Below are 109,350 nucleotides of genomic sequence, written 5' to 3'. Positions count from 1 at the left end.
CTATCTTCCAACTTGTCGTCTGCTCTCGTGATCTTCTTCTCTGTGATAGTGTCGTCTGCTCTCGTGACCTTTCTCTCTGTGTTATTGTCGTCTGATTTCACGTCCGTCATTTTCCCGCGTCTTTTTCTGTACCGCTCATGTTCTTTTTTCAGAAGTGGATTTGTGACGTGATTAGACGAAAACATTTTTGGGCAATTTAACATTTCATTTAATGTGGTGATGTGGCTCTCCTCCTCAGACACTGGACACTGGCGTTCATTTGAATCATCCTTGCAGGTCCTGAGCGCAGAGACTGTCCGCAACACTTTGGTGTCCATGGACGTGACAGCAACGACCCAGCGGAACATCACCCACAGAACAGCTGCACAAAGGACAACCCCCACACAGGTCCAGACACCCGTCATATCTGGAAAAGGAATCACAAAGTCCGTCAAAGTTCACGGTACAAGATCATGTGTAATTGTAAAATTTTCTGACACCCTGTGTGCGAAATAGTTTCCAAATGTTGCAAGCCTGTCGGGCTAGCTATGCCTGAAAGTTACTAGCCCACTTGTCCGAAATTTGAATGTAGACACGGGTTTCATCATTAAGCTGCTAATATAGTGATCATTTTTTATCAGGCCATAATCTTGCATGATTTAAAGGTGTGTCGGAGAGAGTTATATATTTACAAAATGACCCCATGAAAATTCACAAGCCAGTCGGGACAGTGACTGTGGTGATTACCTGACCCGACTGGATTTTTACTAGCCACGGGCTAGGGGGCCAGTGGCTATTTCGTACACAGCAGTGACACCCTTATTAGAAGGGCGATGTTTGTGCACCTGAACAGGTCATCTCAAATACAATGTTATGAGATGCGGAAGCCAGTATTGATTAATGCCTGAACATATACATATTGCTGTGTGCCGTACAATGTCATATCATGTAACACCACATCCCTTTATCACCGTATGGATACAGCGCTACTTAGCATTTAGTGCTTGGCTAGTGTCAACTTGCACCGTTTTGTAACAGTCTGATTGCATGCTTCATGGTCTGGTGCCGTTACAAGTCTATAGGCCGATATGTTACCGCATGGGTAGACGGATCCAGCTGATCAGACTAAAGCGTAGTGAACTGTTTGAGAGGCATTCTAACCCGTACTCCCTGAATATATATACTGAATATACAATATTGATGGTAACAAATAAACCCATTTAAATTGAAAAGGAGCCCCAGTGATTGCAGGGAGGGCTAGGCAGTAGGGAAAATAATGTGGTTCAGGGACTGTGAGACAGACTACCAGTTGATATGCGAATGACGTGAGGATAAATTCATCAGCACCAGCTATTGACCACCAAGACAAGACTAAATTTTTTACTCTTCCAGTCACATGAACAAGTCCCGTAGAGCATGTCGGGGACATTATGGGTCGCAATGTATGTCGGGAGATCCCCCAGTACTAAATCTTGATGTATGCGAACAAGCCCGCCATCAATAATGGAACGCAATACCTCAATGTCAAATTCATATGAGGAGGGTCAGGGATGTTATTGCAGTTGGCGGAGGTTACACCAGATATTGATATTGTGCTCTGTTATTCGTATGTAATTTCCCTTAGGATTGTATGTCAGGATCTTGAACATTACCGCACTTGTTAACATCGTTCAACCATAGTTATCAACACTACAACATTTGTCAATTGTATGCCATGTTTGCTTCAGTGAGCAAACTACAGTTTTTCGTTCTTTTTGTGTTTTGGTTTGCTATTTAATTAATCAATTTATCCAGGTAGTATGTTAAATTGAGGTTTGGATAAGTTCCTTTGCTGTTGCTAATGGTAACATATTGATGCTATGAAAACTGTGAGGTTTGCAATACTTTTTTATGCGTATGTATTGAAATTAAATGCGCCAATCAGATTCACGGGCGCTTGTATAATGTATATACTCCCAGAACTAATCTGGTACAATACAAGTGAAAACCTAAACACGTATGAACTCATATATTTAGACCTGCACGCCTCACAATTATAGGACAAGGAACGAGTTTTTGGTTTTTGTTTAGGATCGAAACACATGCAGGACAATACATTTTACACAGACGCTGTAGAGACTTGCCTCCCTTATACGTGCAAGGATCCGCTGAATGTTCGAACCCAGATACATACTCATTATACATGATCCTGTTGGTTTCCCTAATGGGAAATGTTGATGTCCTGAATTACTGTATTTGTAATAATACTGGAATACAAAAATGCGGAATACCACTCATTGGGGTGTAAAACCCTATTCACTCACTCACTACATTTAATCACAGATCCAGGTCTACTCCCCTAACTTTTTGAAGTATAGGTTTTTAAAAAACAACAACAAAAAACATACAATAGATAAGAACAATACAACATGACCAATAATCGTTTTGCAAATTTAGTGAATTATTTGCATTCGTGTAGCATGTCGTATGTCATTACCGTTATCTGTTATTGCTTTACCTAAGTCGTTATGTGCGCACACACGCACACACACGTACGCACACACACACATGCACATGTATGTGTGTATGTTTAATGAAAAATTAAAAGTCGGAAGTGAAATGAATGTTTCACCGGCGAGTATATAAAAACAGTTTTGGGAAGATTTGACCAAATATGGGGAAAACAGATTTGAAAACAACGCTTACACACTAATGTGGTCAGTGAGTCGATCGTTTCCTTCTAATATTCCCACGTAATTCTCTTGCAATGGCCTTATATCTGAACTACACTCAGCGGAGTATACCGTTATTTATTTGCCATCTGCGTGACACCGTGCTTAACGGTACAACTTTATATAAATTTACATAACCTTATACAACCTTATCTACTTGAATATGGGAATTGTAAAGTTTTTGAGGAGAGGGATTTCAAGTTGTTTAACTTTATACCCCGGTTTCGGATAACACTGTTTATGTTCTTATCCGGCATGTTGATGTGTTTGGAACCAATGGTGAACTCTATGGTTCGAATCACATTCAGTAACCGACTTAGCACAATACAGCTGGAACCTTATAACGGTACTTTCTACAAAGCAGTCAGTAGCCAAGACGACAAAATACCTCGGAATCGCACATCTGATAAATTAATATATTTTCATCCAATTATTTTTTCTCTCGTTTAGTAGTCATGTTGGTTATTTTGAAAAAGACGTAATTTAAATTTTAAAATGTCCCTTAGCAGTGGGATGTGTCGCGGCTGTGTTTACGTCAGGAGTGTATACGTGGAGTTCTGGAGTGAGACACATTTGTTGATATAGCAACTGCCATGCACACCAGCGTGAGAGACTGGCAAAGGATATTCTTACCAGATTCTGTCAATATACACAAGAGTTATATATATACCAGCAAGCACTACCCCCGAGATTGTCGTAAACGCCGCTTGTCAAACAGTTCAAAAATAAGCGCGGAAACGTCTTTTCAGTTCTGGCTTTGTATTTAAACTATAATACACTTTAATTGTACATCTGAACTTTAGCATTAACAATTCATCTGTTTCACGGAATCGCTTGGTTAAATTTCGACATGACGACAATTACATTAGTTGGAATAGGATATTTATTTTGATAATCGTTACACTGCTGAAACTATTAGATAATTATATTTGAGAGTAATTATACTAAAAAGAGATTATATGAAACAGGAGAGCTTGTGTTGGATTTCAATAATTTAGCATATCAAGGTTATGAGTCCGTCAAGTGTACTAGGATTACCTCGCTGTACGCTAGGTCACTGTGACATGCCCACTTTATACATCATGTGTATTTCAACACACTGGCATGCAGAGAGGAGTGTGCTCTTTTGAATACTGGAATATGAAACCTTTTTTCTAAAAAAAATTAATAATGCGTGTTTGTTTTACTCTCGTTGTATAATATTCCCCAACGAATGTCACTCCCTCTCTTTGTCCTTTCAAGCGTTTTATACCTTCGACTCCCCGTCGTGTACTGCAGCTTGACATTGCACGAATACAAAACACGGAAGTTTAACTGCATTAACGATTTTTTAACTGCATTAACGTTTTTTAATGCAACCCTGTTTTAGTTTTCTTTTAAAGAATGAGTTTCGTTGACACTGGTGCACCGGCATTCTAATTGTGTTAATCACCCCGACTTGAAACTCCCGTACTGAAAGTAATACAAATGAGTGGTAAATATGTGATATATCTGTCAAAAGAGAGGAAATCAGCTTGTAATTGACTTAAAGACTATTACATAAAGCGCCGGGGAAAGATGCGGGTGATCACCCTGTGAGAACGTGCACTGAGTGCACAGGGGAGCACGAGCAGCACGAGAGCCGCCAGACAGTATTTACACACAGCCAATTCCGCTGGTGGCCCAGATGTTATCAGTCGGAAACAGGAATCACTCACTATTAGCCGCTCACAGCAACAGGGAGCTGTCAAGCATCTTGTACTCACATCTAATACTGTGAATATGAGACTTAAAATTTAGGGGTGAGGTTTTCCTATTGTTATAAGATTACAAATACACGAACGTGAAATAAATATTTGAGAGCTTGTTTTGTATACTTGGCGCATCTGATTAAAGTGACAACGTTTGCTGTATATTTGAGAAGAAAACTAAATTGTTAAGGAATTTGGAACATGGGTCAGTTACTTTACATTGTAAATAATTATGTAATGAGATGTAAATATATTTTTTGCTAACTCTGTCCCCCGTCTCTGAAATGGCAGAGGGAAAGTTCAGTGATTAAAGCTTTGATTCGTCACGTTGAAGACCAAGGTTCGCTCACCCATAGGAAATACTCGCGGGAAGCTACTTGGTGTACTTACATAATTGCTGAACGTTGAGTACAAATAAACGCAAATCTCCACTGTAACCAGTTCAGTAGATGATTCAATTATACCTACAAGAATGCCTCTCACACTCACGCTCACACTAACACTCACGTTCACGCTCACACTCACTATCACACGCAAGCTCACGCTCTCACACACGCTCACACTCACTCTCACGCTCACTCTCACGCTCACTATCACACTCACTATAACACTCACTATCACACTCACTATCACACTCACTATCACACTCACTATCACACTCACTATCACACTCACTATCACACTCACTATAACACTCACTATCACACTCACTATCACACTCACTATCACACTCACTCTCACTATATCACACTCACTATCACACTCACTATCACACTCACTATCACACTCTCACTATCACACTCACTACTACTCACTTCACTATCACACTCACTATCACACCTACTCTATCACACTCTACTATCACACTCACTATCACACTCACTATCACACTCACTATCACACTCACTACCACACTCACTATAACACCCACTACTACTCACACTCACTATCACACTCACTATCACACTCACTATCACACTCACACGCTCACACTCACTATCACACTCACTATAACACTCACTATCACACTCACTCTCCACACACTCACTATCACACTCACTATCACACTCACTACTATCACACTCACTATCACACTCCACTATCACACTCACTATCACACTCACTATAACACTCACTATCACACCTCCTACTATCACACTCACGCTCACACTCACTATCACACTCTACTCTACTACACTCACACTCACTATCACTCACACACATTCACTATACTTCACTATCACACACTCTACTTCATCACACTCACTATCACACACTCACTATCACACTCATCACTATAACACTTTCTACTATCACACTCACTATCACACTCACACTCACACTCACACTATCACACTACTATCACACTATCACACACACTATCACACTCTACTCACCTTCACTCACTTATCACACTTCATACACTTCACTATCACACTCTATCACACTATATCACTTATTATCACACCTACTATCACACTTATCACTTCATCACACTTCACACTTCACACCTACTATCACACTCACTATACACTCTACTCTTACTACTACTATCACACTCCACACTATAACACACACCTACACACTCACTTACTTCACACTCTATCACACTCACTATATCACACTCACTATCACACTCACTATCACACTCACTTTAATCACACTTACTATCACTATCATACTCTACTATCACACTCACACTTCCACTCACTATCACACTCTACTTCACTTCACACTCTACTTTATCACACTTCACGCTCACTAATACTTACTTCATCACACTCTACTTATCACACTCTTCTCATACCTCACTTCACTATCACACTACTATAAATACACTTACTATCACACTCTACTTATCACACACTCACTTACTTATCACACTTTCTTATCACACTCTACTATAACACTCTACTTCATCACACTTCTTATAATTCTACATCACACTTCCACTATCACACTTACTTCACACTTCACACTCTTACTATCACACTTACTATAACACTCTACAATCACACACTACTTATCACACTTACTTTACTATCACACTACTCATAACTCTTTACTACTTATCACTTCACTCACTTTTTATCACACTCTTACTTATCACACTTTTACTCATCACTACTACACTTACTATCACACTTCTCACTTATCACACTTACTATCACACTCACTCACTTACCATTACACTCCACCTAATCTCACTCACTATCACACACGCTCACACTCACTATCACTTACACACTTCACACTCACTATCACACTTCACGCCACATCTCCACTATCACGCTTACTCACTACTCACATCACGCTCTACCACACTCACTTATCACACTCACTATCACACTCTCCATCACACTAACACTTACCATCACACTCCACTTATATCACTTTATCACATCTCCACACTTCACTATCACACTCCACTTATCACACTCACCATCACACTTCACTTGTAACACCCTTACTCACCACACCTTCACTTCAGTCACACCTCTACTATCACACTCACTATCATTACATGCCTCACACTCATCACGACTCACCATCACACCTCACTCATCACACACTTACCTATCACACTCTACTAGACATGACATCCATTATCACACTCACTATCACTCCATGCTTACACTCAGACAGAGACAGAGACTTACTATCACACTCCATTTCATTAGACAGACTTGATTACACATTCCATTTATCAGACAGACTCCATTTACAGATGACATATCATGACAGTGAGGATGACATCCACAGACCACGAGCATGACAGAGGATGACAGAGACAGACAGATGAGATGACAGATGATGACATGACAGAGACATGAGACAGAGATGACAGACATGATGAGACATGACAGACAGACAGATGAGATGAGACAGAGACAGATAGACAGATGACAGACATGATGACAGACAGATGATGAGACAGATGAGACAGATGACATGACAGACAGACATGACAGATGACAGACATAGATGAGATGACAGACAGAGAGATGAGGAGCAGACACAGATGAGAGACAGATGAGAATGATGACAGACAGAGACACAGATGATGAGAGACAGATGATGACAGATGAGGATAGACAGAGATGACAGATGAGACAGATGATGATGACAGACATGATGATGATGACAGAGAGGACATGACAGATGAGATGACAGACAGATGAGGACAGATGATGACAGATGATGGACAGATGATAGACAGGACAGAGACAGATGACAGATGATGATGACAGACAGAGACATGAGGAGAGATAGAAGATGAGGATGAGATGATGATGATGACAGAGAGAGACGATGACATGATGACAGAATGAGATGATGAGATGAGACAGACATGACAGATGATGACAGGAGACAGATGAGAGATGACAGATGAGAGATGATGACAGACAGACATGAGACAGAGACAGATGAGGATAGATGAGACAGATGAGATGACAGAGGATGAGAAGGAGAGGACAGACAGATGATGGAGATGATGATATGAGAGAGGAGGAGAGATTACAGACATTAGATGATGAGGAAAGGACAGGAGGACAGAGAGGAGATGAGGAGGAGAGATGAGGAGATGAGAGATGGATGAGGATATGATGGACAGAGAGGATGATGATGAGGACAGATGATGGACAGATGATGACAGATGATGATGAGATGATGACATGAGAAGATGGACAGATGAGAGGATGAGATGATGAGGATAGAGAGATGACAGAGAGATAGGATGAGGACAGATGAGGATGATAGAGAGATGATGAGAAGGATGATAGGACAGAGAGATGGATGACATGGAGACAGTGAGGACAGGATGATGGAGGACAGATAGATGGAGGAGCAGACAGAGACAGATGTATGGAGACATATATGACAGCCGATGGCCTCACACTCACTATCACACCCACGCCTCACAATCACTATCACACTCACTATCACACCCACAATCACACTCACTATCACACTCACTATCACACTCACGCTCACACTCACTATAACACTCACTATCACACTCGCCATAACACTCACTATAACACTCACTATCACACTCACTCTCACACTCACTATAACACCCACTATCACACTCACTATCACACTCACTCTCACACTCACTATCACACTCACTATAACACTCACTATCACACTCACTATAACAGTCACTATAACACTCACTATCACACCCACGCTCACAATCACTATCACACCCACAATCACACCCACAATCACACTCACTATCACACTCACTATAACACTCACTATCACACTCACTATCACACTCACTATCACACTCACTATAACACTCACTATAACACTCTACAATCACACCTCATTATCACACCTTTTAATTTCACACTCCTTTACTATAACACTCTACATCTCACTATCACACTCACTATCACACCCACTATCACACTCACTATAACACCCACTATCACACTCACTATCACACTCACTATAACACTCACTATCACACTCACTATAACACCAACTATAACACTCACTATAACACTCACAATCACACTCTCACTATCACACTCACTATCACACTCACTATCACCGTCACTATCATACCAACTATCACACGCAATATCACACACACTATCACACTCACTATAACACTTCTATAACACTCACTATCACACTCACAATCACACTCACTATCACACTCACTATCATACCAACTATCACACGCAATATCACACCAACTATCACACTCACTATCACACCCACTATCACACTCACTACCACACTCAATATCACACCCACGCTCACACTCTACAATCACTATCACACCCACTATCACACTCACTATCACACCCACGCTCACACTCACTTCCACAGTCACTATCACACCAACTATCACACTCACTATCACACCCACTATCACACCTACTATCACACTCACTATCACACTCACTATCACACTCACTATCACACCCACGCTCACACTCACAATCACTATCACACCAACTATCACACTCACTATCACACTCACTATCACACCCACGCTCACACTCACTTCCACACTCACTATCACACCAACTATCACACTCACTATCACACTCACTATCACACCCACTATCACACTTACTATCACACTCCCTATCACGCTCACAATCACTATCACACTCACTATCACACCCACGCTCACACTCACTCTCACACTTACTATCACATTTGCTATCACGCTCACAATCACTATCACACCACGCTCACGCTCACTATAACACTCACTATCACACTCACACTCGCTACCACGCTCACACTCACTATCACACTCACGTTCACACTCACAATCACTATCACTATCACACACTCACACACTCACTATCACGCTCACACTCGCTATCACGCTCACACTCACTATCACGCTCACACTCACTATCACACTCACACTCGCTATCACGCTCACACTCACTATCACGCTCACGCTCACGCTCACAATCACTATCACTATCACACACTCACACACTCACTATCACACTCACAATCACAATCACACTCACACACTCACACACTCACTATCACACTCACACTCACAATCACAATCACTATCACACTATCACACTCACTATCACGCTCACACTCACAATCACTATCACACTCACGCACTCACACACTCACTATCACAGTCACAATCACTATCACACTCACACTCACTATCGTGCTCACAATCACTATCACACTCACATTGAGAGACAACCAAGTATTGGTGGATGTGTTTGGTGATTGACAACCAAGTATTGGTGGATGTGTTTGGTGAGTGACAGCCAAGTATTGGTGGATGTGTTTGGTGAGTGAGAACCAAGTATTGGTGGGTGAGAACCAAGTATTGGTGAGTGACAACCAAGTATTGGTGAGTGTGGTTATGTTTGATGAGTGACAACCAAGTATTGATGGGTGTGGTTATATTTGGTGAGTGACAACCAAGTATTGAACCAAGTATCACACTCACTATCACACCCACTTTCACACTCACTATCACACTCACTACCACACTCAATATCACACCCACGCTCACATTCACAATCACTATCACACCCACTATCACACTCACTATCACACCCACGCTCACACTCACTTCCACAGTCACTGTCACACCAACTATCACACTCACTATCACACCCACTATCACACCTACTATCACACTCACTATCACACTCACTATCACACTCACTATCACACCCACGCTCACACTCACAATCACTATCACACCAACTATCACACTCACTATCACACTCCCTATCACACTCACTATCACACCCACGCTCACACTCACTTCCACACTCACTATCACACCAACTATCACACTCACTATCACATTCTCACTATCACACCCACTATCACATCTTACTATCACACTCCCTATCACGCTCTACAATCACTATCATTGATTCTCACTATCACACCCACGCCACACTCACTTTCACACTTACTATCACATTTGCTATCACGCTCACAATCACTATCACACCACGCTCACGCTCACTATAACACTCACTATCACACTCACACTCGCTATCACACTCACGTTCACACTCACAATCACTATCACTATCACACACTCACACACTCACTATCACACTCACAATCACAATCACACTCACACACTCACTATCACACTCACTATCACGCTCACGCTCACGCTCACAATCACTATCACTATCACACACTCACACACTCACTATCACACTCACAATCACAATCACACTCACACACTCACTATCACACTCACAATCACAATCACTATCACACTATCACACTCACTATCATCACGCTCACACTCACAATCACTATCACACTCACGCACTCACACACTCACTATCACAGTCACAATCACTATCACACTCACACTCACTATCGTGCTCACAATCACTATCACACTCACATTGAGAGACAACCAAGTATTGGTGGATGTGTTTGGTGATTGACAACCAAGTATTGGTGGATGTGTTTGGTGAGTGACAGCCAAGTATTGGTGGATGTGTTTGGTGAGTGAGAACCAAGTATTGGTGGGTGAGAACCAAGTATTGGTGAGTGACAACCAAGTATTGGTGAGTGTGGTTATGTTTGATGAGTGACAACCAAGTATTGATGGGTGTGGTTATATTTGGTGAGTGACAACCAAGTATTGATGGGTGTGGTTATGTTTGATGAGTGACAACCAAGTATTGATGGGTGTGGTTATGTTTGATGAGTGACAACCAAGTATTGGTGGGTGGGCTTATGTTTGATGAGTGACAACCAAGTATTGATGGGTGGGGTTATGCTTGATGAGTGACAACCAAGTATTGATGGGTGGGGTTATGTTTGATGAGTGACAACCAAGTATTGATGGGTGGGCTTATGTTTGATGAGTGACAAACCAAGTATTGATGGGTGTGGTTATGTTTTGATGAGTGACAACCAAGCATTGATGGGTGGGGTTATGTTTGATGAGTGACAAACCAAGTATTGATGGGTGTGGTTATGTTTGATGAGTGACATCCAAGTATTGATGGGTGTGGTTATGTTTGATGAGTGACAACCAAGTATTGATTTGTGTATTTATGTTTGATGAGTGACAACCAAGTATTGACGGGTGTGGTTATGTTTGATGAGTGACAACCAAGTATTGATTGTTGTGGGTGTATTTGGTGAATGAAAACCAAAGATTGATTGATGTGTCTCTCTCACCAAACATATTCACCAATAATCTGCCGCCACTTGGGTATCATATTCAAGTGGCACCAACCCATGGTCTCCAGTGCCACGTGTTCCCTCCTGCCAGATCCAGGAGACGTTCCAGATAGATCAGTCCTGTGATAGAAACACAAAGCTTCGCGAGTATGAACTGTCAGGGCCTTGCCCCAAACTAAGACCACCATGAACATTTGAAGTACTTCCATTGGAACTAGAACATGCATGACAGATTTGATAGTATTAGTGACAAGGAATGGTGCATTATCAGTTTGTGAGGTTAAACGTAATTCTGACAGTGTTGTCTGTCAAAATAGATCAACAGAACAGACAGTAGGGCAACACGTTGTTCACACAACCAGAAACCAGTTTTTACATTGTATGGTGATACATGATATGAGATCAACGCCTCTTGGACTGTAGGGGCGGTGGGTAGCCTAGTGGTTAAAGCGTTCACTCGTCACGCCGAAGACTCGAATTCGATTCTCCACATGGGTACAATGTCTGAAGCCCATTTCTCATGTCCCCCGCCGTGATATTGCTGGAATATTGCCAAAAACGGGGTAAAACATACTCACTCACTCTTGGACTGAACGCGTGTGATTTGTCACCCAGCAATAGACCAGCTACTGCAGCCTCTCTACAATCCACACCGGACCGGTAGACCAGTGGTCGATATCATGTATTACAATCAACTGGGTGATCTCCTACATTAAACATATCCTGGAAACTTGTCTTTAATGTTCATACCACATGCTGAAACCTACGCCAACAGGAATTCCCGATCTGCATATGTATCATTTTACTGATTCCCATACATATTCATGGTTTAGGGATTTTTTCGCGCTATCGGATCACTGGGTAGATATTCATCTTACTCTGGTGACGTTATTGAAGGCAGTTATTACGAGGTGGGGTGGGCGAGGTGTGCATGTAGGCAGTTGTTCAGATGTAGGGTGTGCATGTATGCACATGTTACGAGGAAAGGGGTATGCAGGTAAACAAATGTTACGAGGAAAGGGGGGTCACCAGGTGTTCCAGGGCAATGTGTTTGCAAACAGGCAAAGGTTTAGATTGGGGTATCCACGTAGGCAGATGTTCATTTCTAGGGTGTGCAGGTAGACAGGTGTTCCAAGGTAACGGGTGTGCAGGTAGGCAGATGTTCCAAGGTAAAGGGTGTGCAGGTAGACAAATGTTCGAAGGTAAAGGGTGTGCAGGTAGACAGATGTTACAAGGTAAAGGGTGTGCAGGTAGGCAGATGTTTCGAGGTAAAGGGTGTGCAGGTAGACAGATGTTCCAAGGTAAAGGGTGTGCAGGTAGACAGATGTTCCAAGGTAAAGGGTGTGCGGGTAGACAGATGTTTCGACGTAAAGGGTGCAGGTGCAGGGCTGTAGACAGATGTTCCAAGGTAAAGGGTATGTGCGGATGAACAGATGTTCCAAGGCAAAGGGTGTGCAGGTAGGCAGGTGTTCCAAAGGTAAAGGGTGTGCGGTAGACAGATGTTACAAGGTAAAGGGTGTGCAGGCAGACAGGTGTCCCAAGGGTAAAGGGTGTGCAGGTAGACAGATGTTCCAAGGTAAAGGGTGTGCAGGTAGACAGGTGTTCCAAGGTAAAGGGTGTGTGCATGTAGACAGATGTTCCAAGGTAAAGGGTGTGTGCAGGTAGACATATGTTCCGGGGTAAAGGGTGTGCATGTAGACAGATGTTCCAAGGTAAAGGGTGTTGCATGTAAACAGATGTTACGGGGTAAAGGGTGTGCAGGTAGACAGATGTTCCGGGGTAAAGGGGTGTGCAGGTAGACAGATGTTCCAAGGTAAAGGGTGTGCATGTAGACAGATGTTCCAAGGTAAAGGGTGTGCATGTAGACAGATCTTCCAAGGTAAAGGGTGTGCATGTAGACAGATGTTCCAAGGTAAAGGGTGTGCATGTAAACAGATGTTCCAAGGTAAAGGGTGTGCAGGTAGACAGATGTTCCAAGGTAAAGGGTGTGCGGGTAGACAGATGTTTCGACGTAAAGGGTGTGCAGGTAGACAGATGTTCCAAGGTAAAGGGTGTGCGGATAGACAGATGTTCCAAGGCAAAGGGTGTGCAGGTAGGCAGGTGTTCCAAGGTAAAGGGTGTGCAGGTAGACAGATGTTACAAGGTAAAGGGTGTGCAGGTAGACAGGTGTTCCAAGGTAAAGGGTGTGCAGGTAGACAGATGTTCCAAGGTAAAGGGTGTGCAGGTAGACAGGTGTTCCAAGGTAAAGGGTGTGCATGTAGACAGATGTTCCAAGGTAAAGGGTGTGCAGGTAGACATATGTTCCGGGGTAAAGGGTGTGCATGTAGACAGATGTTCCAAGGTAAAGGGTGTGCATGTAAACAGATGTTACGGGGTAAAGGGTGTGCAGGTAGACAGATGTTCCGGGGTAAAGGGTGTGCAGGTAGACAGATGTTCCAAGGTAAAGGGTGTGCATGTAGACAGATGTTCCAAGGTAAAGGGTGTGCATGTAGACAGATCTTCCAAGGTAAAGGGTGTGCATGTAGACAGATGTTCCAAGGTAAAGGGTGTGCATGTAAACAGATGTTCCAAGGTAAAGGGTGTGCAGGTAGACAGATGTTCCGAGGTAAAGGGTGAGAGGTAGACAGATGTTCCGAGGCAAAGGGTGAGAGGTAGACAGATGTTCCAAGGTAAAGGGTGAGAGGTAGACAGATGTTCCAAGGTAAAGGGTGTGCAGGTAGACAGATGTTACAAGGTAAAGGGTGTGCAGGTAGACAGATGTTCCGAGGTAAAGGGTGAGAGGTAGACAGATGTTCCGAGGTAAAGGGTGTGCAGGTAGACAGATGTTCCGAGGTAAAGGGTGTGCAGGTAGACAGATGTTCCAAGGTAAAGGGTGAGAGGTAGACAGATGTTCCGAGGTAAAGGGTGTGCACGTAGACAGATGTTCCAAGGTAAAGGGTGTGCATGTAGACAGATGTTCCAAGGTAAAGGGTGTGCAGGTAGACAGATGTTACAAGGTAAAGGGTGTGCAGGTAGACAGATGTTCCAAGGTAAAGGGTGAGAGGTAGACAGATGTTCCGGTTCAGGTAAAGGGTGTGCAGGTAGACAGATGTTCCGAGGTAAAGGTTAGTGCAGGTAGACAGGTGTTCCATGAGGTAAAGGGAGTGTGTGCACGTAGACAGATGGTACGAGGTGTAAGACCCACATGTGATTAATCCCGCTGTACAGTGGTGAAAAGCAGCGCGGCAGTATTTCAGTTCAATTGGTCAGTATGGGATCCCGCACCAAGTGTGTGGTCTCACTGTAGTAGGAAACCAACGTCATGTGAAACCCACGTGCATGTTTTGATGAATACATGGCGTAAGGCATGTGAATATTGACATCCATGGGACAACATGTGCTCCAGGATTTGGAAAAACGAGAAATATTTTGTGGTGATGTGGCGAAATCACCTGTTCCCAAAATTAGACTGGTAATTTGTGTTGTACCAGGCGTACTAAGTGGGCCTGTTAATCCTTAAGAATGTGTGTCTAAACCCCGAGGCCGTAATATACATGGATTATTTGAGTCGCAATTCTACATTTGCTGCGCAGTATTGAATAGACCACACATTTAATATATTTTTTTTAAAACCCCAATTATTTGTTATATTTGTGAAATTAAAAAGGGGGGACTTACCCAAATGTCTATGGTTTTAACGACAGTTGTTGAGATTCGTCTCCACCGCGCATGTGCAATGCATTACTTCTACTTTCTCCGGACGTTAGGTTTCCTTTGTTTTATTTAACAAGGTGAAGTGGCCAGCCAGATTAAATTACGGGCACTAGACTTTCCACTCAAGCAGCTTAGGCATGCACGAATGACCAGGTTCTTGTTTCATTGTTTCATTACAAACATGTCAAGCTTGACCAAGACGTCGTCCCCGATCCTTGCATTGGTTCGAACCGTGACTTCCAATAACATGACGTCAATAGACGTCAAACGTATGCTTCACATCTCGACAACACGCACGCGTACGCAATAAACATGGAAGGAAGAAACGGAACGATTTAGTGCACATCATTTATTATATACAATATTTAAAAAAACATATACCATAAGATCATCACATCCTCGGACATCTTCAGACAGGGCCATCTCGTCACTGAACATATATAGATCTCATGCAGCATTGTGTTTAAAGTGTTAGGGCCATCTCGTCACTGCACATATAAAGGATCTCATGCAGCATTGTGTTTAAAGTGTTGGGGCCATCTCGTCACTGAACATATATAGGATCTCATGCAGTATTGTGTTTAAAGTGCTGGGGCCATCTCGTCACTGAACATATATAGCATCTCATGCAGTATTGTGTTTAAAGGACTGGGGCCATCTCGTCACTACACAAATAAAGGATCTCATGCAGCATTGTGTTTAAAGTGTTGGGGCCATCTCGTCACTGAACATATATAGGAGCTCATGCAGTATTGTGTTTAAAGTGTTGGGGCATCTCGTCACTGCACAAATAAAGGATCTCATGCGGCATTGTGTTTAAAGTGTTGGGGCCATCTCGTCACTGAACATATATACGATCTCATGCAGTAATGTGTTTAAAGGACTGGGGCCATCTCGTCACTGAACATATAAAGGATCTCATGCAATAATGTGTTTAAAGGACTGGGGCCATTTCGTCACTGAACATATAAAGGATCTCATGCAATAATGTGTTTAAAGGACTGGGGCCATCTCGTCACTGAACATATAAAGAATCTCATGGAGTAATGTGTTTAAAGTGCTGGGGCCATCTCATCACTGAACATATAAAGGATCTCATGCAGTAATGTGTTTAAAGTGCTGGGGACATCTCGTCACTACACATATAAAGGATCTCATGCAGTAATGTGTTCAAAGGACTGGGGCCATCTCGTCACTGAACATATAAAGGATCTCATGCAGTAATGTGTTTAAAGGACTGGGACCACCTCGTCACTGAACATATAAAGGATCTCATGCAGTATTGTGTTTAAAGTGTTGGGACCATCTCGTCACTACACATATAAAGGATCTCATGCAGTAATGTGTTTAAAGGACTGGGGTCACCTCGTCACTGAACATATAAAGGATCTCATGCAGTATTTTTTTTTAAGGACTGGGACCATCTCGTCACTGAACATATAAAGGATCTCATGCAATAATGTGTTTAAAGGACTGGGACCACCTCGTCACTGAACATATAAAGGATCTCATGCAATAATGTGTTTAAAAGACTGGGGCCACCTCGTCACTGAACATATAAAGGATCTCATGCAGTAATGTGTTTAAAGGACTGGGGACATCTCGTCACTGAACATATAAAGGATCTCATGCAGTAATGTGTTTAAAGGACTGGGGCCACCTCGTCACTGAACATATAAAGGATCTCATGCAGTAATGTGTTTAAAGGACTGGGACCACCTCGTCACTGAACATATAAAGGATCTCTATGCAGTAATGTAAGTTTAAAGGACTGGGACCATCTCGTCACTGAACATATAAAGGATCTCATGCAGTATTGTGTTTAAAGAACTGGGACCATCTCGTCACTGAACATATAAAGGATCTCATGCAGTAATGTGTTTAAAGGACTGGGACCACCTCGTCACTGAACATATAAAGGATCTCATGCAGTAATGTGTTTAAAGGACTGGGACCACCTCGTCACTGAACATAAAGGATCTCATGCAGCATTGTGTTTAAAAGTGTTGGGGCCATCTCGTCACTGAACATATATAGGATCTCATGCAGTATTGTGTTTAAAGTGCTGGGGCCATCCGTCACTGAACATATATAGGATCTCATGCAGTATTGTGTTTAAAGGACTGGGGCCATCCTCGTCACTGAACATATAAAGGAGCTCATGCAGTAATGTGTTTAAAGCGCTTGGGGCCATCTCTGTCACTGAACATATAAAGGATCTCATGCAGTAATGTGTTTAAAGGACTCGGGCCATCTCGTCACTACACAACATATAAAGGATCTCTATGCAATAATGTGTTTAAAGGACTAGGGACCATCTCATCACTGAACATATAAAGGATCCTCATCTCATGCAGTAATGTGTTTAAAGTGATGGGGACATCTCGTCACTACACATATAAAGGATCTCATGCAGTAATGTGTTTAAAGGACTGGGGCCATCTCGTCACTGAACATATAAAGGATCTCATGCAGTAATGTGTTTAAAGGACTGGGACCACCTCGTCACTGAACATATAAAGGATCTCATGCAGTATTGTGTTTAAAGTGTTGGGACCATCTCGTCACTACACATATAAAGGATCTCATGCAGAAATGTGTTTAAAGGACTGGGGTCACCTCGTCACTACACATATAAAGGATCTCATGCAGTAATGTGTTTAAAGTGTTGGGGCCATCTCGTCACTGAACATATAAAGGATCTCATGCAGTATTGTGTTTAAAGGACTGGGACCATCTCGTCACTACACATATAAAGGATCTCATGCAATAATGTGTTTAAAGGACTGGGACCACCTCGTCACTGAACATATAAAGGATCTCATGCAATAATGTGTTTAAAAGACTGGGGCCACCTCGTCACTACACATATAAAGGATCTCATGCAGTAATGTGTTTAAAGGACTGTGGCCACCTCGTCACTGAACATATAAAGGATCTCATGCAGTAATGTGTTTAAAGGACTGGGACCACCTCGTCACTGAACATATAAAGGATCTCATGCAGTAATGTGTTTAAAGGACTGGGACCATCTCGTCACTGAACATATAAAGGATCTCATGCAGTATTGTGTTTAAAGAACTGGGACCATCTCGTCACTGAACATATAAAGGAGCTCATGCAGTAATGTGTTTAAAGGACTGGGACCACCTCGTCACTGAACATATAAAGGATCTCATGCAGTAATGTGTTTAAAGGACTGGGACCACCTCGTCACTGAACATATAAAGGATCTCATGCAGCATTGTGTTTAAAGTGTTGGGGCCATCTCGTCACTGAACATATATAGGATCTCATGCAGTATTGTGTTTAAAGTGCTGGGGCCATCTCGTCACTGAACATATATAGCATCTCATGCAGTATTGTGTTTAAAGGACTGGGGCCATCTCGTCACTGAACATATAAAGGAGCTCATGCAGTAATGTGTTTAAAGTGCTGGGACCATCTCGTCACTGAACATATAAAGGATCTCATGCAGTAATGTGTTTAAAGGACTCGGGCCATCTCGTCACTACACATATAAAGGATCTCATGCAATAATGTGTTTAAAGGACTAGGGCCATCTCATCACTGAACATATAAAGGATCTCATGCAGTAATGTGTTTAAAGTGCTGGGGACATCTCGTCACTACACATATAAAGGATCTCATGCAGTAATGTGTTTAAAGGACTGGGGCCATCTCGTCACTGAACATATAAAGGATCTCATGCAGTAATATGTTTAAAGGACTGGGACCACCTCGTCACTGAACATATAAAGGATCTCATGCAGTATTGTGTTTAAAGTGTTGGGACCATCTCGTCACTACACATATAAAGGATCTCATGCAGAAATGTGTTTAAAGGACTGGGGTCACCTCGTCACTACACATATAAAGGATCTCATGCAGTAATGTGTTTAAAGTGTTGGGGACATCTCGTCACTGAACATATAAAGGATCTCATGCAGTATTGTGTTTAAAGGACTGGGACCATCTCGTCACTGACCATATAAAGGATCTCATGCAATAATGTGTTTAAAGGACTGGGACCACCTCGTCACTGAACATATAAAGGATCTCATGCAATAATGTGTTTAAAAGACTGGGGCCACCTCGTCACTGAACATATAAAGGATCTCATACGCAGTAATGTGTTTAGCTGACTGGTAGACATCTCGTCCCGGAATATATAAAGGATCTCATGCAGTAATGTGTTTAAAGGACTGTGGCCACCTCGTCACTGAACATATAAAGCATCTCATGCAGTAATGTGTTTAAAGGACTGGGACCACCTCGTCACTGAACATATAAAGGATCTCATGCAGTAATGTGTTTAAAGGACTGGGACCATCTCGTCACTGAACATATAAAGGATCTCATGCAGTAATGTGTTTAAAGGACTGGGACCACCTCGTCACTGAACATATAAAGGATCTCATGCAGCATTGTGTTTAAAGTGTTGGGACCATCTCGTCACTGAACATATATAGGATCTGATGCAGTATTGTGTTTAAAGTGCTGGGGCCATCTCGTCACTGAACATATATAGGATCTCATGCAGTATTGTGTTTAAAGGACTGGGGCCATCTCGTCACTACACATATAAAGGAGCTCATGCAGTAATGTGTTTAAAGGACAGGGGCATCTCGTCACTGCACATATAAAAATCTCATGCAGCAGTGTGTTTAAAGTGTTGGGGCCATCTCGTCACTGAACATATATAGGATCTCATGCAGTATTGTGTTTAAAGTGCTGGGGCCATCTCGTCACTGAACATATATAGGATCTCATGCAGTATTGTGTTTAAAGGACTGGGACCACCTCGTCACTGAACATATAAAGGATCTCATGCAATAATGTGTTTAAAAGACTGGGGCCACCTCGTCACTGAACATATAAAGGATCTCATGCAGTAATGTGTTTAAAGGACTGGGGACATCTCGTCCCGGAATATATAAAGGATCTCATGCAGTAATGTGTTTAAAGGACTGTGGCCACCTCGTCACTGAACATATAAAGGATCTCATGCAGTAATGTGTTTAAAGGACTGGGACCACCTCGTCACTGAACATATAAAGGATCTCATGCAGTAATGTGTTTAAAGGACTGGGACCACCTCGTCACTGAACATATAAAGGATCTCATGCAGTAATGTGTTTAAAAGACTGGGACCATCTCGTCACTGAACATATAAAGGATCTCATGCAGTATTGTGTTTAAAGAACTGGGACCATCTCGTCACTGAACATATAAAGGATCTCATGCAGTAATGTGTTTAAAGGACTGGGACCACCTCGTCACTGAACATATAAAGGATCTCATGCAGTAATGTGTTTAAAGGACTGGGACCACCTCGTCACTGAACATATAAAGGATCTCATGCAGCATTGTGTTTAAAGTGTTGGGGCCATCTCGTCACTGAACATATATAGGATCTCATGCAGTATTGTGTTTAAAGTGCTGGGACCATCTCGTCACTACACATATAAAGGATCTCATGCAGTAATGTGTTTAAAGGACTGGGGTCACCTCGTCACTGAACATATAAAGGATCTCATGCAGTAATGTGTTTAAAGTGTTGGGGCCATCTCGTCACTGCACATATAAAGGATCTCATGCAGTATTGTGTTTAAAGGACTGGGACCATCTCGTCACTACACATATAAAGGATCTCATGCAATAATGTGTTAAAAGGACTGGGACCACCTCGTCACTGAACATATAAAGGATCTCATGCAATAATGTGTTTAAAAGACTGGGGCCACCTCGTCACTGAACATATAAAGGATCTCATGCAGTAATGTGTTTAAAGGACTGGGGACATCTCGTCACTGAACATATAAAGGATCTCATGAAGCATTGTGTTTAAAGTGCTGGGGCCATCTCGCCACTGAACATATAAAGGATCTCATGAAGCATTGTGTTTAAAGTGCTGGGGCCATCTCGTCACTGAACATATATAGGATCTCATGCAGTAATGTGTTTAAAGGACTGGGACCACCTCGTCACTGAACATATAAAGGATCTCATGCAGCATTGTGTTTAAAGTGTTGGGACCATCTCTGTCACTGAACATATATAGGATCTCATGCAGTATTGTGTTTAAAGTGCTGGGGCCATCTCGTCACTGAACATATATAGGATCTCATGCAGTATTGTGTTTAAAGGACTGGGGCCATCTCGTCACTACACATATAAAGGAGCTCATGCAGTAATGTGTTTAAAGGACAGGGGCATCTCGTCACTGCACATATAAAGGATCTCATGCAGCATTGTGTTTAAAGTGTTTGGGGCCATCTCGTCACTGAACATATATAGGATCTCATGCAGTATTGTGTTTAAAGTGCTGGGGCCATCTCGTCACTGAACATATATAGGATCTCATGCAGTATTGTGTTTAAAGGACTGGGACCACCTCGTCACTGAACATATAAAGGATCTCATGAAGCATTGTGTTTAAAGTGCTGGGGCCATCTCGTCACTGAACATATAAAGGATCTCATGCAGTAATGTGTTTAAAGGACTCGGGCCATCTCGTCACTACACATATAAAGGATCTCATGCAATAATGTGTTTAAAGGACTGGGGCCATCTCGTCACTGAACATATAAAGGATCTCATGCAATAATGTGTTTAAAGGACTGGGGCCATTTCGTCCCTGAACATATGAAGGATCTCATGTAATAATGTGTTTAAAGGACTGGGGCCATCTCGTCACTGAACATATAAAGAATCTCATGGAGTAATGTGTTTAAAGGACTAGGGCCATCTCATCACTGAACATATAAAGGATCTCATGCAGTAATGTGTTTAAAGTGATGGGGACATCTCGTCACTACACATATAAAGGATCTCATGCAGTAATGTGTTTAAAGGACTGGGGCCATCTCGTCACTGAACATATAAAGGATCTCATGCAGTAATGTGTTTAAAGGACTGGGACCACCTCGTCACTGAACATATAAAGGATCTCATGGAGTAATGTGTTTAAAGTGCTGGGGCCATCTCATCACTGAACATATAAAGGATCTCATGCAGTAATGTGTTTAAAGTGCTGGGGCCATCTCGTCACTACACATATAAAGGATCTCATGCAGTAATGTGTTTAAAGGACTGGGGTCACCTCGTCACTGAACATATAAAGGATCTCATGCAGTAATGTGTTTAAAGTGTTGGGGCCATCTCGTCACTGCACATATAAAGGATCTCATGCAATAATGTGTTTAAAGGACTGGGACCACCTCGTCACTGAACATATAAAGGATCTCATGCAATAATGTGTTTAAAAGACTGGGGCCACCTCGTCACTGAACATATAAAGGATCTCATGCAGTAATGTGTTTAAAGGACTGGGGACATCTCGTCACTGAACATATAAAGGATCTCATGCAATAATGTGTTTAAAGGACTGGGACCACCTTGTCACTGAACATATAAAGGATCTCATGCAATAATGTGTTTAAAAGACTGGGGCCACCTCGTCACTGAACATATAAAGGATCTCATGCAGTAATGTGTTTAAAGGACTGGGGACATCTCGTCACTGAACATATAAAGGATCTCATGCAGTAATGTGTTTAAAGGACTGGGACCATCTCGTCACTGAACATATAAAGGAGCTCATGCAGTAATGTGTTTAAAAGACTGGGACCATCTCGTCACTGAACATATAAAGGATCTCATGCAGTATTGTGTTTAAAGAACTGGGACCATCTCGTCACTGAACATATAAAGGATCTCATGCAGTAATGTGTTTAAAGGACTGGGACCATCTCGTCACTGAACATATAAAGGATCTCATGCAGTATTGTGTTTAAAGAACTGGGACCATCTCTGTCACTGAACATATAAAAGGATCTCATGCAGTAATGTGTTTAAAGGACTGGGACCACCTCGTCACTGAACATATAAAGGATCTCATGCAGTAATGTGTTTAAAGGACTGGGACCACCTCGTCACTGAACATATAAAGGATCTCATGCAGCATTGTGTTTAAAGTGTTGGGAAGCCATCTCGTCACTGAACATATAAAGGATCTCATGCAGTATTGTGTTTAAAGTGCTGGGACCATCTCGTCACTTCTTTACACATATAAAGGATCTCATGCAGTAATGTGTTTAAAGGACTGGGGCCATCTCGTCACTGAACATATAAAGGATCTCATGCAGTAATGTGTTTAAAGTGTTTGGGCCATCTCGTCACTGAACATATAAAGGATCTCATGCAGTAATGTGTTTAAAGGACTGGGGCCATCTCGTCACTGAACATATAAAGGATCTCATGCAATAATGTGTTTAAAGGACTGGGACCACCTCGTCACTGAACATATAAAGGATCTCATGCAATAATGTGTTTAAAGGACTGGGGCCACCTCGTCACTGAACATATAAAGGATCTCATGCAATAATGTGTTTAAAGGACTGGGGCCATCTCGTCACTGAACATATAAAGGATCTCATGCAGTATTGTGTTTAAAGTGTTGGGGCCATCTCGTCACTGAACATATAAAGGATCTCATGCAGTAATGTGTTTAAAGGACTGGGGCCATCTCGTCACTGAACATATAAAGGATCTCATGCAATAATGTGTTTAAAGGACTGGGGCCATCTCGTCACTGAACATATAAAGGATCTCATGCAATAATGTGTTTAAAGGACTGGGGCCATTTCGTCACTGAACATATAAAGGATCTCATGCAGTAATGTGTTTAAAGGACTGGGACCATCTCGTCACTGAACATATAAAGGATCTCATGCAGTATTGTGTTTAAAGTGTTGGGACCATCTCGTCACTACACATATAAAGGATCTCATGCAGTAATGTGTTTAAAGGACTGGGGTCACCTCGTCACTGAACATATAAAGGATCTCATGCAGTAATGTGTTTAAAGTGTTGGGGCCATCTCGTCACTGCACATATAAAGGATCTCATGCAGTATTGTGTTTAAAGGACTGGGACCATCTCGTCACTGACCATATAAAGGATCTCATGCAATAATGTGTTTAAAGGACTGGGACCACCTCGTCACTGAACATATAAAGGATCTCATGCAATAATGTGTTTAAAAGACTGGGGCCACCTCGTCACTGAACATATAAAGGATCTCATGCAGTAATGTGTTTAAAGGACTGGGGACATCTCGTCACTGAACATATAAAGGATCTCATGCAGTAATGTGTTTAAAGGACTGTAGCTCGTCACTGAACATATAAAGGATCTCATGCAGTAATGTGTTTAAAGGACTGGGACCACCTCGTCACTGAACATATAAAAGGATCTCATGCAGCATTGTGTTTAAAGTGTTGGGACCATCTCGTCACTGAACATATATAGGATCTCATGCAGTATTGTGTTTAAAGTGCACAATCATACCATCTGTCACTGAACATATAGGATCTCATGCAGTAATGTGTTTAAAGTTGACTGGGACCACCTCGTCACTGAACATATAAAGGATCTCATGAAGCATTGTGTTTAAAGTGCTAGGGGCCTCTGGTCACTGAACATATAAAGGATCTCATGCAGTATTGTGTTTAAAGTGCTGGGGCCATCTCGTCACTGAACATATAGGATCTCATGCAGTAATGTGTTTAAAGGACTGGGACCACCTCCGTCACTACACATGCATATTTAAAGTGCTGATCTCATGCAGTAATGTGTTTAAAGGACTGGGACCATCTCGTCACTGAACATATAAAGGATCTCATGCAGCATTGTGTTTAAAGGACTGGGACCATCCTCGTCACTGAACATATATAGGATCTCATGCAGTATTGTGTTTAAAGTGCTGGGGCCATCTCGTCACTGAACATATATAGGATCTCATGCAGTATTGTGTTTAAAGGACTGGGGCCATCTCGTCACTACACATATAAAGGAGCTCATGCAGTAATGTGTTTAAAGGACAGGGGCATCTCGTCACTGCACATATAAAGGATCTCATGCAGCATTGTGTTTAAAGTGTTGGGGCCATCTCGTCACTGAACATATATAGGATCTCATGCAGTATTGTGTTTAAAGTGCTGGGGCCATCTCGTCACTGAACATATATAGGATCTCATGCAGTATTGTGTTTAAAGGACTATCTCGTCACTACTTTATAAAGGATCTCAATGTCAGCACATGTAAAAGATCTTGCTAAGGTGTGTCATCTCGTCAACATATAAAGGATCCTCATGAAGCATTGTGTTTAAAGTGCTGGGGCCATCTCTGTCACTGAACATATAAAGGATCTCATGCAGTATTGTGTTTAAAGGGACTGAGGCCATCTCGTCACTCGAACATATAAAGATCTCATGCAGTAATGTGTTTAAAGGACTCGGGCCATCTCGTCACTACACATATAAAGGATCTCATGCAATAATGTGTTTAAAGGACTGGGGCCATCTCGTCACTGAACATATAAAGGATCTCATGCAATAATGTGTTTAAAGGACTGGGGCCATCTCGTCACTGAACATATAAAGGATCTCATGTAATAATGTGTTTAAAGGACTCGGGCCATCTCGTCACTGAACATATAAAGAATCTCATGGAGTAATGTGTTTAAAGTGCTGGGGACATCTCGTCACTACACATATAAAGGATCTCATGCAGTAATGTGTTTAAAGGACTGGGGCCATCTCGTCACTGAACATATAAAGGATCTCATGCAGTAATGTGTTTAAAGGACTGGGACCACCTCGTCACTGAACATATAAAGGATCTCATGGAGTAATGTGTTTAAAGTGCTGGGGCCATCTCATCACTGAACATATAAAGGATCTCATGCAGTAATGTGTTTAAAGTGCTGGGGCCATCTCGTCACTACACATATAAAGGATCTCATGCAGTAATGTGTTTAAAGGACTGGGGTCACCTCGTCACTGAACATATAAAGGATCTCTTATGCAGTAATGTGTTTAAAGTGTTGGGGCCATCTCGTCACTGCACATATAAAAAGGATCTCATGCAGTAATGTGTTTAAAGGACTGGGACCATCTCGTCACTGACCATATAAAGGATCTCATGCAATAATGTGTTTAAAAGGACTGGGCACCAATGTGTTTAAAATCACTGAACATATAAAAAGGATCTCATGCAGTAATGTGTTTAAAGGACTGGGGACCATCTCGTCACTGAACATATAAAGGATCCTCATGCAGTAATGTGTTTAAAGGACTGGGACCACCTCGTCACTGAACATATAAAGGATCTCATGCAATAATGTGTTTAAAGGACTGGGGCCATCTCGTCACTGAACATATAAAGGATCTCATGCAGTAATGTGTTTAAAGGACTGGGGACATCTCGTCACTGAACATATAAAGGATCTCATGCAGTAATGTGTTTAAAGTGCTGGGGCCATCTCGTCACTGAACATATAAAGGAGCTCATGCAGTAATGTGTTTAAAGGACTGGGACCACATCGTCACTGAACATATAAAGGATCTCATGCAATAGTGTGTTTAAAGGACTGGGACCATCCTCGTCACTACAACATATAAAGGATCTCATGCAGTATTGTGTTTTAAAAGGACTGGGACCACCTCGTCACTGAACATATAAAGGAGCTCATGCAGTAATGTGTTTAAAGGACTGGGACCATCTCGTCACTGAACATATAAAGGATCTCATGCAGTAATGTGTTTAAAGGACTGGGACCATCTCGTCACTGAACATATAAAGGATCTCATGCAGTAATGTGTTTAAAGGACTGGGACCATCTCGTCACTACACATATAAAGGATCTCATGCAGTAATGTGTTTAAAGGACTGGGACCATCTCGTCACTGAACATATAAAGGATCTCATGCAGTAATGTGTTTAAAGGACTGGGACCATCTCGTCACTGAACATATAAAGGATCTCATGCAGTAATGTGTTTAAAGGACTGGGACCATCTCGTCACTGAACATATAAAGGATCTCATGCAGTAATGTGTTTAAAGGACTGGGGCCATCTCGTCACTGAACATATAAAGGATCTCATGCAGTAATGTGTTTAAAGTGCTGGGGCCATCTCGTCACTACACATATAAAGGATCTCATGCAGTAATGTGTTTAAAGTGCTGGGGCCATCTCGTCACTGAACATATAAAGGATCTCATGCAGTAATGTGTTTAAAGGACTGGGACCACCTCGTCACAACACACGTGGTTGATAAAGCTATACCCTAGCGCTGCCAGGTCAATGGAGGCACTGGTATGATTGTATAGATATAATTTATGCTAACATGCTAACATCCCGTGTGTGTCAGATGCTAACAAAGGGGTTACAATGTTCTGGAAAGGAACCATCTGCCCTCCATTTTCCATTATAAACTACATTAAAGTGTATTTGTGAATTATTACATACATTCCTCTGTAGTCAATAAAACATCAAAGGCCTGCTATTTATACATCACAGTACCTAGAATGTACATATACGCATCAGATAAACAGCATAATATTCTTTTAAATAGAAACAGATACTTCAGTCAGAAAAGCTGCAACTTAAATACAGTCATAACGCTGGTATCTAGCCTACACTGGCAATCTGATAATCTCATAATCCGGGGCTCCAACTGGAATGGAGGGGGGGAGGTTGTTGTTATTGTCTGCTGTCGTTGCTGGTGACGAGTGTGAAACTACACAAGTTTGACGACGATGTAAACGACTATAATTCGTGCCAGCATCTGCTGGTCAACGGTTTGGATCGCGCATTCACCATTCACACCCTACCTAGACCTGGGTTTGACCGGAACATTTGCTGGAGGTTTACACAGTTGATATAAGACCCGTGTCACCCTCGGCTCTCCTTCCATACTTCTTTGTAATTCCATGCTATAAGTGATATATCGTTCACATCATTCTTTAACTGTCTATATTTAGGATGAAACCATTTCACGGTACCTCGAGATGTAAGGTAACAAAACGATACAATGTTGCGTAATACGTAAGTGTAAATATTGTCGCCAGGCAGTCGCAAGCTGGTACTGATCGACACGGGCATCGCGGATATAAGGTGTATTGTTCAATCTGAGAACAGTGCAACCTCGTTTGTCCGCGCCCCACTTATTCCGGACGGTCACACACACACACACCCTGACAAACGGCATCACAGATCAATGGACAAGAGACAAACGAAGATGATTCAGAATGAGAAACAGCTTCAAGTGCCACCACAAAGAAATTTGATACAATTCATGGTGTGGCAATTGATGATAAGACTAACATCTAGTCTCTGAAATGAACATATTTTACAGAAAAAACTGTCTTAAAACATAATCATAAAATATATATAATGAAAAGGTGCCCAGAGACTTTCTTCATTTTGAGAAACCGTGGAAATCTAGACTTGCAATATATTCTAAACTTACATGGGCTTTCTTGGATCTATTTGTTTCAGGGTCTGTATGACAGACTAATTGGCGATAGACGACTCGCTAGACGTCAGCTCGCCAATACAGCGGTCATAAAGAATAGAATAATACTTTAATGCCTTTTCAGGAATTTGTGTTACATCAGCAGAGCTACTGACACATTAGAGAGATACCAAACATATTTACATAAATTCTTTGATTTAGGTATCTTCACATTTGTTTAAGAGAGATATGGTACTTGGAATAAAGGATGTACGGGCTCACTTAGTTTTCACAATTGGAACTTTGTAGCGGCGGCCTGAAGGGAGGAGGTTGTATTCCAAATTTAAGTAGTGAGTACGGTCAGATATGATTTTGACAGCTTGATACACGATTTGCCGCTCATATTTTGAGAGAGTGGTGAACAGTTTGAGGAATGAACTGGGCAGGACAAAGAAGAGATGAGTGTGAGTGAGTTTAATATTAATATTCCAGCGATTTCACGGCGGGGGACACCAGAAATGGGCTTCACAAATTGTACCCATGTGGGGAGCCGAACCCGGGTTGTGGCGTGACGAGCGAACGCTAGAACCACTAGGCTACCGCACCGCCCTCGGAACAAATAAAACTCTCAAATGGGTTGATAAACCTAAAGTGCTTCTGATCAGGGCCTATTCCACAAAGCGCTATGACTACCATAAGTTTATGTGTATGGTGTTGGAGTTCCGGTCATGGACGGAGCCCTCATCAGGAACGCTCCAGGTTCTTCCCCTGTCGTGGGACGTCACGTAATTTTGAAACAGACTCTGCTGATATTGTTGCCAGTTGATAGCTGAGTCTTGGGTTTTACACCATCAGAGAATGAACAACAGCGTCGGGGCAGTGGAAACATTAGTCTGTCTCACAGTCCCTGAAGTTTCCATTCCGCCATATCTGTAATGCAAAATATCTAAATGAAGCAAGTCTAGAGTTTGCCCAGTTTCCCCGAATTTCCAATCTCAGTGAGGCTCCTTTTCAATTTCATTATAGTTATCTGTTTCTTCATTATAGTTATTTGTTTCTTCATTATAGTTATTTGTTTCTATCAAAATTATATAATTTCAGAGTCTAAGCGTTAGTCGAGAGGCATTTTAGATGTTATGAAAATGAAAACCAAGTTCTCTGGATAGTCAACTTCTTTATTGCAAAGAGTGCAACGTTTCGGTGTAGGTACTAACACCGTTATCAAGTAAGCGGTTGATAACGGTGTTTGTACCTACACCGAAACGTCGCACTCACTGCAATAAAGAAGTTGACTATCCAGAGAACTTGGTTTTCCTTTAAGCGTCAGTCAATGGAAACGTCTTACATCTCCTTGTCCGTAACGACAAAGCCTGTTGTTCTTTGGGAGGTATTTAGAAGTTGGATCAATAGGGAAGGATGACAATATATGGATGAACAACTTCTTTATTACAGTGAGAGCGGCGTTTCTGTGTAGGTTCTAACACACTTATCACTGAAACACCGACCTTGCTTAATAACGGCGTTAGAACCTACACCGAAACGTCGCTCTCACTGTGATAAAGAAGTTGTTCATCCGTATATTGTCATCCTTCCTTAAAGCCTGTTCTGCCTGCTGGCAAGGTGACGACTTCGATCTCTGAGATTCTAAGTCATCATACTGCTGGATTACCGCTTACGGCGTATACTGTCGCCGGCGCCATCTGTCGCCAGGCAGGAGACCACATATGCCGATGTTCACTTCACATATAGTCTTTGAACGACATATACAAGATACACACACAAGATGAGATTTCATAGATGGTAACTAGCGTATTATCAGGAACATGACCAGCAATCAACCGTGACCAGGAACACGCCTGTCTTGCGCCTGAGACTTATTAATCTAATCATCTATGCTGGCTTCCATGTCTTCAGTAGCTCCAATCAACGCTATCATCCTCCTTTGTCCAATACCTATCAGTGCTTGATCACCTAGCATGACTATTTACGCCTGGATTAGTCCCTGGTTTCTATTTGTTTACTGCCATCACCAATCACCGCAAATTAAGTCCGGGCTTCCCTTGTTTAGCGCCCGCCATTGTTATCTTATTACTGCTGTTGCTTCACGTATACCTGCTTCCTAGTGTTTTATTCACCTGATGAAGGAGTAAAAATACATTCCCAGATGTCGTGTACCTTATAATACAGACATTGATATCCATAAACTCTACATATATCCGGCATTAGCCAGGACTAAACAAAACCAACTTGGAGATGACGCTGATGATCGGCCATGATGACCAGCATGTATAGAGGACCTGTTGCCGGAACCTATCTCGACCTCTATACAATCAAGCTCACACTTCTCATCACACTGAGCACTGATCCCTGTTGTTATTTAGTTTAATCTGTTCAGTTTCCATGGAAACGTGGTGAATTTTAAAACTTAATGGGACTTGTCACTTCTGGAACATTTTTCATGACTTTCTAAAACTATACAACCTAACATATCTCTTTAAATTGCTTTTAAAACACTGTTATTTCAGTATTGACGCCTTTGAAATATTAACAGCTTTCAACGCATTATTATTTTTGAGCATTTCGGGACGTGTACGCCCACCTGACAACGGCTTATACGTCAGCTGGTGTATGCATGCCCTTGGACTCAGGACGAACACTTCATTGCTTTTGTTTGGAAACATTAACAGATTGCTTCATGGAGCATAATATTGTCGAGGTGATTTATTCGGTTTTCGAAAATACTGCAGACATGACACGGTCGGGGATTCGTCGTACAATTTCCATATATCATCAGAGGTATTATAGAGGTACCCAACACTACCCATTTCAAATGTTGAACATTTCTGATATCTGTTATGGTCGTAGATTTATAACTTCAGTTAAATTTGAAATCTGAGTTAAATTTATACAAAACAGTTTTAAGATCATATCCATTCTTATAGATGTAACTATTATACCTAATAACCGTAAACTGGCGCAAATGAAAAGATAATGTAAACCATTTTTATAATGGTGTCCGCAATATAAGTATCCCGAGTCATCTAAAAATCTATCATGTCTATGTCTTTTCAAATCACTGCACCTGATATATATCGTCGATATATCAATGATGATATATGACGATTTGCGACAACATATGCCGTGATGTATATATTGTCGCCATGAAATGGGAATTAATTCGTAGGGTATATTATGCATCAGAACATGTCACATCAAACATTTCGTCTTCTGCAAGATTGTACTGCATAGGAAAAAAATTCACAAAGAGATAAAATATCCTAGCAGATGACACATGTGCGACGCAATAGTCCAACATTGACTTCAAAGTGAATACGAGATCGGGCAGTCCTTAACACAATTACCATGGGGTCACTAGAGCGTGGTACATATTCACATGTACTCTATGGGACAAGGAAAGCTAATACTCCCGTTAGTTACAGCCAGTGTTCCACAGCAGGCGCAATACACTAGGAATAAAGACGCATGTTTAATTCTTAATCCTGTCTATATATTCAACAATGAAGACTTGTCCCGCCATGCCCTCCTAAATGAGGCAGGATGCAATAAAAACATGATTTCCTGAGCGTCATTTTCATGTTGATCTGAAAGAAATGCCACATGCATTAATTGTTAATGTTAATGGTTTAGGTAATGCACGCGTTTTGTTTTATAGATGTGCGGGTGTATCGGTTGGACTGGTTGGACATCATTGGGTGGGTTGGGGGATGTCACAAGCTGTATAAATCAATACACGTGGGTACACTAATGATTGATTTTAAAAAAAATGTACTATTCTGATTGAAACAAACAACGACGTTGTAAATGCAAATGAGCCTCGGTGATCTGGGTGATTCAGAACGTGGAGAACATCTAGACTTGCTTCCTTCAGGGCTTTTCCATAGCTGAGAGGGTTGTGCGGAGAGGATGTAAAATGGCTGTGGGGCTGTGAGGCAGATTTGAGATCGAGGCGTTTCTTTCACGGATGCTGTGCATGTCATGGATGTGTTTCCTCACCTGCAAGGTGCTATACAGACATTGCTTGATTCATCTTGAAGCCACCATATTCATTCACTCTACATTCTGAAAAGTTCATTCACGTAATCACTTATTCAGCATCGTAGCACTAAATGCCACTTTGTAGTGGTGTATTGGATACCACATATCAGCCAGCTGGATGCCGAACCCTGTTCAGTGGTATGCCGGATGCCATATGGCAGCCAGCTGGATGCCGAACCCTGTTCAGTGGTATGCCGGATGCCACATGGCAGCAAGCTGGATGCCGAACCCTGTTCAGTGGTATGCCGGATACCACATAGCAGCAAGCTGGATGCCGAACCCTGTTCAGTGGTATGCCGGATGTCATATAGCAGCCAGCCGGATGCCGAACCCTGGTCAGTGGTATGCCGGACATAGCAGCCAGCTGGATGCCGAACCCTGTTCAGTGGTATGCCGGATGTCACATAGCAGCCAGCTGGATGCCGAACCCTGTTCAGTGGTATGCCGGATGTCACATGGCAGCCAGCTGGATGCCGAACCCTGTTCAGTGGTATGCCGGATGCCACATAGCAGCCAGCTGGATGCCGAACCCTGTTCAGTGGTATGCCGGATACCACATGACAGCAAGCATGCCGAACCCTGCTGGTATGCCGGATACCCATGTTCAGTGGTGGTCAGCCCGGATACCACATAGCAGCAAGCTGGATGCCGAACCCTGTTCAGTGGTATGCCGGGTGCAACATGGCAGCAAGCTGGATGTCGAACCCTGTTCAGTGGCATGCCGGATGTCACATGGCAGCCAGCTGGATGCCGAACCCTGTTCAGTGGTATGCCGGATACCACATGGCAGCAAGCTGGATGCCGAACCCTGTTCAGTGGTATGCCGGATGTCACATAGCAGCCAGCTGGATGCCGAACCCTGTTCAGTGGTATGCCGGATACCACATGGCAGCAAGCTGGATGCCGAACCCTGTTCAGTGGTATGCCGGATACCACATGGCAGCAAGCTGGATGCCAAACCCTGTTCAGTGGTATGCTGGATACCACATGGCAGCAAGCTGGATGCCAAACCCTGTTCAGTGGTATGCCGGATACCACATAGCAGCCAGCTGGATGCCGAACCCTGTTCAGTGGTATGCTGGATACCACATGGCAGCAAGCTGGATGTCGAACCCTGTTCAGTGGTATGCCGGATACCACATGGCAGCCAGCTGGATGCCGAACCCTGTTCAGTGGTATGCTGGATACCACATGACAGCAAGCTGGATGCCGAACCCTGTTCAGTGGTATGCCGGATACCACATAGCAGCAAGCTGGATGCCAAACCCTGGTCAGTTGTATGCCGGATACCACATAGCAGCAAGCTGGATGCCGAACCCTGTTCAGTGGTATGCCGGATACCACATGGCAGCAAGCTGGATGCCGAACACTGTTCAGGGGTATGCCAGATGCCACATAGTAGCATGCCAAAAGCAATAAAATGGTATGCCGATGCCGACATTTCGCTGTAGAAATTTAGTTTTGGCAAAAAGTAAGTGGGTTAAAACTTATCTCTAAGTTTAATTGAGCATGCATGATCATACACATACACAAACAGAAACGCATGGGTAATTTTGAGAATATTGGACTCATGTAGCTGCGGCAAAAACAACACAAATAATAACACGGAAAAACTGGACAAAGGTTTACTAATACTTTATAACGGTTTGTGTTCTTGAAAAGTGGGAATATTACAAACTGACCACGTTCCCCAATCTTAAACCTGCCAAGGGTCACATTGATAACGAGCATCGGACATAATCCGGGACCAGTACCTCTAAAGCTAAAATAACCAAGGTGCAATGCATTTATCTCTCTTTACGGCTGTTAGTAGTCCACGCTGGTCAAATCACGTGCGTGCCACATGTACCTCCGTGGCATACTCGCGACTGGCCATCGATGCTTTGGTCCAATTAAATGACAGAATCTCAAGTTCACAATAACGTATCTTAAGTTTTATCTGTAAACGCCATTATCTGCGATAGCTAGATTAGATATATAATACGGATGACAGAAAAAAAATCAGGGGGTGGCTGTCTAGTAAATTCACTCAGGTAAGAAACTTTACTTTCTTTTGCTTTGACAAATCTTTACCATTGCTGTTCTATATTAACTGTAATCTATTGTAGATACCTTAACTATATGTCCGACCCTTCCCAAATAGCATTCAGACGTTGGCCCAACGTTGGCAATGGTTTCGCCAACATTGCCAACGTTGGGCCAACGTCTGAATGCTATCTGGGTTGGCACAACCGTAAGGTCTGTGTGGAACGTGGCGTCGTATAATATATTTCTCAGTTACTCTGTTTTACTGTTTAGGATTGTTTATTTGATAGTAATTTACTCTACGGTGTTTTATGGCTATTGTAGATTGTATAAAGTGTGTCGGGTATCCTAACTGTTGCATTACGTGCAAACACTATGTTGTTTAGTGACTGTTGTAGAATGCACATTGTATGAGTGAGTGAGTGAGTGAGTGAGTGAGTGAGTGAGCTTAGTTTAGTTTTACGCCACACTCAGCAATATTCCAGCTATATGGCGGCGGTCTGTAAATAATCGAGTCTGGACTAGACAATCCAGTGATAAACTCTGACCATACCAACCCACACACAACACAACACAACACCTGATGTTGTGTTGTGTGTGGGCTGGTATGGTCATACCTCTTGTCAAGCGAGCTGATTCCCAACTCTCGCGTTTTAATACAAATATACTATTTCCTTCCAAAACGTCATCTTTGTATGAATGTAAACAGCTCCAGCGCCACGACGGGGCAATTTTAACTTTTACACTTGTTTCAGAAGCGTTTGAAGATATATTCGCCTAAACGTCACCAAGAAAACACGCAAAGCAAAATGCACGTGCAAGTAAGCGGAAAAGCATGCCGTGTCGATCTCTATAAAAAGACAAACGTTGCGTTTAATCTTGTCATTCGCTTTTGCCTGGAAAAGAGGAAATCATCATGCCACGACTGAGTGCCGCCAATAGAAACATCGCTATAGGCCGCCTTGAAGCCGGGGAGTCGCAATGTGTAGTTGCCCGACATTTCAACGTATATCAGAGTACCATCTCTCGCCTTTGGGATCGTTTCCTGCAGACCACTTCCGCCCGTGAAGCGACTGTCCAAGAGATATCACCCAAGCCCACCACCGCTACATCCGAATTGCTCACTTACGTCACCGTCTTGCAACAGCTGTGGAGACTGCACAAGGCATCCCTGGTTTGAGAAGAATTTCCGGTCAAACTGTCAGGAATCGATTTGGTGAAGTGGGGATTCGACCAGGAAGGCTGGTTGTCGCCCCTGTTTTGAGAGACTTCCATCGGCACAGTCGCTTGCGGTGGTGTCGTAGAGTCCGGAACTGGAATCTTAGACACTGGAGGCGAGTCTGGGTCAGTGATGAATCAAGATTTCTTCTTCACCGACGAGATGGCGTGTTTACCGTTGGGGAAATGAATGTTTTGTCCCTAATTGCATTCGGCAGGTCGACAGATTCAGTGGAGGCAGTGCCATGGTGTTGGGTGCGATATCCAGCACACAAAGATCTGATTTAGTCGTGCTTCAGGTGAATTTGACAGCAAATCGGTACATCAACGAAATCCTTGCACGTCACATGCCTCCGATTATGGACCGACATAGGGAGTTGTTCCAGCATGACAACGTTACTTCACATACAGCACGCGTCACAGTCCACTACCGTGCCAATTCTAACGTCAATGTCTTGTCATGACCTTCCCGATCACCAGATCTAACCCCGATAGAACACCGATGGGATGAACTCGATCGACATGTACGTCAACGTCAAAACACGCCTCAGACATTTAAACAATTGGCCATCGCATTGCAGGAAGAGTGGGGAAGAATACGTCGACGTATCCATTCTGTTCCGAGACGGTGCCGAGCAGTACTTCCTGCCATTGGTGGCCATACAAAGTACTGACCTTGACGCCATCTTGTAGGCACAAGTAAACAGAAACACAACAATAAAGGCCACTGTTGCGTTGGTGAACTCTTTGCCTATACACGTGTGAATTTTCACCTTGTTTCCATTGAAATTACATGAAATAGTTGCTCTTAAACTAACGCACTAAATTCTTCTAAAATTTGCTTATGCGTTTCCTTTTTTTGAAGAGTGTATAATTGATGTGAAAATCTCTGGCCCATCTACTTGTAACAGCTGGGTACAGCCATGTGACTCCAGCGTTCTTAAACTCTACCAAACACAAATTTGGTGTGATGCCTTGAACTGGGGATGGGATGTCGTGTTGGCCACTCACTCAACCACTCACTAACTAAACCACTCACTCAATCACCCAACCACTCAACCACCCAATCACCCAACCACTCAACCACTCAACCACCCCCGTGAGCATTTCTGGAAATACCTGCCTAGCTATTCTCGAAACATTCGTAGCTCTACGAACTTCTTAAGCCCATTCTTAACACATTGGCTACGATCAAAGTTAAGAATTCTTAGGGCTACGAACGTTTCAGGAATAAGGGCCAAGGTCCGTAGTATCTCCCATCTTGTCGTTAAAACCGATGATCTGACTGAGAGTGTGTCACCGTGACCAGTATGGGCGTGGCTAGTTGTTCACACCTTCAGTCACTGGTTTACACTGAATATTATTTCAGACTGCTATAAATAGCAGGAACATTGTTGACTGCTGCGTTAGACAAGTCAGTGAACCCTGACAAAGCCAGCAATCACAAGTATACCTGCTCGCAAACACTCACTCCCTGACTGCGGGTCAGTGTCGGTTCACTGCACAGAATGTAGTCACCTGCAAATATGATTTAATCGGCTGTGCGAGGCATATATCGCTCCAATTGTGTGTACATCTGGTACACTCCAGTACGAAGTTGAATACAAGTTGGCTGAATAACGTCAATGATATCATGTCATCCATATCGACAACACGTGCAAGGCATCAATGTCTGCTTTTTCAATAGATGGCTTTAGTTCGACGATGGTTGTACAGCTCTCGGGTGATCCAGGTGATGTCCTCGACAGTGTCCTCTGCAGGTCTAGAACTGCCCTTGTAGACAACACGTCTAGGAGTCTCACGTCAAGTCTGGGTCCTTAACCTCCTCCGCTGATTTCAACAGACAGACAGACAGACACAGACAGACAGCTCAATATCAAATAGTAATAAAAGTTGAGCCACTCCTTTAAGTAGTTCTGGGAGACTGAGTTCTGTAAAATGTACACAAAGATAAAATATTATTGTACAATACCATACATGTTATAATAAATGAATATAAGCGATTAAAATATACAGCTGAATTAGGTATCATATACATACGCTTATGCATACATGTATATACATAGAAAACATACCCTTCATTCATATACACAAGGCGTTTCAGTAAAGCATGGCACTCGTCTTCCACCTCATCCTTTCAATATAGACAGACTCTCTCATTTAAAACAGTGCCATCAAACCGAATCGGGGACCTTCCATATTTATAATTAGCTAGAACTCTTCCGTGTGACCTGGGGGTTGGGAAACTCTACATAATATACGACATTAAAATTAGTTTTAACATTACAATTCGATCCTATCTTATTCTCCCTATACCCGTAGAACTAACATGGTATATTTCCTGTCTCCACTGAACAATAAACCTATCCATAATTACCCGTTTAAGTTCGGAACAACAAATTTAACAAGATAATTAAAAGAAACATTAGCAAAGTGAGATAAATCAACAGTTGGCTCTTTGTTTCTAAACGCCATAAATCTGATTAGTGACTTGTCATTGTGATATTTTGATCATTTTAAGTTCACCTATTTTGTCGTACCAATTTGGATAACCACTGTCGAATATCAACCTCAACTAGGGACATCACTGATCATGGTTGGACTTTGATGTTTGGCAGTTACCAGGTCGTTTATCATCTGTTGGTATAATTCCTAATAATCGGATAAGTTGGTTCTATTGACCAGGATGTAATTAATGAAATGTCGAGTGTTTATCCCTGAGCGCCCAATAAGCCCTGGGTTCAAGGGTTATTGTTAAAACTCTTGACCAGTACCGATATGTAGCGTTACATTATCCACCATCAACTACAGCGCTTTCACATCGGGGGTATGATTAGAAGGTTTTCCACTGAAACAAGAGACATTGCTTGGGGGGAGCAATCTGCATAAAGAGCAAACTTGAAATCCCAACCCATGATATATACACATGGAGAAAGTTTCGCAACGCCTTTGATTTATAACCACATTAAAGCAGTTTATGTTCATATCATATTTATGTTTGTTTGTGGTGCACCATGCTTTCATTTTAGATGTGCATGTGATACAATCAAATACGAGTATCACGTGCAATACGTGCACCCGTCTCGGTAAACTGTCCTCACAATCATAAGCAGCTGACAACTGCTCAAGGATGGCAAGTTATTGGTATGTGGAACGCTGGAATGTCAGTGAGGGCTATTGCAGGAGGTATTGGTTGTCATCCATCGACTATCAGCCGACTGACCAGGAGACATGACGTGAAGGACCGGCAGCGTTAAGGTCGACCACGAGGGACAACTCCTACGGATGACACAGCCCCTCTCGGAATCACAAGATGTCATCCGTTCATGTCAGGTGTTAAAACCAGAGTGGCTTCTACATCGTCGTTTGTCCAACAGAACAGTCCAAAGAGCCGGGTATAGAGCCAGACGACCTATCAGACGTTCGTTGATATCGCCACAGCACAAAGCAGCACGACTAGCTTGTCAAGCTCAACGTCAGTAGAATTTGAGATCATGGGGACAGATCCACTGGTCGTTGATATCTTTTGTTTATGATTGATGACCGAGCATGTGTTTGGCTCCGCAGAAACTCTGCATATATGCACAATGGAATATCTTGAAGCAAGTGCAGTATGGCGGGGTCAATGATGGTGTAGGGGTGCCTCTCACAAGACTGTAACCTGACCTTGTGGCGATCAGAAAAATCTGAACGGACAACGGTACATCACTAGCATCCTAGTCATGGTTGATGTATTACATCTTTATGACTATCCCCTGAACACAAGGCCAGTAGTCATGTACGCCAATGCATGGCCACATCGTGCACGTGCCCTCAGTGATTTCTTACGTCAAGAGGTGATAGCAGCTCTACCTTGGTCCGCCAGAAATCCAGATCTCAGTCCCATAGAACATGTTTGGGACGTTATGGGTTGTAGAATACGCCAGAGATCCTCCAGAACAAAAAGTTTGATCTACAGATGCAGTCAATGAGGAGGAGGGTCGGGGATGTTGTTGCAGTTGGTGGAGGGTACACCAGATATTGGCATTGTGTTCGGTTATCTTCAAAATGACATCTTGTGTTAACGTCATATGACCATATCAACACCACACAATGAGTCAATTTTGTTCATGTTTGCTTCTCTAAATAAACTACAATTCTTTTGTTGTTTTTTGCGTTTAGATTTGCCATTTATTTATTTCCGTGAGGGTCAATTATTCCAGATTGTGAGTTAAATTGAGGCTTGGATACGTTTCTTGGTACTATAAAAATGTGGGGTTTTGCAATAGTTTGTTTATGCTTATACTTTCACGCTGTGACTGAAGGGCGTATCCCCGCATCCTGAAGAGATTTTTTGACCAATTGATCGTGACGCCGTGAGCTACATTTTAAAAATACATTGGCTACTTTGACAGGATATCACTGGCTGGTGGTACATAGTAGAGTTGGCTTTTTGGTATGTATTCAATGATGTGTGATATATTTGGATGTATCAACTTGATTTAATCAGCAACATATTTGTGTCATAAGCCCAAACAATAAGTCAAGCAAACTTTGAATGTCATTGTATGTAAAGACTCAAGACCTCAGATTGAAACTCATGTAGTGGTTGTGAGGTCACGTGACTAAAACTACTGAATGACGTCACTCACTGTACTAGTGTACCAGTTAAGTGACAAGGATGTTAGCATCAATAGCAGCAGCAGCAGCAGCAGCAGAACATCAGCTGCAGATGGGACCTGAACAGAGGAGCAAGTTGGAACGAAAATTCAGTGCAGGGAACAGCCATACGATGCACATTCATTTACACAAAATAACACTACAGATGAATATATACACTAAACTCCAAAAGAAACGTTACCCTCCTATCTTTATGAATTACTTAAAAACTATCAAAGACATGTTAGAAGGTATTAGTTTACAAGAAAGCTTAACAACACAGCTTCATGCAAATCACGAAAAAAAAATCTCAAATGCATTCATATTTAGGTGAAATGCATCTGTTTCAGAAGAGTTCAATTGTCCTATTTTCGACCATGCCAAAATAAACCAATAACAGTGATTTAGATGTTCAAAAGAAAGATTTACCATTGAAAGTCACCATTTTTTAAATATTAAAACAAGAAACAACTGTTGTAGAGTGTGTAAAATTGTAAAAGATTCATTCATATGGTTTCAGTCTTTTAAAAACATTTTCTGCTGATTAGTGAAAACATGCACAACGTGTCTTTGATATTGTGAAAAAGTGTTTAGGAACACCTAAAATAATTTTTTTTAACAGTTTTGCTGGCAAAGGAACATTTTTCCGTTTTCTGTTTACACATAGCAAAATCAATCGTCAAAACGCAGCAATATTCAAGCAGTATTGGCATCCATTTCACGTGTAGAATGATTCTTTAGGGTATAAAGAGAGTCTAGAATGCATGATATGATACACCACAGGCAAACTGTGGCGCAAATAGGGTTGCGCAACAACAAAAATGAAAATGACCAGTCTTCCAAATGCGAGCAATGCTCGCTTCGTTCGCATGTAGGAAGACTGGTCAAATACACCTCCGTCAAATACACCCGACGAGCAGATTTCTACCGGCGACGTCGTCAGCAAGGACAGCTCTGGGACGTCAAATCAGTTCGACAACAGTTAGAAGAACACTTCAGGTCCAAAGTTTACGGCCGTATAAACCAAGGCAGGGGATACAGCTGACGCCCCAGCACCGTCGTAACAGGCTTGCGGGGGCACGTAATGTCCGACGTTGGCAGAACCAGAACTGGCTGCGACTGATGTTCACCGATGAGAGCCGTTTTATGATCCACCATGTAGATAGGAGAAGGAGGGTGTACCGTAGTCGGGGTGAAAGAGAAGCCCCATGCTGCGTTCAGGACGTCATTCCACAAGGAGGAGACAGTGTGATGGTTTGGGGAGGAATCAGGGACGACGTTGCCACCGGACTTGTCGTCATTGATGGCAGTATGACGGCTCGAGCCTACACTGACCAGGTCGTCCAGCCTGTGGTTCTCCCTTTCTTGCAGCGTCACCCAAACACGCTTTACCAACAGGACAATGCACCCCCTCACGTTGCACGATTGACGACAAACATCTTCAACGCCAACAACGTCAACGTTTTGCCATGGCCTTCAAGATCGCCAAACATGAACCCCATAGAACATTTGTGTGACTATATAGATTAACAGCCCCACACTTGTCCGCAACTGATCACTGCTTTGAGAGAAGAATGGCGTCGTATTCCAGCCGCCTTCATCAGACGATTGACATTTTCTGTGAGGAGACGTGTTCTGGCATGTTTGCATGCCAATGGTGGCCACACTAGATATTGAAAAAGTCATGAAATACCAAAATTTATTAACTTAACATTGTTTTGTTGACTTTTTGTGTGTGATCGAAAACTGGACTGTAATTAACCTAATATACCATGGCAGCAGCAGAAAAATCAACCAATGTTCTCAAATCTTTAGTGACCATATAATTCCATATTGTTTGGCTATGAAATGCAGCAGAAGTTTTCATCCTCACTTGAGTAGATTTTAAGAAATTCATTAAGGAAGGAGAGTAACGTTTCCTTTGGCGTTTAGTGTAATATCATACAATCCAAGAATATCACAATACATGTAATTTGTGGCAATACTTCAAATTCATTACACTATTCGTATCTATATACGTCATTTCTGGCATGGTAATAAACACATCTATGACACAGCATATAAGACTATACATGCTAAACATGTAAATGACCAATCACTGTGACATATAGAGTGACGGGTAGCAATGTATTTGATCACGTGACAAGGCCATACTTGGTAGACTGTACGTTACTGTTTTACCATTCTATTTTACTTCGTGTGGAAAAATTGTTCGACTAAACACAATGATATAGAAACGGTACGCGAGACCACAATATACCCAAGTACATATCATATCAGCTGAACTTCGAACCCATTTTATTGAACTAAATACGGTAAACCTGATGTCTATGTTCAAATTAACGTGCATGTATTTTATCAACAGTTTACGATAATTATTGAACCAATCGCTGTGATCATTAGCTGAACTTCACTACTACGTCTGTGCTAATTAGCACTTAAATGCGCATAAATAATCAAATGAATGGTGCGTTAATTATAAGCAGGCCGCCCATGGATGTCGTTACCATAGTTCTTCTATTAAGGTACTCAATTCAACTCTATTGGACTTAAAGACGCCTTGCGTTCCAGTGGTAATGTTTGGCGTGTTGTCGCCGCACTCAGCAATACTCCACGTATATGGTGGCAGACAAGATCATTAGTAAACCAGTCGGGTTACCTCGGGACATGACGGGGTCATTCGTAAACCAGTCGGCCTCCTCGGGAAAGGACGGTATCATTCGTAAACCAGTCGGCCATCTCGGAACATGACGGGATCATTCGTAAACCAGTCGGGTTACCTCGGGGCATGACCGGGTCATTCGTAAACCAGTCGGCCATCTCCAGACATGACGGGATCATTCGTAAACCAGTCAGCCATCTCGGAACCGAACGGGATCATTCGTAAACCAGTCGGCCATCTCGGAACCGGACGGGATCATTCGTAAACCAGTCGGCCATCTCGGAACATGACCGGATCATTCGTAAACCAGTCGGCCTCCTCGGGAAGGACGGGATCATTCGTAAACCAGTCGGCCATCTCGGAACATGACGGGATCATTCGTAAACCAGTCGGCCACCTCCAGACATGACGGGATCATTTGTAAACCAGTCGGCCATCTCGGAACCGGACGGGATCATTCGTAAACCAGTCGGCCTCCTCGGGAAGGACGGGATCTTTCGTAAACCAGTAGGCCATCTCGGAACATGACGGGATCATTCGTAAACCAGTCGGCCATCTCGGAACCGGACGGGATCATTCGTAAACCAGTCGGCCTCCTCGGGAAGGACGGGATCATTCGTAAACCAGTCGGCCACCTCGGAACATGACCGGATCATTCGTAAACCAGTCGGCCTCCTCGGGAAGGACGGGATCATTCGTAAACCAGTCGGCCATCTCGGAACATGACCGGATCATTCGTAAACCAGTCGGCCTCCTCGGGAAGGACGGGATCATTCGTAAACCAGTCGGCCATCTCGGAACATGACCGGATCATTCGTAAACCAGTCGGCCTCCTCGGGAAGGACGGGATCATTCGTAAACCAGTCGGCCATCTCGGAACATGACGGGATCATTCGTAAACCAGTCGGCCACCTCCAGACATGACGGGATCATTCGTAAACCAGTCGGCCATCTCGGAACCGGACAGGATCATTCGTAAACCAGTCGGCCTCCTCGGGAAGGACGGGATCTTTCGTAAACCAGTAGGCCATCTCGGAACATGACGGGATCATTCGTAAACCAGTCGGCCATCTCGGAACCGGACGGGATCATTCGTAAACCAGTCGGCCTCCTCGGGAAGGACGGGATCATTCGTAAACCAGTCGGCCACCTCCGGACATGACCGGATCATTCGTAAACCAGTCGGCCATCTCCGGACATGACGGGATCATTCGTAAATCTGTCGGCCGCCACGGGAATGGACGGGATCATTCGTAAACCAGTCGGCCATCTCCGGACATGACGGGATCATTCGTAAACCAGTCGGCCATCTCCGGACATGACGGGATCATTCGTAAATCTGTCGGTCGCCACGGGAATGGACGGGATCATTCGTAAACCAGTCGCAGCGTTGCGGAACATATCCGATGGCAAGACTGCACTTCTAATGTTTGTTTGTGCACAATCACTGCGTGCCTACATCTGTGTCGACAATGAATTACAATAATAGGAGCATAAACCATTCATGTGAAGTGTAATTTTTCAGATGTTAACAAATAACATGTGGCCAGTCAGATCTGAGTTACTTGGTCCAACAACAATACCAGGAGAAAAACTTGTTTAGGAATCTATGACGTATTGTAAATGCGTCAATTCTTAAAGGTGACGGGGTGGAAGGTGAAGGGAAGAAAACCAAATGTATTTGTCGTAGTATGTTACAGAGATATATGGAAACATGCACTCGAACTGTCAAATCTTTGAGAACATTTGCATAAACATGGCTAGTCGGTCATACAAGCCCTGAAGCAAATAAGTCCAATATATCCCAGGAAATATCTGGGATAATTAAACTAGTGCGCTATGGATTTTAGCCAGGATTTCTCCAGTGTGTGCACTAATGTTTAGTTAGGGTTTCCTCTGGGATGTGATCTAGTATTTAGTCAGGGTTTATCCCGGGTGTGGTCTAGTATTTTGTCAGGGTTTCTCCCGGGTGTGGTCTAGTATTTTGTCAGGGTTTTTCCCGGGTGTGGTCTAGTATTTAGTCAGGGTTTCTCCCGGATGTGGTCTAGTATTTTGTCAGGGTTTATCCCGGGTGTGGTCTAGTATTTAGTCAGGATTTCTACCGGATTGACTGTAGTATTTAGTCAGGGTTTCTACCGGATTGACTGTAGTATTTAGTCAGGGTTTCTCCCGGATGTGATCTAGTATTTAGTCAGGGTTTCTCCCGGATGTGATCTAGTATTTAGTCAGGGTTTCTCCCGGGTGTGATCTAGTATTTAGTCAGGGTTTCTCCCGGGTGTGGTCTAGTATTTAGTCAGGGTTTCTCCCGGGTGTGGTCTAGTATTTAGTCAGGGTTTCTCCCGGGTGTGGTCTAGTATTTAGTCAGGGTTTCTACCGGATTGACTGTAGTATTTAGTCAGGGTTTCTTCTGGGTTGACTGTAGTATTTAGTCAGGGTTTCTCCCGCATGTGATCTAGTATTTAGTCAGGGTTTCTCCCGGATGTGGTCTAGTATTTAGTCAGGGTTTCTCCCGGATGTGATCTAGTATTTAGTCAGGGTTTCTCCCGGGTGTGGTCTAGTATTTAGTCAGGGTTTCTCCCGGTCGTGGTCTAGTATTTAGTCAGGGTTTCTCCCGGATTGACTGTAGTATTTAGTCAGGGTTTCTTCTGGGTTGACTGTAGTATTTAGTCAGGGTTTCTTCTGGGTTGATTGTAGTATTTAGTCAGGGTTTCTCCCGGTTTGACTGTATTATTTAGTCAGGGTTCCTCCCGGATTGACTGTAGTATTTAGTCAGGGTTTCTCCCGGATTGACTGTAGTATTTAGTCAGGGTTTCTCCCGGATTGACTGTAGTATTTAGTCAGGGTTTCTACCGGATTGACTGTAGTATTAAATCAGGGTTTCTACCGGATTGACTGTAGTATTTAGTCAGGGTTTCTCACGGATTGACTGTAGTATTTAGTCAGGGTTTCTCCCGGATTGACTGTAGTATTTAGTCAGGGTTTCTCCCGGATTGACTGTAGTATTTAGTCAGGGTTTCTCCCGGGTTGACTGTAGTATTTAGTCAGGGTTTCTCCCGGGTTGACTGTAGTATTTAGTCAGGGTTTCTACCGGATTGACTGTAGTATTTAGTCAGGGTTTCTCCCGGGTTGACTGTAGTATTGAGTCTGGGGTTTCTCTCTTGTAACACTCAATAACAATCACTGTTTTGACATGTAAATTCCTGGGTTAAACACTTTTTCGTTTTCGCAACAATTCCTGAACAGAACTGGCACACACTAATCGTTTTCTCTTTTAAAAGCCGGGGCTGGGTGTGAGGGACATATCCAGGTATGGACCAGGTGAGCTACAGCTGCAATGTCTACCCATTACCTTTATATGTTTATTAATACATATATGTACAGATAAGGATGCGGCCTCTGACATGGGCCAGGTCTACAGTAAAACGGCCGGATCTAATTGAGGGATTAAATTATATGTTTCATTTACCAGTAAGTGTAATCAAAGTGTTCATATACTTGACTGACTAAATATATACTAAACACACGTACATTATTTCATCCACCCTCGGGAACGATTAAGTTAGTTCTGACATATAGAGTGGTCTGGTTCAAAAGAATTTCAAGTGTCTCAACTTAAAGGAAATTCTACTGAACCAACTCGGCTACACAATCACATGAACTTTATTCATGATATGTACCATGGTCATCGTTAAGTGTTGATATACGCTGTGTACAAGTCAGGTTTGTTAGATATTGTCTAAATATACAGGAATTAATAGAAATTAGGCCGCCCATTGAAAAACGCAACACATGGTGCACGGAAGGAACACGAAGAGGAAGTTCACAGACAATGTACTAGTGACTTATTGTTATCGCAATCTTCCGATCCCGGTCACCAGTTAACGCATGTCCCTGAAGCGGTCTGTACCGAATAACCTGCAAACACTGAATATGCGCTGATAAAGTAAAACTGCACCCGTGAACAGTTGATCCACATTTTTTCATAAAAATCATCGAACCAATTTTAAACAGTTTTGCATGAAGTGATCGACCTATATAGTCTATATATACCCTGCAGCTTGTGAAAGCAGGTGGTGCCAAACTGCCACCTAAGCACTGCGCCACCTAAGATATATGTGAGATAAAACATTCACAATATTGTAAGCGAGGCCAATCAAGGGATGGTGAACGGCTGTCGCCTGTTAACATGGCGCTTTGCATACGACGAGATAAATATCATTTTGTTATTATTATTAAATGAAACAAAACAGTATTTATTTCATATAAGTAATAGTTGTTTATTCAATATTCAGTGCATAATTCATCATTATCTATTCATTGAATCGTTCAATTAAGGTCTACAAGTACATTTAAATGTCTGTTGTTTTGGAACATAGTTAGATTTGGTATTTAGAAGGAAAATGACATGTATAGAGTATCATATCTAATAATCCATTAATTTATCAGTTGATATGTATTCAGTTGTTAATGTGTGTATATAACGCACGGGCTGATATAAAGATGATATTATGTCTGCAGAGGCGCTGTGCCTATATTGACCTGCCGCCATACCGCACACACGTGATTGCTCCGTACTTTGCGACATGCGGATATGTGAAAGCACTCGGTTACACTACAAGTGTCGACACACACACATGCGCACTGGTTGTCATGGAAACCCTCACGCGCCGAGTCAAGTTATAATTCAATACCGCCTGTATGGCATAATTTAAAATATGTCATGATGCACATATTCTGTCCGCACTAACTACGGGCGAGTTCAACTGCCAACAGCCGAACAAAGAGGTGACACGGCCCGTTATAGTATAATGACATATGCAAGGAGTGTTACGGGTTGCATGGGGATATTGATAAATTGTCCCTTCTTTCTTAAATCAATCTATATGAGCACACACAGGTCAAGTGACGCCCTATCTAATTGTCAATAATGAGAATGAGACTATTGACATTTGTTTTAACGATATTTTTCTTTTAATGGATATCGGTGGGTCTCCTGAGTGCATAATAGGCTGACAAAAGATATGAAAACATGCGTTGATTTTGTGGAGTCATCGACGTAAGACAGGTACAAATACCTTCAACTATTGATGTTACGTGGCTGTCTGTCATCGGCGCTTGTTGCTGTGGGAGACAGGGTGGATATGGGGGTGGCTTGTGACATGGTATGGTGGTGGTGGGTGTTGGAGATGGTTAGTGTGAAGTAACGTGTATGGTGGGGTTTGGGGTGGGAGATGAAATTATGTGTTTTCCCCTTGTCCATCTTGTGTGGTATTCCCTGGTCTGCCTAGTGTGTTATTCCCTGGTGTGTCTAGTGTGGTATTCCCTGGTCTGCCTAGTGTGTTATTCCCTGGTGTGTCTTGTGTAGTATTCCCTGGTCTGCCTAGTGTGGTATTCCCTGGTCTGCCTAGTGTGGTATTCCCTGGTCTGTCTTGTGTGGTATTCCCTGGTCTGCCTAGTGTGTTATTCCCTGGTCTGTCTAGTGTGGTATTCCCTGGTCTGTCTAGTGTGGTATTCCCTGGTCTGCCTAGTGTGTTATTCCCTGGTCTGTCTAGTGTGGTATTCCCTGGTCTGTCTTGTGTGTTATTCCCTGGTCTGTCTAGTGTGGTATTCCCTAGTCTGTCTAGTGTGGTATTCCCTGGTCTGTCTTGTGTGGTATTCCCTGGTCTGTCTAGTGTGGTATTCCCTGGTCTGTCTTGTGTGGTATTCCCTGGTCTGCCTAGTGTGGTATTCCCTGGTCTGTCTTGTGTGGTATTCCCTGGTCTGCCTAGTGTGGTATTCCCTGGTCTGCCTAGTGTGTTATTCCCTGGTGTGTCTTGTGTAGTATTCCCTGGTCTGCCTACTGTGGTATTCCCTGGTCTGCCTAGTGTGGTATTCCCTGGTCTGTCTTGTGTGGTATTCCCTGGTCTGCCTAGTGTGGTATTCCCTGGTCTGCCTAGTGTGTTATTCCCTGGTGTGTCTTGTGTAGTATTCCCTGGTCTGCCTAGAGTGGTATTCCCTGGTCTGTCTTGTGTGGTATTCCCTGGTCTGCCTAGTGTGGTATTCCCTGGTCTGCCTAGTGTGTTATTCCCTGGTGTGTCTAGTGTGGTATTCCCTGGTCTGCCTAGTGTGGTATTCCCTGGTCTGCCTAGTGTGGTATTCCCTGGTCTGTCTTGTGTGGTATTCCCTGGTCTGCCTAGTGTGGTATTCCCTGGTCTGTCTTGTGTAGTATTCCCTGGTCTATCTTGTGTAGTATTCCCTGGTCTGCCTAGTGTGGTATTCCCTGGTCTGTCTTGTGTGGTATTCCCTGGTCTGTCTTGTGTAGTATTCCCTGGTCTGCCTAGTGTGGTATTCCCTGGTCTGCCTAGTGTGGTATTCCCTGGTCTGTCTTGTGTGGTATTCCCTTGTCCATCTTGTGTAGTATTCCCTGGTCTGCCTAGTGTGGTATTCCCTGGTCTGTCTTGTGTGGTATTCCCTGGTCTGTCTTGTGTGGTATTCCCTGGTCTGCCTAGTGTGGTATTCCCTGGTCTGCCTAGTGTGGTATTCCCTGGTCTGTCTTGTGTGGTATTCCCTGGTCTGCCTAGTGTGGTATTCCCTGGTCTGTCTTGTGTGGTATTCCTGGTCTGTCTAGTGTGGTGTGGTATTCCCTGGTCTGCCTAGTGTGGTATTCCTGGGTCTGCCTAGTGTGGTATTCCCTGGTGTGTCTTGTGTAGTATTCCTGGGTCTGCTAGTGTGGTGTTCCCTGGTATTCCCTGTGGTGTTCCTGTCTGTGTAGTGTGGTATTCCCTGGTCTGTCTGGTGTGGTATTCCCTGGTCTGTCTTGTGTGGTATTCCTGGTCTGTCTAGTGTGGTATTCCTGGTCTGTCTGTGTGGTTGTGTGGTATTCCCTGGTCTGTCTGGTGGTGTTCCCTGGTCTGGTCTGTCTGTCTGTGTGGTATTCCTGGTCTGCCTAGTGTGGTATTCCCTGGTCTGTCTTGTGTGGTATTCCCTGGTCTGCCTACTGTGGTATTCCCTGGACTGTCTAGTGTGGTATTCCCTGGTCTGTCTTCTGTGGTATTCCCTGGTCTGTCTAGTGTGGTATTCCCTGGTCTGTCTAGTGTGGTATTCCCTGGTCTGTCTAGTGTGGTATTCCCTGGTCTGTCTAGTGTGGTATTCCCTGGTCTGTCTTGTGTGGTATTCCCTGGTCTGTCTTGTGTGGTATTCCCTGGTCTGTCTAGTGTGGTATTCCCTGGTCTGTCTTGTGTGGTATTCCCTGGTCTGTCTTGTGTGTGGTTCCTGGTCTGTGCCAGTGTGGTATTCCCCTGGTCTGCCTAGTGTGGTATTCCCTGGTCTGCCTAGTGTGGTATTCCCTGGTCTGTCTTGTGTGTGTGTTCCCTGGTCTGCCTAGTGTGGTATTCCTGGTCTGTCTTGTGTGTTATTCCCTGGTGTGTCTAGTGTGGTATTCCTGGTCTGCCTGGTGCCTAGTGTGTTATTCCCTGGTGTGTCTTGTGTGTGTATTCCCTGGTCTGCCTAGTGTGGTATTCCTGGTCTGTCTTGTGTGGTATTCCTGGTGTGTGTATTCCCTGGTCTGCCTTGTGTGTATTCCCTGGTCTGCCTAGTGTGGTATTCCCTGGTCTGTCTAGTGTGGTATTCCTGGTCTGGTGTGGTATTCCTGGTCTGGTGTTCCTAGTGTGGTATTCCCTGGTCTGTCTAGTGTGGTATTCCCTGGTCTGCCTAGTGTGGTATTCCCTGGTGTGTCTAGTGTGGTATTCCCTGGTCTGCCTACTGTGGTATTCCCTGGACTGTCTAGTGTGGTATTCCCTGGTCTGTCTTGTGTGGTATTCCCTGGTCTGTCTAGTGTGGTATTCCCTGGTCTGTCTAGTGTGGTATTCCCTGGTCTGTCTAGTGTGGTATTCCCTGGTCTGTCTAGTGTGGTATTCCCTGGTCTGTCTAGTGTGGTATTCCCTGGTCTGTCTAGTGTGTGGTATTCCCTGGTCTGTCTAGTGTGGTATTCCCTGGTCTGTCTAGTGTGGTATTCCTGGTCTGTCTAGTGTGGTATTCCCTGGTTCCCCTGGTCTGCCTAGTGTGTGGTATTCCCTGGTCTGCCTAGTGTGTTATTCCCTGGTCTGCCTAGTGTGTTATTCCCTGGTCTGCCTAGTGTGCTATTCCCTGGTCTGCCTAATGTGTTATTCCTGGTCTGTCTTGTGTGGTATTCCTGGTCTGTCTAGTGTCTGGTATGGTATCCTGGTGTGTCTAGTGTGGTATTCCCTGGTCTGCCTAGTGTGTTATTCCCTGGTCTGCCTAGTGTGTTATTCCCTGGTCTGCCTAGTGTGTTATTCCCTGGTCTGCCTAGTGTGTTATTCCCTGGTCTGTCTTGTGTGGTATTCCCTGGTCTGTCTAGTGTGGTATTCCCTGGTGTGTCTAGTGTGGTATTCCCTGGTCTGTCTAGTGTGGTATTCCCTGGTGTGTCTAGTGTGTTAATCCCTGGTGTGTCTAGTGTGGTATTCCCTGGTCTGCCTAGTGTGGTCTCTGGTCTGTCTTGTGTGGTATTCCCTGGTGTGTCTTGTGTGTTATTCCCTGCTGTGTCTAGTGTGGTTTTCCCTGGTGTGTCTAGTGTGTTATTCCCTGGTGTGTCTAGTGTGTTATTCCCTAGTGTGTCTAGTGTGTTATTCCCTGGTCTGCCTAGTGTGTTGTTCCCTGGTGTGTCTAGTGTGGTATTCCCTGGTGTGCCTAGTGTGGTGTTCCCTGGTGTGTCTAGTGTGGTATTCCCTGGTCTGCCTAGTGTGTTGTTCCCTGGTGTGTCTAGTGTGGTATTCCCTGGTCTGCCTAGTGTGTTGTTCCCTGATCTGTCTAGTGTGGTATTCCCTGCTGTGTCTAGTGTGGTTTTCCCTGGTCTGTCTAGTGTGTTATTCCCTTGTGTGTCTAGTGTGGTATTCCCTGGTCTATCTTGTGTGTTATTCCCTGGTCTGCCAAGTGTGTTATTCCCTGGTCTGTCTAGTGTGGTGTTCCCTGGTTTCTCTTGTGGGCATTCCCTGGTCTGTGTAGTGTGTTATTCCTTAGTTTGTGTAGTGTGTTATTCCCTAGGCTGTCTAGTGTGGTATTCCCTGGACTGTCTAGTGTGGTGTGGTATTCCCTGATCTGTGTAGTGTAGTGTGGTATTCCATGGTCTGTCTAGTGTGGTATTCCCTGATCTGTCTAGTGTGATGTGGCATTCACTGGCCTGTCTAGTGTGGCATTCCCTGATCTGTGTAGTGTAGTATTGCCTGATCTGTGTAGTGTGGTATTTCCTGATCTGTGTAGCGTGGTATTCCCTGCTCTGTGTATTCTACTGTGGTATTCCCTGATCTGTGTAGTGTGGTGTGGCATTCACTGGCCTGTCTAGTGTGATATTCCCTGATCTATGTAGTGTAGTATTGCCTGATCTGTGTAGTGTGGTATTCCCTGATCTGTGTAGTCTAGTGTGGTATTCCCTGCTCTGCCTAGTGTGGTATTCCCTGCTCTGTGTAGTGTAGTATTGCCTGATCTGTGTGGTGTAGTGTGCTATTCCCTGATCTGTGTAGTGTAATATTTCCTGATCTGTGTAGTGTGGTGTGGTATTCCCTGCTCTGTGTAGTGTATTGTGGTAATCCCTGATCTGTGTAGTGTGCTGTGGTATTCCCTGATCTGTGTAGTATGGTATTCCCTGGTCTGTGTAGTGTGGTGTGGCATTCACTGGCCTGTCTTGTGTGGTAATCCCTGATCTGTGTAGTGTGGTGTGGTATTCCCTGATCTGTGAAGTGTGGTGTGGCATTCACTGGCCTGTCAAGTGTGGTATTCCCTGATCTCTCTTGTGTGGTGTGGCATTCACTGGCCTGTGTAGTGTGGTAATCCCTGATCTGTGTAGTGTGGTGTGGTATTCCCTGATCTGTGTAGTGTAGTGTGGTATTCCCTGGTCTGTCTAGTGTGGTATTCCCTGATCTGTCTAGTGTGGTATTCCCTGATCTGTGTAGTGTGGTGTGGCATTCACTGGCCTGTGTAGTGTTGTAATTCCTGCTCTGTGTAGTGTGGTGTGGTATTTCCTGATCTGTGTAGTGTAGTGTGGTATTCCCTGGTCTGTCTAGTGTGGTATTCCCTGGTCTGTGTAGTGTGGTGTGGTATTCCCTGATCTGTGTAGTGTGGTATTCCCTGGTCTGTCTAGTGTGGTATTCCCTGATCATTTTTATGGTTACTCATGTATCAAGTGCATAAGGTTAGAATAAAGTGGCTGTTTGCCTAAAGAAGGGTTACCATATTATTATTTATCCAGTTTTAAATGGATACAAATTACAAATTATAAATCTATCTTTAAGTAAAGTTGGGAATTTTTGTGATACTAAGCAAAGTGTTAGTGGTATAGAAAACACATACATTTGCCTCCTCCTTACGACACCAGCCCCCTCCATACCCCACCACCACCTCCACGTACACACACTACCACCCACAGGGGTTTGAATAACTGTTTGGTCGATAATTTTTAAAAATAAAAATCTAGATTTTTGCAACCTTATATTGTTTTTATATGTTATGAGTAACTTATATTTCAAATTTGAACGAAATCGGTGAAGAAATGGAATTTTTAGAAAATTCTCCCGCTACACTCGAGCTCATTGCAAAACATACAGTGCGCTACCACCCCTCAACCCCGGCAGTTTGCCCTTAACAAACCGTGTTTCATATGTTCCTTCTAATACAATCGCGTATTATCTGTCTAGGAAATAATTCCATTTGTTTCTGCGTCATTGCCTCGCTGCATGTCCGTCCAAAATATGAGCTACTTAACAAATAATATGTGACATAATTTATAAAACTTATACCTTGGGGAGGTAACAGCGGCGTGGATGTGAGGTCGAGGCGAATAAATTTGTAAACTCACCTGCAGAACAATAGAACAGTTACATTCAGGAGTGATCACAAGATGTCCGTGATTATAAGTTCATCGCGTTTACTTGTAAAGACGAGCGCACATGATGACTGATAATGTATACTTTTTAGGTCGTAGTTGGCCGGAGGTGATGAAGCGACGACGCCACATGAAACGATGAAACGTCACAGACAGACGCATCTGCTTAAGTCCATTACATTGTTAATAGTTTTTATAGTCTGAGTATTCTTAAATATCCTTCAAGGAACAATGCCTTATTATCCTCGGTTTTCATATATTATTCAAAAGGAACTAATCGTTCTACTCATGACTTGGAGGATGTACGTATTTTCAGCAACAACATGGAGATGCTCATACAGGTTGAGGGGCGGCGGGGTAGCCAAGTGGTTGAAGCGTTCGCTCGTCAGACGAGATCAGGGTTCGATTCCCCACATGGGTAAAGTGTGTGAAGCCCTGGTGTTCCCCGCCGTGATATTGCTGGAATATTGCTGAAAGCGGCGTAAAACTAAACTCACTCATACAGGTTCATTTACGTCAAGCCTTACGTCAGATCTTATCACATACCTACATACCTATTTTGCCATTACATGAAACAGTGTCACCTCCTAAAACTATGATAGTAACAATGTCGGCCGTTAACTGAGTGAGAGTTTAGTTTTACGCCGCACTCAGTAATATTCCAGCTATATGGCAGCGGTCTGTAAATAATAGAGTCTGGACCAAACAATCCAGTGATCGACGATGAGCATCGATCTTCGCAATTGATTGGGATGTAATGACATGTGTCAACCAAGACAGCGAGCCTGACCACCCGATCCCGTTAGTCGCCTCTTACTAGAAGCATGGGTTACTGAAGATCAATTCTAACCCGGATCTTCACGGGTAAAGTCTGTAGGCCGTTAAGCTCTTTATACCTGGTAACCGATAACACAGTATAAAGGGAGTTATATTTCGAGGTTGTGATATTGAACGCAAGCAGACAATAGGTTTGTCTGTCCCATCTGCTGTCCACTCATTAAACTAGTTTTCCAACTTAAAGAGATGGATATTTGGTTTAATACAAGCATATTTAACGTATCTACATTAACAGACTCATTATATGTCAGCTGATGGGGAGAGGAGCCTGTCTGAGGGTACACGCCATGAGTGTCAGCACGGCCCCCCGGGTCACGTGTACAATCTCTGACAGGTGACAGAACAAGACACTCGACCCGGCGCAACCCGGACACATGCATGTCCTCGAGTTTCTGTACGCGTATTTCCCTGTAGCCATATTGAAATATAGCCGGGTTGATAACCATACAAAAATATCGTCGCTGTTATTTGTTATTTTTCACGACAAATACTGTTTTTCTTTACTATTCCTTTTCGGCTTTCCGTTATTAAATTTTACACCCTCGTTGACGTTGATGACCTCTTCATATGGAAGATTTATAGTTAAGACACATTGTCATATTAAACAATTCTACCAATGTTACTTTTCATAAAAGTGGATAGACATTTATTTGACAATGTGAAGAACATTATGCGTTGGCTTATATTCCATATTCTCTTTGCTTGCATAGCGGGCCACCGTCATGGTACTAGACTAACGCTTAGTCCCTGAATATATATAATTTTGATAGTAACAAATAAACCCATTTAACTTGAAAAGGAGCCCCAGTGAGTTGGGAGACTCAGGAACCTGGGGAAATCTAGACTTGCTTCATTTAGGGTGTATACATTGCAGGGAGGGCTAGGCAGTAGGGAAATAATAATGTTCAGGAAATGTGAGACAGGCTATCAAGGTACATGTTCTCAGATCAAGGCCAACATGCACTAAGCGATCTTAGCGCTACGAATGCCTTCAGTCAGTGTTAGAATATGAGAGTTATGACAATCATTGCGGTAAGATCGTTTTGTGAACTTGGACCTAGGTTAATATTACATCAAAAGTAGAATAAATGTCATGTACGTGATGGAAACGTATACTGGGTTTGCTGGATATACAATTCATTTAACGTTCATTCAAATGTTTGTTTGGCGCACTTTTGTTGAGATTTAGTATTCATGGGTAGGATATATGTATAATTTTCAGTTGATTGCAGACAGTGATTGCTTATTTGTCCATACGTAAATTTCTATCCGGTCATAACAATATATGTAAGTTTGAAATAGGCAGACTTTCAGAAATAATACCTAGCTGCACTGTAAATAGTTGTTGTAAATTATCTTTATCTAACGTCGCGGATAATTTTCTAAAAGCATGGTTAACTTTACATCTACAGCATTTCATAAACACCCGGTAGTTCACAGCAAGATGACGTCATGGTATCGTGCACCGCCTCTGTAGCCAAGTGGATGTCAGCCCTTGGTTTGCGTCATATCAGTGAGTGAGTGTGGTTTTACGCCGCTTTTAGCAATATTCCAGCAACATCACAACGGGGACACCAGAAACGGGCTTCACATATTGTACCCATGTGGGGAATCGAACCCGGGTCTTCAGCGTGACGAGCGAACGCTTTAACCACTAGGCTACCCCACAACCCCCGCGTCATATCAAAACACGTTAGAAGGTACTTATGTTACCTTGACTGGCGACAATGGGATAAAAACAAGGGCTCGTAGGCGCGAAGTGAGTATACATTGTTTGAGTATGGTTTACCAAGGATCCCGGATATATAGACAGGCTACCACAGAATACATCAGGCATAAGTCCGGACTAATACTAGCAGCCTCAAACGCGCACCTACATTTCTCTGTATAAATGAAATCACGTCCAACGTGATTCAACCTTATGCCACCTCACCCAAACAGTTTCGATCACTTGGTCCTTTCCTCCAATTACTGCTCGAAGAAGGAATACCGTCCAAAGCCATGTTAAACTAAATTCACTCACTTAACTAGGAAACATCTTCATTCACAAATTTTCACACTTCTTAAGTAGATACATAATATTGGGTTAGTGTCCCTAAAGTGATCCAGCGGTTGACAGTCTACATGTTTGAGGGTGGGACTGGAGATGACCTTACCCCTGAGACTGTTTGGGGGACGGGACATAGTAAGTACCTAAAGATGCGGAGTGCTTGTTTTGTCAGATCTTCTAAGTGACTGAATGACTGAGTTCAGTTTTACGCCGCATTTAACAATATTCCAGATATATGGCGGCGGTCTGTAAATAATCGAGTCAGGACCAGACAATCCAGTCATCGACAACATGAGCATCGATCTACGCAATTGGGACACGATGACATGTGTCAACCAAGTCTTCTTAAGGAAGGTTCACGAATCCAGTCTGAGTGAGTGAGTAAAGCCGAGCTGAGGCTTAATGTCAGAGCTGAGCTTAGCTGAGCTGCGGCTTAATGTCAGAGGAAAGACTCAAGTGATGCTGAAGACTAACGTCTAGTCTCTGAAATGAACATATTTTACAGAAAAAAACTGTTCATAAAAAATGATAATAAATATAATGAAAAGGAGCCAAGAGACTTTCTTCATTTTTCTGAAACAGGAAATCTAGACTTGACACATGTTCTAGACTTGCATGGGCTTTCTTGGATATATTTGTTTCATGGTCTGTGTGGGAGACTAGTGATGTTGGTCTCTAACAGTTTGGTGGCACTCACGAGCACGGGTATGCTGTAGACTAACGCTTAGTCCCTGAATATATAATTTTGATAGTAACAAATAAACCCATTTATATTGAAAAGGAGCCCGTGACTTGGGTAGATTCAGGCTGAACCTGGGGAAATCTAGACTTGCTTCAGGGCTTTAGCATTGCGGAGAGGGCTAGACAGCTGGGAATATAATGTGGTTCGGGGACTGTGAGACAGACTGGGGTATGCTGATAAATCTGGACACGTAACCGGGGCGAGCTGGGATTCTAAGGGACGCAACTGTGTACAGTAAAATTGCGGCGCCTCAAACGACTTCGCCCACCCGTTCCCACGAATAAATCAGTATAAGAGCATGTCGTGGTCAGACATCAGTGGTCGTGTTAACTCCCTCCGTAGCCAATCACCAACCATCCTTACAGTGCATGTGTTGATGCAATTACTCAACGCGCACCTCCACCAACCCCCAATCCCGTATAGAGACAATATCGCATCCAGCCATCATAATTACGTCCAACCTTTGACTTCCAGATGGGTAGAACGAGTTGATCCTGCGTGTTTGAACCGTTCCGTTGCCTGGTGGGGTGGTGCACGTACGGTCCCTACTTCCAGGCAGAACGGTGGGGGGTCCGAGTATTCCGGTCGTGCATCAACTGGTGCAGCATAATGCGCTCCACTTACGCCACGAATTATATTTAGGGAGCGTACATAATTATAGTTCGCAACAGAAGGGTGTGGAGTGCTTGTTATGTCAGATGCGCGTGTTCTCAAGGCAGGCAACAAGTTTCCGGTGTACCCTGGCAGCCTAAGCGATGTGCCCTTCCATTGTCCTCCCTCAATTTTCCTTATGGCTTCTCAAATATATGAAGTTAAGTTGTTTCACATACACTTCACATACATGCTCAATCTATTTGCTTTCGCCTTGGGGTATCATATGCTGGCGATGTCACTTGACTACGAATAATACATTGTCAGTGGTGGTGGAAGCGTTAGCCGTCACTTTGTAGGAGTGAGTGAGTAAGTGAGTGTCTGCCTGCCTGTCTGTCTGTCTGTCTGTCTGCCCAGTCAAAGGATACAGTCATCATAATAATCATGATTATTTGAATGTTATAATGTCTAAGACATGTGTTACCAATTGCAATGATTAAATGGGAAAAACAATAACTATGAAACATTAAAAATTGATAAAATGCTACATATTGATTTAACTGTTTAGTTCCTTTGAGTACAAATGCATTGGTTTTCGCTTCGAGTGTATGTGTATTGCTCTCCTATATATGTGTCAACGTGTATTTGTGTCGCATTCTGTGATGGTGTATTTGTCCCCCATCTGTGTGAAGGTGTACTTGTTTTTCTTTCTTGTGCCAGTGTATTCAATTTCATTTTGGTGGCTTAAGAGTACTTCTAACGTAATACGTACTTGAAAATAATTCAGTGGGTTAAATGCATATCAGATATACAGATTTATCCCAGGAGTATAGACATTATATATACATAATAACCCACAATAACCACAATAAGGATATGTTTCTCCTCTCGACACCTGAACTACAACCAGACACACAGCCAAAGATCAGATACAGAGTTTATACTTGATGTACCTGTGTGGGATGTCATTGATACAAGACACACAGCCAAACATCAGATACAGAGTTTATACTTGATGTGCCTGTGTGGGATGTCATTGATACAAGACACACAGCCAAACATCAGATACAGAGTTTATACTTGATGTACCTGTGTGGGATGTCATTGATACAAGAAACACAGCCAAAGATCAGATACAGAGTTTAAACTTGATGTACCTGTGTGGGATGTCATTGATACAAGACACACAGCCAAACATCAGATACAGAGTTTATACTTGATGTACCTGTGTGGGATGTCATTGGTACAAGAAACACAGCCAAACATCAGATACAGAGTTTAAACTTGATGTACCTGTGTGGGATGTCATTGATACAAGACACACAGCCAAACATCAGATACAGAGTTTATACTTGATGTACCTGTGTGGGATGTCATTGGTACAAGAAACACAGCCAAACATCAGATACAGAGTTTATACTTGATGTACCTGTGTGGGATGTCATTGATACAAGACACACAGCCAAACATCAGATACAGAGTTTAAACTTGATGTACCTGTGTGGGATGTCATTGATACAAGACACACAGCCAACAGCCAAACATCAGATACAGAGTTTAAACTTGATGTACCTGTGTGGGATGTCATTGATACAAGACACACAGCCAAAGATCAGATACAGAGTTTATACTTGATGTACCTGTGTGGGATGTCATTGATACAAGACACACAGCCAAAGATCAGATACAGAGTTTATACTTGATGTACCTGTGTGGGATGTCATTGATACAAGAAACACAGCCAAAGATCAGATACAGAGTTTATACTTGATGTACCTGTGTGGGATGTCATTGATACAAGACACACAGCCAAAGATCAGATACAGAGTTTAAACTTGATGTACCTGTGTGGGATGTCATTGATACAAGACACACAGCCAAAGATCAGATACAGAGTTTATACTTGATGTACCTGTGTGGGATGTCATTGATACAAGACACACAGCCAAAGATCAGATACAGAGTTTAAACTTGATGTACCTGTGTGGATGTCATTGATACAAGACACACAGCCAAAGATCAGATACAGAGTTTAAACTTGATGTACCTGTGTGGGATGTCATTGATACAAGACACACAGCCAAAGATCAGATACAGAGTTTATACTTGATGTACCTGTGTGGGATGTCATTGATACAAGACACACAGCCAAAGATCAGATACAGAGTTTAAACTTGATGTACCTGTGTGGGATGTCATTGATACAAGACACACAGCCAAACATCAGATACAGAGTTTATACTTGATGTACCTGTGTGGGACGTCATTGATACAAGACACACAGCCAAAGATCAGATACAGAGTTTATACTTGATGTACCTGTGTGGGATGTCATTGATACAAGACACACAGCCAAAGATCAGATACAGAGTTTAAACTTGATGTACCTGTGTGGGATGTCATTGATACAAGACACACAGCCAAAGATCAGATACAGAGTTTATACTTGATGTACCTGTGTGGGATGTCATTGATACAAGACAAGATACACTTGACAGCCAAAAAGATCAGATACAGAGTTTATACTTGATGTACCTGTGTGGGATGTCATTGATACAAGACACACAGCCAAAGATCAGATACAGAGTTTATACTTGATGTACCTGTGTGGGATGTCATTGATACAAGACACACAGCCAAAGATCAGATACAGAGTTTATACTTGATGTACCTGTGTGGGATGTCATTGATACAAGACACACAGCCAAAGATCAGATACAGAGTTTAAACTTGATGTACCTGTGTGGGGATGTCATTGATACAAGAAACACAGCCAAAGATCAGATACAGAGTTTAAACTTGATGTACCTGTGTGGGATGTCATTGATACAAGACACACAGCCAAAGATCAGATACAGAGTTTAAACTTGATGTACCTGTGTGGGATGTCATTGATACAAGACACACAGCCAAAGATCAGATACAGAGTTTAAACTTGATGTACCTGTGTGGGATGTCATTGATACAAGACACACAGCCAAAGATCAGATACAGAGTTTATACTTGATGTACCTGTGTGGGATGTCATTGATACAAGACACACAGCCAAAGATCAGATACAGAGTTTAAACTTGATGTACCTGTGTGGGACGTCATTGATACAAGACACACAGCCAAAGATCAGATACAGAGTTTATACTTGATGTACCTGTGTGGGACGTCATTGATACAAGACACACAGCCAAAGATCAGATACAGAGTTTATACTTGATGTACCTGTGTGGGACGTCATTGATACAAGACACACAGCCAAAGATCAGATACAGAGTTTATACTTGATGTACCTGTGTGGGACGTCATTGATACAAGACACACAGCCAAAGATCAGATACAGAGTTTATACTTGATGTACCTGTGTGGGACGTCATTGATACAAGAAACACAGCCAAAGATCAGACACAGAGTTTATACTTGATGTGCCTGTGTGGGACGTCATTGATACAAGAAACACAGCCAAAGATCAGATACAGAGTTTATACTTGATGTACCTGTGTGGGATGTCATTGATACAAGACACACAGCCAAAGATCAGATACAGAGTTTATACTTGATGTACCTGTGTGGGATGTCATTGATACAAGACACACAGCCAAAGATCAGATACAGAGTTTATACTTGATGTGCCTGTGTGGGATGTCATTGATACAAGACACACAGCCAAAGATCAGATACAGAGTTTATACTTGATGTACCTGTGTGGGACGTCATTGATACAAGACACACAGCCAAAGATCAGATACAGAGTTTATACTTGATGTACCTGTGTGGGATGTCATTGATACAAGACAACACAGCCAAAGATCAGATACAGAGTTTATACTTGATGTACCTGTGTGGGATGTCATTGATACAAGAAACACAGCCAAAGATCAGATACAGAGTTTATACTTGATGTACCTGTGTGGGACGTCATTGATACAAGAAACACAGCCAAAGATCAGATACAGAGTTTAAACTTGATGTACCTGTGTGGGATGTCATTGATACAAGACACACAGCCAAAGATCAGATACAGAGTTTATAACTTGATGTACCTGTGTGGGACGTCATTGATACAAGAAACACAGCCAAAGATCAGATACAGAGTTTATAATGTACCTTGATGTACCTGTGTGGGATGTCATTGATACAAGAAACACAGCCAAAGATCAGATACAGAGTTTAAACTTGATGTACCTGTCTGGGGACGTCATTGATACAAGAAACACAGCCAAAGATCAGATACAGAGTTTATACTTGATGTACCTGTGTGGGATGTCATTGATACAAGAAACACAGCCAAAGATCAGATACAGAGTTTAAACTTGATGTACCTGTGTGGGACGTCATTGATACAAGAAACACAGCCAAAGATCAGATACAGAGTTTAAACTTGATGTACCTGTGTGGGACGTCATTGATACAAGACACACAGCCAAAGATCAGATACAGAGTTTAAACTTGATGTACCTGTGTGGGATGTCATTGATACAAGAAACACAGCCAAAGATCAGATACAGAGTTTAAACTTGATGTACCTGTGTGGGATGTCATTGATACAAGAAACACAGCCAAAGATCAGATACAGAGTTTAAACTTGATGTACCTGTGTGGGGTGTCATTGATACAAGATCAGATACAGAGTTTAAACTTGATGTACCTGTGTGGGATGTCATTGATACAAGACACACAGCCAAAGATCAGATACAGAGTTTAAACTTGATGTACCTGTGTGGGATGTCATTGATACAAGACACACAGCCAAAGATCAGATACAGAGTTTAAACTTGATGTACCTGTGTGGGATGTCATTGATACAAGAAACACAGCCAAAGATCAGATACAGAGTTTATACTTGATGTACCTGTGTGGGACGTCATTGACCTTGATGTACCTGTGTGGGATGTCATTGATACAAGAAACACAGCCAAAGATCAGATACAGAGTTTAAACTTGATGTACCTGTGTGGGATGTCATTGATACAAGACACACAGCCAAAGATCAGATACAGAGTTTAAACTTGATGTACCTGTGTGGGATGTCATTGATACAAGACACACAGCCAAAGATCAGATACAGAGTTTAAACTTGATGTACCTGTGTGGGATGTCATTGATACAAGACACACAGCCAAAGATCAGATACAGAGTTTAAACTTGATGTACCTGTGTGGGATGTCATTGATACAAGACACACAGCCAAAGATCAGATACAGAGTTTATACTTGATGTACCTGTGTGGGATGTCATTGATACAAGAAACACAGCCAAAGATCAGATACAGAGTTTAAACTTGATGTACCTGTCTGGGGTGTCATTGATACAAGAAACACAGCCAAAGATCAGATACAGAGTTTATACTTGATGTACCTGTGTGGGAATTGATACAAGACACACAGCCAAAGATCAGATACAGAGTTTATAACTTGATGTACCTGTGTGGGACGTCATTGATACAAGACACACAGCCAAAGATCAGATACAGAGTTTAAACTTGATGTACCTGTGTGGGATGTCATTGATACAAGACACACAGCCAAAGATCAGATACAGATACAGAGTTTAAACTTGATGTTTACCTGTGTGGGATGTCATTGATACAAGACACACAGCCAAAGATCAGATACAGAGTTTAAACTTGATGTACCTGTGTGGGATGTCATTGATACAAGACACACAGCCAAAGATCAGATACAGAGTTTAAACTTGATGTACCTGTGTGGGATGTCATTGATACAAGACACACAGCCAAAGATCAGATACAGAGTTTAAACTTGATGTACCTGTGTGGGATGTCATTGATACAAGACACACAGCCAAAGATCAGATACAGAGTTTAAACTTGATGTACCTGTGTGGGACGTCATTGATACAAGACACACAGCCAAAGATCAGATACAGAGTTTATACTTGATGTACCTGTGTGGGACGTCATTGATACAAGACACACAGCCAAAGATCAGATACAGAGTTTAAACTTGATGTACCTGTGTGGGATGTCATTGATACAAGAAACACAGCCAAAGATCAGATACAGAGTTTAAACTTGATGTACCTGTGTGGGACGTCATTGATACAAGACACACAGCCAAAGATCAGATACAGAGTTTAAACTTGATGTACCTGTGTGGGATGTCATTGATACAAGAAACACAGCCAAAGATCAGATACAGAGTTTATACTTGATGTACCTGTGTGTCACCTGTGTTGATGTACCTGGACGTCATTGATACAAGACACACAGTCAAAGATCAGATACAGAGTTTAAACTTGATGTACCTGTGTGGGACGTCATTGATACAAGACACACAGCCAAAGATCAGATACAGAGTTTAAACTTGATGTACCTGTGTGGGACGTCATTGATACAAGACACACAGCCAAAGATCAGATACAGAGTTTATACTTGATGTACCTGTGTGGACGTCATTGATACAAGACACACAGCCAAAGATCAGATACAGAGTTTAAACTTGATGTACCTGTGTGGGACGTCATTGATACAAGAAACACAGCCAAAGATCAGATACAGAGTTTAAACTTGATGTACCTGTGTGGGACGTCATTTATACAAGAAACACAGCCAAAGATCAGATACAGAGTTTAAACTTGATGTACCTGTCTGGGTGTCATTGATACAAGAAACACAGCCAAAGATCAGATACAGAGTTTAAACTTGATGTACCTGTGTGGGACGTCATTGATACAAGACACACAGCCAAAGATCAGATACAGAGTTTAAACTTGATGTACCTGTGTGGGACGTCATTGATACAAGACACACAGCCAAAGATCAGATACAGAGTTTATACTTGATGTACCTGTGTGGGACGTCATTGATACAAGAAACACAGCCAAAGATCAGATACAGAGTTTAAACTTGATGTACCTGTGTGGGGTGTCATTGATACAAGAAACACAGCCAAAGATCAGATACAGAGTTTAAACTTGATGTACCTGTCTGGGGTGTCATTGATACAAGACACACAGCCAAAGATCAGATACAGAGTTTAAACTTGATGTACCTGTGTGGGACGTCATTGATACAAGACACACAGCCAAAGATCAGATACAGAGTTTAAACTTGATGTACCTGTGTGGGACGTCATTGATACAAGAAACACAGCCAAAGATCAGATACAGAGTTTAAACTTGATGTACCTGTCTGGGGTGTCATTGATACAAGACACACAGCCAAAGATCAGATACAGAGTTTAAACTTGATGTACCTGTCTGGGGTGTCATTGATACAAGACACACAGCCAAAGATCAGATACAGAGTTTAAACTTGATGTACCTGTCTGGGACGTCATTGATACAAGACACACAGTCAAAGATCAGATACAGAGTTTATACTTGATGTACCTGTGTGGGACGTCATTGATACAAGACACACAGCCAAAGATCAGATACAGAGTTTATACTTGATGTACCTGTGTGGGATGTCATTGATACAAGACACACAGCCAAAGATCAGATACAGAGTTTAAACTTGATGTACCTGTGTGGGATGTCATTGGTACAAGACACACAGCCAAAGATCAGATACAGAGTTTAAACTTGATGTACCTGTGTGGGATGTCATTGATACAAGACACACAGCCAAAGATCAGATACAGAGTTTATACTTGATGTACCTGTGTGGGACGTCATTGATACAAGACACACAGTCAAAGATCAGATACAGAGTTTATACTTGATGTACCTGTGTGGGATGTCATTCATACAAGACACACAGCCAAAGATCAGATACAGAGTTTATACTTGATGTGCCTGTGTGGGATGTCATTGATACAAGAAACACAGCCAAAGATCAGATACAGAGTTTATACTTGATGTGCCTGTGTGGGATGTCATTGATACAAGAAACACAGCAAAAGATCAGATACAGAGTTTAAACTTGATGTACCTGTCTGGGGTGTCATTGATACAAGAAACACAGCCAAAGATCAGATACAGAGTTTATACTTGATGTACCTGTGTGGGATGTCATTGGTACAAGAAACACAGCCAAAGATCAGATACAGAGCTTAAACTTGATGTACCTGTGTGGGATGTCATTGATACAAGAAACACAGCAAAAGATCAGATACAGAGTTTAAACTTGATGTACCTGTCTGGGGTGTCATTGATACAAGAAACACAGCCAAAGATCAGATACAGAGTTTATACTTGATGTGCCTGTGTGGGATGTCATTGGTACAAGACACACAGCCAAAGATCAGATACAGAGCTTAAACTTGATGTACCTGTGTGGGATGTCATTGATACAAGAAACACAGCCAAAGATCAGATACAGAGTTTAAACTTGATGTACCTGTCTGAGGTGTCATTGATACAAGAAACACAGCCAAAGATCAGATACAGAGTTTATACTTGATGTACCTGTCTAGGGTGTCATTGATACAAGAAACACAGCCAAAGATCATATACAGAGTTTAAACTTGATGTACCTGTGTGGGATGTCATTGATACAAGACACACAGCCAAAGATCAGATACAGAGTTTAAACTTGATGTACCTGTGTGGGATGTCATTGGTACAAGACACACAGCCAAAGATCAGATACAGAGTTTATACTTGATGTACCTGTGTGGGACGTCATTGCTACAAGAAACACAGCCAAAGATCAGATACAGAGTTTATACTTGATGTACCTGTGTGGGACGTCATTGATACAAGACACACAGTCGAAGATCAGATGCAGAGTTTATACTTGATGTACCTGTGTGGGACGTCATTGATACAAGAAACACAGCCAAAGATCAGATACAGAGTTTAAACTTGATGTACCTGTCTGGGGTGTCATTGATACAAGACACACAGCCAAAGATCAGATACAGAGTATAAACTTGATGTACCTGTCTGGGGTGTCATTGATACAAGACACACAGCCAAAGATCAGATACAGAGTTTAAACTTGATGTACCTGTCTGGGGTGTCATTGATACAAGATACACAGCCAAAGATCAGATACAGAGTTTAAACTTGATGTACCTGTCTGGGGTGTCATTGATACAAGACACACAGCCAAAGATCAGATACAGAGTTGATAATTGATGTACCTGTGTGGGACGTCATTGATACAAGACACACAGCCAAAGATCAGATACAGAGCTTAAACTTGATGTACCTGTGTGGGATGTCATTCATACAAGACACACAGCCAAAGATCAGATACAGAGTTTAAACTTGATGTACCTGTGTGGGATGTCATTGGTACAAGACACACAGCCAAAGATCAGATACAGAGTTTAAACTTGATGTACCTGTCTGGGGTGTCATTGATACAAGACACACAGCCAAAGATCAGATACAGAGTTGATAATTGATGTACCTGTGTGGGACGTCATTGACACAAGACACACAGCCAAAGATCATATACAGAGTTTAAACTTGATGTACCTGTGTGGGATGTCATTCATACAAGACACACAGCCAAAGATCAGATACAGAGTTTAAACTTGATGTACCTGTGTGGGATGTCATTGGTACAAGACACACAGCCAAAGATCAGATACAGAGTTTATACTTGATGTGCCTGTGTGGGACGTCATTGGTACAAGACACACAGCCAAAGATCAGATACAGAGTTTATACTTGATGTACCTGTGTGGGACGTCATTGATACAAGAAACACAGCCAAAGATCAGATACAGAGTTTATACTTGATGTACCTGTCTGGGACGTCATTGATACAAGACACACAGTCAAAGATCAGATACAGAGTTTATACTTGATGTACCTGTGTGGGACGTCATTGATACAAGAAACACAGCCAAAGATCAGATACAGAGTTTAAACTTGATGTACCTGTCTGGGGTGTCATTGATACAAGATACACAGCCAAAGATCAGATACAGAGTTTAAACTTGATGTACCTGTCTGGGGTGTCATTGATACAAGACACACAGCCAAAGATCAGATACAGAGTTTATAATTGATGTACCTGTGTGGGACGTCATTGATACAAGACACACAGCCAAAGATCAGATACAGAGCTTAAACTTGATGTACCTGTGTGGGATGTCATTCATACAAGACACACAGCCAAAGATCAGATACAGAGTTTAAACTTGATGTACCTGTGTGGGATGTCATTGGTACAAGACACACAGCCAAAGATCAGATACAGAGTTTAAACTTGATGTACCTGTCTGGGGTGTCATTGATACAAGACACACAGCCAAAGATCAGATACAGAGTTGATAATTGATGTACCTGTGTGGGACGTCATTGATACAAGACACACAGCCAAAGATCAGATACAGAGTTTAAACTTGATGTACCTGTGTGGGATGTCATTCATACAAGACACACAGCCAAAGATCAGATACAGAGTTTAAACTTGATGTACCTGTGTGGGATGTCATTGGTACAAGACACACAGCCAAAGATCAGATACAGAGTTTATACTTGATGTGCCTGTGTGGGACGTCATTGGTACAAGACACACAGCCAAACATCAGATACAGAGTTTATACTTGATGTGCCTGTGTGGGATGTCATTGATACAAGAAACACAGCCAAAGATCAGATACAGAGTTTAAACTTGATGTACCTGTGTGGGATGTCATTGATACAAGAAACACAGCCAAAGATCAGATACAGAGTATAAACTGATGTCATTGAATACATGTACATGTCATTGATGTGAAGTACCTGTGTGTTGGGATGTCATTGATACAAGATGTCACAGCCACAAGACACACAGTCAAAGATCAGATACAGAGTTTATAACTTGATGTACCTGTGTGGGGTGTCATTGATACAAGACACACAGTCAAAGATCAGATACAGAGTTTATACTTGATGTGCCTGTGTGGGACGTCATTGATACAAGACACACAGCCAAAGATCAGATACAGAGCTTAACGCGGTGTACCTGTGTGGGATGTCAATGATACAAGAAACACAGCCAAAGATCAGATACAGAGTTTAAACTTGATGTGCCTGTGTGGGATGTCATTGATACAAGACACACAGCCAAAGATCATATACAGAATTTAAACTTGATGTACCTGTGTGGGACGTCATTGATACAAGAAACACAGCCAAAGATCAGATACAGAGTTTAAACTTGATGTGCCTGTGTGGGATGTCATTGGTACAAGACACACAGCCAAAGATCATATACAGAGTTTATACTTGATGTACCTGTGTGGGATGTCATTGGTACAAGACACACAGCCAAAGATCATATACAGAGTTTAATCTTGATGTGCCTGTGTGGGACGTCATTGATACAAGACACACAGTCAAAGATCAGATACAGAGTTTGAACTTGATGTACCTGTGTGGGATGTCATTGATACAAGAAACACAGCCAAAGATCAGATACAGAGTTTGAACTTGATGTGCCTGTGTGGGATGTCATTGATACAAGACACACAGCCAAAGATCAGATACAGAGCTTAACGCGGTGTACCTGTGTGGGATGTCAATGATACAAGAAACACAGCCAAAGATCATATACAGAGTTTAAACTTGATGTGCCTGTGTGGGACGTCATTCATACAAGAAACAGAGCCAAAGATCAGATACAGAGTTTAAACTTGATGTACCTGTGTGGGATGTCATTGATACAAGACACACAGCCAAAGATCATGTACAGAGCTTAACGCGGTGTACCTGTGTGGGATGTCATTGATACAAGACACACAGCCAAAGATCATGTACAGAGCTTAACGTGGTGTGCCTGTGTGGGATGTCATTGATACAAGTCTTCCTGCTGTCACACAACCGAAGACACGTATTGATTTAAACAAGCAGTGCACACATCGATGAGTACTGATAACCGCGCACTTAGTCGTTAATGTGCACTGGTGATTCAGCCTTCATGGCTTGCGTGGGTAGACTCCGACATTACTTAAGTAGGTGTTTGTGCTGGACTATCTCCTCTTTAACCTACATAGCAGAAGGAATAATTCCTTTGAAGCCTATATTCAAGAGTTTTGTTTAGCAGGCAGCACGTTTTGCACTTTTGTTGAGATTTAATATCAGTTCTAACATATGGTTCGGATAGGTGTATAACTTTAAGTTGATTGAAGACACAACACAAAGGCGGGTGTTTATTTATCAATACATAGATTCCCATGCGTTTATAACAATATTTGTAACAGGGTGGGTAGACTTTTGAAAAACAACCTCGTGGCAGTTTAAATAGCTCTTCCAAATTATCTTTTTACACAATCACGGATGCTTTGCTAAATGCATGGTCGACTTAATATCTATAACGTTTCATGATATAAGCATTCCAATTAGTTCGCGACAAGATGACGTCATGATAATGAGATTATCAATTATGAATATTTGTAGGGCATGCACTCGGCTTTTGTCGGAGTGCAAGGGAGCGCTACGCCATTGTGTTTGAAAATCCGTGAAGAGAAACAAAAGGATACTACATGATGACAGATTCCAGATTAAATATAACCAAATGCTTTAACGTTTGTTGCTCCTGTGGGCGTTTGTTGGTATGATTCTTTAATCTCCATCGCCTCTGTTAATAATGCTGATAGAAGTTCGAGGCCATGATCAATGTCCCGGTGCAGTGAGCTCCGCTATACGTGCAAATAAACTGCTTGATTTTGTTAGGAGATTATATTTTCCAAGGGCCGAAATTGATCCTTCCAGGGTTGATAGCCTTTTATGTACCTTAAGAAAAGAAGGAGGTGATGGGAGGGGTGGTGGGGTTGGGGGGATGAGACGCGCGCATGTAGCGTGTGCTAACCTCTGCTCTCTGCACCGTACTCACCCTTCTCGACTCACAACGCACTCAGGCTGACATCAGTATATTTCACATACACTGCACAGTTCATCATACAGACTCGACAGCAATTATTCAGCAATTACTAGATTCGCGACATCCATAACACTGCAAAACAAACTTATACGTAGCCATTACCGATAGATTTGCATGTAATACATCAAACTAATGATAAAAGATCATTTAATATGATTGGTCCTTTTCTGGTTAACCCACTCCTTATCTCTGGCCAGTGAAGCGGTTTAAACTTTAATTTATGCGCTTGTATCTATAATTGTAGGCTTCTCTATGCATCCGTTTGTCTTCTTGCTACATCTGAGCTATTACAAAGGTCTACTATTGTGCCAGTAAGGTTGTTGGTAGGCAGATGTCGGATCGTCATGGTTCGCACTTGACTGACTGAACAACTCGTGTCACGCAGTGCTTTGCGGGAGCGGTTCTATTCCGAGTTGTCTCCCCTTTGAGCAATTTCCTGCAGGTGGCGAGAAAATCCACTATGGCTGCGCCCATGAACAACATGCGGATGAGCCTCGAAGATTTGATTATACGCCTTTACGATGTGCAAGCTGTGAAATTTGGAACATTCAAATTGAAGAGCGGTATCGAATCTCCCGTTTACATCGATTTGCGGGTGATTGTATCCTATCCAGAAATCCTGGTAAGGTTCTGAATTGGACCCCTATCCGAGCTTGTCTCGCTTTCGGGTCAATCGAATGTTTGCGATTCGTTTCCTTTGCAGGGGTGCATTAAGTTGCATTTTCAAATAATATTTATTTTTCTTACATCTACAGTTGTTAATACATTGCTTAAAAGTTTTCTGTTTGACGACTGATTTGTTTAAGCGGTGTTTCAAGCCTAACCAAACAAAGGAGTTCGAGTTGGTTGTTCTCAGAATGAGACTGGGGGCACCCGGTGCAAATGCTGAACGCAATCATCTAGAACATGTCTTTTTCCTGTTTTAACACCAGGGAATTATGTTTTTTGTGGGGTCTTTTGTGTGTGATTTGCATTTTACGACAAGTGTTAGTGACGGTCAGAGAAAATTGTAAAACGATTTGTTCATTTCCAGTGCCATCGCTTGTGTAAACACTTGTGTAAAGCCGGTCTCCATTTTGCTTTAGCCTGAAACATGTCAAACAAACACAGTTGGGACCTCGAAGGCAAATACTGTTGTCACTAATAACGTTTTTACCAGTGACCCGTATGAAAAGCTGTTTTTCTGATTTGTGTTTCGTGAATATTTTGAATACTTCCTGATTATATATTTGGAGCAACCATATCAATCATTTGCTATGCAGTTTAGCTCAGTTGATTTCAAATCTGATGTTTGTTTGAACAAAGTTCTTGTTTGAAGTAACACTCAGTTGAGAAATTGTGTAATGGATAATTGAAAATTCACCCCTTTTTAATGATATTTAGATCTTGCCTTATTTTGGTAGTGCATGCAGTGGCTAATCAAAATGTGCAGGCTTTCAAGTTACATCACCATTTTGTTTTTTTATGTCACAGTATTTAGGATTTCTTTCACTTTTCCAAGTTATAGTTGCTACACATTTATATTCTTTTAATCATTCTTTTCAGTTTTAATTTGTATTTTCGTGACGGAAACTAGGGCGATGGGGTAGCCTAGTGGTTAAAACGTTCACTCGTCACGCTGAAGATTCAGGTTCGATTCCCCACATGGGTACAATGTGTGATGCCCATTTCTGGTGTCCCTTGCTGTGATATTGCTGGAATATTGCTAAAAGCGCGTAAAACTAAACTCACTCACTCACTTGTCTGACTGACTGAAACTAGATACCAATAATTGCTGAAGACAAGACTGGATTACAACAACTCTAGCGTATTCTTTCAATGCAATATTTCAGTACTGGTGCAAATACCTTTATCAGGCTTTAGTCAAAATAATGACACAAGTTATATTAAATGTTTCCTTTGATTTGAAGCAACCAGTTTCCAATGCTCATATTTTTTTCAGATTAACAAGTCACTAATCATGCCATACATTGCCAAGAAAACAATATCATAAACATGATAAAGTAAGAGTAGTGAGTCCATCATTTTTGTTATTATGGTTCTACTTCTTGTTTATTTTGGTATTTTTTGTATGAAATACATCACAAGTGTATCTCATTGGTAGGGTGTTGAGCATGCTTGTGCTACTAGTTACGTGCAATGTAATCACCAGATGTATAAAAATCCTAATATTATATCCTCATGATTTTAATAATTCTTTTATGGCCCAGACTAGATTGGATACAGGTCACCATCATGATACAGCTGGAATAATGCTAAATCAGATCTTAAGCATCAAGCAAAAAATCATATCATCAATAGATTGCCTGCTGATAACTTCCATAAGTGCATTTCATATCAGAAAGAAGAACAGAACTTTTATTTCCCATGATGTTACATGTCAATTTTTTAAATATATCACTTTAAAAGTTATATCTTTCTGAAATGAAATGAGATATACAAATGGCCAGTGGTCTGATATTCCACAGTTCTCTGTGCAGAGTTATTTCCCTTACAAATACCAGGACTTTCTCTGATAGTGGGTTCAACTGTGAGCTTGGTGAGATTTGGTATGTTGGGTCCATACCATGGTCATGAAATGAACCATAATCCATAATTGTATGAATCATTGATAGAACTGCAGCACCTTTGGATTTCTTCCTACATTATGCTGACAAGACATCACTGATTTGCTCTTTTCATGCGTGGCATCAATATTTCCTTAAAGAATTCAGGGCTCGATTTTAAGAAATCAAACCTACTTGCACCCAGTGCAACCTTAGGTAGAAACCTTGTTGCATCGGATAAAAACAGGTTGCACCTGCTGCTCAGTATAAAATCTTGTATAAAATATGATGCTTGAGTTTTGGTAATGATAGTTTAGAACATTATAACAAAAGAAATCTGGGACTGATAAGATTAGTATCTTACTTTTTCTTAAAATTTCATGAACAGTAATTCCTTCAGTCACTGCTCATACAGTCATCAGAGTCACTCTTCCAAGTCAGGTCCTCATCATCCTGTTTTCCAGCTGACGTCTCAAAAATTGACTAATAACTAGGTTGCATTTTGTAATATTGGGTTGCACCAGTGCAAGTAACAAGCACTAAATCGAGCCCTGGAATTCATTACTATATGCAGCTGAAGGAACCAGAAGGTTACAAGAAGACTGAGTGTGATGGTATCCAGCATTACATGTAATGAAACCATAACTAATTGTGTGTTATATTACACACTGATAACATTGTACATGTTATTTCTCTGGTAAACTGCACACATGTAGTGATTGATTACTGGAAAGGATTCCTCACAAATGAGTTTTCATTCATTGATTCATGGGCCTAGATTTCTATGTACCGATACATGGTATATATATATTCAAACAAAAAAAACATATATCTTTTATTTGGGTTTGGGTGAGTTCATTAACATGACTATGATATCAAAATTGGAGTTCAATAACATGACTATGATAACTCAATCAGTAGGTGAAACTATAGCAATACTATTGTGACTATATAAATTGAGGTGAAACACCTATTGCTATAGTGATAGTGATATTGCAACATACTATAGCAATACTATTGTGACTAACTATAGCAATACTATTGTGACCATCTATAGCAATACTATTGTAATATTTTTTGACCAACTATAGCAATACTCCTATAGAGTTGTCTCATCTGAAGTCATTTCCCAAATGATATGTGTTGTTTATATGAAATAAAATACAAGCTGAAATAGTTTCAGTCTTTTAATAATAAACAAGTGAAACTTGAAAACCCAGATCAAGTTTTTAAACAGATAACAGAGTTGTCTAACTCTAAATCAAAGTGACAAAATCTGGTACTCCCTGTATTTTTCGCTGCGCATTTATCAACAGAAGTTAGTTACTAATCTATCTATAGTCACACATACCATCGACGGATTGATAGTTTTTCGTTTCTACCATCGATTAATTGCTATCGGAGACTCAACAATTGCAATCCATCGGTAGTTTGATGCATTGTTACAGCCCTATCAATCAGGCAATCTCTGTTCAGTACTTAAAAGGCCACAGGCCTGTAGTATATTGAACATTTACACGAGTAGTTGTAGTCATTACACATTCTTTTCTATAACAATTTGTTTTCTTAAACTCATAGAAAAATAGATGTACATTACCCGATTCCGTAATGATAATGTGTTAGTATCTGTTAACAATGAAAGTCTTACACTTGGATGCTTAAAATAGTATGGCTGTAGCTATTTCGTTCATAGAGTCATATAAACAGGACAGATTAGACCAAATTAAAAAAAGCTGTGGTTCCGATTACACCTCTTTAAAGTTTAGGATAGGTAGGTAGGATTTTTTTAAAGGTCACATGCAACGTAAAACACAACTTTGCAGATTCTGATACCTTTCGGTATGGACATACCGAAACAAATCGTCAAAAATGCAAATTCAACTTATAAAGTTGAAAAATAACGCGATGAAAAAAACCGCGCGAAATCGGAGTTCAAACGTTTCACTAATTTTCCCCAGACTTTTCTGGGGAAAACGGAGTTTTCAACAGCTGGGCTGCGCTCATAGCACGCGTCTTGAAATAGTTTGTCTGGTGAATGCGACTCGGTGAAGGCTTTGGTGTGAGCTATTTTTCTAATGTTTTGTTGATATCTCACAGGTAGCGAGCTTTTATGTGTTATGACAGTAAATTAACTGTTTATATAATTTCATTTGTCAATTTCACCACACCGTTTTTCTTACCCGAGTCACTTTCTCAGTTCGATGCTTAAAAGCAATGCCATTATTTAGCGTTGACAGAATTTCTAACTGTGATATAGATATGTCGTTGTCACAGACAAAACTCAATGTCTTGTTTTATTGACACCTATGTGTCTGCCTGCCTGTCTGCTAATGACAATATTCAATACACAGCTGCTATCACTGACCACATGCAATTTGAACTTAACACCAATCAGGCTATACACCATAAACAAAATGCATTGATTTATGGCCCGAGTTCGGTCTCTGTCACATTATGTAATTACACAGACAGGCAGGTGTGATACTTGACCACATGACATGTTATGATGTCTGTTGATTGCAAAATGTGATACACAAAAAATGAGCATGTATTTACAAAACCCAACATCTCTATATATACACACACAATGAGCTGCGAGGGCGGCATCTGCAAATGAACCATCCGTTACACTTGAGTGCACACCCACCCGCTCTGACTGGGTTCGGTATCCCGGCTGCTTCGTTTCGAGGGAGGTAAACCAAAGTACAAAATATTGCACTTTTGATTTGCGATTATACGCTTATAATTTTGTTTATTTGTTTTTTCATAATCAGCAATGCATATTATATGTCATGAAGAAGTGATAATTGTGTTTTAATTATGTTTGATTTTTTGGTTGCATGTGACCTTTAAACATTTTCTTTAGAAGTAAAGTAAAAACTAACAACACATCTATCAATGTATAATTGTTTATTCAATCAAGGTTTCGGTCATCATGTCAATTCTCTCTATCAGAATGTCCGATGTCCGTCGATGCCGGGAAAAAATAATGTTATCCAAAAGCTTATTATTTAAACCGCTTAAAAAATTAGGGTCAGCACCAGAGTTTAGGGTCGATCGGGTAATCGGAACGACAACTTCTTTTTTTAGGCCTTAGAAGGAAATGTAATTCATGCTCAACAGTATTACGGTTACATACATGACATATTCTGTTTTCTCTTGGTATACCTGCATACCTGCCAGTTTCAATAGATAATTCATGGGAAGAGCAACAAAAAACAAGAAAGAGATATACAAAACCTTTCTTGCGTCAATTTTTGCTAAATGGTCTTCAAAACTTATATCAGATTTCCATTGATTGCAATATAGACCTTTTGTTGATAAAAGTAATGATTTGTGACTATGATAAGTAACAAAAATGTTTGTAAAACTAAAAGGCATGATAATGTACAATAACCACACTAGGGGATTTTGTTTGCCATAAAAGGGGTACTATTTTAGGCATCTCAAACGTTAAAGCATATTTAGTACTCTCTTATTTCACCTCTTTAAAACCAGAGATACATTAGATTTTTTAGAATAGGGGAAGTGTGCAGGTTTTAGTTTCTATGTAAAATGATATGTTTTTCATGTCTGACATACCATTGGTATGATGATGAGGTGATCATCAATATCCACACTGTAACATGTTTTCCTGACAGTTGATTGAGTGTATGAAGCGAGTACACACATTACTATTCCTGACAGTTGATTGAGTGCATGAAGCGAGTACACACATTACTATTCCTGACAGGGAGCTCTGTTGTGTATGGTTGTCAGATGGGAGGTGACATGCTTGGAGCCTATTATACTAGTGCATCAGGAATAAATCCACAGCATTCAGGCTGCTTGTTTTACTTGGACAGAGACTGATTGCCATTTTTTTACATGTAAAGTCACTGAATATATACATAATCGACAGAGCGATCAGTTGTTGTTTTATAAGAGTTTATCTAATGGATAAAATATTGTCTGAATGTAGAAACTGTGAAGTTTCCCTTTGTACATAAGCTCACTTTAACTCCATGAACACTTCCAATTTGGTTCACATGAGAGGCAGTTTGCTGTGCAGAGTTGTTTCCCTTGGGCGCACCTAAACCTGTGATTGTAGGTTTTAATCCAGTTTTCTCCATGGTTAAATCTCTGTCAGCGCCAGGGGCGGTGGGGAAGCCTAGTGGTTAAAGCGTTGTTCGCTCATCACGTTGAAAACACGGGGTTTGATTCCCCACATCGGTACAATATGTGAAGCCCATTTCTGGTGTCCCCCGCCGTGATATTGCTGGAATATTGCTAAAAGCGGTGTAAAACTAAACTCCCTCATTCACTGTAACACCATACTGCACTTGTGCATTTTCAACAAAGAGGTAAATGTCTTAAGACTTACCCCTCTTCCACATTTACGCAGACATGCTGATAAAACTGGAATAGCGATGTGACCCCAACTGACTCATTCTCTCAAGTTAGTCTACAACATGGACAACTGTCATTTTTTCCCCACAGAATGTTGTAAGTGTCCTGTGACATATATACTGACAAGTAGCGTGTTATTTAGATGTGACTGTTTATGTTATAGGTACGAGTGTCAGAATACCTGTGGGATGCCAGTCAGAACTGCTCCAACAACTTCAAGTCCCTGTGTGGAGTGCCCTACACAGCTCTGCCACTCGCAACAGTAAGTCTCACTGTTTCCCGGACATGCTGACTGTTTCCAGCATATGCCAACTGTTTCCAGGACATGCCGACTGTTTCCAGGACATGCCGACTGCCGACTGTTTCCAGGACATGCCGACTGTTTCCAGGACATGCCGACATGCCGACTGTTTCCAGGACATGCCGACTGTTTCCAGGACATGTTGACTGTTTCCAGGACATGTTGACTGTTTCCAGGACATGCGACTGTTTCCAGGACATGTTGACTGTTTCCAGGACATGTTGACTGTTTCCAGGACATGCCGACTGTTTCCAGGGCATGTTGACTGTTTCAGGACAACCTGACATTTTCCAGGGCAAACTACCTGTTTCCTGGTCTGGTGACTGTTTCCAGAACTCTTTGACTGTTTCCAAGATTAGCTTACTGTTTCAAGAAATAGTGTCCATGTGTTGAAGGTGCTGAGCTTATGCCTCAGTGAGAAGTCGTACAGTCAGACAATTAGGACTGCATGGTATATGAAGGTCTTTAATCATCTCCATGATTTTATTAAATATCTTCACAGACATTCATTGACAACTGATGCTCTACTTCATTTTTCATTGACAAAACAGCATACTTTGATACTATTATTGTGTTGTAAAAAAATAGAATCCCTGACTGTCCGCATATTTTTAGCAGCTTATTATGTAGAAAATAGGATCTCACAGTCAAACACTTAAGTTCCCAAAATATTGCAATATGTACAAATTTACAATACAATGTATCTGCCAATACACAGCCCTTCAGACAAGTTAATCTATCTTCTGGTAACTACAAGAGTTGAACAGTTACCAGTATTTGTTCAGTCTCTTCTTTATGAGTAATATGACACGGAACAGGGGGTCGCCTTGTGGTTAAAACATTTGCTCGTCACGCCGAAGACCGGGTTCGATTCCCCACATGGACACAATGTGTGAAGCCCATTTCTGGTATCCCTGTCGTGATATTGCTGGAATATTACTAAAAGCTGCGTAAAACCATACTCACTCACTCTACCCGTGAAGGTCCGGGTTAGAATGAACCTTCAGTAACCCATGCTTGTCGTAAGAGGCAACTAACGGGATCTGATAGTCAGGCTCGCTGGCATGGTTGACATATGTCATCGGTTCCCAATTGCGCAGATTGATGCTCATGGTGTTGATCACTGGATTGTCTGGTCCAGAATTGATTATTTACAGACCACCGCCATATAGCTGGAATATTGCTGAGAGCGGCATAAAACTGAACTCACTCACTCACTCACTCTTTATGACCCTCATTATGGAATGAGCAGCAAGTTGGGGAAGTTTATATTGTGATATTCGTGACAATGCCAGCATGTTGTTTCAGTGTATTGCAACCAAGCATCACATGCCAATGCTGATACGCAGAAAGGAAGCAAAGGATTATGGGACCAAGCGTATGATAGAAGGTCATTATGAGCCCGGTGAGCGCTGTCTGGTTGTCGAGGATGTTGTCACCAGTGGATCCAGTGTCCTGGAAACAGCACAGGTACAGTAGAATTGTTTGTGAGGATTAAGGCACAGCCTATATGAGCTTGACCTGGCTTCAGTAGGAGTTACGGGCAAGTCATGCTCACCTGTTTCGGGAAGGCAGAGGATCACATGGCCCAGAAATCATGTGTTTGATGACATGTTCATCCGAAGCTGATTTGCGGTCAAATTATTTTGTATCACCAAAGTGGCAACCATGTAAGATCTCCATCACTTTGAGCTTTCTGCACAGTCTGAGTCATATGACTAACATTCTGTTCAAAGTGAGGAAAACTCGCTCACATTATGATGGGCTCATATCCAGAGTGTTTTTGAAAGAGAATGGTTGAACATATTGCAATCTTTCTTGTCAATATCTTATAGACTAAAAGCCATGCACTGCTCTTCAGACTCTGACAGCACCAAGATTTAGGCTTGTCAAAATATTGATTTCGTGTCCTCGCTGTAGCTTTTAGGGATTTGTGAATGGATGTTCTTGAAATTGTCTCTTCTATTTGGTCTGGACTCCAAAGTATAGGTCTATGTATTGCCTGGCATAATATGTGTAACCATGGTAACCTGAGGGTGATTTTCTTCCAGGCGTTGAAAACAGCTGACATCGATGTGCGTGATGCTGTGGTGCTGCTTGACAGAGAGCAGGGCGGGGGCCCAGATGTTGAAGAGCGAGGGAATACACCTGCACAGGTAGGAACCCCTTTACCATATGTACTGAGAGGAACATGTTGCCAACGCTTCAACTGATAGTCTGGGCGGCGGGGTAGCATAGTGGTTAAAGCCCGTCACGCTGAAGACCCGGGTTCAATTCCCCACATGGGTACAATGTGTGAAGCCCATTTATAGTGTCCACTGCCGAGATGTTGCTAGAATATTGCTAAAAGTGGCATAAAACTAAACTCACTCACTCCCTAACTTAACTGATAGTGTTGAGTTGAAAAGTTTTCGTTTTTGAGAAGTCCTAGCATATCTGTACTTGGGTGTTGTCTAAAGTTCGTTTATGGGTTTTTGCTGTAAGGTGAGTCACATGGATGGATGGATGGATTGGAAGGGATGGAGGGATGGGAGGGGGATGGATGGATGGGAAGGAGGGATTGGATGGATAGATGGATGGATGGGAGGGAGGGAGGGATGTATGGATGGATGGATTGAGTGGATGGATTGGATGGATAGATGGATTGGATGGGAGTGATAGATCTCCCTGTGTATGTACCAGTGATTCAACATAAACACGGTCTGTGTTTTCAGTGTGTGCACATTGTCCAAGATGCTGGATGTGCTGCAGACCTCGGAGAGACTCTCAGGACCGGATATTGAAAGAGTTCGAGAATTCATTGCTGAGAACAAGTTCAATGCTATGAGTGGCATTAAGAGGAATGGATCTGGTGACACTCACTGTTCACACAAGAAGGCAAAGAAGGTCCGTTCTCAGCTTTTCTATCATTGTGAATGCAATAGAGATTCCATAGACATTGAAAAGTTAGAATGTTGTCCACAGTGTGGATGAGGAAGTTGAGGTGGCCATGGAGACAATGGGTTGGAGCTCCAGGATTTGATTGATTGTTGTAATAGGCAATATAACTGGTTGAGGTTTTAAGGCTCTGTACCGTATCTGATTGTATATCTTTGTATCCAGGTCATAACATTCTGCAGGCATCTGTCAAGAATAGTATTGACTGCAACAGTTAACAACATAATGTCAATAACAGTTCAGTTAGACCATTCTTGATGATAGTAATATAGTGTTGAGATGCAAATCTTGGTCTGCTAGATTGCCAAGTGGTTTGTGTTTGTATGATGAGTAGATAATGGTATACACTGTCCACTAATATGGCCTCTATCACAATGGCCTGTAAATGATTTAGTCATGGTTGGGAAGACAGTGGTTGACGACACGAGCGAAGATGGGGTACTGTGACTCACAAACACCATGTCACACGTTGTAAACACACCCGCTCAAATAAACATGATGTGGTATGTTTGAGAATCCCCATGGCACCTGCTAGAGAGCCTGCTTTGATAACCCTATGATTATTGATACATAGTGCATAGTCTGTTATATATACTCTGTGAACAATGTACATAACAAGACAACAATGGATAGTAACATAAACCAAGTTAATATAACAAAGCAAGGGCTGTACTGAGAGGCCAGGTAATTCATTGAAGTCCGGGGTTGTTGATTGATAGATGGTACCGATAGGATTAGTCAACATGGCAAACTGAAACAACACAGGAAATAACAACATTGAGTTCCCAACACTTGGCAAATGAATGCCCTGGTCACAGTTCATGGCAGGCTGGTATTGTTGTACTTCTATGGCTTCTTGGAGCTTCTGTTGAAGTCTGTGTTAGTATGTTCTGCTGAGGTATTGGTGAGGTAGCTGAGATATTGGTGAGGTATGTTTAGATCAGCTCCAGTCTGTGTTAGTATGTTCTGCTGAGGTATTGGTGAGGTAGCTGAGATATTGGTGAGGTATGTTTAGATCAGCTCCAGTCTTGTGTTTTGTCTCAAGTGGCTGACACTGATGTGTGTTACAGGTTCACTGAGATATTGGTGAGACAGAGATCATCCAGTCTGTGCACCAACCCTGTCAGCAAGCAGCTCCTCTGTGTTTTGTCTCAGATCATGATGAGACCAAGAAGAGTAACCTGTGCACCAACCCTGTCTGCTCCTTCAGATCATGGAGACCAAGAAGAGTAACCTGGCTGTGTCTGCCGACCTGACCAGCTGTGGCGAGGTCCTGGAGGTGGGTACACAGTTAGGTATAGTATCAGGTGACATGTGACCATGTGGTCAAGTAGGTCACATGACAGGTGATATGTGTGGACATTATAGGTCATGTGTGACCATTTGATGAAATAGGTCACATGACAGGTGACAGGTGAACATTATAGGTTATGTGTGACCGTTTGATGAAATAGGTCATGTGTGAACATTTGATGAAATAGGTCACATGACAGGTGACATGTGTGAGCATTATAGTCATGTGTGGACATTTGATGAAATAGGTCACATGACAGGTGATGTGTGAACATTAGAGCCATAGAGGTCATGTGTGACCATTTGATGAAATAGGTCTCATGACAGGTGACGTGTGAACATTATAGGTCATGTGTGACCATTTGATGAAATAGGTCTCATGACAGGTGACGTGTGAACATTATAGGTCATGTGTGAACATTTGATGACATGACAGGTGACGTGTGAAATAGAAATATGATCTAGTGTATATTGGATGATATATCACATACATGTGACATAATGTTTTATGTTTAGAACCGCCATATAGCTGGAATATTGCTGAGTCCGGCGTAAAACTAAACTCATTCACTTTATGTTTAGAAATATTAAAGGTGTTGATTATCTTACTGCATCATTACAGAAACTCCAAATGGCCATTACACTAATTCTCATCAGTCATCAAGTTGCCATCTACTCTTTAGTGTGGAAGCAGTACCTGTTATTCCACACTGGGTTTTCTTACCCCCCAGAGACCCAAGATGTCTGAGCTTGATTGAGAATGTTGGTTGTTGGTTTCAGCTGGTGAACCGTGTGGGGCCCCACGTGTGCCTTGTGAAGACCCATGTGGACATTCTGGAGGACTTCACACCTGAGTTTACCAAGAGACTGACAGAGCTAGCACAGAAACACAACTTCCTCATCTTTGAGGACAGGTAGGGACTTTTGTCATGTATTGCGACACACTGAGGTTCAACAGGGTATTGACCCGTGAAGGTCCGGGTTAGAATATTGATCTTCAGTAACCCATGCTTGTCGTAAGAGGCAACTAACGGGATTGGTTAGTCAGGCTCGCTGACTTGGTTGACATATGACATCGGTTCCCAATTGTGCAGATCGATGCTCATGCTGTTGATCACTGGATTGTCTGGTCCTGACTCGGTTATTTACAGACCACCGCCATATATCTGGAATATTGCAGAGAGCGGGGTAAAACTAAACTCACTCACTCACTCACTCACTCACTCACTCACTCACTCACTCACTCACTCACTCACTTACTCACTCACTCACTCACTCACTCACTCACTCCTCACTCACTCACTCAGCAGGGTATTGGTTGACCAATATGAAGAGTTCAATATCGTACATGCCGCCTTATTGTAATTGTGATCTTGGCCCTCCTCCACTGAACATTCTCTGGTCTACATCTGACATTGATCATTTGTAAAGTTTGGGTGCTACCACTCTTCTAAACACTGAATCACCATGGGATATTTTACTAATGGTTCTCAGTATTCTCGAGTAACTGAAATTTAATGCTCTTTTCAAACAGTCCAAGACAATAGAAATGTTACAGTAGACAGTGAGACTTGTAGACTAACATGGTAATTTGCATGTTTGACACACCTCCCTTATTTGGTGACATGGAGGTGTATGAGAAGTTCACACTTCCCCCTATTTCTGAACCTTCCAGCAGGTGCTTGTTAATGTCTTCTATGTCCAGTATGGTTGAGTAACAGTGCCTGTTGTGTTTGCAGGAAGTTTGCTGACATTGGCAGCACAGTATTGAGCCAGTACAGTGGGGGCATGTACCGCATCTCCGACTGGGCCAACATCACAAACGCCCACTCGGTGCCGGGGGAGGGAGTCATACAGGGACTCAAGCAGGTCAGCATCTCAACATGGTTCAGTGTCTCGAGTCCTGAAGTCATCGGTTGCAGCATTTCTGTCCTGTGCTCTATGATATGCTTAAAGTTGCATGCAAAACTGTTCCATTAGAATGCATATTCCTTTGACTATCAAAGATCTGCTACCAGGGTTCATATTGTTGTGATGTTATATGTTTATTATAATATTCTGACCCATGAAGATCCAGGTTAGAATTGATCTCCAGTAACCCATAGGACTGGCTATTGCCCTGATTCTCATATTGGGATATACTGCAATAATTTAAGAGATGTTGCAATACATATTATGATATATTGACTGGAAGGTTTCTACCCAAGTGTGTACATCATGAATTCATAATAGCTCACTGTGTGCAACATCATCTTCTTAGTTGCTGTTACACCCTACTTTTCAAGCTCCCCGTCCCCATTGTGTATGTCTGTGTGCCAATGGTTAACAGATATATAAAATGATATAGAGCCTTAATGTGGAATGTTTAATTGAAGTACTGCAACAGAGTTTTACGAACATAATGATAAAGGTAATAGTACAACATGATGTTCATGGTCAGTGTGGTTTGCTTCAACAGAATGCACTTCTATTTGTTTTATGTAATTATTGTTACTGTATGTCAGTGATTCATTCAGATTCAACTCCAATATAAACGTGTGTTAACATGACCTATTGTAAAATGAAACAAAAACATGATTTAGGTGAACTACTTGAGCTTATCAGAAATAATCTTATCTCTTAATCAGCTCTACTCAAGATTTGATGTACATAACTTCTCTCAGACAAGAAATGCCTTAATTCAAAGCCTACCAGAAGATGATAATTTAGTAATCACCGACCTTGAAGTGATGCTAACATGTAGGAAGATTAATATTCGGAAATCAATCGGCTCCGACGGAATACCTGGCATTGCACTACGAGAATGTTGTGATGTTTCAGATGTCTGTCGATGCCCATTATATACCAACAATATGGAAAATCTCGCATATAATCCCTGTTCCCAAAAAGTCAAAATAATTAATGACTACCGCCCAGTGGCTCTTACTCCAATAATCATGAAATGCTTTGAGAGAATTATCTTGAACTTAATTAAGCAAAATACTGGACATTAAATGGATCCTTTACAATTTGCTTACAGGGCCGGGCGCGGGGTGGAAGATGCACTCATTTCACTGTTACTTAAGATCTATACTCATCTAGAGAATTCAAAATCTTATGTAAGAATCCTCTTTGCAGACTTTTCCTCTGCTTTCAACACAATCCAGTCACATTTGATGATAAGGAAATTATTCAACATGAAAGTAAATAGTAACACAATCAAGTGGGTAGAGGCCTTCATAATTAACCGACCTCAACGTATTCGGGTCAATTCAACGCTTTCTGACATTAATCTTGTGAGTACCGGTGCTCCTCAAGGCTGTGTCCTGTCCCCTGTCCTCTTCACACTCTATACAAATGACTGTATATCTCATTTATCCACCTGTTTGAATTTCAAATTTGCTGATGATGCCGCTTTGGTTGGGTTTATTCGTCAATCGGAGTTAGTGTATAGGAAAAATATTGATGCATTTACTTCATGGTGCAAAAACAACTTCCTCTCCCTGAACATAAAAAACCCAAAGGAAATGATAATTGACTTCTGAAGCGGAAAAAACAAACTGAAACCTGTTTGTATTGATGGACAGGAAGTAGAAACAGTAGAAGAGTATAAATATCTGGGTACTATCATTGATAATAAACTTTCATGGAAATCAAATTCACATCGTGTACATAAGAAAGCACAACAGAGGCTTTTCTTTCTGCGAAAATTGCAATCATTTAATGTAGACACTAATATCTTAAAATTATTCTACCAAACATTCATTAATAGTATTTTAATTTTCTGCTTTTATGCCTGGTATGGCAATCTTCCTCTTACACAGAAATACAAACTTGACAAAATTGTAAACATATCAAGCAAAATTTGCGGCTTCAAATTCGAACCTCTACCTTTTCAATATGAGTCAAAAGTTAAGAAGAAAGCTCTGGCCATTCAATTGGATCCATCACACTTTTTAAATGAATGTTATGAACTTCTGCCTTCTGGCCGCCGTTTCAAAATCATGTATTACAAAACTGATAGAACTTCAAAATCATACAGCATAAAACTTCTAAATCTTCCTCCAAAACTGTAATAGTGAAATCTATGATGAGGCATGAGTGATTATTATATCATGAACTTTGATTATGTTATAATTCAACATTATATCCTGATAAGCTTGGCATTGTGTATATATACTTTAAATTATTTGTTGTTATATGCTTGTATTGGCTCTTTGAATGTAAAACAAATTTCCCTTGCGGGACAATAAAGTTTTTCTTATATTATCTTAAAATCTCATGTGACCTCCAGTAACTAAGATCCTTGACTGTCATTATACAGTCCTACAGAATTTATAAGATTTAGGCTTTTATGATAAATTTATGACATGTCCAAGTATGAAACAAACAAAAAATAAATATGAATTGTGAAATGGTTACTCAGAGCCAGAGGCTCTAGATCTAGTGATAAGTTCAAATAATAAATTGGTCCATTTGGAGCCACTGAATTCCTCCAAAATGTCACATGTAAAACCATCGAAATCCACAAAACTTTAGTAGAATATTTGGCACTTTTGGAGCCACTTATAAAGATACTCCCACTTGTAAAATGTTACATGAAACCACCATAAATAAGAGTATGTTTGGCAGTTTCCCAAGCACATTTTGTTACTATGGAAAATAAGGGCAGATAATTCAAAGAGAGCTAACTCTGGATGACCCAATATATTGCAGAATCTGAGCATATCGCGATAATCGTATCGTGAGATACTGTACCGGTATACACCGGTTTACCGGTAATATTACACAGCCCTAGTAACCCATGCTTATCGTAAGAGGCAGCTAACAGGATCGGGTTGTCTCGCTGACTTGGTTGACACATGTCATTGGTTCCCAATTGCGTAGATCGATGCTCATGCTGTTGATCACTGGATTGTCTGGTCCAGACCGATTATGTACAGACCTCCGCCATATATCTGGAATATTGTTGAGTGCAGCGTAAAACTAAACTTACTATATTCTTAGTAATTATTTTCTGGTGATATTTATCCCTAAAAGGCAAATACACAGTTTGCCCAGAGTGAAGTAAGGTTGGGATAGATAGAGTTAAGCTTGTGCTTGTGGGATGAGTTCTCTTGATGTATCATTTTAAGATTCCCACAATACCCTGGAAACATCCTTGAAATTTCTCAGGCTGTACCACTGTAGGGCAAGGCATGCATTATTTTGTTCCAACTAAGTCTCAGAACATACCATGTTTCAAGTTGACTTAACTAGAGTGTGTTCAGGTTAGGAAAACTTTACAACTGCAACTTATGGGCTGTCTCATCTGACTTGTGAGTTTGGAGCCAAGATATGAGAATTTATAACTGACATATTTACAGGTTGTGTGACTTTGGGCTCGCAATGTCTTATCCCAAGTTTATCATGTTGCAGGTGGGACTAAGCAAGAACAGAGCTTGTGTCTTAATTGCAGAGATGAGCTCAACAGGAAATCTAGCAAAGGGAGACTACTCTTCAGGTATGTTACAGATAACTCTTACAATTTTTCCCTTGTATGGTGTGCAGTGCTGGAACCTAAGCATGAATTCTGAAAGATTTCCAGGTACTGATCTGAACCTCTAGGGCCACTCTGTCTACAATGGTGTTTCTTGTTTTGCAGCGACTGTAAAGATGGCTGAGGAGCACAGTGACTTTGTCATTGGGTTTATTTGTCAGTCTCGTCTCACATCTGACCCAAGCCTTCTACACATGACGCCAGGTAAAGACACCCATTTACTGTAACTATAGCTATATGGAAATTGGTTTTGCGATCCTTAACCATTGGTTTGAAACAGAATCATACACATATATTTATGCAATTTTCAACCAGCAATGGTTTGTAACAATGAGACAGTATTAGGTAAGGAATCAGTTTCAAGCCTAACTTCTTTCGTTGGCATTTAGAAATTGGTGTGATGAACAATGGGGAGCGTTCTATGGTTATACAGCTTCTTACCTGTCAATGTAAGCAATGTTTTGGTGTAGGTGCTAACACCGTTATCAAGCAAGTGATGTACAGTACTGCTTACATATACATGACCCCTCCCTGTTAGAACTAAAGAACACCAAATCTATGTGAGTTGTATATCCATAGAACTTTCCCCGTTGTACTTTCCCCTTGTGATTTGACCGCCTCCGTGGTGTAGTGGTTAGAGCATCTGCCCCGGAGAGCGGAAGGTCGTGGGTTCAATCCCCGACCACGTCATACCAAAAGAAATCAAAATATCTTACTTGTTGGTCCCTGCCTGGCGCTCGGCATTAATGGGTACAACAAGGACTGGTCGGCTCGGAGTCAGTATAATGTGTCTGAGTGGGGTGTTCATGCTTCACTGAGGCATGGTATCTCAGTGGGCTAGCACTATAAAACCAGCTTAAGTCTGGGCTAGTACAAGCAGCCACACATACACATACACACGCATGCACATCGTCATATGAGCGAAATATTCTCAAGCACGACGTTAAACCCAATTTCACCTCACCTCACCCTTGTGATTTTAACCACTGGTGCGCTGGTTGTGATTGTTTATAGTATCTATTAGTAAGATAGAATCTGCAGCATACATTAAACCATATTTTACTAAGTTGAACAACATGTTAGTTTTGTCATTTAATTTGTATGTGATTACCATCATTACTATCCATATTGTCAGCATGTGTTGTGACATGATTGTCAGTGCAGTTTGTAAACTTGACCTGGTCCCTGCTTTCCACAACAGGCACCTCTCTGGTCCCAGTGGTCTTAATGGGTGACCCGATATCATGTGTCGGGTCACCTCCTGCATCTGACACACCACCATTGTGTTTCTGTGAGTGGCATGTTTAGAAGTTGGAAGTCAGATAGAACAAGTATATATGGATGACAACTTCCTTTTATTCTAGAGCATGGCATTTCGATACAAGAACCTGTATCGAAACGTCGTGCTCTAGAATAAAAGAAGTTGTCATCCATATATACTTGTTCTATCCACCATTGTGTTGTTTAATATTTGTAGTGTTAGATTTAGATGTGAATGTGATGTTCTGCAGGGGTGCAGTTAACGGAAGGCCAGGACAGCCTTGGCCAGAACTACATCACCCCCACTGAGGTGATCACCAACAGAGGGTCGGACATCATCATAGTTGGGCGTGGCATCACCAAGGCAACAGACCCAGCAGAGGCTGCCCGGCAGTACCAAGAAGCAGGATATCGCGCCTATCTTGCACAGTTTGAATGAGGATGAGGAGACATACATAGGATAAATACATCGAGGGAGGCTACTGCAAGCACCAGCTGCAGTGGGAAGGGGATGGAACCACTTTTGTCAGGCATACTTGTATTTCTTTTCCACTGACAAGGTCACATCCTTCATTTTTCATATTGAGATGATTATTAACCCGTGATCATCCTCAGCAACCATCATGTGACTTGTCAGGGGTATATCTGGACAGAATGTGTAAGGTAGGTTTGGCGAAGAGACGGACAACTACAGCAGAAACCAAAGCCAATCTTGTATGCATCATCATGGGTGTTTGTGCTGCTGCTGCTGCTGCTGCTTCCATTGTGACATCATGGCAGACACTACATCCTCTGCCACCGGTGACCCTCGGCTGCAGCACAGCCCTCTTACTGTGTCTCCTAGGTTACGATACTCGTTAGGTTACGACATCTATTGCCATACAAGGTGCTTGTTACCTACACTACTGCTGCTACAAATTTGAATACAGTGTGATAATGCCACTTATTTCCTTTTGGTGTTTGAGCAGAGGAGAGTTAAGCCCTTGTATGTCAGTGTATCAGGTCAGGCATACCTTCGTATCATTACAACCTAGGCGATACTACCACCACTTGTTGACTCTGTCAGTTTGCTATGGATATCCGGATATACCTATCGTTGCTGTGTTGAACATGTCACTGATGAACTTTAGTGATTTTGAAATGTAATAGTCTTTATTGAATTTCTACATCAATAGCTTTTGTACAAGTGAGGATTCTTTGAAAGCTGGTATGTTTGATTTCACAGATCTGATATAGTGAAAGGAGTTCACCAAAAGTTCATCTCACAAAACAATGCCTTTTACTTACTAGAGAAACCCTTGGTGGATACAGACACTTCTTGTGTTGAATTGCCACTAAATTAGCCCTGGTGTTAAAATACAGTCATTTACTCAGTTGACGCTACTCCTCTTTACACGTTTGTCCTTAAAACAATTATGGTTAGTTCTTGGCAACTATTATCTTGCCCAGAACATAATCACCAATGTATTTCCAGATACAGTGAGTACATTCCTGTGGTAGGCAGCCTGGTGAATTCATATTGTTAGGTCTTCATAGCACTGGTGTGAGGTCTAACTGAAAGTTCCATCCTGATATATTTCCACTGACAGAATTTATTATTGATTGAAACAAGGGGAATTCTTTTGATAGATGGTCAAATCTTTCTCTCTCCACAACCAAGGATGAAGTTATTGAAATTTATGTAGTTAAAAGATTTTTCTTGAATTGTATGCCTTAATTACAACAGTGCTTGATGGTAATACAGAATGTATTCACTAGTTAGACTATCCCCAGTGTACCATAGAGAACAAGTGCTGTGCAAGTGTCTGTGAGACAGGTATGAAAGTGTCAGAGTCAGCAGCCAAAGGAAGACATCACCTCAACAATTCATCGGAAGGCCATTGTCCCCGGCCTCAGCAACACTACCAAAGTCTCACAGCCGAAGACCAACTACCTTGTTCCACTCTGGAAAGTGCCCTTAATGGTCAACAAATGTTATTAGCTCTGAGGGAGAACCTTGGAGTGAAAGAGACCCCAGGTTCTGTTAGAATATGATTCATTCGTCATGAAGCTAAGGTTATACCCAAATTGAAAATACTATGTTTGTCAATCCAGGTCGTTGTAATGATCTGGTAACTAACAAAGCTTTGTTTTGCGGGATGCTGTAGCATGATCAGTCTCTTTCTGGTGCATGTGGAACTTGATACAGTTTATATCCCGGTCCTGGTAGGGAGATATGAATAACTATACAACTGTTTACAGTGGTTAGCAAGAACTCTGTAGGCAGGATTTGCTGGGAACAGTACTGATAAGTGTAGATTTTCTTGTAGAGTCTCACAAAGCCGTACGTGAAGAACAAACTGAGAAAGCTTTAGTCCCACAAGTGTCTTAGAGTTGAGATGCCACAGAAGGTCTCGTGGTCTCTGCTCCCTGGATCTCGAAAGTCTTTTTATCTCCAGCCTCTACTTTAGCAAACTTTGGACCAATTCAGAATAGCCACCTTATACCCAGCTTACCACAAGGTACAGCGTCACTGAAGATTTAAGAGCAGAACTGTAACTGTGGAGTATTTAAGTAACAAACAGTTTAACAGATGATCGCCTGTTTTCAGGATTATGCATCTCGTCCCTCCCTCCCTCCGATATATATCAATGATCAAATTATTCTATATTTTAATTTTCAGCTCAAGACTGTTCTAGTTGATTGTAGAAAGAGATAGATTTGTGATGTTATAACTTTCCGTCACAGGATTGAACCTAGACCGTGGGTCAGATTGATCAAGGTCAAGGTCAGCCATGTTGTTGACCTTGAGTCTGCTCTGGCTGAAGGTCAAGGACATGCTTGTTATATTGTGGATGTTGAATGTTCTGTGGATGATAGCGGCTGTGTTCAGAGTTAGTTCACCAGTCTATACTTGACTACTTAATCACAGTACACTAATTTCAATACACATTTTAAGGCTATTTCAATGTTTTCAATATGTAAAGGGTAACTTTCTTCAAACAGTTCTACTGTTATCCTCTTTACCACTGCACACTAACCTAGTCCTTCTCAATCTAAAGTGTACTGTTTGCTGTTTGTCTTAATGAAATTTGTTATTGATAAGTCATTTTGAAGAAAATCTGAGAACTTGTAAACATTCTCAAACCCTTAATACAGGAAACAGGAAGTTGATGTCTGTTCTAGTCTTACCCATGTTCTCCATATGCTTGTTCAGGGCCAGCAGAGAGACAAGACCACTTCGACCAAGTATTGAAATGGTAGCAAGAGAGTACTCTTTATCATGTTCATAGTTCCAAAACGGTGCGAAAAAATGTATTTAGCTTCACACTGTATACATTCTCAAAAAAGGAAAGAAAAGAAGCTGTTAAATTAGTCGTCCACCTCTCAAAGGCTGTAATTTGAGTTTTGATGATGTGACTCAGTCACTGGTTTGATTTGTGTAAGCAGAAACAAGACAACTGATCGCTAAAGACATGTTACACTTCCATTGTGCATTTTGTTATTCACAATCAATGGTTATGTCAGGGAAAGTGGAGTTATCTCCCTTTGTTTTCATGTCATCTGAAGCTTCTATCAGATCTGTCAGGACATGTCTCATAGAGCAGGTTGAAGCAGACATGTTTCACTAGTATTGCTATATCATGAAAAGGAGTTTGCCAAAAGGCTGGATGTTCCAAAACAGTTTTTGTATGGTTTTGTATTGACATTAACTGACCAATCAAGAAACTTCAACAGGTCATAGAAAGAAGGGGAAATAACACTATCCACTTTCAAGACATTTCACATATAATTCCGGTTAAGGTGTGTCAAATGGCATTGTTTTCAACCATGTAAATACCTGTATTAGTTGAGTGTTTCAAGTTTCATCCAACATGCTATCATTTCACTATATTTCTATTGTGTTTTGTGTAGATATTTAACTCTTAGATTTTGTAACCATGGTTACACTCCTAATCATTTACACATAGAAGCTAACCCTTGGGTTTGCATACGTCTTCATTGCACACTGTAAACAATCTCATTGACAGAAATGAATTCATTTTGACGGTATACAATGGTACATGTCGAACCAAATAACAGACCTTTCTGAAAATGGAACAAAAATCCTGGATTTCATTTGGTTTAGTCCACTGGTAATGACAACAGTGTTGTGGTGAGGCAGATCAGGTCATGGTAATGTCTAGGGCCAGTGCTCTGTCAGAATGTACTACCTGCTAAAACAGCTGTTTGGGGCTGATATACCAGACTGCAAGTCAGCATATTTACAAACATATGAATATATTTCCTTTTGCCCACATTAATTTTCATGCTATGTTTTCTTGATTGTTGTTCTGCATCCTTTAGATGATTTGATCTTGGAATCAGTTGTCATACAAATGTATGTGTGTTCACCAGCATCTGGAGTCTCCATCAATGCTGCTCATGCTAATTGTCTTCATGTGAATTGTTGCTGAAAGCATCTGTTGAACTGTTATCTTTTCTTTGTGCAGGCATTTTGCAGTTGTTTAAAGCAAAGAGGAAAACCTCCAGTAGTGTTACAACAAAACAAGTTGGCAGATTCTGATGCTGTAGGTTTCTTTTGCAATTTTGATTTCTATTCAATGAAGTTGGTAAGTCAGGTCATATTGCATTGTATTTGTGAGGAAAACAGCTCTTAACTAATTGGGTTTTTTGCAAGCTTCTGTTGAAATGAAAGGTCCATTGTTCTCTTTTTGATTTCGTAACAAGATTGACCAATGATAAAAGATTTGTTTCTGAAGCCTTCAAGTAATAAGATTTGGCAGAAACATGCAACAAATGGTAGTGCTGTTGGACCAACACTGGTACGAAAATGGTCAGATTTCTCTGAAAGGAATTCATAACAATTTCTCAAAAATATTCTCCAAATAAAATTGCTAGATATTTGGTTAAGAGACAGTATAGTCAAGAAAGAAAGAAATATTTTGAGTTTGAATACAGCCTGTTTTTGGTGCAGGGTCGTTAGTAATTATGAAACTAAGGTGTGAATACCAACTTGTCAGTCCCTCCACAGACATGGTGTCAATGTGTGACAGATAATAGATTTGCAAATGGTCACGTGCTATTGTTATTGCAGTCTCTCTCTATTATATGCATGGCCAGATATGTTTCCATTGTTACCAAGACTCTTCTTCTCTGCTGTACGTAGTCTCGTGTCCACTGCAGATGTTACCACTAGCAATGTTTTTGAGCAACGTTTTTTGTTACAGATTTATTTTGTATGGTAAATTTGTTAAACCATGATGTATTTTAGATACGGTGGATGAGTTGTCTGTGTTGGTATTTTGTATGTTATGAATTATGAAACTTCATAGAAGTGCTTTAGAGTTTCTAGACTTGAACTTTGTTTTTTGTAAAAGCTAATCAGAATATGATTACTTCAGAATACTAGTAGTAGACCCAAAGATGATTGCTTCATGCGTTGAACATGTTTAGGATATACGAGGACTGCATTGTAGGTAAAAATATAAGCATAGGCAGATCGCAACAGGAGTACAGTGTGAGGGGTCAGTCATCAGGGTGGAGGACAATCACACCGTGTTGTTAGTGGTTGGAGGGTTGGTGTGACAGAGGGTGGTGACAGTATGGGATCACCTGGGAACAATCACTGCCCACTGGTGGTGTGGCCAGGATGATAGTGGTTCAGACTTTTAGAGGGGTCAAGAAATTTATCAAATCTAGCTGCTGTGATGTTTGTTTGATCCATTTGGCAACTACTTAACATATTATGTAATGTGTAAAGATCAGCAATACAATTGCAAAAATAGATTCAGTGATATTGTAAGAAAAATATTAGTTCATGTCTCAAAACATGGTACAGACCCAGGTAATCTGTCCCCATTTAAAGTATTTCTGTTCCCACCATCCTCTGGCGTGTGTGTGTGTGTGTGTGTGTAAACCTCACACGAAGAAGGCTTCACTTTAGGAGGTTGTCAAGCTGCTTGCTGACATGATCACTATGAAGCATTTGACAGCTGACACCTACAGCCTGAATTGATGTAGCCTGTACCCACCCAACAGTGGTTCTGTACACCCCTCTCTCTTCAGGACACCACTACTAGAGGAAGTACAACAGCTAGTCCTATGCTTGTGTAATTTCGATGGAGAAGACTGCTAGAAACACTGGGTCACACTTAGCATCATGAACAAGGTTGATAGTCTTCATGTGTTTATTCTTATACATTTGTTTATGAAATTGGTATCAAAAGTCCTATATGAATGAATTACATTATAATGTTGACTTTGTTTATTGTTTTATTAGACTTAATGAACTAGTTGATGTCAAATTTGTGTAAATATTCTTTTATTATTATGTGACAATTGTAGATTGAAAGGTGTGCAACATATCTATATTGCTGTTTTGTAGAGCCATCATAACATTACTGTTATATGTAAAGGAACAACTGAGAAAAGCATTCAATTTTCTATCAAAACAGCTCAGCCAATTTTTATAAGGGATTTGTCCGTGTACAAAATTCATTACTATTGAGAACCCTGACTGTGGGGTTGAGGGGGTGAGTGAGTAGAACGGGGCATGTTTATTTAGGGATCCATGGCCACCTTTAAGACTCGGTAATAGCAGTAAGGTTTTGATGGCTGTACACTTCTGAACAATCAAGGCGTGTACCTTTCCGTTTCTGTTTGACTTCCTACTCTGTTGGAGACGCGTACATTGTTGGACCGGCTGTACACATTGCATCTGATGATCTCCTGTTTGTTACATCATTGGCTTGTGTGCTCCCGCAGATACATACAGATCATATCAGTTATATATTTGAAGAGATGTTCATATGTTCTTGTAACTATCTATTTTCCACGCAGCACAATCTGAAGACATCATCAGGTACATCAGATGACGGTGCAACGCCAGCATGGACAGCCTGTGGCATGTTGGGTCTATGCTACGGATGGGGTGGAGAAGGTGGGGATGAGGAATGGATCGGGACATGTGACAGGACATGACCCTGCATGTCAGAGGGGCAGGATGTGGAGAGCGACATCTGGTAAAGGCATGAGTTGACAATCTCATTGCTGTATTTTCATGTTACTGTCACTGACCTGTGATCCTCCTCCTCCTCCTCATCCTCCGGACCTTCTCATGGCACAGTGTTGTCTATGCTGTTGTGTTGCATGGTCTACAACTGTCAATGATTGCTCTCTACATAATGTTCCACAATACCCATGTCTCATTGTATCGTGTCTTAATTGTAGAACATCATTTCCTGTAAGCACTTCATGTGGAGTACAAATTTGAATGTTTCACTCAGTGTTTTGTTCTTTTTTTCTGTCACCTCTGTGAGTTTAGTTTTACGCCACACTCAGCAATATATGGCGGCGGTCTGTAAATAATCGATTCTGGACCAGACAATACAATGATCAACTGAGCATCGATCTGCACAATTGGAAACCGATGACGTGTCAACCAAGCCAGCGAGCCTGACCACCCGATCCCGTTAGTCGCCTCTTATGACAAGCGTGGGTTACTGAAGGCCAATTCTAACCCCAACCTTCACGGGTAAAGACCTCTGAGCAACCCAGTGACTGACATTCCTGTTGTCCATGATTGTCACAGGAGACCAGTTGTCTGTGGATCAGGGCGTCAAATCGCAGTGGCTCCACTTCTGGGAAGGATTAACGTCCAGTGCCCGTTCCTCAAAGGGACCCTGTCTGGCGATCGGTATTACAGTGATTCTCAAAAGGGACCTTCGTCTCTGAGTATGTGTCCGACTGTCCATGACACAACAGTGATATTGTACCTCAGTGAACTCTCACTTAACTACCGACATCAGCCTGGACCAGTAACACCAACCAAACACAGGGCGGTGGGGTAGCCTAGTGGTTAAAGCGTTCGCTCGTCACGCTGAAGACCCGGGTTCGATTCCCCACATGGGTACTAAGTGTGAAGCCAATTTCAGGTGTCCTCTGCCGTGATATTGCTGGAATACTGAAAAAAGCCGCGTAAACTCACTTGCTCACTCACTCACTCACCCACAACCAAACACCTGTATGCTCATCACCATATGAGTGCAGTATGAAGGTGACGTTAAAACACAGTTCAGATAAACACAGATAAACAGAGCCTTACCTAAGCTGTATATATGACATACGGCAGACGTTTGGTTATTACATTCTGACTGTTTCAAATGTATTTCTGTAACACGCAACTCCATGTTGTAAGAGCTACATATGTTGAAGTCTGAATATCGTAATAACACCATGTTGTAAGAGCTACACGTATTAAAGCCTGGTATCGTAATAACACCATGTTTTAAGAGCTACATGTGTTGAAGCCTGGATATCGTAATAACACCATGTTTAAGAGCTACAAGTATTAAAGCCTGGATATCGTAATAACACCATGTTTAAGAGCTACAAGTATTAAAGCCTGGGTATCGTAATAACACCATGTTTTAAGAGCTACAAGTATTAAAGCCTGGGTATCGTAATAACACCATGTTTTAAGAGCTACACGTGTTGAAGCCTGGAGAAGAATGTGCCATAAGAACCACATGTGGATACGTGTCTGAAAACCTACATTTCTTGAGAAAAATATATCGTGAGAACTATAGATATCTTAATAATGCAAATACATTTTCTAACAACACACCCAAATATTGTAAATGTGTTTCACAGAGAAATGAAAGGCCGAGTTTTCGGATAAGCTGTCTGTACACTGCCGACTGGTCCTGTGTGATGAGATAACTACAGCCATGGATTACTACAGCGGCGACATGGCACTAATTACAATAATACTGCACACTCACAACGATACCCTGGTGACATTGGCGCAGAACAAAGGTCATTTCAATGAAGGCTATGATTCTAGTGCCAGAGAAGAATGCAGATATAACAAAGAGTTAGCCGAAACTAATGCAGGAAATTGTTTAAACGACCATCTTGTCACCCTGACGGAAGTATTGTTGATATTCAATGGGTTTCATCCAATGCTTACGTTACTTCGTGTGCACGTTTCCCTATTCATCATATCAGATGTGCCACCTCACTGTTGACGAGGATCATTTCACTAATTCATCATTTACAATACACCGTTAGGCTTTTAGTTGAATGAGAGAAACAATATCGCGATCTTTTGATATATCACTTCTGTCAGCGGTTCTCTTCATGAAGCAGCCAGACACCGGGTGTCTCGTTACATGGGTCGGTGTCATCCATACCCTCTGTATTACATACATCAGGGAGGGTCTTTAGTTCACAGACTGAGGAAGCTATAGTTCATATATCCAAGGGAGCTATAGTTCATGCACCGATGTCGCTATAGTTTATAGGGGGACGCTATAGTTCATAGACTCAGGGGACGCTATAGTTCATATATCCGAGGGAAACTATAGTCCATAGACCATTGGACGCTATAGTTCAGTGACCCAGGGAACGCTATAGTTCATAAAGGCAGGGGAGGCTATAGTCCATAGACCCAGGGAACGCTATAGTCCATAGACCATGGGACGCTATAGTTCATAAAGCCAGGGGAGGATACTGGTCCATAGATCCAGGGGATGTTATAGTTTACAAAGCCAGGGAACGCTATAGTCCATAGACCCAGGGAACGCTATAGTCCATAGACTCAGGGGACGCTATAGTTCACAGACCCAGGGAACGCTATAGTTCATAGACCCAGGGAACGTTATGGTCCATAGACCCAGGGGAGGCTATAGTTCATAAAGCCAGGGGAGGCTATAGTTCATAGACCCAGGGGACGTTATTATTCACAAGGGGTTGTATAGTTCACACACCCAGGATATAGTGCATGCATCTAGGGGCGATGTTATAACTCACACACGTATAGAAATTTCATTGTTCATACACCTACGACGAGGATATAATTCATACATCCAGGGTATTGTTCATACATCCAGGGTATAGTTCATACATCCAGGGTATAGTTCATACATCCAGGGTATAGTTCTACACCAGGGTCGTTACAGTTCACACAAGCGGTCATTTGTCACACTTGCTGTGGCGACCTTTTAAAATGACCAGGGGCGGTGGGGTAGCCTTGTGGTTAAAGCGTTCGCTCGTCACGCCGAAGGCCCAGGTTCGATTCCCCATATGGGTACAATGTGTGAAACCCATTTCTGGTGTCCCCTGCCGTGATATTGCTGGAATATTGTTCAAATGGCGTAAAACCCAACCCACTAACTCACTCACTCTAAAATGACCAGGGATTTGAGCTCTTATTGGATATCCTGATTTAAGAAATCGTCCAATAAATCAGTTTGTTCTCCACGGGTAGTAGATTCCAACTAGAGGAGCTTGTACTACTGCAACACCATACTTAGAGGCGTTAAAGATGGCTGGGCTATAGTGTAGTGCGTAGTAAACCATTATCTGGAACATTCTTGTTTGTCTTGCTTGTTTGTTATTTAACGCCCAACTCTGCAATTTTCCAGCTATATGACGGCGGTCTGTAAAAAAAAAAAAAATGAGTCTGGACCAGCCAATCCAGTGATTGACATCATGAACATCGATTTACACAATTGGGATGCGATAACTAGCATCAGCCAAGTCAGCGAGCCTGGCCACCCGATCCCGTTAGTCAACTCTTACGACAAGCATGGGTTGCTGATGATCAATTCTAATCCGGTTCTTCACGGGTCTCATTTATGTTAACCATCAGTTCAACCACTTATGTCAACCAGGCTTCGCCAACACTTGACTTCATATATTCCACCAAGGTGCCGATCATATCGTCATGAGCTTAAATTCCACATTTCAACGCCGGACCAGATTTGATAACTGCTCGATATCGAACGCGACAGCACTGAAGTCTCTGTGAATGGCTGGCACTTGTCATCTGGCAGTGGTTCGTTCTACAGAACTACTTTAGCAATGCCAACAAACACTCCGTGGCTTGGTGATCATCGTGGGGACGATTTCTAATCATCGTTGTACCAGGCAAACGTGAGGACAGAAGCCATTTCAGTCTGTCCTTGACTGTCACCAGTTTTCACCGTTGTGACAAGTCTATTACCAGGTAAGAGAATATGGTTGGGTGGCTACCTTCAAAGTGTTCTATTTGAGAAGTTCTGTTTCTGTATGTTAAGACAGAGCGTTACAAAATTTCTGACATTGATATTGAATTGATATACATGTACATTTGATAGATATAGAAATTGTGGTTGTGTGTTTGTTTTCTTGTTTAAAGTGTGCAGGCTTTTGTAATATTGCAACCATATCAGAGGTGAGCACACCGAGAATTGGCTTCACATGTATTGAGATTCAAACCCGATGTAGTCAACTAAAGCCAGACTAACCCACTATGCTATTGGGGACGGTGGGGTAGCTTAGTGGTAAAAGCGTTCGCTCGTCACGCCGAAGATCCGGGTTCGATTCCCCATATGGGTACAATGCGTGAAGCCCATTTCTAGTGTCCCCCCGCCGTGATGTTGCTGGAATATTGCTAAAAGCGGGGGAAACTAAAACTCAGTGTCACTCACTCACTCTTTATGATTTTGTGCCTGCATAAAAAAGCTAACAATTCATTCTTTTATATAAGATGCAAATTGAGCTGAGTGTAAAAACAACAATCCATGACGTGCGGTGTTTATGATCCTTAAGGAACATATATCAAAACCACGTGTTTAAATTGAAAATGAAAATGGACGGAACGAAAACTATTGTCCAGATAATACACGTGCCCGGCAGCGATATATGCGGTGCATAAGAAATATAGAAGGATGCAACTTTACACATCTAACCAGACTACCCCTTTACACCTGGAATGACAAGAGGAGCGCTGGGGTAGCCTAGTGGTTAAGGCGTTCGCTCGTCACGCCGAGGACCCAGGTTCGATTCCCTACATGGGCACAATGTGTGAAACCCATTTCTTGTGTCCGCCGCCGTGATGTTGCTGGAATATTGCTAAAAGCGGCGTATGCTCTAACTCACTCACTCACCTGAATAGCAAGCAACTCGGTAATAGAATGTAAGTTGTGATGCAGGTTGTTTTAGGGAAACGGTTAACCAAAACTAACAGCATGTGTCCTAATGTAAAACGCGGGTATCGAATTTCGATGTGATCTCATGGGAGTTGATGTGGCAAGCGCCCGCTAAGTTTTATAGTGCGAACTCGAAAGGCTGATGAAAAGGAAATGCTACTATAAAACGGTATTGTATGAGATCCCCAGTGATCAATAAATGTCGGAAAATCAGAGCAACAGTACTGCACCCATAACCCAAGCCATTCCCAACCTAAACGTACGTGAGTCTGACCTCTGCAAACCAGCAGTTTGTACCATGCCTTACCTTCAATATCAACTATACATGTCACTACCAATCAACAGCCGTGTCACCAACATCAACCATACACGTCACACAGAGTCACTATCCAGCACCAACCTTGTCACCAACATCAACCATACACGTCACACAGAGTCACTATCCAGCACCAACCTTGTCACCAACATCAACCATACACGTCACACAGAGTCACTATCCAGCACCAACCTTGTCACCAACATCAACCATACACGTCACACAGAGTCACTATCCAGCACCAACCTTGTCACCAACATCAACCATACACGTCACACAGAGTCACTATCCAGCACCAACCTTGTCACCAACATCAACCATACACGTCGCACAGAGTCACTATCCAGCACCAACCTTGTCACCAACATCAACCATACACGTCACACAGAGTCACTATCCAGCACCAATCTTGTCACCAACATCAACCATACACGTCACACAGAGTCACTATCCAGCACCAACCTTGTCACCAACATCAACCATAACGTCACACAGAGTCACTATCCAGCACCAACCTTGTCACCAACATCAACCATACACGTCACACAGAGTCACTATCTAGCACTAACCTTGTCACCAACATCAACCATACACGTCACACAGAGTCACTATCCAGCACTAACCTTGTCACCAAGATCAACCATACAAGTCACACAGAGTCACTGTTTTAAACATATTTTATTCATTCAAGAAAGGATTGGGCACAAGTTATCCAACTTAGAAAAGCCCTCTCCAGATAATAACACACAATTCATCTTACAACAAAGTACACAAGTGACAGACATAGGCTAGGATATGTACAACAGATGTTAACTGAGAGAGCGTTTTGTTTGAGATATATATATAGATATGTATGTATTTGAAAACATTCTGATTTTCAGTGATTGAGAGACCTGCATTGCCATGTAAGATATGATTAATATCAATCAGTGTTCTATTTTTGACAATATGTTCTAAAGATTTTAACAGTTTATGTCTTTGAATAGTATACAATGGACATTCAAGGAAGGAATGAAAAACATTCTCACATCTATGGCAACATTGACATGATGCGTCATTTTTTACAATCATAATTAAGTGTACTCGTCATATATCTTAATCTAGTGTGCATAACATTGAACTTCCTTATTCCACATGAATAATATATAGGTGCGCCTTTTTCCTTAACGTAGATATAAGATTTAAACGAGGCAACAGAGTCGCAATTTTTAATAGCTAAGGGAATATTATTCCGCACTTTAACTGTTGATGGAATAAAATATGACGTTGAGTACCTCAGTCTTGTATATGGTTGACTAAAGTTATTGGAGTTTCTTAACTCATAACTTGTCTGGTTGCTTACTACAGGTGGGAGTAAATCTTGAAGAAAAACTGGTGTCAGACCTTTTTGAATTTTATAAAATAATGTTAATTTGCGTCTTCTCCTTCTCTCAGAAAGTAGATCCCATTCCGTTTCGTAATACAATGAACTGGAAGATGCATATCTTGGAAGACCAGTAACTATGCGCGCCGCTTCAAGTTGAAGTTTTTCTAATGTATTAGCTTGTTCAATCAAACATCCATCCCATACCTCGCATGCGTACTCAAAGTGTGGCCTTATAAATACAGGATATATTTTCGCTAGTGTTGTTCTATTTAGTAGGAACTTTAATTTCCGGAATGCTCCAATCATTTTAGATGTCTTTTTGATAATGTTTTCAAGCACCAACCTTGTCACCAACATCAATCATACAAGTCACACAGAGTCACTATTAAGCACCAACCTTGTCACCAACATCAATAATACAAGTCACACAGAGTCACTATCAAGCACTAACCTTGTCACCAAGATCAATCATACAAGTCACACAGAGTCACTATCCAGCACCAACCTTGTCACTAAGATCAATCATACAAGTCACACAGAGTCACTATCAAGCACCAACCTTGTCACCAACATCAACCATACAAGTCACACAGAGTCACTATTAAGCACCAACCTTGTCACCAAGATCAATAATACAAGTCACACAGAGTCACTATCCAGCACTAACCTTGTCACCAAGATCAATTGTCACCAAGACTCCAGCACCAACCTTGTCACCAACATCAATCTTACAAGTCACACAGAGTCACTATCCAGCAGCAACCTTTTCACCAAGTCACCAAGATCAATCTTACAAGTCACACAGAGTCACTATCCAGCACTAACCTTGTCACCAAGATCAATCATACAAGTCACACAGAGTCACTATCCAGCACCAACCTTGTCACCAAGATCAATCATACAAGTCACACAGAGTCACTATCCAGCACCAACCTTGTCACCAAGATCAATCATACAAGTCACACAGAGTCACTATCCAGCACTAACCTTGTCACCAAGATCAATCATACAAGTCACACAGAGTCACTATCAAGCACCAACCTTGTCACCAAGATCAATCTTACAAGTCACACAGAGTCACTATCCAGCACCACCCTTGTCACCAAGATCAATAATACAAGTCACACAGAGTCACTATTAAGCACCAATCTTGTCGCCATGATCAATAATACAAGTCACACAGAGTCACTATTAAGCACCAACCTTGTCACGAGGATCAATCATACATGTCACACAGAGTCACTATCCAGCACTAACCTTGTCACCAAGATCAATCTTACAAGTCACACAGAGTCACTATCCAGCACCAACCTTGTCACCAAGATCAATCATACAAGTCACACAGAGTCACTATCCAGCACTAACCTTGTCACCAAGATCAGTGTTACAAGTCACACAGAGTCACTATCCAGCACTAACCTTGTCACCAAGATCAATCTTACAAGTCACACAGAGTCACTATCCAGCACTAACCTTGTCACCAAGATCAATCTTACAAGTCACACAGAGTCACTATCCAGCACCAACCTTGTCACCAGGATCAATCATATTTGTCACACAGAGTCACTATCCAGCACCAACCTTGTCACCAAGATCAATCTTACAAGTCACACAGAGTCACTATCCAGCACCAACCTTGTCACCAAGATCAATCATACAAGTCACACAGAGTCAGTATCCAGCACTAACCTTGTCACCAAGATCAATCATACAAGTCACACAGAGTCACTATCCAGCACCAACCTTGTCACCATGATCAATAATACAAGTCACACAGAGTCACTATCCAGCACCAACCTTGTCACCAAGATCAATAATACAAGTCACACAGAGTCACTATCCAGCACCAACCTTGTCACCATGATCAATAATACAAGTCATACAGAGTCACTATCCAACACTAACCTTGTCACCATGATCAATAATACAAGTCACACAGAGTCACTATCCAGCACTAACCTTGTCACCAAGATCAATAATACAAGTCACACAGAGTCACTATCCAGCACTAACCTTGTCACCATGATCAATAATACAAGTCACACAGAGTCACTATCCGTCGCCACCACTGTTCGCTCTTACATAACCATGTTCTACTCTGCAGTACACATATGGGAGCTTTGGACTGAGGGAATTATGACAACCTCGAAACCGACACAAGACACATCAAACTTATCTACTGTATCAAATTATTTCTGTTGGGTGAACAAGTATTTACTAGCGACGGAGTTGTCTGTGAATCAGTTCCGTTGAGCACGCGTTCTTGAGCAGAAAGCAGAGTTATTACCAAGGCAGGATTTAGCTGGAAACCGCGACAACACCGCAATGACACTAATTGCCATACCTGTCCTCCACAAGGGTGTAAATCACCCGCAATCACACCGCACGTGCGCCGTGCGTTTATGACATGTGCAAACACACGTCCACTAACCAGCTGCCGCCCCAGTGCAGTGAAGTGTGATGTAGTCGGTGCCATATTGGCTAACTTACTTCCACTGGCAATAAAGGCTGCGTGCGCATAGAGTGGACCAAGGCACACCAAGGTCATGCAAAGAAGCTCCCGTGGGATAATCTATTGTTTCCAATAACCGTGTTGATGCTGCCGGGTAGCGCTGGATTACATTACACTAATACCATACCTAGCACTGAAATCCCTAATTGTAATCTCCCAGATGGAAATACCCCATGCAGCTATCAAGCCGATGTTTTAAGGGTGTTTCTGTTCCATAAAGCATGGGAGAAATATGTTTCGTTGATTAATTTGATTCTGAGCTGATGATGGGCCGAAGGGTAACGTCAATACACTGTGTGAGCGAGGAATGATGTAGCAGTCGTTGTAGAGGGCGTTCTATCTGTGCAGGTTCACTGATGTAGTTTTTCAACATTTGTCAGGTACAGATACCTGATGTATATTGACAACACAAGTCAGTCATCCATCTGTGGGGGTACCTGATGTATATTGACAACACATGTCAGCCTTCTACCTCCACGGGTACCTGATGTATATTGGCAACACATGTCAGCCATCTACATGCACAGGTACCTGATGTATGTTCACAACACATGTCAACCTCCTACCTTCACAGGTACCTGATGTATATTGTCAACACATTTTAGCCTTCTACCTGCACAGATACCTGACGTATATTGGCAACACATGTCAGCCTTCTACCTGTGGAGGTACCTGGTGAAAATTGACAACACATGTTAGCCTTCTACCTGTGGAGGTACCTGATGTATGTTGACAAAACATGTTAGCCTTCTACCTGCACAGATACCTGATGTACATTGTCAACACATGTCAGCCTTTTATCTTTGCAGGTACCTGATGTATATTGACAACACATGCCAACCTTCTACATGCACAGATACCTGATGTATATTGACAACACATGTCAGCCATCTATCTGTGTAGGTACCTGATGTATATTGACAACACATGTCAGCCATCTATCTGTGCAGGTACCTGATGTATATTGACAACACATGTCAACCTTCTACATGCACAGGTACCTGATGTATATTGACAACACATGTCAGCCTTCTACATGCACAGATACCTGATGTATATTGACAACACATGTCAGCCATCTATCTGTGCAGGTACCTGATGCATGTTGACAAACCATGTTAGCCTTCTACCTGTGGAGGTACCTGATGTATATTGACAACACATGTCAGCCTTCTACATGCACAGATACCTGATGTATATTGTCAACACATGTCAGCCTTCTATATGCACAGGTACCTGACGTATATTGACAACACATGTCAGCCATCTATCTGTGCAGGTACCTGATGTATATTGACAACACATGTCAGCCTTCTACATGCACAGATACCTGATGTATATTGACAACACATGTCAGCCATCTATCTGTGGAGGTACCTGATCTATATTGACAACACATGTCAGTCTTTACATGCACAGATACCTGATGTATATTGACAACACATGTCAGCCATCTATCTGTGCAGGTACCTGATGTATATTGACAACACATGTCAACCTTCTACCTGCACAGGTACCTGATGTATGTTGACAACACATGTCAGCCTTCTACCTGCACAGGTACCTGATGTATGTTGACAAAACATGTTAGCCTTCTACCTGCACAGATACCTGATGTACATTGTCAACACATGTCAGCCTTTTATCTTTGCAGGTACCTGATGTATATTGACAACACATGCCAACCTTCTACATGCACAGATACCTGATGTATATTGACAACAAATGTCAGCCATCTATCTGTGTAGGTACCTGATGTATATTGACAACACATGTCAGCCATCTATCTGTGCAGGTACCTGATGTATATTGACAACACATGTCAACCTTCTACATGCACAGGTACCTGATGTATATTGACAACACATGTCAGCCATCTATCTGTGCAGGTACCTGATGCATGTTGACAAACCATGTTAGCCTTCTACCTGCACAAGTACCTGATGTATATTTTCAACACATGTCAGCCTTTTATCTGTGGAGGTACCTGATGTATATTGACAACACATGTCAACCTTCTACCTGTGGAGGTACCTGATGTATATTGACAACACATGTCAGCCTTCTACATGCACAGATACCTGATGTATATTGTCAACACATGTCAGCCTTCTATATGCACAGGTACCTGACGTATATTGACAACACATGTCAGCCATCTATCTGTGGAGGTACCTGATGTATATTGACAACACATGTCAGCCTTTACATGCACAGATACCTGATGTATATTGACAACACATGTCAGCCATCTATCTGTGGAGGTACCTGATGTATATTGACAACACATGTCAGTCTTTACATGCACAGATACCTGATGTACATTGACAACACATGTCAGCCATCTATCTGTGGAGGTACCTGATGTATATTGACAACACATGTCAACCTTCTACCTGCACAGGTACCTGATGTATGTTGACAACACATGTTAGCCTTCTACCTGCACAGGTACCTGATGTATGTTGACAAACCATGTTAGCCTTCTACCTGCACAAGTACCTGATGTATATTGTCAACACATGTCAGCCTTCTACCTGTGGAGGTACCTGATGTATATTGACAACACATGTCAACCTTCTACATGCACAGATACCTGATGTATATTGTCAACACATTTCAGCCTTCTACCTGAGGAGATACCTGGGACATATTGACAACACATGTCAGCATTCTACCTGTACAGGTACCTGATGTATATTGGCAACACATGTCAGCCTTCTACCTGCGCAGATACCTCACGTATATTGGCAACACATGTCAGCCTTCTACCTGTGGAGGTACCTGCTGTATATTGTCAACACATGTCAGCCTTCTACCTGTGGAGGTACCTGGTGTATATTGACAACACATGTCAGCCTTCTACCTGTGGAGGTACCTGATGTATGTTGACAACACATGTCAGCCTTCTACCTGCACAGATACCTGATGTATATTCACAACACATGTCAACCTTCTACATGGACAGATACCTGATGTATATTGACAACACATGTCAGCCATCTATCTGTGCAGGTACCTGATGTATATTGACAACACATGTCAACCTTCTACATGCACAGATACCTGATGTATATTGTCAACACATGTCAGCCTTCTACATGCACAGATACCTGATGTATATTGACAAAACATGTTAGCCTTCTACCTGCACAGGTACCTGATGTATGTTGACAAAACATGTTAGCCTTCTACCTGCACAGGTACCTGATGTATATTGACAACACATGTCAGCCTTCTACCTGCACAGGTACCTGGTGTATATTGGCAACACATGTCATCCATCTGCCTGTGGAGGTACCTGATGTATATTGACAACACATGTCAGCCTTCTACCTGTGGAGGCACCTGATGTATAATGTCAACACATGTCAG

The 109,350-nt window shown here is 41.9% G+C and overlaps 1 protein-coding gene across 1 annotated transcript; it reads left to right on the top strand.

Moving 5' to 3' along the window:
* The first annotated feature begins 71,896 nt into the window (after positions 1-71,896).
* LOC124270494 (uridine 5'-monophosphate synthase-like) lies at positions 71,897-97,087 on the top strand. The gene is given in 13 exon segments (XM_046705505.1): positions 71,897-72,202; positions 78,679-78,777; positions 80,125-80,286; positions 80,868-80,930; positions 80,932-80,972; positions 81,531-81,706; positions 82,909-82,950; positions 82,953-83,032; positions 83,827-83,960; positions 84,786-84,915; positions 88,444-88,528; positions 88,670-88,768; positions 90,076-97,087. Coding segments are annotated over 13 exon segments (1,461 nt in total). The 5' UTR covers positions 71,897-72,040; the 3' UTR covers positions 90,264-97,087.
* The last annotated feature ends 12,263 nt before the right edge of the window (positions 97,088-109,350 follow it).

The sequence above is a fragment of the Haliotis rubra genome, unplaced genomic scaffold (assembly GCF_003918875.1).
Source record: "Haliotis rubra isolate DU_JTF1 unplaced genomic scaffold, ASM391887v1 Scf152, whole genome shotgun sequence".
Taxonomy (NCBI): Eukaryota; Metazoa; Mollusca; class Gastropoda; order Lepetellida; family Haliotidae; genus Haliotis; species Haliotis rubra.
This window is presented reverse-complemented; position numbering and strand designations above follow the sequence as displayed.